The following is a 133,589-nucleotide window of genomic DNA, read 5'->3' on the forward strand; positions in this document are numbered from 1 at the left end:
AAGCCTGGCGTGCTGCAGTCCATGGGGTAGCAAAGAGTCAGACACACCTTAATGACTGAACAACAACAAAAATGTCAAAATGATATAGAAAAGGAAACAGGTGAGAAACCTCACTTCCGCCCCTGCCCCCATCCACCACTTTCATTTGTATTAGTTTCCTTTATCCTTCTGGTGCTACTTTATGCATAGTCTTTTTAAGAATTTTTAAAATTTTATATTGGAGTATAGCCAGTTAAAAATGTGATAGTTTCAAGTGGACGGCAAAGGGTGGATCAGCCATTCATATACATGTATCCATATTCTCCTCCAAAATCCCCTTCCATCCCTGCGGCCACATAACAGAGCGGACTCCCTGTGCTATAAAGTAGGTCCTTGTTGGTTATCCGTTTTAAGTACAGCAGTGTGTACATGTCCACCCAAAACTACCTATCTCTTCCCCCGACCTTTCCCCTCAGGCAACTCAAAGTTGGTTCTCTAAGTCTGTTTTTATTTGTAAATATGCTCACTGTATCATTTCTTTTTAGGTTCCGCGTATTCGGGATGTCACTCACAATTTCTGTTTCTCTTACTTCACTCAGCATGACAATCTCTAGGTCTATCCATATTGCTGCAAATGGCATTTCACTTTTTAACAGCCGAGTAATATTCCACTGTGTGTGTGTGTACATTATACATCTTCTTTATCCATTCCTCACTTTATGCATATTCTTATACCCTCCCACCCCTATTCTTCTTTTATACTAACTACACCTCACTGTCTATAGTGTTCTGTGTTTTGTTCTTTCCCACCTCCTCATGCATGCTGATCCTTGCCTACCAGTTTAAGAGGATTCTCCTCATTCTGTTTTATAGCAAATTGTGTTCCACTGTGTGGATATATCTTTTTTACAGTTGGGTTGCTGCCATTTTGTACCATTAAAACAATGCTGCGATGAAGAATTGTGTATATACTTTTATACGTGGACAGGTTAGTTTGAATTTCAAGACCTGCGCTTGCTACTTCAAGAGTAAATGATTGGACAACTATTGCTGGATTCTACCCCCAACATTTTGCACTCTTACCAGCGGGAGAATACATTTCCCCACAGCTCAGCCAACATAGTGTTATCAAACTTGAGGATTTTTGTCACTCTCACAGGCGATGAATGATACCTTAGTTTAATTTGCATTTCTCTTATTAAGATGATAAATCTCTTCCTCTGAGGTTTAAAGGATATTTGGTCTTTCTTTTTCTGTGAACTGTCCGTTCACTGCCCTTGGTTCATTTTTCTATCGGGTTCTTGGTCTTTTTCTTTTTAGTCTTTTTTATTTAGCAGAGATTAGGAAGGGCTCAGGGCTTCCCTGGTGGCTCAGTGGTAAAGCATCGGCCTGCCAATTCAGGAGATGCGGGTTTGATCCCTGGGTCGGTGGGGAAGATTCCCCAGAGAAGGAAATGGCAATGCACTCCAGTGTTCTTGCCTAGGAAATCCCACTGACAGAGGAGCCTGGTGGGCCATCGCCCATAGGATTGCAAAACAGGTGGACATGACTTAGTCACTGCTGCTGCTGCTAAGTCGCTTCAGTCATGTCCGACTCCGTGCGATCCCATTGATGGCAGCCCACGAGGCACCCCCCGACCCCCGTCCCTGGGATTCTCCAGGCAAGAACACTGGAGTGGGTTGCCATTTCCTTCTCCAATGCATGAAAGTGAAAAGTGAAAGTGAAGTCGCTCAGTTGTGTCTGACTCTTCGAGACCCCATGGACTGCAGCCTGCCAGGCTCCTCCGTCCATGGGATTTTTCCAGGCAAGAGTACTGGAGTGGGGTGCCATCGCCTTCTTAGTCACTAAACGACCACAAAGAACGGGCTCAACTGTCAATGTACTACAAAACTACAGCTTTAACAGTCTTTCTTAAAAAAGTAATCTGCAGCACACAGGACCTAGCTCCCCAACCAGGGACTGAACCTCAGCCTTCTGCACTGCGAGCACGGTCTTGGCCACCACGCCACCAGGGAAGTTCCTGCAATAGCCTTAAAGGAGTTATTCCTGCTGCCCTCCACTCCTTGGAAATAGGAATCGTTATTCCCAATTAGAATTTCAGTTTTCTGACTTAAAAGTAATGTAGGTTTACTACAGAAATATTAGAAGAAATGCAAACCACTCAAGTTTTCACTTACATTCCTTTGTTAAGTATGTAAAATAAAGAGGAAAATTCTTCCCTTCTTATAACACCTCTCCCAGAGCTGACCATTGGGGAACATCAGTGTTTTATTCCTCCCCCATTAGCCCCGTTAACAATTTATGGGTGGAAATGATTAATTTCAGCGATAGCCTTTATACTCTGCTACTCCCCATTCCTCAAAGCAAGGAAACAAACAAAAATGTGGTCATATTTAGGGGCTGTGGTTTGTGAGAACTTAGTATCCTTCCTGGCATCATGTAATTTTAGAAAATAGGGCCTTCTGAGAGGGCCCTAGAGGGAACAGGAAGGCTCCTTTACCCTATTTGGTAATTTACCACCATCTCAAAGTGTTTGATTAAACGCCACATCATCGTTGGTCCTCCCAAATCAAGCTCTTGGTTAAGAATATATTTTAACTTCAATTAGCAGCACATCAGAACAGTAACAGAAACTTGAACGCACTGGTCATTTTAAATTAAAATTTGTATTTGGAAATAGAAATGCATAATAACAAACTTTTTACAAAATTGTCACATAGGAACATACCTTCTGATACCATAGCATGCTTCATTTACTCAGAAAAAGTTACAGACACAATCAAAACAAAGAGCTTTCATTTATAAATGTGAGCGCCTTTGTTTAGCACAAGAAAGCTCACGGGAACCAGTGGGTTACAGAGATGCAGAAGGTTCAGCGCCTCCTGAGCAACCAGGCCCAGAGCCTCCCCCGTCTGTGTCCCATCTCTGGCCTTCAGTTTCCCTGGGCACCAAAGGAGGAAAGACTGGATGACTGCTAAAGTCCTGGGCACCCTGGTTCTTTCATTTCAGAGAAAAGTACACGATCATAACTGTATCATTCTTCCTTGATTGTAAACATCAACAGAATAAAAGTTAACATGCGTGAAAATTTTACTGCTAAGAGTGCTATGATTTTTTTTTTCCATCTTCTGCAAAGGATGGATGAGGGTCCAGACCATTAGGCCACACTCACTGCTTATACTGGAAAATGAGGAAATGCTAATGAAATTGCTTTTACGGGCTGACATTCAGGGATGGCAGAAAGGGACGTTCTGGAATGAGTACAGGACTTGTTCTTTGGGAGAACTGTAGCTCCTGGACAAAGTTCAGTGGTCACACTTGGGCACATCCATGCCCACGCACAGCAAAGGTGATTGAGACCTTGTTAACCATGAAGGGGAAAGAGAAACCTTAGTGTTTTCCCCAAACACTCAGAGCCTCTTGTAAGCCATATTTAGGTATGTAAGCATTAATTTACACAATTCCTGATAAGCTGAAAACTGTAGACCTCCTCCCCCCAAGCGTCAAGTAAGAAGTAGACTGATATTTAGTGGTAGTGATATCAAGTCTATTTTATAAAATGGGCTATCTGCAGAAAGGCGGATAAGAATTCGCTTTAACATCCAATTAACAGCCATCATTTGAAATAAAACAAAAATTAGAGGGCTAGGATTTTTATGATTACTCTTACCCTCTTTGGAAAATTTCCATTTCAGAAGTTTAATTTGATTCACTTTGTTGGAGCTTCTTGCCTTGGGAGCATCTTCCACACACACCCGTAGCTGTGAAGAATCTAGCCCGCATTCTTTTTCCTGAAGCCATAATCTATGGCTCTGACCCCACCACACAGAGGCTGCGCAGTGTCCCTGGTCAGGCTCAAACCATCTTCTAATTACGGAGTGCCCAACTGACTGACTGACTGTTTCTTCCTTATACCTCACTGTATTTAAGTTGTGTTTTAGTGTGTCCCTATAGAATTTCTTCAGTTCACGCTCTTATCAGTGTGATTGAAGTCTGAGGTTTTGACAGAAGAGCCCTTTAGATATTCTGCAGGTATGCGAGGCCCGGCAGCTGGTGGAAGAGTTGCATTTCAGCACCTTATTGTCCTCAACCCGTCTCCCTTTATATTGCTGCATTTACCCTCAAGGGTCAATTTAGTTTTCTCACACCTTCCCAAGTAAAACATTTAGTTCTTTTTCAGTGCTAAAACATGATTTTTTTAAACAACAAAGACATGCTCAGCACAAACATCACAAAACCATGAGCTCAAATAGGTGATGTAAAAATACCATTGTCTTAAGATCAAGGTCTTCAGGTCTTAGACCACATGTATGGACCACCAAGTTCTAGGATACATCATTCCATATCGTCATTGCTGTTGTTTGACAAAAACCATAACATGTTCCCTGATACAGTGGCATACCCACATCACTGAAATACACTACTGCAGTGTTTAACTTTTTCCCTCATTGCTTGCAAATGTGTAGCATAGCATCGGCACTAAATCTTGGTAATTAAGAGAAGTGCTAATTTACAGTCATTTTCTTCTCATAATGATTTCCACAATCCATTTTTATTTCATCTTCGTTAAACTCAGTCTCAACTACCCAATTGTGTTTGAGGTAGCTGCACAGTAGTTCTATGGCTAGGAAGGCGGCTTGTTTCAAAGTTATCACCTGGGTCATTAGGTTAGATTTAGAGGTAAGAGGAAAATATAGTACCAGTTACACCATTTGCTCACTTGGCATACAAGTTAAAATCAAAAATCATCCATGTCTTCAGTGATTAGAAATACAGTTCTTTTGTGAGCATAGACATAATACAAGGAATCTGTTTCTTTGCATGAAAAGCAGAATCGGTAGAAAAGGACTCATATTCTATTGCTACCTTTCGGTTAACCCGAGTAAGAATGTGCATGAGCTCGAGCCTGTGAGCGTACTTTTTCAGCATCTCACAAAGAACCTGGATGAACCAGGATCCGTTCTTTGCATTTCGCCAGGAAAAGTAACCTATAGGGCAAAACATAACCAAAATATCACAGATAGTTGATGTCAGCTGATTTAATCAATTGTGACATATTCACGAAGGTAAAAACAACATAAACATGCATAGGTATTATTAGCCATAAAAGAAAAATAGACCATAACTTCGGTTCCAGGGGAAAACAAAACAAAAACCAAGCAGGTGTTGTCTATATACCTCTGCTTTTGACAAGGAAAACAATTGCAGGCTAACTGCACCACTGAGTGAGAATTCTACTTCCTGGGCTTCCCTTCTAATAGGGAAGAACCGGTTTATAGGCAGAAAATGCAAAAGCAAAGAAATAAAAAAGGATCATTGTAAGTAGCGTGGTGTTGCAGTGAGATGATTGGCTCATCCAACAACCTGCTTATGTACGCACATACATTTGAGGGTCTTAAATTTGTCTACGGGGCATCAGAATAGAGTATAATGAACACATTATAGCATATTCAAAAGTCCAAAAGGGGAAATAGTGTATTTATCATTCTTTTCCCAGATAAACTAGTGGATTCATTGCTGTGTTTTTGGCCACGCTGAGTGGCTTGGGGGACCTAATTCCTGGACCGGGGAGTGGAACCCAGGTCCACAGTAGTGACAGCACCAAGTCTTAACCACTGGACTACAGGGAAGTCCCTGGATCCATTGCTTTTAATCTGAACTGGAAAGATGCCTGGAGGTTAAAATAAATCATATCGACTATATTTAAAAATGTAATACTGTTTACACTTGCCCAGTATTTCCTAACCTTCCAAACACACCCTGAGTTAACTGTACGCGTAAACAAGTACATGATCAATATATATTAATTTTTATGATGACAAGCACACACGCACGTAACGTGTAATACAACCACAGACAAAGTGGAGGTTGATAACCTAGCCATAAATCATTTTTAACCTTATTTTCTCTCGTTCCACTCTACCCACTCATATGCTATTCACGTTTATCCTTTCAGTTTCCTAGCTCCCAACGAATTCCCGGAAAACACACCTCTCTCCTATTTCAGGAAGTGGGCGAAGCTCTGACTTGGCCTGAATTATAATATGGATTCCATGTGGTATCAAGTTCATGAATGACACTGTGTAAGTGTGCTTTCTTACATGGGCACATTTTCTAGCCAAACTGGGCTAAAGACAACTTTTTGAGACTTCTCTGTGGTTAGGGTATCCTAAAATAAGACACAATGGCTTTTTATGGATATCAAAATCCCTATAGCCTTTGGAACACACTCTTCAGTGTTTAAAATCTGCCTATTTCAGTATTTGTAAGTTTCTTACCAGGTGCTGTAGAATATGCGTACAAGAAGTCTGCCTCAACTGGTATTTTCTGACAGGCCATGTCATCCTCAGCACCACTGTCTGTCTCAATACCACAGTCCAGTTCTGTGCCTCGGCAGGCCTAGAGGTTAGAAAATAAACACCTATTTAAAAATTAGAAAAAAAGAAAAGAAACTTTTATTGGGGGAAAAAATGTATGTACATGCATAAATGCATAACTTATTCCCAAGAAATGCAAAGGCTCTGTAAAAACTGATGTGAATTATTCAGAACCATTTTGCTAGAAGTCTAAAAATTAAAATTTATGCTATGTCTCCTAAGTGGTGGTTTAAATAAATAAAAAAGTAGCAATAGTTTAGTAGCTTCAAGGAAGAAAAAAATTAAAAATCCTTTGGATAATCCACAATGAAGTAAATTAATCCCTAAAGAAGCCTCAATAACCAAATCGATCTGTTATCTATTACCTGAATAATGAAAAGTTTGGGTTTTCCAGTCAGACTTCTGCAATAGTCCCCTCTGAAGAAACTTGCTAATTTTTTCAAATTGACGGGTCCATTGGTTCCAAAAATGATTCCTTCTTCACCATGGCTTAGAAGCACACAAATAAAACTGCTCCTTTTGCTATGGTCTTCTTTAGAAACTGGAAAAACATTTACAGACAAAAAAACCAATGCAATTTTATTCAACAATTTCATATGTACTGTATGGGAGTAAGATGAAGAAATCTGAGAACCGAACAAAGAGATGGTGTAAACCCAGCTTGGGGCAGCGCAACACATCTCAGACTACTCTGGGGAGTCGGTATGAATAACTTGTTTTACTTACATAAAGTGTGCAGAGTAGGACTGTGTACAGTTTAGTTCCACAGTTCTCATGCTTTACTTTCATACAGGTTATAGCTAGACTGTATTTACATTGGACAATGAAGGTCATTCTTTTCATTATTTCTTACCGTTGCTCATTAATTCCAACATTTCTTTACATGTAAGATCATTTTTAATCCTGACTTCGTATTTCAAGTTCATGAATGTTTCCCTGAGGTTTGCTGCATCCACGTCTGTACCAGATCGACAGGCCATGCCTTGAACAGAAAGTTACTTTTAATTGCATGAAAAAAAAAAGATAAACTGCTTTGAAATGAACTATTCAGGGATCCACACAATCCACAAGAAACTCTTCCTTTCAAATGCTAAGAAAATTCAATATTCTGACAGTGGTGACACTAAGTCTCTTATTTCTTCGCATACAAGACACTTCATGATATAATCTGCTATCTGTGTTACAGTCACAAAGATGTTTTTCACAGCTGCTTAGACAGTGATAAACAAATGACTTAAATGCCTAAAAAGAGAGGTTTGGTTAAATAAATTACAATTCATTTATAATACGGGATCCTATGTTGCCACTGAAATTTTGTAGACAAAATTTTGCCATAGGAAAATGGTCACTGTTATTAAAATAAAAAAAATGGTCACTGTTATTAAAATAAAAAAAAGAGTAGAAAATAAAAGGATCCTACTTTTAAGAAAAAATTATACACACACACATAAACATTGACAAACATACACATCACCATACACAGACATATGTATCAACACATACCTCACACACTCAGAGGAACTATTTCTTTGATTCTAAGTTTTCAACAATTCTAAGATACATCATTAGTTTCATCATATCTTTTCGAGGGAAACAAAAAAACCCCCACAAACCACTAGGCCACATTAACACTGTTCAAAAGCCTCTAAGCCTTCCGACCACCATGAAACCATGATCACGACTGGCTTCATTTGCAGAGGTGTGGGACCCACAGCACAGAAGAGTCCAGGAGAACTCGAACAAGGCTCTGCAGCTGCTGTGTGGCCTGTACCCAGTAGTCCTGGGCTTTCCTCACCCCTTAAAGTGCCTTCCACATGCATGTATGGACTGACTGAACAATGCCCTCAGACTTAAAAATCTAAAGTGTTAGGCGTAGTAGGGGGAAGGTACCCATGCTTTTGAACTGTGGTGTTGGAGAAGACTCTTGAGAGTCCCTTGGACTGCAAGGAGATCCAACCAGTCCATTCTGAAGGAGATCAGCCCTGGGATTTCTTTGGAAGGAATGATGCTAAAGCTGAAACTCCAGTACTTTGGCCACCTCATGTGAAGAGTTGACTCACTGGAAAATACTGATGCTGGGAGAGATTGGTGGCAGGAGGAGAAGGGGACGACAGAAGATGAGATGGCTGGATGGCATCACTGACTCGATGGACGTGAGTCTGAGTGAACTCCGGGAGTTCGTGATGGACAGGGAGGCCTGGCGTGCTGCGATTCATGGGGTCGCAAAGAGTCGGACACAACTGAGCAACTGAACTGAACTGAACACATATGAATAAAAAAAAAACAAAAACTAGATGTTTCCAGCTCCAAATTATTGTTGATTGTCTCTGGTGTGATTATGAATGATTTAAATTTGTTTCTTTTGCTAATCTGTAATTTCTGAAACTTATCGCCATATATTATTTTTACAAAATTAGAAGTAAGCTCATCAAGGTTTTGACATCGGAAAAGGGAACACCGTGCACTTGTGTGACAAAGCAATTAAATTCTGGCCCTGGTGTGTGAGCCACTTAATAGTTGAACAGAAGACACCAGGCTGTCAGAGATGGGTTTGAGAACCCGACCTTCACATTTCAAAGCAGAAAAGGAGCTCACTGTAAAGGTTAAGTCAGACTATGGGCCAAGGTATTTTGGGGAGAGAGTAGAACAACATGCCCCACCCCCTTTAAAGGTAAGTAAGTACTCAGGCTGTTGTTTAGTTGTGTTGTGATCCCATGGACTGTAACCTGCCAGGCTTCCCTGTCCATGGGATTCTCCAGGCAAGAATACCAGAGTGGGTTGCCATTTCCTTCTCCAGGGCATCTCTCTGACGCAGGGATCAAACCCATGTCTCCTGCATTGGCAGGTGGATTAACTACTACTGAGCTGCCTGGGAAACTTGGGCTGTAATGTACACACGATAAACATAACTAACAATGCTGTATGTTATACATGAAAATTGTTGAGAGAGTAAATCCTAAAAGTTCTTATCACAAGGAAAAAGGCTTTTTTCTATTTCTTTAGTTTTATATCTATACGAGATGATGGCTGTTCGCTAAGCTTATTATGGTCATCGTTTCATGATGCATGGAAGTCCCGTCATGCCACACACCTTAAATTTATGCAGTGCTGTGTGTCAATTACATCTCAGTAAAACTGGAAGAAGAAAACAAAACCCCAATAAGTTCAACAACGTAGAATTCTATGGGAAGAGGGCATTATAATTAGCAACGCGAGGCAGAATACCTAAGGTTGAAGGTGGTCTCTCAACTTAGAGCCAAAAGCAGTACAAACGGGCTAGTTTTATTTTTTTATTTTTTTATTTTTTTTTTATTTTTTTTTTTTTCGGGCTAGTTTTAGACACTCATTTTCAACTATGCTTTCCTCATTCCTTATAATGAATCTAACACCCAATCCTGCTTATCTTTCCAGTGTAATTTCGCTTTTTTCCCTTTTCACCAGCATTATGATAGATAGCCTCCTAAAGTGAATCAGGAGATTCTAATTTCTTTAATTAAAATTCTAATATGATTAATATGCCAATTCAGAGTTAATCACGGTACCAATTTAAAAGTGAAAAAATGAAGGAACAGCCAAAGTGTTGATTTATATGGTAAATTATGCAAGTCAAATGAACACTCTATTTCAGGAATGGGATATTATATAATCATTACAATAGCAGATATGAAAATTATACAACACAAAAAACACTTATATTACATTAAATGGAATAAGCAGGATACAATATGGCTTACATGTTATGGATAAAATTTAACTTTGCAAGAAACTGTTAAGGAAAAATTATAAGTAATATGGTAGGATGTTAATTAGCTTTTTTAGGATCATGAGGGATTTTATTTTTCATATACTATTAAAAAAAAAAGAAAAAAACATCTGAAATATGTTATTAGATTCAAGCCAGACATGTACAGGGACTGAGACGTGGATCTGGCGATCAGGCTATTGTGACCCTAAGAGCAATTTCTATAGAGTGGTCGAGGTGATGGGAAGAAGAGGCCAAGTTTAGAACATCCGTTGTCAAGACTTAGGGAAGGAGACAAAAATCAGATCAAAGCTTAGGGGGCAGCAGGATTAAAAAAGATAAGGTCTCTTTAAGGTGGGGAGTCTGTCTTCTTTTCAGGGGAAGAAGACAAGTCAACGGAACAAACGAAGGCCCAGGAGGTGAAGTGATACAGAGGTGGATTCCCAGCTCGGGCTAGTGTCGGGCACGCTAAGGCCGAGAGGTCCAGCTACTAAATCGTCTGTGGGACTCCTCTGTGCAAGGGCTTTTCACCTTTCGGTAACTAATGGCGGTTACTTTTCATGGTTGCTAGAAGAATTAAATAAGATTTCTGTGAGGTGCCTCGTGCAGTTCCTGGAAAGGAAAAATACTTCTCCTTACTGTCTGGTGAGATCCTTCCATTGACATGAAAGAGGGAGCAGGAAGATAAAGCAAGGGTTGCACAGAAGTCAGGCCTGGGACTTCCCTGGTGGACTGCTGCTGCTAAGTCGCTTCAGTCATATTCGACTCTGTGCAACCCCACAGACAGCAGGCCACCAGGCTCCTCTGTCCCTGGGATTCTCCAGGCAAGAATCCTGGAGTAGGTTGCCATTTCCTTCTCTAATGCATGCTTGCATGCTAAGTCGCTTCAGTGGTGTCCAACTCTGTGTGACCCTAGGGACAGCAGCCCTCCAGGCTCCTCTGTCCACGGAATTCTCTAGGCAAGAATACTGGAGTGGGCTGCCATTTCCTTCACCCCCTGCCGCCTCCCCGGTGGTCTAGTGGCTAAGAATCTGCTTGCTGGTGCAGGGCACACGGGTTCAATCCCTGGTTGGAAAGATCCCACATGTCACGGGGCAGCTAAGCCCCGGGGGCTGTAACTACTGAAGCCCGCAGGCTCTACAGCCTGTGCACTGCAACCAGAGAGTAGCCCCCGCTAGTCGCAACCAGAGAAAGCCCTAATGCTGCAATGAAGACACAGCACAGCCAAAAAGGAAAATAGAGAGAAGTCAGGGCAGAAGAGGTCGACATACAGATAGAAGAGGGAGAGATCTTGATCATACAAAGAAAGTTTAAGAGTTCCTGTTGAATTGAAGGACTCGTAGGATCCTGGCTCTGTTTTTACTTCATGGCTATTCTATGTCATTAGTTTACTAACTAATAACATGAATGCTGTTTTTGTATACTATACCAAATATAAACGGTACAAATACTTGTAAAGGTTTAAAAACTGTCACGACACATACCAGTATTTTCGTGGAAGTTCTTATTATTGATTATTATACATAAACCCATTTCAGGATAATCCATTTTGTAACTCTCTTCCAAGGATATTCCAGAGTCCATTGATTTGCTTCCATGTAAGATCTTTCTGTTTGGAAATCAGACAACGGTTTACGAAGAGAGAAGTGACCAATACTACTATTCGCATGAACACAAACTTCTCTAACACATAAGAACAGTTGACATTTGTTGAATATAATGTGCCAGGTTGTATGCAACAGGCTTCTCCTCCCTAAAATTTCACAAAAACCCACTTCACAGATAAGGAAGTGATTACTATGAGGCTAACAGTTATGCAGACACTGTGTAAGACACAAGACTGAAAGCATCTGTTGAACTACAGGGTTCACGCTTTTAATTTCTATATTGTTTTCCTTTACATTTTATTAAAATTTCATTAAATACATGTTATACTTAGCCACTTCATCCAGCTGGTGGAAGTGGCCCAGGACAGTATGTATATAAATGGGGGTGGCTATTTTTCAATAAAACTTGATCAGAACAGTCTACAAGCCTGACCCCTGACCTGGCCAGGAATCAGGAAACAACAACCAAACACTGATACCTATTGTTCACGTATCCCATACACTCAGCCTAGGAGTATTTCACATTATATGCAATTTAAAAAAAAATTGTTGGAAAAAGACTAAAGTAGTAAATTATATTCTGTATGATAGGAAAAGGTAGGGAATGTGTAAATCACTTTAAAAGGGTTTTTAAAAAGACAAAAGAAAAACACCAATCTTACCTCCAAGATGAGATTGCATTTCAATAGTTTAATTTTTAGGCAAATTCTTTTGCTAAACAAATACTGCAAAAATCTTTATTAGTAATCTAGTAATAGCTCTGCTATAACAGTACTGTTTAGTACTAAAATTAATTTATAATTCCCTAGGTGGTCCAGAATGATAATACTATACCTCAGAAAGAAACTTTTAGAATTAAATGTACCACAAGAGATCCCAGAGGGATAATAACAGACATGGATTAAATTAAGAGTGTTTTGAGTTTTATCTTTTCCCTTTCTCCATCTATTGAAGTATTAATAAGCAGAATATTCCAAAAAGGAAGACTGGGAAGGAAACAAAAAAGGGGGAAAGATAATCTATAAGCAGGCAATTATTCCCCAGACTGAGAACTTGCATTTTACCTTAGCCTTAAAACTCATCAACAGGAGGCCAAAAAACACCCCAAAACACAAACCTCTTATCCTGCAGAGATTCAAGAAGGTGCATCTGCCTCTCCTGGGTCATCCGACTACCAGGGAGGGGTCTCCAACCACAGGTCAGGCCCCCTCCAACTTCCCCATATTCTACCTAAGTTTTATTTTAAGGAGATTCAGAGAGGATAATTTAACATGTGTACAGTCACACAGCTGTCACATGTGGTAAGAAGTCATCTGGGCCTCTCCGGTTTGAAAGCCCCAATTCTTTCTGCTTCCTCCGAGTTTGCTGTATCATACTACACACACCCACCCTCCTTGCTGGTATGAGATTCCTTTTAAATACTCACGTCTCTGAAGTTTTAATGGATTTTGAATCCACTGAATTTTCAGTGTTCTCCATGGACATTTTTTATTTACTAGAATAGAAAGAAAATAGATGTTAATCAAAATCAGTCATTCTAAGATCACAGCATTATACTAATTATGCCAATGATTATTTCTCTAAATAAATGTGCTATATGGACATTTTCACATTAGCAGTACCATCACTCCCCCAGCTTCACCCCTGTCGTGCAAGGCTTTTTTGAGTCAAACCTGAGAACAACAATCTTTTATTAAAGTGCACACAATGTAGCCCTTTTCTCTCTTTCCATTTTAATTGAGTTATGAAATGCACGCAGAGCACAGATAAGTGTGCAGCCTGATACAGTTTTACATTTGGCTGCTCCCCTAGATCAAGATACAGATTGCAGCTTCTTTCTACTTCAACAGATCCCATCATTGGTTAAGAACTGTCTTCCAGCTCAACACAGTTAAAAACAAAACCTGAAAACTTCCCATAGCAATGGTATACCTCACATAACACAATTTTATGATGCTTAGATTCCCAAGAGATTCAGTGCCAGAAGTTCCAAACCTCCACAAAACCTTTACTCTTAAACTAGACACGAGAACCCCACTTTCTCATTTAAGGTGGTCAACTGGCTTGAGGAAACCTGCAAGTAAAAACTACAGTTCCTGTTTCCATTCTTCCATCTGGTAATTCTGTTTACCTTCCACAGTGAATGAGTCCTTCTAGTCAAAGCGGCTACCACGTACTGAGCATTTATTACACAGCAGGTACTGTGTGAGGCATCTTATATCTTCCCAACAACCCAAAAAGTCAGGAAACCCAGCCCTTAGTGATGAAATGACTTTGTCCGCAGCCACAGAGCTAATGATGTTGGTCTTCTTCTTCCCTCTCCCCCTGGCTGCCTTGGAAGAAGCCAGTCCCTCGCTATTTGTCTGGAGTTTTGCCAGGTCTTCTCTGGTTTTCCAAAAGCAAAAGGTACTTCCTATGACCATCAGTCTGCCTCCCTAAATAAAGAATATAGAAAAACAGGGACAACAACCTTTCTCAAGCCTCTAGAAGCCCTGCCTATCTCAAAACTCCAATCTAAACAGAACTTTTAACTTTACTCTTATGCTAAAATCAGAAATCTTAAAAGAATACACACCCCATCAACAGGACTCCCTCCTAGGGATGGAGTCTAGGATGAGAGTTGAACAGTGGATATAGGTAATTAAGAGTCTGGAACTCTGAGAGAGATCAAGGCTGGAGTCATACTGGGGCACTCTGACAATGAAAGGGTTACTAGACGAAGTACAGCCAGCAAGAGACTCAAGAGAGGTACAAGAAATGGGAGGACATTAGGTAACTGGGGTGTACCAAAGTATGCAGAAGTCTTTCAATGAGCATTTGATCATTACAAATCTCACTAAAAGTTCAGTTCAGATGAGGACAGAAGACCATTAGCTTAGGCAAGAAAGTTATGGGGCGAGCAGAGGTTGTCAGGAAAAACTGTCCAGGACTTAGATATAGGCAAAAGAAACGACTGGATATTATTTTCAGGTTCAGTTCAGTTGCTCAGTCGTGTCCGACTCTTTGCGACCCCATGAACCGCAGCACACCAGGCCTCCCTGTCCATCACCAACTCCCGGAGTTCACTCAAACTCATGTCCATCGAGTCGTTGATGCCATCCAGCCATCTCATCCTCTGTCGTCCCCTTCTCCTCCTGCCCCCAATCCCTCCCAGCATCAGTCTTTTCCAATGAGCCAACTCTTCGCATGTGGTGGCCAAAGTACTGGAGTTTCAGCTTTAGCATCATTCCCTCCAAAGAAATCCCAGGGCTGATTTCCTTCAGAATGGACTGGGTGGATCTCCTTGCAGTCCAAGGGACTCTCAAGAGTCTTCTCCAAGACCACAGTTCAAAAGCATCAATTCTTTGGTGCTCAGCCTTCTTCACAGTCCAACTCTCACATCCATACATGACCACTGGAAAAACCATAGCTTTGACTAGACAGGCCTTTGTTGGCAAAGTAATGTCTCTGCTTTTGAATATGCTATCTAGGTTGGTCATAACTTTCCTTCCAAGGAGTAACCGTCTTTTAATTTCATGGCTGCAGTCACCATCTGCAGTGATTTTGGAGCCCCCAAAAAATAAAGTCTGACACTGTTTCCACTGTTTCCCCGTCTATTTCCCATGAAGTGATGGGACCAGATGCCATGATCTTTGTTTTCTGAATGTTGAGCTTTAAGCCAGCTTTTTCACTCTCCTCTTTCACTTTCATCAAGAGGCTTTTTAGTTCCTCTTCACTTTCTGCCATAAGGGGGTGTCATCTGCATATCTGAGGTTATTGATAGTTCTCCTGGCAATCTTGATTCCAGCTTGTGTTTCTTCCAGTCCAGCGTTTCTCATGATGTACTCTGCATATAAGTTAAATAAGCAGGGTGACAGTATACAGCCTTGATGTACTCCTTTTCTTATTACCCCCTGGTAACCATAAGTTTCATTTTCTGCATCTCTGTAACTCCATCTCTGTTTTGTAGATAAGTTCATTTGTACAGGGTGTCCTCTTTTGCCTGACCCCCTGACTAGGCTATTTTACAACTTATAGGAAGTTAAGCCACAGGAAAGGGAAGCCATGCAAATGACTCTTATTGACAGCAGTGAAAATAAATTTTGTCTTGAAATGATGTAACTAATTTGCAACTTGCAGAAAAGATGACCCTCTCAAATAACACTTTACTGTCCTATAGGATATTAACCAGTTTCCCTTCTACTAACAAATTCATTTCATTGTATCCAACCATTTACATCTGTGTTTGTTGTTTAAAGTCTCCTTTGAACTGGTCTTATCCTACTAGTTCTATTATCAGTTAATTGAATAAGACATTTGACATGTATTTTATATTTACACAGCATCCAAGTTTTATACCTTTTGAAAATTCTACTTTAAAAGGATCAATGTTGCTGCAGTGGGTTGAGGAGGCAATGGGAAAAGAAAAAATGAATAAACATAACATGAGTAAATCAACATAGTTTTACTGTGAAGGGGCAAGAAGAGGGGATGATGGCCGAAGTGGGACCAGGAGTAGAGGACACTTCTCGTTTGCCTTGGTTTTAAAGATGAGCCATCTAAGGCATGCTTTTATGCTGATGAGAATCATCCATAAAAAGTGAGAAATTAATAAGGCAAGAGGAGAAAAAGAACAAAGTTCTTGAAGGTAAGAACAAGAACACCTATGACAATCCTGGACAGCATATTAAAAAGCAGAGACATCACTTTGCTGACAAAGGTCCATCTAGTCAAAGCTATTATTTCCAGTAGTCATGTATGGATGTGAGAGTTGGACTATAAAGAAAGCTGAGCGCCAAAGAATTAATGCTTTTGAACTGTGGTGTTGGAGAAGACTCTTGAGAGCCCCTTGGACTGCAAGGAGATCCAACCAGTCCATCCTAAAGGAGACCAGTCCTAAATAGTCTTTGAAAGGACTGATGCTGAGGCTGAAGCTCTAATCCTTTAGCCACCTGATGCAAAAAGCCGACTCATTGGAAAACTCTTTCCCGATGCTGGGAAAGATTGAAGGCAGGAGGAGAAGGGGACGACAGAGGATGAGATGGTTGGATGGCATCACTGACTTGATGGACATGAGTTTGAGCAAACTCTGGGAGATAGTGAAGGACAGGGATGCCTGGTGTGCTGCAGTCCATGGGGTCACAAAGAGTTGGACATGACGTGGCGACTAAACAATAAGAACAGGTGAGGGCTCATCCACTGTCGTGCAAGGAAGACAAACTATGTGGCACAAAGTATGAAGGCTGGTAACCTGAGTGCAAGGAGGATGAGGCACTCCTCGTACGATCACATCCACTTGCTCTCTCGTTAGAAAACTGAGAGAAAAATCCCCAAATGTCTAACTATCCCTTCATGTGTACTTATCCATGCATTTTACCATGTAATACAAAAACTAACCATGCATACATCTAGCACAACTGTATGAGACAGGCGTTCCCAGACATGAGTGGAAGGGACACAAGTTGGTATTACCTCCTGAGAACATGTGGACAACATGTCTCGCCATGTCTCAGTAGAAGCCTTAAAGTGTGCTCTAGGAGACTTACACTGCTAAGAATGGAGCCTAAGGAAGCAAACATTTCCAGCTCAACACAGTTTAAAACAAAACCTCTCGCTGGCCCTACTTCCTCTAGTAACCCTACTCTAGAGATTAGGGAGAGGAGAGAAAGGGAAGGATATGCATTACTCATCAAAATATTGAGAATTTGGACAGAGAAACAGTGAAGTCACGATGTAGCCAATACACTGGTTATATAACATCTTTACCTTTTAACCTGTTTATTTAACAGTAACTATCTCTGGGTGATGGGATTACTGGCAACTTAATTACTCTTCAATATTTTTGTATATTTTTCTGTAACATCTGCATTTTTTAAAAGTTAGGAAATAGTAACACAGATTATTTTATAAAATAATATCTTTTAACAGTGGTGGACTGTACCAACCAGTACATGTCCCTGGGATTCTCCAAGCAAGAACACTGGAGTGGGTTGCCATTTCCTTCTCCAATGCATGAAAGTGAAAAGTGAAAGGGAAGTCGCTCTGTCGTGTCCGACTCTTCGTGACCCCATGGACTACAGCCTACCAGGCTCCTCCATCCATGGGATTTTCCAGGCAAGAGTACTGGAGTGGGGTGCCACTGCCTTCTCCGAGTACAGTGCTAGCCAATTTCAACTCTCAGCCCTGTTTCAAAAGCAATAATAAGGGTATGTTGCTAGTATGAAAATCCCATGGACAGAGAAGCCTGGGAGGCTACAGTCCAAAAGGTTCACAAAGGGCTGAGCATGACTGAGCAGCTGAACATGCAAAAACACGCACTCTTCTGAAAGCAACAACGCTTCCTTGACTGCTGTGGACCACATCCCAGTCTGTCTTTTTCTTTTTCTCCCATACGTACAATAAACACGTATTATTAGGTACAGAGAAATCTCAAACTTCCTCGAACCAGAAATACGGAGGCCAACTTGCCTCAGTGCATGTCAAAATAATTATCTACCCATGGTTGAAAAATAAAGTTCTGGTTAATCTGATTAATTGAGAGAACAGTACACGGTAGCTAATAAGTGTGGAAACGTAGGCAGATATATAACAAATGGCTTATTGATATTATATTGTAATCCATGATAGAACAGTATTATCTATATTTCAAGACTTTCCAGCTAGCCTGTAGAAAATCTGGAGTGAAAACACAGTGGAATGGGAAAACAAGACTTAATAAAGATCATTTCTGAAGGGGATCCCAGAGCTCCTGCCAGCGTCTTTCTGGCTCCAGGGTTTTCCCTCAAACTGGCCCTCTGAATAAGTTTGCCAAGTGTGGGGTATACTGTATGCGTTCAGGAACCCCTAAATGCTGCTACATTCCATCAGTGATCAAGGCCTTAAGGTCTTTAGCAAATACTTCTGCAAAGAGCGCAGTGATTATTGGACTGAAACACTAGCTTCTAACAATTTTTTATTTCTTGCCATCAATAAAGCTCTGGGATAAAGCAATTCTATCCTTGTGACTGGTAATAGGAGGTTTAGATTTACATAGCGGCCAGCCTTCCAGAGTTTTAAAATACAGTTGTCTCTTGAACAACTGGGGTTTGAATGGGACAGGTCCACTTACACGTGGATTTTTTAAAATAGCAAATCTACAGCATTACACCATCCAAGGTTGGCTGACATCCACAGACAAGGAACTGTGGATACGAAGTGCCTGCTATAAATTATACACTCAGATTTTCAACTGTGGGGAGGGTCCCCTCTGTTGTTCAAGGGTCAACTGTGTTTGGCTTCTTGGTTCACACCATGGTTAAGATTTCATCTAAATATAAAGTGACTTTCAAGTAATAACTTCCTTTTCATACATTTAATCAACATTCTTTAACCAAATCATTTTTCAAAGTTAAAAAATTTCAGCTAGATTATCCTTAATATAAGTAACTGTAATTAATAATTTCCAAAATTAGACATCAGAGACAATTTTGTTTCAATAAGGAATTTGATGGCTGAAAGAAAAAAAAAAACACCTGAATTCTTTTAGAATAGGATTTTTCTATTTGATAAGGATTTCTCAGGAACAAATACTATAATGTATTATTTTGTTCCCTTTATTATTCATAGACTATTGAAAATTTATATAATGGTAAGTAAAACCCTCACTACATCAGACATTTGCTTTCTGCCTGTCACTATCTGCTTTTCCCACATGAAAGCATCTAATCCACACTCTTGGGAGCAGCGCTTTGGTTTCTGCAGAACCAAAAGGGTTAAGCTCAGCATGATCTCATCTCCATTAGCGAATGCCTGGCTGAATATAAGTTATTCTAGGTGTGGTGATCTCATCTCAGAAGGATAAAAAACATTGTCCCCCAAGGGGGAAAAGTGGCCTGCATGATGACAAGGAATTTCAGTTCTTAGAACACTGTCATCTGACAAAACATAAATAGGAAAAACACACAAAAATAGATTGCAGCATAGCAATGGATTTAACACGAACTGCTTCTTACTGTACTGAGTATATAATTCTTCCCATCAGTTCAGGGTGCTCATGGTAAATTTCTGAACACATTTTGGGTCCCAGGGAAGTTCTAAGGTAGACCAGTTGCTATTAGGTGGCAGCCTGGAACCTGACTCTTATAATCAAGTCTCTGAATTCCTAGATCCAGTTGACACTTGCCAATGAAGCTATAATAGGCAGATGATTCGAAAGCTAAAGGTCCTTCCAACGATGCTTTGAGGCAGAGTGATTTCCATTTTTCATAGTTCAGCTGATTGAGGCTCACAGCAGATAAGTAACTTAGGACTCTGCCCTAACTAGGATCTGTCAGCTTCCCTCACTTCTCCATGACTTACTACTACCTATGAGGAGTAATGCTATCACTAATTTCAAGGAAGGAAGCAAATCTATAACCTACAAATATTGAGACAGAAAGCATAAATAACATATAGGAACTGACTGCAGGGACAATGAAATAGTATGAAGTACACTTTCTCTAATTCATGAAGAAAACAGGAATGATGGTTATGGTGTTTTGGGGGCCACTGGGTAATTTACTTCTAAAAGTAAAATTACAAAATATGAATAACTTTCATATTAAGTAAGCATCGAGCAGTTTTTTCTATATCTCTGCTTGTCTCTAAAGAAAAGGTGAAGCCTTTTTGCTATGATTTCTGGGGGGATTATTCAGTCCTTCTTCAGTATCTGTGGAGGATTCGTTCCAGGATACCCACCTCCCCTTCATTCCCCACCCCACCCTTGCCACCCCCTACCAAAATCTACATATGCTCATGTCCCTTCATGTACAATGGTGCAGGAGAACTGGCGTTCCATATATAGTTACAGATCCTGCAGACAAGATAGGTGGCCGGTTCTTTGGCCAAGGAACTTGAAAAACATTGGGATTACATTTATTACCAACTAGAGAGGACAAATGCTGAAAGACTGATGCTGAAGCTAAAACTCCAATACTTTGGCCACCTGATGCAAAGGACTGACTCATTTGAAAAGACCTGATGCTGGGAAAGACTGAAGGCAGGAGGAGAAGGGGACAACAGAAGATGAGATGGTTAGATGGCATCACAGACTCAATGGATATGAATTTGTCTAAACTCCGGGAGTTGGTGATGGACAGGGAGGCCTGGCATCCTGCAGTCCATGGGGTCGCAAAGAGTCGGACCACGACTGAGCAACTGAACTGAACTGAGAGAGGACAAAAATCTCAAAAGCAGTTATGTTTCTAGATTTGGTAAGTGAAAGAGAAACAAGATTTTCTTTTTTTCACAATAGTTTGGATAAGTGGAGATTTCCGCTGTGATGCCCTAGAGCTTTTACTGAAATAATTTCCTAACTGGTCCCTGCATTTCTTTGGGAAGAATCACCAAATTGGATACTGTCATTTGGCCTGGTGAAGTCAGATGGTTAATATTTATTTTGTAATAAAGGAAGAATGTCACACATGGCAAGTAAAGTTAAATACAGAAGAAACTTAGTTCCGTTGCACCACACAAACAAAACCATTCTTTCCTTTTCTCTGGCAAGGCCCATACCACCAGGCAGACAGACAGGAGGGCTCCCCACTACTTGAAGCCACAAGCCAGAATGGACACAATGCTTACTGAGTGCCAAGGGCCTGCGTCCCCTCACCTGATGCCCTGTCCTAAGATGGTATCCCTGACGGGGCAGAAGAAGAAACGGGGAGGAGGAGCCAAGATGGCGGAGGAGTAGGACAGGGAGAACACTTTCTCCCCCACGAATTCATCAAAAGAGCATTTAAACGTCAAGTAAATTCCACAAAACAACTTCTGAATGCCGGCAGAGGACATCAGGCACCCAGAAAAGCAATCCAACTCTTCGAAAGGAGGTAGGAAAAAATATAAAAGACATCTTGAGAAAGAAAAATGGAACTGGAGGAATCAACCTACCTGATTTCAGGCTCTACTACAAAGCCACAGTTATCAAGACAGTATGGTACTGGCACAAAGACAGAAATATAGATCAATGGAACAAAATAGAAAGCCCAGAGATAAATCCATGCACATATGGACACCTTATCTTTGACAAAGGAGGCAAGAATATACAGTGGATTAAAGACAATCTCTTTAACAAGTGGTGCTGGGAAATCTGGTCAACCACTTGTAAAAGAATGAAACTAGAACACTTTCTAACACCATATACAAAAATAAACTCAAAATGGATTAAAGATCTCAACATAAGACCAGAAACTATAAAACTCCTAGAGGAGAACATAGGCAAAACACTCTCTGACATACATCACAGCAGGATCCTCTATGACCCACCTCCCAGAATATTGGAAATAAAAGCAAAAATAAACAAATGGGACCTAATTAAACTTAAAAGCTTCTGCACATCAAAGGAAACTATTAGCAAGGTGAAAAGACAGCCTTCAGAATGGGAGAAAATAATAGCAAATGAGGCAACCGACAAACAACTAATCTCAAAAATATACAAGCAACTCCTACAGCTCAACTCCAGAAAAATAAATGACCCAATCAAAAAATGGGCCAAAGATCTAAATAGACATTTCTCCAAAGAAGACATACAGATGGCTAACAAACACTTGAAAAGATGCTCAACATCACTCATTATCAGAGAAATGCAAATCAAAACCACTATGAGGTACCATTTCACACCAGTCAGAATGGCTGCAATCCAAAAGTCTACAAATAATAAATGCTGGAGAGGGTGTGGAGAAAAGGGAACCCTCTTACACTGTTGGTGGGAATGCAAACTAGTACAGCCACTATGGAGAACAGTGTGGAGATTCCTTAAAAAACTGGAAATAGAACTGCCTTATGATCCAGCAATCCCACTGCTGGGCATACACACTGAGGAAACCAGAAGGGAAAGAGACACGTGTACCCCAATGTTCATCGCAGCACTGTTTATAATAGCCAGGACATGGAAGCAACCTAGATGTCCATCAGCAGATGAATGGATAAGAAAGCTGTGGTACATATACACAATGGAGTATTACTCAGCCATTAAAAAGAATACATTTGAATCAGTTCTAATGAGGTGGATGAAACTGGAGCCTATTATACAGAGTGAAGTCAGCCAGAAGGAAAAACATAAATACAGTATACTAACGCATATATATGGAATTTAGAAAGATGGTAACGATAACCCTGTATACGAGACAGCAAAAGAGACACTGATGTATAGAACAGTCTTATGGACTCTGTGGGAGAGGGAGAGGGTGGGAAGATTTGGGAGAATGGCATTGAAACATGTGAAATGTCATGTATGAAACGAGATGCCAGTCCAGGTTCAGTGCACGATGCTGGATGCTTGGGGCTGGTGCGCTGGGACGGCCCAGGGGGATGGTATGGGGAGGGGGGAGGGAGGAGGGTTCAGGAAGGGGAGCATGTGTATACCTGAAATTTAAAAATGTTTAAAAAAAAAAAAAGAAAAAAAAAAATCTGTAGAACAGAGAATTTTTAGGATATTGAAACTGTTCCATGTGATACTGTATGAGTGCATATATGTCACTGTGCATTTTTGTAAATCCATAAAATGTACAACATGCAGAGTGAACACTAAAAATAAACTGTAGATTCTGGATAAAAAAAAAAAAAAAAAGTCAGAAAAAAAAAAAAAAAAAGAAGAAGAAACAGGAAGTCCTTGCCAACCTAAGTATTTATGAAATAAACCTAGAATGAAGGCTCTGGGATGCCTTTTATAAAAATTACAGATAACCTCTAAGACCTCCTCCCTCCCACTGAGAATCATTCCTCTGTAGAAACAATTCAGTTTTACAACCACCTGCCAGAGAAGGTCTGAAACTGCGAAAAGCCAGGGTCAGTAGTGTTCATTCATTTGCGCTGGAACAACTGACTGAACACCAACTGTGTGGAGGGGTCATAAACCCTGAGTGTTTGAAGTAATGGAGAATAAGATCTATCCCTGTTTGTGATCTGCCCCGAAGCTCACTATATTCAAAAGTGGCTCAACAAGACAGGTGCTGATGTACAGTACAAAAGAGATAACTTTATCATGTGCGCATGCTCAGCTGTGTCTGACTCTTTGCGACTCTGTGGACTGTAGCCAGTCAGGCTCCTCTGTCCATGGGATTGTCCAGGCAAGAATACTGCAGTGGGCTGCCATTTCCTCCTCCAGGGAACTAACCTGTATCTCCTCCTCCTGACTCAGGGAACTAACCTGTATCTCCTGCATTGGGAAGTGGATCCTTTACCACTGAGCCACCAGGGGAACTTTATCTTACTACTCTAATGCAAATACTCTAAAAGCAATTTGAAGAACAAAATAGGTGGAGAATTAATAACATTACATAGAGATTTACAGAGCATTGTCACAGACATTATCTCATTTTATCCTCATAATAACCCTCCAAGGTATGTATATTAACTGCTGCCTGATTTATGGATGAAGTAGGAAAGTGTTGCCTTTGGGAAGTGGCCTCAGGTTCTATGACAGCCAAGTCCCTATCCCCCTCCATTTTATTTGGATTTGTTACAAGTGTACACAACAGTAGCTAACAGTCTAAGTACTCTACATCTTGTAGATCCAAACACCAGTGGTTCCATTTTTGAGGCAGAGCCTAAAGAACTCATACTAGGCACCAGAACTGACCTAATGCCATTACAGAAAGACCGGGTTTTTAGCATCAGAAGGGGCTGAAGCAGTAGGAGGTTGTGTTAAATTAGGTGTGAAAGCAAAACAGTGAAGAAGCATTGTAATTGCCTCTATCAGACGTCAGTCTCTTAAAATCAATTATAATTGCCTCTATCAGATTGCAGTCTCTTAAAATGCAAGAAGGCTGCTGCTGCTGCTGCTACTACGTCGCTTCAGTCGTGTCCGACTCTGTGCGACCCCAGAGACGGCAGCCCACCAGGCTCCCCCGTACCTGGGATTCTCCAGGCAAGAACACTGGAGTGGGTTGCCATCTCCTTCTCCAATGCATGAAAGTGAAAAGTGAAAGTGAAGTCGCTCAGTCATGTCCAACTCTTAGCGACCCCATCGACTGCAGCCCACCAGGCTCCTCTGTCCATGGGATTTTCCAGGCAAGAGTACTGCAAGGAGGCTAGGCTTCTTTTTTCAGGATTGTGAAAGATATAATGTTTCTCTTCTTTCTTACTGGGAACAGGTTTTATTGCTACACTCCAACTAACTGTTCATTCCTTCATTCATTAAAACACATTTTAACCTTCAAAAGCCTTCACTGCAAAAGAGCAAAGCAAAACCAAAGCTCAAACAGCAGGTTGGGGTAGGGATGGTTTAAGTTTTTACATTTCATTCTTAGAGATCACATAACTCTAACATATTCAAAGTGGCAGAGTGAATTTTGACACAGGCAGGTCTATGCAGCTTGCTTAGCACTATCCTGCATACACACACTATTAGAGCAACTCCTGTATTTCACCTCTACCATCCCTTTCTAGTATGCATCATTTAATCATAATTTGCTAAGTAACAGTAAAGCGTCTGCCTGCAACGCGGGAGACCCGGGTTCGATTCCTGGGTTGGGAAGATCCCCTGGAGAAAGAAATGGCAATCCACTCCAGCACTCTTGCCTGGAAAATCCCATGGACCGAGGAGCCTGATAGGCTACAATCCATGGGGTTGCAAAGAGTCAGACACGACTGAGCGACTTCACTCAACCTTAAAATACATTTATTTTTTTTCTAGATAGGGCATAATTATTTAAAAAAAAAAAAAAAAAAAGACATGATATTGTAGTATTAGCATTCATTTGTACCAGGCCCTGGATATGAAGAAAGACAAGGAACAAGATAACAAGCCAGAATTCCGTGTGGAATTTGCTTAGGAGCTAATAGAGGAGAATGTAAAAAGCAGCTGCAAAGGATATGACTCTTTCCTCTCAGGACCAGGCGGATGCGAAAGGAATACAGAATAGATAAGACTTAACCTTGAAGTGTTGAATCAGAACATAAACATCAATAGGAGTTTCTCAAGGAAAGGTGTGGTGATGGAAGAGAGAGGGAATGCAAGACTGTTCGAGGAAGAGAATAGTTGCTGTTGAGATCAGCATGGCTGTGCAGAATGTGACAAATAAGGCAGCAGAGTGGACCAAGGAGCCAACCTGTGCTTGACTTGTTAACTGTTAAGGGACTGGGTTTATCCTTCGGGCAAAGGAACAGCTTTCTGGATTTTTATTCTGTAAGATTCTAGATTTTTATTCTGTAAGATTCCTCAGTGGCTGGAGAGGGGCAGAGGACACAGACATAATGGAGGCCAATGAGGAGGCTCCTATAGCCAGGTGAGCGCTTGCTGCTGCTGCTGCTGCTAAGTCCGACTCTGCGACCCCATAGACGGCAGCCCACCAGGCTCCCCTGTCCCTGGGATTCTCCAGGCAAGAATACTGGAGTGGGTTGCCATTTCCTTCTCCAATGCATGAAAGTGAAAAGTGAAAGTGAAGTCGCTCAGTCATGTCCAACTCTTAGCGATCCCATGGACTGCAGCCCACCAGGCTCCTCCGTCCGTGGGATTTTCCAGGCAAGAGTACTGGAGTGGGGTGCCATTGCCTTCTCCGAGGTGAGCGCTTAGGGTGGCTTGAATCTGAGATGGAGAGAAAAGGCCAAATCCAGTGGATTTCAGGAGGTCTAAGAGGCTTGGCCGCTAACTGGAGGAGTCGGGAGAGTTAGCTGAGAAGGTTGGTTCCTAGTTTTTTGGCATGGGAGCCACATACTGAGAACTGGCAAAGAGGCTGCTGCCTTGGGAAGTAAGGTTTGACAGCAGACCCACTGGACACAAGAGTGACTAAGGAACTCTTACTCCACTTGGGCTGAGGGGATTTCACATAGGCTTCCTTAAGTGATTCAGACGTCTAAAGAGCCTGCGATGCAGGAGATCTGGGAATTTCACAGCCTAAGGGATTTGGGCCAGGAAAAATAGTCATCAGCACGAGCTAGGATTCATGCAAGCCTTCACGTCTGAAAATGAACAGGAGTTTAATACTTGAAACTGGGACTTCCCAGGTGGCTAAGTGGTAAAGAATCCGCCTGCCAATGCAGGAGAGGCAGGTTCCATCCCTAGGTCGGGAAGATCCCTTGGAGGAGGAAATGGCAACCCACTCCAGTATTCTTGCCTGGAGAATCCCCTAGATCGAGGAGCCTGGCGGGCTATACAGTCCATGGGGTCGCAAAGAGTTGGACACAACTGAGCTACTGACCACGCAAGCACTTGAAATCAACTCTTTGAAAAGCAGAGTCACACCATCTCAACCTGAAAAAAAAATCTAGACAAAAGCAGCAGAGACCAAACCCTCGCCAGAAACGGGAGGATAAGCCCCGAGGGCCAAAGCCTCGGAAACAGCGCCAGCCAGGCTCCTGCCCTCAGGCCATCTCCTCTCCGCGCTCTGCTTCCTCACCACCTTTCTATTCAAATTTCAGCCTGCGATTTCCTCTGCCTCCCTCTCCCGAATCCCACCTCTACCACTCGGCCTCGGCGCTCCCGCCTGGCCTCCCCGCGCCTCTCCTCCCCCAGCTCAGCCACCCGGGTCACGCCTCCTGCTACCAGGCTTCAGCGTTCCGACCAAGTCTCCCGACCCTCCCCCTCCACCCCCATTCTCGGCCAGGCCACCTGTCTGTCCCCCGGGCTCGGGGTCTACGGCCAGGTCTTCGCTCCCCAGCCTCCCGCTGTCCGGCCGGTCTCCCGCCACCCCCCGATCCAGCCTCTAGATCCTCGGCTCATTTTCAGTCCCCCGGGGCTCGGCTCCTGCAGCCGGATCACCGTCCCCCGGCCCGGCCTCCAGTCTCCCGCCCCAGCCCCACGTCTCTGCATCTGCGGGCTTCAGCGCTCGTTCCCGCCCTCGCTGTCGGGGCAAAACAAAGGATCCGCCGCCGGATCGTGCCTGCATCCTGTCTCCTCCTCGGGGTAGCTGCAGGCCGGTGCAGGTCCCCTGGGCAGGCGCTGGGCTTGGGGGCAGGGGGTGGTGGTGGAGGGAACCAGCCCAGGACTGACGGCGCGACAGCGAGGGACCTGGAACACGTCACTCACCGTTCAGCTACGACGCTGCAGCTCTGCTGGACTCCACTCCTGGTCTGCTTCCGCCGTAGCCGCGCTAGGAGCTGACCCTCAGAGCAGGCCCCGCCCCTGGCCCCGCCCATCGCCCGCCCCTCTGCTTTGAGGGTTCAGTTCAGCCCCGACGCGTCCGTCAGACCCCGACTCGCCCCTCCCCGTGCCCCGCCCGCCCTTGAACCCCGCCCCCTCAAGGCCCCGCCCAGCCCGGAACCCCGCCCCTCACAGACCCCGCCACGCCCGACAACTCTGCCCCCTCACGGATCGTGCGAGCTCCCGCGTCCCGGCGACGCTGCGCAAGCGGTTCCTGGCTGCCGCTTGGTTGTGGTCCCGGTTCTGCTCTAGAACGCCGCCTCCCTGGAGGCCCGCGCGCTCCCCCACTTCCTGCTCCGGCCCAGTTCCCGCGCTCGGTTTGAAGATTCCGTCCCGCCCCGGAGGCAGAGCTCGTGTCCAGCCAGCCGCAGAGGAGCCACGGGTTCCGCCCCCCGCGAAGGTTTTGGAGGTAAACGGAGGCCGGACCCCGGGGCAGAGAGCAGGACATTACCAGCGGGCCTTCCGGGAGAGTAAACCGTCTCTTCCCGCCCATTCTCACTGCCCCTTCCCCCACTAGCCCTCCAGGCTTTTCTGTCCACGGGATTCTCCAGGCAGGAATACTGGAGCGGGTTGCCATGCTCTCCTCCAGGGGGTCTTTCCGAGTCACGGATCGAACCCAGGTCTCCCTCATTGCAGGCGGATTCTTTACCATCTGAGCCACGAGGTTTACTTCTGTATAAATCAGGGCGATATTTTGTTTACTTCGTTCTGTGTATGGCTACATACACAGTGCTTATATGTGCTCTTACATTGTGGTAATGTCTTTTCAACAACCCTTGTAGGAATAACAGTTCGCACCTGGGCTTTAAAAGGTTGGTTTGCTTTTGGTAAGGGTTATGCAACTCAGATCCTAGGAATAAAGCCTTTATGCCTCCCAGATTGAGAAAAGACCAGTGTTTGGCAGTCCCTTTGTTGCTGCATAAAACTGAAGACTAGGACCTACTCCCAACCTGAAGAGTGGTTGGCATACAGTTATTTGTAAGAGATAACTAGTGGACTAGCTTTTTTAAACCAGTCCCATCACCCCATAGTGAGGCTCAGGTCGCTTCCTGTACTAAACTTTCTTATCAAAATGATGCTCCAGTTAAAGCAGTAGGAGTGGGTTTTGTGTAAATTACACTAATTTACGTAGAGAAACTTTAGAGGAAAACAGTTGGCAATGTCTTCTGAGTTTTGAAATTTCTTTTTATAAAGGTGTCTCCCAGGTGTCAGTACTTGATCTGGGCCTCCAGGGGAAAGACTTGGGGGGAAGGTGGGTGGCACTCCAGGTGAGAGAAATGTGCAGGAGTGGGCCAGATCTTGCAGGCAGTGGTCCTTATGGTTCATTTGGTGAGAAGGCTGAATAGTAAGACATCAAATGGGCAGTGGTTTAGGGCCAGATTTTGAAGAGTTTGGACTTACTGAGGTAAACTTGAGTGTGTGTTGTGATGCTCTGAATCATTAATGAGTGATTAATTATGGAAACGTTACATAAATGGTCTTAAAAATTTTTTTTATTGGAGTATAGTTGAGTTACAGTGATGATTAGTTTCAGGTGTACAGCAAGAGTGATTCAGTTATGCATATATCATTCTTTTTCAGATTTTTTTTCTCATATAAGTTGTCACAGAATATTGAATAGAGTTCCCTGTGCTACTCAGAAGGTCCTTGTTGGTTATCTGTCATCTATATAGTAATGTGTATATGTGTTAATCCCAAGCTCCTGATTTATTACTCCCACTCCCACCACATTTCCCCTTTGAGATGGCTGGATGGCATCACCAACTCAATGGACATGAGTTTGAGTAAACTCCGGGAGTTGATGATGGACAAGGAGGCCTGGCGTGCTGCGATTCATGGGGTCCCAAAGAGTCGGACACGACTGAGCGACTGAACTGAACCATAAGCTTGTTTGCAATATCTGTCTGTTTTGTAAATAAGTTCATTTGTATCGTTTTTTTTTTTAAACTTAAGATTCCACATATGAGTGATACGGTAGGATATTGTCTTTCTGTGTCTGACTTCATTTAGTTTGATAATCTCTAGATTCATCCCTGTTGCTGTAAATGGCATTATTTTACTCTTTTTTATGGCAGAATAATATTTCATTGTATATGTATACTGCATGTCTTTATCCATTCCTCTGTTGATGGACATTCAGGTTACTTCCATGTATGTCTTGGCTACTGAAAATGGTTTTAAGGGTGATTAGTCTGGCAGAATTAGGCTGTTTGGTTGGGAAATCCTGTGAGCAGGGTAGAAAGGTGAAAGAATAAAAAAAACCCAAAAAAACAGTGCACCACTGAATGTTTTCTTCCTTACAGGAGACTTTTGGGAAGTTTAAATTTGAGTTACTCTGTTCAAGCATAGACAAAATGATTGAAGGAAGGGGGAAAAAGAAAAAGTCAATCAGTATACTTAATTATGTAAAGAGTATATTTCATCTGGGAAATAAACTGAATTACTGTAAATGAAGTTTTAGTCACATACTCTATTATGAATACTTTAGCAGTGGGAGAAATAGTGTAAATGTATTACAAGAGGCCCTGAAAGGAATGATATTAAGAAAACATTGCCAAATATTAGAACATTACTAAATATTAGAACTGGAACATACATATCAGAAAACACAAAATACTGTTGAAACTATTCTCAGGACAGAGGGAGAAGTTGTAGTGGGGAATAGAAATTGACTTGTGATTAGACAAACTAGGAGAACTGGGCTGGAGAGAACCCTGGGAGGCAGGCTTCAGCTCTTCTGGTGTGTGTGTGTGTGTGTGCGCGCGCTCAGTCAGGTCTGACTCTTTGTGGTCCATGGATTTTCCAGGAGTACATTGCCATGCTGTTCTTCAGTGTATCTTCCCAACCCAGGGATCCAGCCCTCATCTCCTGCAATGCAGGCAGATTCTTTACCACTAGCATGGAAGCCAGTAACCATGAAGCATGTACCTACTGTCCAGGTGGTAAAGTGTCAACAGATGAGCAAGTCTAGCCATAATCCTAGGGAAACCAAGGCTACTTAGGTTGGCTTCTGAGTCATCTGTGCACCCCTGTTCTCACTGCCCTCTCTCTCTACAGTTACTCTAAAAATACTCAGCCAGCCTTTTTCCAGCCTGACTAGCTTTAGTTATAAAATCGGTATCCAAAATGGTTAAACAATCTTTCCTGTGCAAATCTAGGAAATAAAAGAGCACTTAAGCCTGCTATTTTAAAATACAATAAATATTTTTCTTTGGGGCTTGGAAATTGTTACAAAAATACTTATGGTCCCTATGTGAAAAGGGGTTTTCATGTTTAATTATATATATACAATAATAATAGTTTCCCCACCAGTTGTTAAAAGCACTTCTAAGTGGTGATATTCTCCCAGGGTGTAGGGATAAGGAATATGACGGTCCAAAACCAGAATTCCAGATGCTTATCTGTTCTCCACTTCCTCTGCTTTTGTCGTTCACACCTGCTGCTTGGATAGTCTAAGCTCCAGTTGTCTTTCGACCCCGCTGTTACAATTTTAAAACTGTGCAAAGAACAAGAGGGCATAATGTATTTTGAACTCCTCTCTCTCTTTTTTTTCTGTTGACATGGACAGTTTCCTCAGTCTAGTAAGTGTTAAATTGGCTTTCTATTGTGACCTTGACTTTTATATATACTTCTGTGGTCATACTAACATTTTTACAAAACCAGAAAAATTTTTTCCTGATGCTGTAAGTGTGAACATCCACATGGTTATTTTTAGCCAGTTATTTGTTAGATACTAGTCAGTTCACATCTGATTGGATTCTGTAGTTTATTTTCTTCATTATGTAATTGGTGGACTTTATTAAAGGTTAGTTTCATAAAGTCAGTTCTCAGCTAGGAGACTAGTGGTCTCCTAGCTGTCTAAATGGAGGAGACTTTTATCCATGTGTGAAGCAGATTAAAATAATAGTCAGAATCTAGCAATAAGGAGCAGCAGCACTTACATTGAAAAATTAACGCAGTTGTATTAAAAATTGCCCCATCTCTTCAATGAAATTGTATTTCTTTCCTAGGCATATATGTTATGAAATTTATGTTGATAGAATTTTATTTCTGTTTCTTGGTTTATAATTTTCATGTGGGTTGAATCTAACTCAGAGAATGAAATTTCTTAGTCTGAGTCAAATTTGAAATCTGTGGATAACATGTGTTTTTTCCCCTGACAGTGTCCTAATATTCCCACACTCTCTTAATCTTCTAGGGTGATTCTGTTTTTCCTTCCAGAAAATATGTTATTTGCTCGTGAGTTTATGTCATTGTAAAGTTTTCTGCTAGCATTCAAGAGTAGGTTTATCAACATAATAAAGTCCTAGATATGCATTGCCAAAGGAACATGGGGATTTTGCCCTCAAATGCTTTAGTATATGCTACTGTGTCACTTAAGAGAAACTAATATATCTGTTTTCTGCATACATAAATTACAACATAGTTGAAACTAGTGAAGAAGGAAACTATTAGTTATTTCTATTTTTTTGTAAAAACTAGGCCAAAGCTTGCTGGCTTTAAAAACAATTTTTTGGGCAGGTCTTTGGATCTCTCACCTGAACTCACTTAGGCTTACTCAAGCATTGAGTTCAGGTGATCGTTTAAAATGGCTTAACTCCCATATCTGATAGTTAGTGGTACTGGCTAACAGCTGGGATACCTTGGTACCAGGAAAAAACTCTGTGAGGTTTGAGCTATAGTGTGAGGTTCTCAGAGCAGAACTCCAGGATCGCCAAATCCCATGCAAAATCACTTATTAAACCTCTACTTGCTTCGCATTTGTCAATGTGACCTTGGCCAAAACCAGTCACATGGCCAAGGCCAGAGTCTATACGGGAGTGGTCTTAGATGGCAGCTCTTGATGGGAGGAATGCCAGAGAATTTGTCCCTATTTTTTTCTCTACACTGGCAGCTTTTCCCCTCTTCTAAAAATCCTTTTTCCTTTGTAAGTAAATCATAATCCATCCCAAATCGGGAAAGTATTGCCGGACTCCCTTACCTTGGTATGGCTAACATGGAAGCTTTGTATTCAAACAAAAACATGTGTCATTAATAAAAGGGTTAAAATGCAATCATTTCAATTTACTAATCATGAAAATACAGTTATTAAATTAACAGAGATGAAGATTGATTTGGGGCTTCCCTGGTGGCTCAGATGGTAAAGAATCTGCCTGCAATGCAGGAAACTGGGGTTCGAGCCCTGGGTCAGGAATATCCCCTGGAGAAGGAGCCTCCCAACTTCAGTATTCTTGCCTGGAGAATTCCATGAACAGAGGAGCCTGGTGGGCTAAAGTCCATGGTGTCTTTTTTAAAACCATGCTTATGATTACCATACATCCCAAACCAAAACTAGCCAATATTGTAATTTCTCATTCATACACTGGTTATCCTCCCAACTAATAGCTGTTTGAGGAGAAAAGAAGAACAGTGGGCCAAAAAGGAAAAGGGAGCTAAGAATTGTACAATGGTGCCTTAGAAATGAATTCTGCAGTAGGAAATAATAGCACAGGAATGCCACCCACCATCTGGGCCAGGTAGATGGCACTTGATGTAACAAAATGGTTATAGTAATGCATAGTGATGCAAACAAACCCACAAAAACCCACATATTTACATGAAGTATTGTAATTTGTAAAACATTTTCATATTGCACGTGTCCTCAAGATAACTACCTAAAGATATGTTACTTGTCTTTTTGCAGCTGATTACAGTTTAGGGAACTTCAGGTCTCCTGCATTGCAGGTGGATTCTTTGCCATCTGAGCCAGCAGGGAAGCCCACGAACTTCATTAATGGTTCAGAACTGTAGCACTGTCAGATGAAAGAGCCAGGATCTAAAGATTTCTGATAGCCAGTCCTCCTGTCCTTGTTTCACATTGAAACTTCATGCAAAACACGCTGTGGAAGCAGACAGAGAAACAAGCAGAAATGAATTTTGAAGTTTTACAAGACACAATATATTCCAAAGACGGAAATTGACATCCTTGTTTGTTTTGTTTTAGTTGTAATTGATAGAAGTCCTACAGGGGACAGATTTAGTCTTCCCATACTCCTGATCCAATGAAGAGAAAATGGGAAGCAACACTGAAGCAGATTGAGGAGCGAGCATCCCATTATGAGAGGAAACCGTTGTCCTCGGTGTACAGACCGAGGTTGTCCAAGCCAGAAGAACCACCTTCCATTTGGAAACTGTTTCATCGGCAAACTCAGGCTTTTAATTTTGTTAAAAGCTGTAAACAGGTAATTGTACTCATCTTTTTCTTTAGGGCTACTATAACTTAAGATTTCTAAAAAGACTCTGTTGTCTGTCTTCATTTCAGGCCACATATTTTACCAGAAGAATTTAATTGCAGTCTTTTTATACTATTTAGGAAAAATATCCCTATGAATCATTAACCATTTACTTTATATGAATAATGAAAAAGGGTGACATATCTGGTGCCAAATAGTTTAAAAATTTTGTAATGACTTGGAAATGAAGCTATGCTTAGAGGAAAAATGACTGTTCGTGGACTGAAAAATAATAGTATGAGTTTAAAACTAAAATAATACCCACAGAAATATCAGCAAAGAGAGTGAGTGGTGTGTGGGATTTTAAGGATGAAATTAGGGATCAGAGATTTGAATTGGAACAATGGCAAATGACAATGTCTCAGATGTCATAGCATTGATAAGCCCTGGAACTTAAATCATTCTACCAGAGCACCCATGTTTCTCTCTCTCTTCTGTCCCCTTTGTGTTTTGGAGTAGTAGAGTGGATTTCTCATAATTCCCAACACATTAGGATAGTGGGAGGAAGATGTGCTTGCTGCATGCTTGCCTTACAAAGGGGATGGTACTCAAAAATAAACAAGCAGCTGTGTATTGCACATCGTTTGCTTCTTGGGCCCTGTTGGGAATATAAAAAAATATAATGAAAAGAGGCATGTATCCAGCATAAATCCGGCATAAGTGAAATATATTGTGATTCCACTCATTGATGATCAATAAAAATATGCTAAATGTTTTTAAGGAGGAGGACCTTCTTTCCCTAGTAACTTGTTAAAGTTAAGCATTTTAAAACTTTGCTTAAGCTTTTGAGATTAACAGGCAAATATATTTTTTAAGTGGCTCCCATGTTTTTTTGTATGTTCTAGGGAATTTATTAATTTTATAATAGTGTTCAGGTAGTTTTAAGAATTACATAAATTAGTAAAATTACAGTAGGAAGTCAAATGATTACAAAATATTTATTTTTTTTCTTTTTAGTGTGGATGTTCGCGCCTTAAACATGTATTACCTGAGTGACTAAATAGAAGTAAAAACAACTAGATTTTGACTGGCATTGATTTAGTGATTAATTTTCTTATTTTTAATAATACAAATGTTCCAGTTTTTGACAATTTGGTAAAATTCTATATGAACATTTACTAGCTATAGTTGATTTTGAATTTGCATTTTTACTAATTTTTGATAGTTTTGATTTTATAAAGGAAGTTCATGTATTTGCTTTGGAATGCAAAGTGGGTGATGGACAGCGCATTTACCTCGTAACAACCTATACTCAACTTTGGTTTTATTATAAATCCCGGTAAGTAGCTTTTAAAAGACAGCACGTTGAAGTTACATTTCCTTCATCTGGAGATGCTTGTGAAGTTAAATCAGGCTGCCTGGGCTTTCATAGTTCCCAATCACCAGTTAGTTACTCCTTTACTAGTAGAATTGAATTCTGAAGTTTCCTTGTCATAAGCAACACTGAATCTCAGCAGGTGCTAGGAGAGAAAAATTGTGTGTGTTTGAATTCCTGTGCCACGTGATGACGCGATTCCCCCATCACTTTTTTGTTCAAATTAGTATAAATGTTTTATTTGCATGTGATATCACTAAGCAGTTTATCAATCAATTCAACATCTGTTCTTAATAACCCATATTAAAGTCATACATCTTTTTTCAAATTACTCAAATGACACCTTTATTTTTAGTTAATTTTCATTTATGGATGCCTTTCAGTTTTCTATCACCTGGACAGAGCCATGAATTCTGTCAATTTTTTCCATTTCTGGCATTTGTAGAGATCTCTGCAAATAGAGAAATCCGTATATATATCTTCCCCTGGCTAACGTCACACCTTTTTCTCCCCTGAGCATTCTTAACGTCTGAGGCCAGAGCCGGGGCCAGACTGAGAGGAGAGTGGGCACACTGTTTTTATTGCTGCTTCTGTTTTACCTTTCCCTTCTTAAAGTCGTACTCCTCTTGGTACCAGTGAGAATGAAATTGCAGATGTGAGCGTTGAAAGCTCCTTGAAGTCAGATGATTCAGAATGTGTGTAAGCAGTTTTTAAAATATTCTTAATGAAAATGTGAAAGTTAAAAATTTTCTTTAAAAATTCAGGGACTCCCAAGTATATGTGATCCCGGGATCCCAGTTTGAGAAAGTTCTTTTCTCAAACAAAATTTGCTTCATGGTAATATCAAAAGCAAATGTAAAAGTGATGTCTGATATCAAAATCATCTGTGAATAAATAACAGTATGAAGTTAGACTGTATTTTCGTTAAGTAGTGTTACAGAATGTGATTATTATATCTTGTTTGATGGAAACTCTTGATACTGTGATCCGTAAACTTGGGGTCAGCAGTTGTTCATTTTATCTTGTCTTCACAATGTCATAGTTGTATGTCATTAAATCACAGTTAATATGCTATTTTGAGATACAAGAGCAGCTTCTATGATTTAAAAAGAATGAGATATAAGCCTAACAATCTTGAATTATTCAATTCAGAAGAAATCTCTTACACTGCTATGAAGTCATTCCTGAAAATGCTGTGTGCAAGCTTTATTTTGATTTGGAATTTAACAAACTTGCCAATCCAGGAGCTGATGGGAAAAAGATGGTTGCATTACTCATTGAGGTAAATTTCAGACTCAGGTTTTTCTCCTTATGTCTACTTGTATATCTTTTCGTCATTCAGTCCTGAAAAGAATTAAACGAATCCAGCCCATGTAACATAAAGGTTCAGTGTTTCTCCTCCTTTTTCTTGTTGCTTGTACTTTTGCCTTTCATTCCTTAATGAGCACTCCTCAGAGTAAACCTCTGAAAAGGAGGAGGTTTCAGTTTGTGTTTGTATATTTCATAATATTACTGTATCCAATTAAAAAAAACCGAGAAAAGTGGCAGTTTGGGAATTTTCTGTTTCTTATATATTCTTTTACATTACAGTTGATTCTGAATATCAAATGAAGTAATTTTTATAGTAGAAATTGAGTTCTGAGATAAAATTCAAGAAAATTCAGATAAAAATAGCATGAGAATTTTTGAGCTGACAAATTTTGGAAACTATTCTTACATCATCATAAATGAGGAAGCTAAAGCCTAGAGAGACTTAATTCCAGTTCCAGGTCCAACAACTAGTTACTGGCAAAACCTGGTCTAGAAACATATCATTATTTTTAACAAAGAGAAAAGTGTAGTTCTAGTATTTATTTTTGATTTAGCAATGTCAACTAGGAAGTTAGTAATAAAAGGAATATGGGCTTGTGCAACTAAGCTCTATTAGGTTCATTTATAAAATCTTTTAAGATTGTATTGGTTAAGGTGTACTATATTAACTATTGTTTGTCCTCAGAGTAGGTATTAACAGTAACTGTTTTTTGTTTTAGATGTTAACTGTAGATGACTCATAATGTTAGAAATACATCCAAATTAAAATGTTTTTGATTAAGAATATCTGCTGATTATGATCGATGTCTACATGTTTTATTATGTTTATTTGAAAAAGATATTCAAATGCTGTTTAAAAAAAAATTAGCTTTCTCCTGGCTTTGAAGCAAAAAAAGTACACATAAGTTCCCCTAGCCCTCCCAAAAAACAGCAAAAAAGTTATGTTTTTCTTAAGGTAGCCATTGGACTCTTAAAAATAAATTTAAATGTTTTATTTCATTATAGTTGTTATGTTTAATTTTTAACCTGAATTACATTTTAAATAATTGATAAACACTGACTCTCTTCTGATGTATGATATACACTTCTACTACCTAAGGAAGTGGTCTTTGGCGAACAAGGAGTTAAGATTGAGACTTTTTTCCACTGACACTTTAATACTGTTAAAAAAGAAGTACTTCATTGTATTAGAAACTAGAAACTTATCCCTAAAGGAATCAATACTAGTGCAAATCCTATTTTTAATAATGATTAATGAACATTGGTATGGCAAAGATCATGTAGGTATTTTTTCTTTTTCATTCTTTACACTCTTACACAAATTAGTCTTGAACCACTAATCTTTTACATCAGCAAAAGTTGGAAAAAGTTGTAGAAATCTGAATTTAAAATTATACAGCATTTTTATTTAACACATTTACCGTGTTGATAGAAAATTATTAGGATTATTATACTTATATGATCTTATAAATGATTATATTGAAATTAATTTCATTTATTAGTTACTTTGTAATAAGCTTATAATCCAGTAAGTACTTTTCCTTTAGAGTCTCTGTGAGGAGGTGTAAGTTAGATTAACTGTTACAACAGATTGTTAATAAGTAACTGGCTAATCATAACTAGTGATAATATATAATGGTCTTTGATTCAGTAACTTAACTGACAATTTCAGTAAGCAACTTCTGCCAAATGGAGTGAATTCTGGTGCTTAAAGTGTTTTATAAAACTGTTGATAGGTAACATCACTCAAATAATCATTTATTTTAACGTCTGGATTTTACAATTTAAATAAATTAAAAACTTTAAAAATTGAGTTAAGTTACAGTATTATGTTAGTTTCAGGTGTACAATATAGTGATTTAAAACTTATAGATTATAAATTTTATTTTAAATTTAACTTGGAAAAGAGAAGGGAATTATGAATATTTTTATTACCTCAGAATTACTACATTAATTCTGTAGAGCTCCAAAGTTCAAAACTCCACTTTATTAATTTATCAAAATCCTTTCAGTCTGTCCTGTTGTCAGTGTGGCTAAGCATTGAGAATACAATGGTTAGCCCAAAGAGGCATGATTTCTGCTTTTGTAGTTTATCGTGTAATGGAGGATAATAAGTTAGGAGAGATTTACTTCCATAATAAAGGCCTAAAACTAAAATGGCATAAACAAGACAGAAAGTTATTTCTCTCTCATGTAACACCTGGATGTGACTCTACTGTATTAGAGATGAGGCTTGTTGCTTTGCTGTTCCTAAGACGCCTTTATTTACATTGTCCAAGAGGGCTCACCACCCCTATGTCTGCATTTTAGTCTGTGGAACAGGGGGAAGGGTGAGCATGCCTGTCAGCTTTCAGACTGTAACGTAGAAGTGGAATATTGTCCTTCAGCTCACATCCGTTGTCCAGAACTTGGTCACATGGCCCCCACCTTACTGCAAGGGAGTCTGGGAAACGTGGTCCTTTTTCTGGACGATATTGTATCTATCCATAATCAGGGTTCAATGACTACAGAAGCAGGAGAGAACAGATAGAGAGATTCTCTGTAATATAGAGGAAACTTATCAAAAATTTCATGCAAGTTAACATAAAACAGCAGCTGTGTAAGTGCTGCAACTCGAGGTAGAGTATATGGGGGAATTTGATGTAGATAAGGCAATTAGGAGGCCTTCTCAAAAAACTTACTGAAGGAGAGTAGGATCAGAGAGCCTGGTGGGAGATGGCATGCTATAAGAATGTCAAAATAACATTAATAAACACAATGTATTGCTTAACTATTAGGTGTCTAGGGCTTCCCTCAGAGCTCACTTGGTAAAGAATCTGCCTGCAATGCAGGAGACATGGGTTCAATCCCTGGGTCGGGTGGATCCCCTGGAGAAGGAAATGGTAACCCACTCCAGTATTCTTGCCTGGAGAATGCCATGGACGGAGGAGCCTGGCAGGCTACAGTCCACGGGGTAACAAGAGTCAGACACGACTTAGCGACCAAACCACCACCACCATTGGGTGTCTAATCCCAAGATAACCCTGAACGGTGGTTCTTAGTATGTCCATTTTGCAAAAGAGAAGACTGAGGCTTCATAAGTGACCCATCCGATGGCTGCACAGCCAGTGCTTTTACGCAGTTATGTGTACCAAGCACTGGGCCAACTCTTTACTCTCATTTTTCTGCTTCTTAACAACAACCCGAAAAGTTGGGTTCTATCATCATCCCATTTTGCAGTTGAGTAATCAGCCCTGGGATTTCTTTGGAAGGAATGATGCTAAAGCTGAAACTCCAGTCCTTTGGCCACCTCATGCGAAGAGTTGACTCATTGGAAAAGACTCTGATGCTGGGAGGGATTGGGGGCAGGAGGAGAAGGGGATGACAAAGGATGAGATGGCTGGATGGCATCACTGACTCGATGGATGTGAGTCTGAGTGAACTCCGGGAGTTGGTGATGGACAGGGAGGCCTGGCTGGGCTGCGATTCGTGGGGTCGCAAAGAGTCGGACACGACTAAGCGACTGAACTGAATGTTAGGTTTGGACTTGACTAAAGTGACAGATTTGTTAAGTGGCAAAGCTAGAACTCAAATCTAGGTCTTTCTGATTTTTTATTGAAGGATAATTGCTTTACAGAATTCTGTTGTTTTCTGTCAAAGCTCAACATGAATCAGCCATAGGTATACATATATCCCCTCCCTTTTGAACCTCCCTCCCATCTCCCTCCCCATCCCACCCTTCTAGGTTGATATAGAGCCCCTGTTTGAGCTTCCTTAGCCATACAGCAAATTCCCGTTGGCTGTTTATTTTACATGTGGCAATGTAAGTTTCCATGTTACTCTTTCCATACATCTCACCTTTTTGTCCCCTCTCCCCATGTCTGTAAGTCTGTTCTCTATGTCTGTTTCTCCATTGCTGCCATGTAAGTAAACTCTTCAGTACCATTTTTCTAGATTCTGTATTTGTGCATTAGAATATGATATTTATCTTTCTCTTTCTGACTTCACTCTGTATAATAGGTTCTAGGTTCATCCACCTCAGGACTGACTCAAATGCATTCCTTTTTATGGCTGAGTAATATTCCATCGTGTACATGTACCACCACTTCTTTATCCATTCATCTGTCAGTGGACATCTGTGTTGCTTCCATGTTCTAGCTATTGTAAATAGTGCTTTAATGAACAGTGGGATACATGGGACTTTTTCAGTTTTGGTTTTCCTCAGGGTATAAGCCTAGGAGTAGGATTGCTGGGTCATATGGTGGTTTTATTCCTAGTTTTTTTTAAGGAGTCTCCATACCGTCTTCCATAGTGTCTATATTAATTTCCATTCCCACCAGTAGTGCAAGAGCGTTCCCTTTTCTCCACACCCTCTCCAGCATTTATTGTTGGTAGACTCTTTGATGATGACCATTCTGACTGGTGTGAGGTGATATCTCATTGTAGTTTAGAGTTGCATTTCTTTAATAATGAACGATGTTGAGCTTCTTTTCATGTGTTTGTCAGCCATCTGTATGTCTTTTTGACGAATGTCTGTTTAGGTCTTTTTCCCACTTTTTGATTGGGTTGTTTGTTTTTCTGGTATTGAGTTGTATGAGCTGCTTGTATATTTTGGAAATTAATCCTTTGTCAGTTGTTTCATTTGCTATTATTTTCTCCCATTCTGAGGGTTGTCTTTTCACCTTGCTTATAGTTGGAGATCCAACCAGTCCATTCTAAAGGAGATCAGTCCTGGGTGTTCTTTGGAAGGAATGATGCTAAAGCTGAAACTCCAGTACTTTGGCCACCTCATGCGAAGAGTTGACTCATTGGAAAAGACTTTGATGCTGGAAGGGATTGGGGGCAGGAGGAAAAGGGGACGACAGAGGATGAGATGGCTGGATGGCATCACCGACTCAATGGATGTGGGTTTGGGTGAACTCCGGGAGTTGGTGATGGACAGGGAGGCCTGGCGTGCTGCAGTTCATGGGGTCGCAAAGAGTCGGACACGACTGAGCAACTGAACTGAACTGAACTTATAGTTTCCTATGCTGTGCAAAAGCTTTTCAGTTTAATCAGGTCCCACTTGTTTACTTTTGTTTTTATTTCCGTTAATCTTGAGAGATGGGTCTTGAGGACCTAGCTTTGATTTATGTCATCAGGTGTTCTGCCTATGTTTTCCTCTAAGAGTTTTATAGTTTCTGGTCTTACATTTAGGTCTTTAATAGAGTTCATCTCTGTGTATAGTGTTACGAAGTGTTCTAATTTCATTCTTTTACATGTAGTTGTCCAGTTTTTCCAACACCATTTATTGAAGAGGCTGTCTTTGCCCCATTGTATTTTCTTGCCTCCTTTGTCAAAAATAAGGTGAAAAATAAGATATCCATAGGTGCATGGGTTTATTTCTGGGCTTTCTATCTTGTTCCATTGGTCTGTATTTCTGATTTTGTGCCAGTACCATACTGTCTTGATGACTGTAGCTTTGTGGTATAATCTGAAGTCAGGAAGGTTGATTCTTCAGCTCCATTCTTCTTTCTCAAGACAGCGTTGGCTATTAGGGGTCTTTTGTGTTTCCATGTGAATTGTGCAATTTTTTGTTCTAGATCTATGAAAAATGTCATTGGTAATTTGATAGGGATCACATTGAATCTGTAGACTCTGTTTGGTAATATAGTCATTTTCACAATATTGATTCTTCCTACCCAGGAACATGGAATATCTCTCTATCTGTTAATGTCATCTTTGATTTCTTTTTAGTGTCTTATAATGTTCTGTGTACAGTTCTTTTGTCTCCGTAGGTAAGTTTATTCCTAGATATTTAATTCTTTTTGTTGCAATGGTGAACAACCATTGATTGATTCCTTAATTTCTCCTTCTGATTTTTCATTGTTAGTATATAGAAATACAAGTGCTTTCTGTGTATTGATTTTGTATCCTGCAACTTTGCTAAATTCACTGATTAGCTATAGTAATTTACTAATACTATCTTTAGGGTTTTCTATGTACAGTATCATGTCTTCTGCAAACAGAGCTTTGCTTCTTTTCTGATCTGGTTTCCTTTTATTTCTTTTTCTTCTCTGATTGCTGTAGCTAGGACTTCCAGAACTATGTTGAATAATGGTGAGGAAAGTGGACACCCTTGTCTTGTTCCTGATCTTAGGGGGAATGCTTTCAGTTTTCATCATTGAGAATAATGTTTGCCATAGGCTTATCGTATATGGCCTTTACGATGTTGAGGTAGGTTCCTTCTGTGTCCGTTTTTTGAAGAGTTTTAATCATAAATGGGTGCTGAATTTTGTCAAAGGTTTTTTGTGCATCTATTGAGATGATCATATGGTTTTTAATCTTTCAATTTGTTAATATGTTGTATCACATTGATTTGCATATATTGAAGAATCCTTGCACCCCTGGAATAAACCCAACTTGGTCATGGTGTATGAGCTTTTTAATATGTTGTTGAATTCTGTTTGCTAAAATTTTGTTGAGGATTTTTGCATCTATGTTCATCAGTGATATTGGCCCATAGTTTTCTTTTTTTGTGCTGTCTTTGTCTGGTTTTGGTATCAAGGTGATGGTGGCTTCATAAAATAAGTTTGGAAGTGTTCCTCCTCCTGCAATTTTTTGAAAGAGTTTTAGAAGGATAGGCATTAGCTCTTCTCTAAATGTTTGATAAAAGTCTCCTGTGAAGCCATCTGTTCCTGGGCTTTTGTTTTTGGGGAGAATTTTGATCACAGCTTCAATTTCAGTGCTTGTAATTGGGTTGTTCATAATTTCTATTTCTTCCTAGTTCAGTCTTGGAAGATTGAACTTTTCTAAGAATCTGTCCATTTCTTCCAGGTTATCCATTTTATTGCCATATAGTTGTTCATAATAGTTTCTTATCCTTTGTATTTCTGCATTGTCTGTCGTAACCTCTCCTTTTTCATTTCCAATTTTGTTGATTTGATTCTTCTCTTTTTCTTGATGAGTCTGGCCAAAGGTTTGTCAATTTTGTTTATCTTCTCAAAGAACCAGCTTTTAGTTTTATTCATCTTTACTATTGTTTCTTTTTCATTTATTTCTGCTTAGGTCTTTATGATTTCTTTCCTTCTACTAATTTTTTGTTGTTGTTGTTCTTTTTCCAGTTGTTTTAGGTGTAAAGTTAGGTTGTCTGTTCGATGTTTTTCTTGTTTCTTGAGGTAGGATTGTATTGCTCTAAACTTCCCTCTTAGAACTGCTTTTGCTGCATCCTGTAGATTTTGAGTTGTCGTGTTTTTATTGTCATTTGTTTCTAGAAATTTTTTTATTTCCCTTTTGATTTCTTCAGTAACCAGTTGGTTATTTAGAAACATATTGTTTAATCTCCGTGTGTCTGTGTTTTTTACAGTTTTTTCCTTGTAATTGATATCTAGTCTCATAGCATTGTGGTCAGAGAAGATGCTTGATACGATTTCAATTTTCTTAAATTTACTGAGGTTTGTTTTATGACCCCAGATGTGATCTATCCTGGAATATGTTCCATGAGCATTTGAGAAGAAGGTGTATTCTGCATTTGGATGGAATGTCCTGAAGATATCAATGAGATCCATCTCATCTAATGTATCACTTAAGACTTGTGTTTCCTTATTAATTTTCTGTTTTGATGATCTGTCCATTGGTGTGTGTGGGGTGTTAAAGTCTCCTGCTATTATTGTGTTACTGTCAATTTCTCCTTTTGTGTCTGTTCCTGTTTGTCTTATGTATTGAGGTGCTCCTATATAGGTTGCATAGATATTTGTAATTGTTATGTCTTCCTCTTGGATTGATCTCTTGATCATTGTGTAGTGTCTTTCTTATCTCTTGTAATCTTGTTTATTTTAAGGTCTATTTTGTCTGATATGAGGATTGCTACTCCAGCTTTCTTTTGCTTCCTATTTGCATGGAATATATTTTTCCATCCTCTCACTTTCAGTCTATGTGTGTCTTTAGGTCTGAAGTGGGTTTCTTGTAGACAGCATATATATGGGTCTTGTTTTTGTATCCATTCAGCCAGTCTGTGTCTTTTGGTTGGAGCATTTAATCCATTTACATTTAAAGTAATTATTGATATATATGTTCCTTTTGCTATTTTCTTAATTTTGGGGGGTTGGTTTTGTAGATCTTTTTCTTTCTCTTGTATTTCTTGACTATATAAGTCCCTTTAACATTTGTTGTAAAGGTGGTTTGGTGGTGCTGAATTCTCTTAATTTTTGCTTGTCTGAAAAAAGCTTTTTATTTTTCCATCAATTTTGAATGAGATCCTTGCCAGGTACAGTAATCTTGGTTGTAGATTTTTCCCTTTCAGTACTTTAAATATGTCCTGCCATTCCCTTCTGACCTGCAGAGTTTCTGCTGAAAGATCAGCTGTTAAATGTATGGGGTTTCCCTTGTATGTTACTTGTTGCTTCTCCCTTGCTGCTTTTAAGATTCTTTCTTTGTATTTAGTCTTTGTTAGTTTGATTATTATGTGTCTCGGTGTGTTTCTCCTTGGGTTTATCTTGTATGGGACTCTTTGTGCCTCTTGGACTTGATTGACTATTTCCTTTTCCATGTTGGGGAAATTTTCAACTATAATCTCTCCAAAAATTTTCTCATACCCTTTCTTCTTCTCTTCCTCTGGGACACCCATAATTCCCAGGTTGGTGCGTTATATTATCCCAGACGTCTCTGAGACTATCCTCAGTTCTTTTCACTTTATTCTGCTCTTCAAAAGTTACTTCCACCATTTTATCTTCCAGCTCACTGATTTGTTCTTCTGCTTCAGATTTCTGCTATTGATTCCTTCCAGAGTATTTTTAATTTCAGTAATTGTGTTCTTTGTCTCTGTATGTTTATTCTTTAATTCTTCTAGGTCTTTGTTAATTGATATTTGCATTTTCTCTGTTTTGTTTTCAAGGTTTTTTTTTTATCATCTTTACTATCATTATTCTGAATTCTTATTCAGGTAGTTTGCCTATTTCCTCTTCACTTATTTGGACTTGTGTTTTTAGTTTGTTCCTTCATTTGTGTAGTATTTCTCTGCCTTTTCATTTTTCTTTTTTAAACTTACTGTGCTTGAGATCTCCTTTTCCCAGGATTCATGGTTGAATTCTTTCTTCCTTTTGGTTTCTGTCCTCCTGAGGTTGGTCTGGTGGTTTGTCTAAGCTTCCTATAGGGTGAGATTTGTGCTGAGTTTTTTGTTGTTGTTTTTTTGTTTGTTTTTCCTCCTATGGGCAAGTTGAGTGAGGTGGTAATCCTGTCTGCTGATGGTTGGGTTTGTATTTCGTTTTGTTTGTTGTTTAGATGAGATGTCCCGCACAGGGTGCTACTGGTGGTTGGGTGATGCTGGGTCTTGTATTTAAGTGGTTTCCTTTGTGCGATTTCTCACTGTTTGATCCTCCCTAGGGTTAGTCCTGGTAGTCTAGGGTCTTGGAGTCAGTGCTCCCACTCCAAAGGCTCCAGGCTTGATCTCTGCCTCAGGAGGAGCCCCCGCTGCCCTCTGCTCCCATGGCCGGGGCGGGGGCTCCTGCAGTCCTTCCCTGCTGCTGACCTGTTCTCCACGGCTCTTCGGCTGTTTCTTTGGGACCCCTCCTGGGCTCCGGGCCTCACCTCATTCCCGGGGTTGCTGAGCTTCCTTTCCAGCATCACACTGGAAACGTTAGATGTTCAGCTCACTCCCTGTTTCCCATTTCCTGACATTGTTTCTGGTCTTTCTTATTTCTAGTCGTGTCCTCCTGACCCTGCACTCGCTACTTTTCCTGTGATGCATAACTGTCTTTATTATCATTATCTAGCCCTGGAGGCCTTATTCTTGGAGGTAGATTTGGGCTCAGTGGTCTTGAAGAGTTGGACACGACTGAGTGACTTCACTTTCACTTTTCACTTTCATGCATTGGAGAAGGAAATGGCAACCCACTCCAGTGTTCTTGCCTGGAGAATCCCAGGGACTGGGGAGCCTGGAGGGCTGCCGTCTATGGGGTCACACAGAGTTGGACACGACTGAAGTGACTTAGCAGCAGCAGCAGTACATGAGGAACTTTCTGAAAACTAAAATTATAAACAACAGAATTAGTGACTTTTTAACTCATAGATAATATTTAAAGAGCTGCTTAAAAATATTTTTATTTTGATTTTGGAGATTAACATATAAGGTAAATTATTTGAATCTTGAGAGGCCTTTAATCCGGAGAGCCTATGAATTTTTGAACATAAATGTGTAGTAATTTAAATATGCATATTTCAATAAAGTAATTCAACAAATTGTTATGTAATCTGATATCAAAATAGGTTAGGTTTATTTGTACTAAGATTTGAATTTTGCTTATGAAAAAAGTTTAAAACAAATTTAAAATAATGTCTAATTCTCTTTGCATTCTCAGCATGTTTGTAAAGCCCTTCAAGAGTTTTACACAGTTAACTGTTCAGCTGAAGATGTTCTCAACTTGGATTCTAGCACTGAGGAAAAATTTAGCCGCCATTTAATATTTCAACTCCATGATGTGGCATTTAAAGATAATATTCATGTTGGTAAGTGAACTGTTTTTTTTTAAGTTGCAGTTATATTGAAAACATATTTTCCTTTCTTCTTAACGTTTTGTATTTGTCACATTTTTAATGGTCATTAATTAGCCTGTCCTAAAAAATTAATCATGATTTTTCATGTTTTCAGTATTTGCCTCTAGTTCTAGACTTCCTTCTGTGCCCGACACAGTTTAGATGGATTCGCGTACTCAGGATATCTTTGGCAGTGGTGCCTCTTGCTTTGGATACTGGGATGGTCATGCGTGCCACGGGCCTGGTTTTTATTCCAAGAAGAGTCGTTTCAGAAGTTTTCTGGGTAATGCAGGAGAGACCCAATTCAGGTCTTAACCTGCGATGCCTCAGATTGGGATTTCTGACCTTTGCTTTAGCATTGTAGCATTGCTTTATCCTTTAATACATAAGGGCTGGGCTTGGGTTCCAGGCCACACTCATGAAGCCTTGTTTGTTGTTCCAGGTCAAATATTAGGGTGGGGAGAAGTCTAGATGTGTAACCCTGAAAGTATAACCAGAGGATTAATTCCAGGACTGGACATTTAGGGGTACAGGCCCAGATATAAGTGAAATCAGTGCACAGGAGAACAAATAGGCAGAAAGGGAACACTGAAAACCAAGGTCTGAATAAAGGTCAAACTCCTGAGTGTATGTCTTAGCAGAGGTAGGGCAAGCAGGTGACTGACTGAAGTTCAGGTAACAGGTAATCCATTCAGAACAACTGTCTGACAATTTCAAGGGTACCAAGGGCAAAGGCATGAACATAGCTATAAATGGACTGGCATAAAGGTCAAGGTCTAATTGCTAGAGTAGGGTAACACTAGGTCAAGTGGCCTAGTGTGCTGTGTACCAAGGACTCATTATCTTCCCATTTTGTTTGCTTAGTTGGATATTTCTTCTCTCTTTAGTCCCTAGTTGTTCAGTTGATCAGTCATGTCTGATTCTTTGAGATCATATGGACTCCAGCACACCAGGCTTCCCTGTCCCCTACTATCTCCTGGAGCTTGCTCAAACTCATATTCATTGAGCCAATGAGGCCATCCAACCATCTCATCCTCTGTTGCCCCCTTCTCCTCCTGCCTTCAATCTTTCCCGGCATCAGGGTTTTTTCCAATGAGTTTGCTCTTCACATCAGGTGGCCAAAACATTGGAGCTTCAGTATCAGTCCTTCCAGTGAATATTCAGGGTTGATTTCCTTTAGGACAGACTAGTTTGATTTTGTCCAAGGAACTCTTAAGAGTCTTTTCCAGCATCACAGTTTGAAAGCATCAGTTCTTTGGCACTCAGCCTTCTTTATGGTCCAACTCTCACATCTGTATATGACTACTGGAAAAACCATAGCTTTGACTGTATGGACCTTTGTCACCAAAGTGATGTCTCTGCTTTTTAATACGCTGTCTAGATGTGTCAGAGCTTTTCTTCCAAGGTGTCAGAGCTTTTGTTCCGAGGAGCAAGCGTTTCTTAATTTCATGGCTGCAGTCACTGTTTGCAGTGATTTTGGAGCCTAAGAAATAAAGTCTGTCACTGTTTCCACTTTTTCCTCTTCTATTTGCCATGAAGTGATGGGACTGGATGCCATGATCTTAGTTTTCTGAATGCTGAGATTTAAGCCAGCTTTTTCACTCTCCTCTTTCACTTGCATCAAGAGGCTCATTAGTTCCTCTTTGCTTTCTGCCATTAGAGTGGTGTGATCTGCATATCTGAGGTTATTGATATTTCTCCTGGCAATCATGATTCCAGCTTGAGCTTCATCTAGTCCGGCCTTTTGCGTAATGTACTCTGCATGTAGTTTAAATAAGCAGGGTGGCAGCATACAGCCTTGATATACTCCTTTTCCAGTTTTGAACCAGTTCATTGTTCCATGCCTGGTTCTAACTGTTGCTGCTTTTCCTGCATACACATTTCTCAAGAGGCAGGTAAGGTGGTCTGGCATTCCCATCTCTTGAAGAATTTTCCACAGTTTGCTGTGATCCACACAGTCAAAGGCTTTGGCACAGTCAGTGAAGCAAAAACAGATATTTTGCGGGAATTCCCTTGCTTTTTCTATGATCCAGTGGATATTGGCGGTTTGTTCTCTGGTTCCTCTGCCTTTTCTAAATCCAGCTTGTACATCTGGAAGTTCTCAGCTCACATACTGTTGAAGCCTAGCTTGAGGGATTTAGAGCATTACCTTGCATGTGAAATGAGTGCAATTATGCAGTAGTTTGAACATTCTTTGACATTGCCCTTCTTTGGGATTGGAATGAAAACTGACCTTTTCCAGTCCTGTGGCCACTGCTGAATTTTCCAAATTTGCTGACATATTGAGTGAAGCACTTTCATAGCATTATCTTTTAGGGTTTGAAATATCTCAGCTGGAATTCCATCACCTCCACTAGCTTTGTTTGTAGTGATGCTTCCTAAGGCCCACTTGACTTCACATTCCAGGATGTCTGGCTCTGTCAGTGATCACACCATTGTGGTTATCTGGGTCGTGAAGACCTTTTTGTACAGTTCTTCTGTGTATTCTTGCCACCTCTTCTTAATATCTTCTGCTTCTGTTAGGTCCATATCATTTCTGTCCTTAGCCCATCTTTGCATGAAATGTTCCCTTGATTGAAATGTATCTTGCATTTCATTCCCTTGCATGAAATGTATCTCTGATTTTCTTTAAGAGATCTCTAGTCTTCCCATTCTGTTGTTTTCATCTTTTATCACTGAGGAAGGCTTTCTTATCTCCTCTTGCTATTCTTTGGAACTCTGCATTCAGATGCTTATATCTTTCCTTTTCTCCGTTGCCTTTCACTTCTCTTCTTTTCTCAGCTATTTGTAATAGCTCAGATAATCCTCAGATAATCATTTTGCCTTTTTGCATTTCTTTTTCTTTGGGATGGTTTTGGTCACCACCTCCTATACAGTGGTACGAACCTCCATCCATAGTTCATTAGGCACTCTATCAGATCTAGTCCCTTAAATCTATTTCTCACTTCCACTGTATAGTCATCAGGGATTTGATTTAGGTCATACCTGAATGGTCTAGTGGTTTTCCCCACTTTCTTCAATTTAAGTCTGAATTTGGCAATAAGGAGTTCATGATCGGAGCCACAGTCAGCTCCCAGGCTTGTTTTTGCTGACTGAATAGAGCCTCTCCATCTTCACCTGCTAAGAATATCTAATCAATCTGATTTCAGTTAAGAACATCTGGTGATGTCCATGTGTAGAGTCATCTCTTGTGTTGTTGGAAGAGGGTGTGTGCTATGAGCAGTGTGTTCTTTAGGCAAAACTGTTAGACTTTGCCCTGCTTCAGTTTGTACTCTAGATTCAATACTTATTAATATCCAAGCTTTCATCCCTTGGATGTTAGTAATTATCCAATCTGAGCTTATCCTTCTCATTCTGTCTATAACCTTCATGATCATCCACTATCATGGCTTCAGTTCCCATTTGTGTGTTGATGACTCTCAAATCTTTATCTGCAGGCAAGATCGGTCTCACATTAGACATCCCCCCACACACTTGAAACGCGGCATGTCTTTAGCCACACTCCTCATCTTTTCCTCCAGACTTGCTCCTTCTCCTGGGGCACGTGTATCTGAGTGCTGTGAGCGTCCACCCAGTTACCTGAGTAGAAGTACTCTCACTCACCCACCCTACTCAGACAGCGAGAGGGATCTGATCATACCACTGTGTGCCTTGAACTGCTCCAGGATCATTCCTTGCCTTCAGGGAAAGGCGCAGAGGTTCTGGTTCGAAAGGTGAGGCCCACGGGCGCCGGCCTCGTCTCTAACCGCTTGGCTCTTCTTAGTCCGCCCTTCACTTAACTCCCAACAGGCCACGCTCTTCCTAGTGCTTTGCGCTGTTTTCGCCTCACTCTGGCCAGTTCGCTTGGTCTGTTGAGATTCCGTGTAGGCACTGTCATCTGAGAAGCCGTGTCTGTTACCTCTCAAACCCGAAGACGTTGGTTTGTGTGGCATCTGGGTTGCAGGGCGCACCCAGTACCTGTTCCGTCAAAGCAGCCACCGCCTTTCAGGGTAATTTCTTGTTTTTGTTTTGTTTTATCTGTTCTAGTTAATGTTTCCTTAGGGCATGGATTGATTCTTACTCACTATTGTATTTCCAGATCTTATCAGGTAATAATGTCTTCATCAGTAACATTAATAAGATAACAATCATAAATACAAGTAGTGATGTAACATTTGCCGAATGAATGACTGCACGTTAGGTGGGCTCTGCTGTCGGTGTGGACACGGAGCCCTCAGCAGGACATTTCTTTGGTTCCTACTTACTCCTCACAGTCTGCTCTGTGACTCCTAGCCCCAAGGCTAAAGATTGAGATTTGTTGCTGGGGAAGAAGGGGAGAAGGGAACTTGGACAGATAATAATCAGTCTCTGCTACAGCGATTTTCTCAAGGCAGCTGACAGTCAAGCTGGGCTTGAAATCAAATTCTATCATACAGACTAAAATAAGAAAGGCTTTACTGTCAGAGCAACATAAGCAAAAGTACAGACACGAGTTTGTGACTAATTTGGGGAGCAGTGGGAATCTAGAGTGGCGAGAGTGAGAGACACAGTCCCAGGTGATTAAGTGGGGTGCCATCTGAGGCTTTGATCCCCTTGCATTATGAGCGGCCAGAACCAGAGGTGCAGAGACTATGAAATTACCCCAGCTCTCCACTTTGGTTCCTCTCTCTCGGTGTATCTCTTGGTGACATTTCTGTTCCCTGTTGTCAGCCTTTTGGAAAGAGGAATTAGGCTAGGTGTAAGAGCACAGACTGTGAGCAGGATGTACAGATTTGGTCTGCTTGAAGCACTCTGCTGCCAGCCTGCCACAGAAGCTGACATTCTGTGATTGATATGTTCTTTTGGGTTATTCCCAGCCAGCAGTCCCTGTGTGAATGAGGAGGGGAGGGAGACACGGCCGGGGAAGGGCAGCAGAGGGCAGAGCTGTTTGTGGAGCCCGTGTTGGCGTTAAGGTGGCCCCTCCGTGGTCCCAGCCTGGCCTGGTTGGCTCCGTGCCACAGGTCAGAGGCCTCCCGACCTGCTCAGCACAGCCTTCACAGCCAGGCTGCAGCCACGCCTTCTGGAGTGCCAAGTGATACCCAGGAAAATGGACTTTATCAATTTATTGCTTTACTGTCCTTTGATATATCATGATTACAGCTGGTTCAGTAACCACGCATTCTTTGTGTCAAGTAGCTGTAATTTTTTGTACATTTCCAGGAAAATTGACTCTTATCAATTTTTTGCTTTATTGTCCTCTGATATATCATGATTTTTTTTTTTTTTTTTTACTCAGTATATGTTTCCCTCATCCCAGAGATAATCTTGTCTGATATGATTGCAAGCATCAAATGCTTTTGCTTTCATTTTGATGCTTAGTGTTATACAAGGTAGTGAATTGTTCCTTTGATTAAGAAAGTAATTGAGTCTAATTTGGAGGAAGAATTTTGAACTTAGAGCATGTGTATCTTGTAATTAAAGGGTTCAAGCTGTCCGGTAAATAAGTAACAAACCCAGACTACTAGCTTTAAAGACTAAAATTTAGTTTTTCTTGTAGTGGTGCATTTGTCCACTGTTGTTATGCAGGAAACAGCCTAACCAAATTATTTACTTGACTTTTGCGGTATAAACAATATATGCAAGTTTAAAGAGGCTCTGGATTGTCATACCATCTTTTCTAGGTACAGATATCACTACTGATACTAAGAGCCCTTAGAATAAATCTTGACATACAATAAATGTATTTACTTGCTTTAGTTCTGGATTTTAGTTATTGGGCCACAACCCAGCTCGTGGCCGCATAGAAGAAGGGAGGAAGAGCGTGACCCTTAAACTGACGGCTATGAATGTCGGGTTCTTGGGGATGTCAGGGCAGCTAAAGGAGACAGAAGCAAGTCCTGAGAAATTTGCTGACATCCTGACTTCAGGAGAGTATGGCAGAGCTTGGGAGAGCACTGTTCACACATATAAGCCTTGCTTTATTTTATTAATAAATAAAATTCTTCAGTCACTGATTTGAATGTAAACTCTATGCAGTTTGTATTCATCCGAGTGCGTTTTTGGTGACAGAGCATTAGACCCAGGCCCACACTAGCAACAGTGACAGATCTCATGTTCACCTTCCCTTCTGAGATTTGATCATAAGTTACACAAGCTCCCTTGCAAAAGGGAATTTAAAAAGTTAAAGATTACGCAAGAGGAAGGACGCACAGGAGACTTGTGTTACAATTTGTAATAACTACTCAGCCTTAAAACCAGAAATCAAACATAGAAGCCCTGCTGCGTAAAATTGCCACGTGTGGCTCTGTGCCTCGATCTTGGTATGGTTTGCAGAAAAGAATTTGATTAACCTTTTTATTTTTCCTTTAGGTAATTTTGTGCGAAAAATCTTGCAGCCTGCTTTTCACTTAATTGCCAGTGAAGATGAGGATATGACCCCAGAGACGACGGGCTGTGAATTTACCCATTTTTCTGAAACACCAAGTGAACAAGGAACTTGCTTTAGTAAAATGTCCACAGATATCGACATAGGAGAGAGCCGGACATCGAATTCAGAGAAACTGGGGAGGCTGGGGTCGGCTCAGCAAAGCAGTCCTGATCTTTCGTTTTTAATAGTGAAGAATGACATGGGAGAAAAGCGTCTTTTTGTGGATCTGGGTACGTGGAATTGACCGCGTTCTCTTAGATGGAGCTGTGTGCTGCTGTGAGGCACCGCTCCGTGCCCGCTTGTCACTCGCCTAGGATTCTCACCCCCAGCACTGCCCCTCGGTGAGAGCGGGGTCACGAGCAGAACGGGATCGTGAGCTCAGGTGCTGGAACTCTCGGAGGTTTCTGGGCTGAGATCTCAGAGAGGGCCTGGGGGACCCACAGACGGGCTGGCCGGGGCTCCGGAGGAGGGTGATTGTGGCCGGCTCCTACTCTGAAGTGCTCTCAGGGGTGCAGTTGGGTCAGCAGTCTCCAGCACTGCTGACAGGTTTAATTAGATGAAATAACCTATAAAAAACAGATACAGTGTAACAATGACGTGCTCGGTGGGCAGAGAAGGCTGGCATGTTCTGCACTGAGGAACTTTGCAGGGGCTGCCTCATCAGCTTCCTGCTACGATCGCACCAGGCTTCTTCAGCTGTGCTCTCTTCTGCCCTGCCCCTTTCTGCTTGCTGAATCCGAGGTAGTATGTATGAAACATTGGCGCGGGACCTCAGCCTCGTTAGGTAGCACTCAGGCCAGTCAGCACCCCTGATTCAGCTGAGCTTCCATTTGGCAACCTAAACCCGACTTGGTATTGAGCTCTAGCTTGTGATTTGAAAAGCTGTTAAGAGCAGCATTTTTCCATTGATGGTTAGAGCAATTCAGAGAGCCTCAGTGTCTACAGCTTGAAGAAAAGTGAGTTTAAACCATAAGCAAGGTTACCAGGCCAGCCAGGCTGAGAGTGTTCCTGTTGTATGGCCTGTCTTCCCAGCACCCCTGAAGACCAGCTATAAGAATTTAGAAGTATAATAGCCGTACCTCATTTTATGACACGTCGCAGATACTGCATTTTTTTTTTACAAAATGATTTTTACGAGTGAATTAATATCACAATTTTTCCAACAGCATTTGCTCACTTTGTGTCTTTGCCTCATGTTTGGTAATTCTTGCAATATTTTAGACTTTTTCATTGTTATTATATTTTGATGACCTATGATTACTGGTCTTTGATGTTAACTGCTATGACTTGAAGGCTCAGATGATAGTTAGCATTTTTTCGTAATAAAGTATTTCATAATTAAGGTATTTACATTTTTGAAGACAATACTGTTTGCACCTTGAATGAACTGCAGTGTAATGTAAACGTAACTTTAATATGGACTGGGAAGTGAAAAATTCCGTGTGACTGTTCTGGTATCTGCTTTATTGTGGTGTTCTGGAACTGATCCCACTGTAGCTCAGAAGTATGCTTGTGGTTTTCAGTGCACAGGTCTTTCGCTTCCTTGGTTAGATTTATTCTTAGATATTTTATTCTTTTTGATGCAATTGTAAATGGGATTGTTTTCTTAATTTCTCTTTTGACATTTGTTATTAGTGTATAGAAACACCACAGATTTCTATACATTGATTTTATTTTCTGCAGCTTTATTGTATTCATTTATTCTAACAGATTTTTGCTGGAGTCTTTAGAGTTTTCAGAAAGACGGTCCCCGACTTACTGATGGCTTCACTTAGGTTTTTTCTCCACTTCCTGATTTCACAATGAGGTAAAAGTGGTATATTCAGTGGGAACCATACTTTGAATTTTGAGTTTTGACCTTTTCCTGGCCTGGCAATGTGTGGTGTGTATCACGCTCGTGTGATGCTGGGCGGCGGCGGTGAGCTGCAGCTCCTCAAGGACGGGAAACTGACGCGCTTACACCCAGTCTATACGCGGACGGCAAGTCTGCTTTTCACTTTCAGTATGCTGTTCAATAAGTTACATGGGATATTCAACACTTCATTACAAAATAGGCCTCGTGTTAGATGGCTTTACACAGGGGTAGGCTAATGTAAGTGTTCTGAGCATGTTTAATGTAGGCTAAGCTAAGCTGTGCTGTTTAGCAGGTTATTTAAAGCGGGTGAGGACATTTACCTTCGGCAGTTGGCTGCCTGGAAGTCAGCTGTGTTTGACATTTACTTCTCCAGTACCTGCCCCAGGAGGTTTCCTGAGCAGCTGTCATTAACCCAAACCCAGGCCCTGTGAAATGAGGTCCTTTGAGCACCAGGGATTATGTAGTAGTTACAGAAAATGGAAACAGTGACAGACTTTAATTTTTCTTGGGCTCCAAAATCACTGTGGAAGAAAAGCCATGAAAAACCTAGACAGTGTATTAAAAAGCAGAGATATTACTTTGCTGAAAAGGGCCATATAGTCAAAGCTACAGTTTTTCCAGTGGTCATGTATGGATGTGAGAGTTGGACTACAAAGCTGAGTGCCGAAGAATTGATGCTTCTGGATTGTTGTGTTGGAGAAGACAATTGAGAGTCCCTTGGACTGCAAGGAGATCCAACCAGTCCATCCTAAAGGAGAGCAGTCCTGGGTGTTCATTGGAAGGATTAATGTTGAAGCTGAAACTCCAGTACTGTGGCCGCCTGATGCAAAGAGTTGACTCATTGGAAAAGACCCTGATGCTGGGGAAGATGGAGGGCAGGAGGAGAAGGGGACGACAGGGATGAGATGGCTGGATGGCATCACCGACTCGATGGACCTGAGTTTGAGCAAGCTCTGGGAGCTGGTGATGGACAGGGAGGCCTGGCGTGCTGCAGTCCATGGGGTCACAAAGAGTCGGACACAACCAAGCGACTGAACAGCAACACGGAAAATGCACCGAGGCTGCAGCACTTTCTCGGCCACCTTTGTTTCCTGCAGCAGCCAGAGCCGTAGGGAGAGTTGGCTTCCTGGGCTGATTTGGAATGGACTGTGTCTGAGCAAACATGAAAGGCTGTGAGTCTACCTGCCTGTTCCCCCTAAAGCAGCACACAGATGCCCCGTCCAGACCAATCTGTTCGGGCTCCACAGGACACTGCTGTGGGTGCTGAGATGCTGGGAGGCTCCACTCTCAGGACGGAGGCTTCAGCTGGGATCCCCAGCTCAGGAGAGATGCAGACCGGCTGAATTTTGTCTTGAAATTTCTCGAGGCCTTGATGCCACACCAGCCTCTTGTCCCAGCCAGACCTGGCACAGTGTAGACCCTCCCAAGGGGTTCAGCCCGGGGCACCGAGCCCGGCTGTGTTGACCCCCCTTCATTGAGCAGTGGGACCCAAGCCTGCTCGGTCTCCAGGGATGGGCCAGCACCCCTAGTCTGGGAGGTCGGAGAGGATCAACAGGCACTGCTTTTCTTTCCTTTCCTTTAACACCTTGCCGATGCTCCTTTGAAGTATAGTGGATTTGCCACGCTGTGATGGCTGTCAGCGTACAGCCCCGGGTTGGGGTGTTACGTTACCAATGGGCCAGCTCTACTGTTCTTTCGGACTTTTGCCTTAGAACATCTAGCAGATGGTGTGCAGCAGGTCGTGCTGTATTGGTAATCTCAGAGACACTTTTCTGTGAATACCAAGCTGGAATATAGGAGATAAGTTTTGTGGATTATCTCTTAGAGATACAGAATCCCTGTATATGTCCAAGGAAGGAAGTAAGGAAGGGGATAATCATTGTGGATTATTTGTTACAGACACAGAGTTTTTTGTCAATTTACATAGGGACCTCCTGATTCATTCCATTCTTTCACTTTGGTTTCTTGTTTTTACCGAAACCATTTGTTTGACTTTGATTTCGCAGACTCTCTTTCTGCATTATACATTTGCTGCCTTGTATGTCTGTTTTTTGTTTAACCTGGAGAATTCCTCATACATCACGTTCTACCTCTGCGTGACTGACTTTCCTCAGTGTATGAGCCCATCCCTGCGGCCACCAGCGTCATAATTCTGTAACTTCAGGGGCGGTTGTACAGGAATGAGAAATAGCCTGCCGTATCTAAGTGGCACGTCCTGTTTACGCCCTGATCTCCTGTCGCAGATGCTGGTTGAGTCCTGGAGATCGGAGGCAGCGCTGCAGTGCTCCTTGCTGCGTGTGCCTCTGCTGTGTGCTTTTCTCAGGATACAGGCCCCGGTGTGGGGACGTCCGATTCTAGGCTTAGCCCATCGTGACAGTTTTTTTTTCCAGTCATTTGAGGCCTCTCCATTATCCTGGCTGCTGACAGTGTATATTGCTACCAATTTCGGGGATTCCTTTCTTCTTCAGGCGGCTTCTTCCAGCAGCATTTATTGTTTTCAGAGTTGGGAAGATGGCCATTGTGCCGGATGGGATGTGATTTCCCATTGGCCTTTTGACTGACATTTCCTGTGTCACTTAGGGATGCTTACCATCTTACCCGTGGTGGACGTTCAAATTGTTTTTCCTTTTCTGTTTAAAGTGGTTGAGGACAATTTACCTTTGGCAGTTGGCTTCCTGGAAGTCGGCTGTGTTTGGAACTTACTTTTCCAATACCTGCCTCAGGACGTTCCCTGAGAGCAGCTGTCATTAACCCAAACCCAGGAGTGAATTGAGGTACTGTTAGCACAGGGATTAAGCTGTAGTTCCGAAAATGGGCACAAGGCGGCAGCACTTTCTTTTCACCCACCTTGGTTTCCTGGGGCCACCACACCGTGAGGGAAAGTTCGCTTTTTGGTTGGTGAATTAGAGTGGATTGTGCCTGAGAAAATACTAAAGCGTTTAAGTCCTAAAGCATCACACAGACACCCCGTCCACACTGATCTCTTAGGGGCTCACAGTACATTCTTGTGGGTGCTTAGAACCTAGGAGGCTGCGCGCTTAGAAGAGGGCTTGAGGTGGGCAAGGAAAAGTGCTGCCGCCTTGTGGAAGTATTCGGGAACTACAGCTTAATCCATGGCGATCACAGGATTTTAATTCATAGGACCTGGGTCTGGGTTAATGACAGCTGCCCTTGGGAAATGTCGGGGCGCAGGTATTGGAGTAAATTCCAAACACAGCTGACTCGCATTAGTGTTGTTATTCAGTCGCTCAGTCCTGTCTACTCTTTGTGACCCCATGGACTGTAGCACGCCAGGCTTCCCTGTCCTTCACCAACTCTCAGAGCTTAAACTCTTGTCCATCAAGTCAGTGATGCCATCCAACCATCTCATCCTCTGTCGTCCCCTTCTCCTCCCACCTTCAATCTTTCCCAGCATCAGGGTCTTTTCTAGTGAGTTGGCTCTTCTCACCAGGTGGGCAGATATTGGAACTTCAATTTCAACATTAGTCCTTCCAATGAATATTCAGGACTGATTTCCTTTAGGATGGACTGGTTGGATCTCCTTGCAGCCCAAGGGACTCTCAAGAGTCTTCTCCATCACCAGAGTTCAAAAGCATCAATTCTTCTGCACTCAGCCTTCTTTATGGTCCAACTCTCACATCCATACATGACCACTGGAAAAACCATAGCTTTGGCTAGACCTTTGTTGGCAAAGTAATATTTCTGCTTTTTAATATGCTGTTTAGATTTGTCATAGCTTTTCTTCCAAGGAGCAGCAAGTGTCTTGTCTTTTAATTTCTTGGCTGCAGTCACCATCTGCAGTGATTTTGGAGCCCCAAAAAATAAAGTCTGATACTGTTTCCACTGTTTCCCCATCTATTTGCCATGAAGTGATGGGACAGAATGCCTTGATCTTCGTCTTCTGAATGCTGAGTTTTAAGCCAGCTTTTTCACTCTCCTCTTTCACCTCTTTAGTGAAAGAGGCCCTTTAGTTCGTGTTCAACTTTTGCCATTAGGGTGATATCATCTGCATATCTGAGGTTCTTGATATTTCTCCCAGCAGTTTTGATTCCAGCTTATGCTTCATTCAGTCCAGCATTTCACGTGACTGACTTGGCATATAAGTTAAATAAGCAGGGTGACAATATACAGCCTTGACGTACTCCTTTCCCTATTTGGAACCAGTCCATTGTTCCATGTCTGATTGTAACCGTTGCTTCTTGACCTGCATATGGATTTCTCAGGAGGCAGGTAAGGTGGTATTCCCATGTCCTTGGGATTTTTCTACAGTTTGTTGTGATCCACATAGTCCAAGGCTTTGGCATAGTCAACGAAGCAGATGTTTCTCTGGAATTTTATTCCTTTTTCTGTTATCCAGCAATTATTGGCAATTTGATCTCTGGTTCCTCTGCCTTTTCTAAATCCAGCTTGAATATCTGAATGTTCTACAGTCACGTACTGTTGAAGCCTGGCTTGGAAAATTTTGAGCATTACTCTGCTAATATGTGAAATGAGTGCAGTTGTACAGTTGTTTGAGAATTCTTTGGCATTGCCTTTCTTTGGGATTGGAATGAAAACTGACTCTTTCTAGTCCTCTGGCCACTCCTGAGTTTTCCAAATTTGCTGACATATTGAGTGCAGCACTTTCACAGCATCATCTTTTAGTACTTGAAACAGCTCAGTTGGAATTCCATCACCTCCACTAGTTTTGTTTGTAGTTATGCTTCCTAAGGCCCACTGGACTTTACATTCCAGGATGTCTGTCTCTAGGTGAGTGTCCACACCATTGTGGTTATCCGGGTCACTAAGACCTTTTTTGCACAGTTCTTCTGTATATTCTCGCCACATCTTCTTAACATCTCCTGCTTGTTAGGTCCTCGCCACTTCTGTCCTTTATTGTGCCCATCGTTGTATGAAATGTTCCCTTGGTATCTCTAATTGTCTTGAAGAGATCTCTAGTCTTTTCCATTCTGTTTTTTATTTCTTTGCATCATTCACTGAAAAAGACTTTCTTATCTCTCCTTGCCATTCTCTGGAACTCTGCATTCAGTTGGGTATGTTTCTCTTTCTCCTTTGCGTTTCCTGTCTCTCTTTTATCAGCTATTTGTAAGGCCTCCTCAGACAACCACTTTTCCTTCTTGCGTTTCTTTTTCTTTGGGATGGTTTTGCTTGCCACCTCCTGTACAGTGTTATGAACCTCTGTCCATAGTTCTTCAGGCACTCTGTCTACAAGGTCTAATCCCTTGCATCTGTTCGTCACCTCCACTGCGTAATCATGAGGGGTTTGATTTAGGTCATATGTGAATGGTCTAGTGGTTTTCTATACTTTCTTCAATTTCAGTCTGAAATTTGCGATAAGTAGTTCATGATCTGAGCCAGTCAGCTCCTGGTCTTGTTTTTGCTGACTGTATAGAGCTTCTCCATCTTCGGCTGCAAAGAATATAATCAGTCTGATTGCGGGAGTGGCCATCTGGTGACATCCATGTGTAGTCATCTTTAAGAGGGTGTTTGCTATGACCAGTGCATTCTCTTGGCAAAACTGTTAGCCTTTGCCCTGCTTCATTCTGTACTCCAAGGCCAAACTTGCTGGTTAATCCCAGTATCTCTCGACTTCTTACTTTTTGCATTCCAGTCCCCTGTGATGAAAAGGACATGTGTTTTTTTTTTTTTTTTTTTTTTTGGTGTTTTAGCTCTAGAAGATCTTATAGGTCCTCATAGAATGGTTCAACTTCAGCTTCTTCAGCATTAGTGGTTTGGGCATAGACTTGGATTACTGTGATGTTGAATGGTTTGCCTTGGAAACAAACAGAGATCATTTTGTAGTTTTTGAGACTGCACCCAAATACTGCATTTCAGACTCTTCTGCTGATTATGAGGGCTATTCCATTTCTTCTAAGGGATTTTTGCCCACAGTAGTAGATATAATGGTCATGTGAATACATTTACCCATTCCCATCCATTTTAGTTCACTGATTCCTAAAATGTCGATGTTCACTCCTGCCATCTCCTGTTTGACCACTTGCAATTTACCTTGGTTCATGGACCTAACATTTCCAGAGTCCTAGGCGGTATTGTTCTTTACAGATTCGGACTTTTCTTTCACCACCAGACACGTCCACAACTCTGCATCCTTTCTGCTGTGGCTCAGCCTCTTCATTCCCTCTGGAGCTGTTTATCTGCTCTTCTCCAGTAGCATATTAGACACCTACTGACCTGAGGGGCTCATCTTTCAGTGTCATATTTTTTTGCCTTTTCATAGTATAAATGGGGTTCTCAAGGCAAGAATGCTGAAGTGGTTTGCCATTGCCTTCCCCAGTGGACCATGTGTTGTCAGAACTCTCCATCATGGCCCGTCTGTCTAGGTGGCCCTGCCCGGCATGCGTCATAGTTTCGTTAATTACATGAGGCTGTGATCCATGTGATCATTTGGTTCCTTTTCTGTGATTGTGCTTTTCATTGTTTGCTCTCTGACGTACTTACTGCCATATTGTTCATCGTTTTCTGCTGGCTGTTTCGTGGTTCCTCTCTTTCCTTCCAGCTCTCTTGCTCTCTCCCTCTGAGGTTTGATGCATGTCTGGTGGGCTTCCCTGGTAGCTCAGCTGGTAAAGCATCTGCCTGTAATGCAGGAGAGTATGCTTCGCTTCCTTTTGTCCTGTTGTGTATGTACTGTGGGTTTTTACTTTGTGGTTACCATGAAGCTTACATAGAACAACTTTTAACAGTCGTGTTTTAAGTGATAAGAACTTAGGTTTGGGAATATTCTAAATTTGTAACTTTTAGCCCCAGCCCTGTCATCTGTGTACCCATTAACTAAGCATAGCATTTGTACTGCTTTTGTCTTTTAACCTTCATACTAATTCTGCGTCTCAGTCCCCTACCTCTCCTACATATTTGCTTTTACCGGTGATTCACTCCTTCATGTTTTCTTAGGGCTTGCCAGGTGGCTCAGCCGATACAGAATGCACCTGCAGTACAGGAGACCCGGGTTTGATCCCTGGGTCACGAAGATCCCATGGAGAAGGGAATGGCAGCCCACTCCAGTGTTCTTGTCTGGAGAACTCCACGGGCAGAGAAGCCCTTAAGGCGTCTTTTATTTTTTCAGTATAAGGAAGTCCCTTTAATATTTTTTACAAGGCTGGTTTGGTGGTGAACTCCTTTAGCCTTCACTTGTCTGGAAAGCTCTTTATGCTTCCATTATGCATGGTAGCTTTGCCAGTATTCTTGGTGGTTCGTTTCCATCAGCCGGATTCAATATATCATGCTACTGCCTTCTGGCCTGGAACATTTCTTAAAAATCTGGTGGTTGTCTTGTTCCCTTGCAGGTAACAAGTTTTTTGTATTGGTAGGTTAAGATTCTCTCCTTGGCTTTAACTTTTGACATTTTATTTATAATGTGTCTTGCTGTGGGTCTCTTTGGTTTGATCTCATTTAGAACTCTCTGGACTCCCCATGTCTGTATGTCTGTTTTCTGCCCCAGGTTAGGAAAGTTTTTGGCCATTACTCCTTCAGATAAGTTTTCTGTTCCTCTCTTTTTCTAGGACTCCTGTAATGTGAATATGAGTCTGCTTGATGTTGTCCCATAAATCCCTTAAGCAATATAGTTTTTTTCTAGTTTTTTTTTTTTTTTTTTTTCTACTTTGATTGGGTAGGTTCATCTGCCCTGGTTTTGAGATCATTGATCCTAAAAGCTCCCCTCTGGGAGATACTGGCACTCTGGAGCAAGGTAGAGGGGTGAAGATGATACTGCTCATACAAGAAAAAGGAAAGGTGATTCTCTCCAGCTTTAGCAAGGCAAAGGCGAGAGGGAAGGTGGTGCCCAGCAGGCTCCATCCTTCGGTATACCAAGGGACCTTGCCCCTCAGGCCAGGGCTTTAAAATTAGCAAACAAACCTCTCACATGAAGAATGGGTGCTTTTCAAGTGGCTGCTTTTGAACTTGACTCCGAGGCGGGTGAGTCTCACACTGCCTTGTTCTTCAGGAACCCCCGTAAGTTTTCACAGCCCCCATGGGTTTCTTGCCTTTTCATTGTGTTCGTGGGGTTCTTGAGGCAAGAAGCCTGGCATGCTGGAGTTCATGGGATCACAGAGTCAGACACAACTTTGTGACTGAGCAACAGTGGCTCTCGTGGGTGGGAGCCCAGTTGGTCTTCAAATCCAGGTGTTTGCAGCAGTACTTTGCTCCTTGGGGAGAAGCTCCCGGTTTGAGTTCCCTGCAGGCTGGGACCTGCTGTGTCTGGGGTGGGGTTTATGGCCAGAGTGTGTCTCAGCCTTTCCCGGCTGCTTCGGTGTGATTTCCCTCTCACTGCCTGATGAGAAGGGTCTTCCACCTGGTACATTTTGTCCACGTGAAATTGTTTCGTATACTGTTGTAGAGTGTGTCCACGGGAGAAGGTGAATTCAGGATCTCCGTTGCTGTTTGGAACCAGAACCATGTGTTTTTTCTAATAATGCTGAACAGGATTAATATTTGCTGACCTAGAAACACACCACTGAAACCATGAACTCATACTGTTTTTTTAATTATATAGGAGTTTACACCAGGAATAGAAACTTTCGACTGTATAAATCATCAAAAATAGGAAAGTATGTGGCTTTGGAAGTTGCTGAAGATAACAAATTTTTTCCTATACAATCGAAGAATATTTCGAAAGAAAATCAATACTTCCTGTCTTCTTTGGTCAGCAATGTCAGGTATGCAGGACCAGAATTAAACCATTGTGTGTTCAAGAATATTTATTAAGCAATGAATGGCATTGTGAATTACTAAAATGTGAACTGTATAAAGTTTTTATATTTTGAGTAAAAGAAAGTTCTTAAAATTCTAGGTTAACTGTTCTTTTTTGCCTATTAACTAGAAAATAATAAACGTTATTTTTAACTATTTTTCTCTTTATGTCCTTTTATATGTGATATATTTTCCAGGTTTTCTAAAATGATTATTCTATTAAAAAAGAAAATAAAAACTACTTATTGCATTTGGAAATGCACATACAGAAATATAATTTACATAGATCCTTCACTTGAAACATATTTCTTGGGATCATTATTTATATGATTATATCACCTGTCTTGTCTACTCAACATTATATCATAAATATTTGTCAAATTAATAACTGACCAATAAATTATCAATAATTTTTCTGTAGAATTTTCTCCCTTTGCTTTTGTTCCTCTTCCTTTTTTTCTTCCTATTATCCAGACTTTTAAAATTAACAAAAATTTCAGAGGCTTCTGTAGCTTCAGCATTTCTCAGGTCTTCTGACTGACTCTGCAGTTATAAATGGTCACCAAACTAGTCTTTTTGTAGGGGTTGGATTGGTGTTTTTGTAGGCAAATGTGGCATAAACATCCTAGCACAATGAGCTGTTGAACAAAGGATTTTATTATGAGACTGACTGAAATTGTGTCCTTTCAGTAGTCAGATCTCTCTAATTCTAGTATTACTTTCTGTTGTACACATTTTCTTCTTCAGGTTCTCAGATGCTTTACGAATTCTGACATGTGACGTACCTCAAAGTAAACAGCAAGTTCAGTGTTTCAGTCGTACCAGTACTTCAGGTAAGTTTAAGAAAACAATTTGCTGTGAAAATTTAAGGACACAAAATCTATTTTTCTTCAAAATCTTAAATCTTATATATTTATATGTACTGTTCTTTCAGAACTGCATTTCTCTCCAAAATGGAAAATGTGAAAAAAAAATGTATTTTAAAGCTTACTAATTTTCATTTTATAGTGTTTTGGGGGGAAAATATGAAAATAATGTAGGTTGTCTAAAATAAGCACATATTAAAATGAAAAAACTTAAAGATCTCTTCACTCCTCTGTCCACAGAGGGGTCACCGCTGTTAGCAGTTTCCTGTTTAACCCAGTACAGCTCCCCTGCATTTCCAGCACATGAAGAGCCTCTGCATTCTTTTAATGGCCATATAGTTTTTCATAAAATCTGTATGTTCTTCATTCCTTTACTGAAGAAAATATCTTTTTCTAAGATATAAACTCCAGTAAATATTTTAATACACACACTTTTTAGGCTATCATTCTAAGAATGAGACTGAAAATTTTAATATATAACAAAATTGGATTGGTTACATACTGTAAAATACTCTGTAGACATTTGATTTAGATTTATAAAGCCTATATAGTATGAAAAATGCCCATTTAAGATGTTGAGATAAGGCTCTAACGTTATATGAGGTATGATCACAAGTTTATTTTAAAAATATGGATAACATTTTCTTATCTGTTTACTGTCTAACAGTTGTTTCTAGACATTGATTTGAAGTTTATTTCTCTCATTTCTGCTTTAATATATTTTCCAAAATTTCTTTAATTATGTATACTATTATGTATACTATTTTTGTAAGTGAAATTGGGCTTTAAGAAAAGTAGATTACTCTGTCTTTAAATAAGATTTCAAGTAATTTTCCTTAGAGTTGTAGACAGAAGACATAAGATGTTAGTGCTCTACAGCCACAGGACCCTGGAGAATGCGCCTGTGATGAGTGAGTTTATCGCTGGTTACCTTGGTGGAGACTGCACACCATAGGAAACAGGCATCTCAGAAAAAGGGCGTTAGAAAGGACTTCTTATAGGATCCAGGCTTGAGTTAGATGCTTCTGAGGAGTCTCCAAGGAAGAGTGGGCTGTTTTTTGAGTTGGGCGCTGTCAGTGACAGTTTTATGATTTAAATATCTCGATAAATCTTATCTGGAAAGAAGGCTGACTACGGGGGAGACTCACGCCACAGCTGGTAAAGGAGCAGCTACTGAGACAAAATAGGCTGGCGTTTGGTCCTTTTTGTGGTTTGGTCTTCATTCTTGTCCTGAATTATTGTGGCCACAGAGTGACCTTATATGATGCTGAAGTTCTGTGAAGCAGTTTATGATTAATGGGAGAACACCAGGGCTGAGCTCCAAGTCCCCAGCCAGCTTGTGGCCACACCGCAGTCTCAGTGACAGTATTAACACAAGGCCAGCTCCCAAGTGTAGGGGGCTGTTTTTCTCTTTATCAGAATGAAGCAAGCAACTGAAGTGATTCTAAATGCTTTTTATGAAAAGTAGCTACAATTTGATTTGAGAGGTTTGCATTTTACCTGCTTCCTTGTGAGAATGCACGACTGATGAAAAGACAAACTGCAGAGAAGCAAGAAAACTAAAAACTGGCAGGAGGCGGCTGTGAACACAGTTGTACTGAACAACTTAAAATTTAACTCATCTCTTAGCTGTTATGATTTATAATTATTTATTCTGTTGCAGTAGAAACCATTGAAGGTTTTCAGTGTTCACCTTACCCTGAAGTTGATCAATTTGTTCTCTCACTGGTGAATAAAAATGGCATTAAAGGAGGTAAAGATAACTTTATTCTTTATTAACTGTTATATGAGAGAGTAATAGTACCTTTAGAAACATTATTTGTGGTTCAGGAATTCGGCGGTGGAACTACTTTTTCCCAGAAGAATTGTTGGTTTATGACATTTGTAAATACCGCTGGTGTGAAAACATTGGAAGAGCCCACAGGAGTAATAATATCATGTAAGTATTATTGCTTGTTAATGAGTTCTATGTATTTACCCAGTATTATATTTTAAGTGTTTATAATTTAAGATGAAAATGTAAAAATGATTTTGTTATAATAGATTTAGTTGTAACTCATACAACTTATATTTGGCTTGTGCTTTTTAATATTTAATTGTGAATATCTTATTACTTTGCCTCAGCACATATCATCTTTATTTGTACTTTATTTGGTAAAATAACCCCTTAAATAGTGAAATCTTGAGGAAACTACAGCAGAATTGAGTGGGGCTAGAAAGAAATGAGAGCCAGTAGCCATTAGCCTTTGACACCTACGGAGTCTAAATCAAACGTGAGCAAGTTTGGGCAAGAAGGAAACTACTCTGCTAGGGTTTAAGAATTAGAGTTAAAGGTTATGTTAACATGTTCAAGACAAAGAATAGTCCAGAAGAGAACCAGTATTTATTGAATGCTTGCTGTATATGCAAGGCCTTGTTTTGGACTTGTCTTTTGCCCCTGGTAAAATAAGAGGAAATAAAGGATGAAGTAAGACCAGAAGTAGAATTTTACATCATATAAGGAAATATTCAGATAGGGATAAAATAGAAACCCAGTCATTATAATTTATGATGTTAGCAGAATTTCTGTGTTTTAATATCTAACATCTGGAGGAAATGGCAACCCACTCCAGTATTCTTACTTGGGAAATCCTATGGACAGAGGAGCCTGGTGGGTTACAGTCCATGGGACTGCAAGAGTTAAGACACAACTTAGCAACTAAACCACCACCAGCCAATACCTAATATCAAAGCTCAGACTTCAATATATAAAGCTTTTACAGCACATGGGCCAGGCGTGAGAAAATGATCATGAAACTTTAAAAAGCTGGAAAACATCTTAGATATTATGATTCAGTGCTATAATGTATACATAGGTTAATTCAGTTTTTAAAAAAAACTTCAAAAACTCAGTGCACAAATCTGTACCAAAGACCACCTGTAGTCCCAGAACTATGGTTGTGATTTTGGTGTATCTTCCTAGTCTTTTTTTCTGTTCATGAATGTTTGCCAGAAAGTCATTTCATGTAATGATTATTTAACTTTGAGATTCTCGGGTTGCTATTTCTTTCTGAAGAATTACAGGTTGTATTATTATCCAGTGTATTCCTTTTAAGTGTGAAATACATCGTGTGTGTGTATGTGTGTGTGTATATATATATATATATACACACATGTGCATATAGTTGCCATATCTACCACTTTTAACCTCAGAAGTATCCTGTGGGCCCAGGTACAGTTTCTTTAGAGATAATAGCTGTTGTCCTGAATTTTGTGGCAATCTTTCCGTCTTTATGGTTTTTTCCATATTTGCTTGCATCTCCAGACATTTCATTTTACATTTTTTAATCTTATGGTAAATTGGTCCTTTGACTTGCTTTTTGGTCAACATTATATTCATGAGGTTTGTGCATAGTGCAGAATGTAGCTGTTGCTTGTTTCCATCATTGTATATGTAAGTAGACCAGTTCATCTGCTGTCCTGCTGTGGACATTTGGCTTGCTGCTATAAACAGTGAAGCTACAAGTGTATCACTTGGCGCACATACGCAAGTTTCTCAAACTAGAATTGCTGTGTCACAGAATATGCATGAATTTTATTAGATAAATTATTTTCCCAAATGGTCATGCTACTTGATATTCCCACCAGCAGTGTTTTCAGATTTTGTCCTGCCCCATATTCTTACCAAAATTTTACTATCGTTAGGTTTTTAAATTTGTTTTGCTAATCTGGTGAGTTTAAATGGTATTGTGGTTTTCATCTGAGTTTCCGATTACTAATTTGAGGATTGGATCGTCAAACCTCCCTCATCCAAATCAGAGATCTTACCCAATGATAAGCTTTACTAGTAGTTTTAAAGGTATAAGGAAGCAGTCAGGCCTGGGACACCAGGCACGGCTCCCCACGTCCTTCCTACACGGGACACTTTCTCTAACTCCGGCTCAGAGCTGAGGCAGGAGCTAGCAGCCACCGTACACAGCAGGGAACACTGAGGTTATGAACCATCTGTTTTATATTCATGGTTACATAGCATGTGTGACATGTGCAGGGAACCGTGTCTTATAAACCCACAGACTCTAGGCCTGTTTACCATACACAGAAATCAGAGACCTCCTGCCAAGGGCATTCTTTATAGACAAGGACGCTCAGCTTGGCAAACTGCCACTGGCCCAGTGGTTCCCAGACTCAGTTCATGGTGCCCTTAGTGTCTGAACTTTTTCACATTGTTCCAAGGACAAGAGAAATACCTATACTTATTAATCAGTTTCAAGCAACTTAATATTTGCCCTGATAATTTAGTAGCACTTTGAAAAAACAATATGCATCAATTGAAATGAAGTATTCTTATTTCATTTTTAAATTGAGATATAATTGACATTTAACATTTAACATTATACTAGCTAGCTTCAGATGTAAAACATTTGATATCTATGTACAACTGCAAAATGATCTCAGCAGTAAGTCTGGTTAACATCCATCACCATATATAGTTACATTTTTGTTTTCTTGTGATGAGAACTTTTAAGATTTACCAATTTACAAATATGCAATATAGTATTAACTGTAGTTGCTATGTGTATATTACATCACAGTGACTTGACTTATCCTTGGAAGTTGGGACCTGTTGACTCTTAAGGATGCTTATTAATGAGCTGTGTGTCCTTTTGAAGCCTGCATGCATAAACTCAAACTTTGGGATCAAGCTGGACACTGCCAGCCTCACCCTCACGTCTCATTCCATATTTATGCTACTTTATCACTACCACCAATATCAAACACCCAGCTCTACAAAGACAGGACATCACTGAAAGGAATGGAGAAGGGTGATACTGTACTGTAGAGCCTGTGAGTTACAAGCAAGCGGTTGCAAGGTGCCTGACAGATGTCACCCTATCCCCTGAAAGACAGACATATCCTGTATCGCCCTGGGGCACTTCCGTGCACAGTTTGGAAACTGTAGCATTTGTCTATTGGGAAGTCTGTTACTGGAATGTTTATGGGGCCCTTAGACTGAGCTACCAGCCCATTTTTCTCTCCTTGGTAAATGTCCCAAACACATAGTTAGCCATTTTGTGTTTCTTTTCTCTGAAATGTGGGAAGATTTTAAACTACTTAAAAAAAAATTCTAGTGGTTATAGGATTGTTTGGGTTTTCTGTAACTCTGCTTGATTTGGTATATTTTTATCTAGTACTGTGTCTATTCTACGAAAATTTTCAGCATTACTAGAAAAAGTTCATAATATATATTTTTAATATATATTTGTAGTTATATCTCAACTTATAATACCACTTGTCTTTATACCTTTTTTGATTAATCTTGAATTTTATTAGTCTTCATTCTGTCCTCACTGACTTTTAGAAATTTTTGTTATTACTTTCTGCCTTTAAGATTTATTGTTGTTCATTTTCTAAATTATTTGTGTTACTGCTAAAGATTCTAAATTTCTTTCTAAAGATCACTTTAGCTCAGTTTCACATTTTATTATTTATTTTTGGCACTACTGTGAGGCTTGTGGGATCGTCGTTTCCCGACCAGGGATTGAACTTGGGCTCTTGGCAGTGAGAGCATGGAATCCTAATCACTGTACCGCCAGGAAATTCCCCTCACCTATTTCAATATGTAATTTCAATCCATTTAATTCTAAGCATATTCTAATTTCCATCATGAATTTTCCTTGAGTAACTTGGTTATTAAGAAAAATGTTTTAAATTTCTAAGTTTTGAGTTTCAGTTCTTTTTATTGCTTATTTCTAAATCTGTTTTGTAGTCAGAGAATGTGTGAATGAGTACTTATACATTTAATGATTCATACTGTACCTAGCATAGTCAGTTTTTTAAATTGTTTTAAATACTCAAATTTTTGATATCCTGAGTTTTGGGGTGATTGTTTGGTATCAATTATCAGAAGAATGTTTTCTTTTTTAAATCTTAAATTATGGTTGAATATTTGTTTACCCTTGAAGTTCTGTAAGCTTTACTCACATATTTTGAAGATCTCTTATTTGGCGGGAACAAGTTGAGAATTTTATCTTCTTGGGAGAAACTTTGGTCAGTATATAATTTTTGCCCTAAAGTTCATAGTTTTGGCAAACACCATTTGTCAGATATGTTTGTATCCTTTTACTTTCTATCTTTTCTCCCTCTTTAAGTCTTAGGCATCTCTCTAGTAAATGGCATGTAACGGGATTTTGCTTTTTATCCTGTCTGGAAGGTACTAATTTTTACTTTTTGTTTTAAATGTAAAGGATTTTGGTTGACTTGAAAAATGAAGTTTGGTATCAAAAATGTCATGACCCTGTCTGCAAAGCAGAAAACTTCAAATCTGACTGTGAGTTACTAATTTTTACGTTTACCACAGAGTAAAAATTAGATATTATATAAAACAGTTCTACTGTCTTTCTGATTCAGGCTTTCCACTACCTGCTGAAGTATGTCTTCTGTCTCTTCTCAAAGAGGTAAGTGCACTTTGTAGTTTCCTCCTGGTTTCTACGGAGAAGGCAATGGCAAGCCACTCCAGTACTCTTGCCTAGAAAATCCCATGGATGGAGGAGCCTGGTGGGCTGCGTTCCATGGGGTCCCTACGAGTCGGTCACGACTGAGCAACTTCACTTTCACGCAATGGAGAGGGAAATGGCAACCCACTCCAGTGTTCTTGCCTGGAGAATCCCAGGGACGGCGGAGCCTGGTGGGCTGCCGTCTGTGGGGTCGCACAGAGTCGGACACAACTGAAGCGACTTCGTACAGTGGTTCAAGGAGCTAATGGTGTCCAGGTATCATCTGAACACAGGTTGGAACTTTGTTTCCACTTAGGAACTGCTGCAGTGGTCGTTCCACCTCAGCACACATCTGCTCTCAACCTCATTTTTTCCCACTGCTGCATAAGAAATAGATAGCTATTAACCAGATTCAGACATTTTAGCTTTACAAAGTATATCAGAATATACTTTCTTTATATCTAGAAAGAATTTCTAGAGATAGTTCTATAGGATATATATATATACACTTTAAACTTTGGTAGATATTACCAGACTGCCAAACCAATATTTTTCTTTGAAAAAAACTTTTATATTACTTACCCAAGTAATTCACATTCATTGTAGAAAAACATTACAAAATACATAAAGCGCAAAAAGAAAAAATCATTCTCATAATTTTACCACTCAGATTAATGTTTTGGTCTGGAGCTTCCAAAATTAGTAGTATATATACTATATTGTAGGGATTTTTCCTACTTAAACTGTCATATTTTCTGTTTTACCAAATTGTTCTCCATGAAAATGATAGGAAATTAGGTTATCCTCCACTTGCCATTTCTTATTTTTACCTTTTAATCTGTACCAAGCTGGTAGACATAAAGTGGTATTTCAGGTGTTTTAATTTACAGTTTAACATTCAGGTTTCTATGTTTCTATTATGGATTGCCTGTAACTGCCCTCTGTTTACTTTAATATGAGGTCTAATATTTTACAAGAACTTTGTATTAAGGACTCTTCTACACTTTTCCCCCTTTTGTTTATAGTGTTATGGTTAAAATGAAAGTTACCTACTTGAGTGCTTGAGTTTATAATCTAGGTAACTGTCTGGTATGTATTCAACTTTAAAAACGTCTCTCCTGAAAAAATTTATACTGAAATGGTAGAAACCTCCTTGATCTGTAGGAGCTGGATATAAAATACCTGATCGCCAGTCTCTGGTAAATTACTAGGTTAAAAAGTGTTTTCAAAGAACCAAACTTTGTCTCTGAGAATATTTCACCCTAGTTTATTTGAAGTGTTATTTTGATAAATGGCTGTGGTTTTAGTGGGTTTCTGAAAGTTTTTTTTTTTCCTGCTAATCCAGTAATACCTTGAAAACACCAAATTGTAAGTACCTTTGGTGACCAGTATTACCACTTCTTGGATTTAACTTATTTTAGCTTTTTACTTAAAAACTGAGTGATAGGTTTATTATACTGTTTAACAGTTAACACTTTTAGTATTTTAAGCTAAACTCCAGTGTTACTGATATTTGCCTGTTTTCTATTGCAATGAAAGAGTTTTAACCTGCAGAAATGCTGCAGAAGAACAAGGAACCCTCCTGTGAGCCTTTTCTTGATTGGTTCTTAAACACTTGGCCACACTTGTTTTCTCCCGCTACTGTACACATGACACATTATTTTTGATGACTCTTGTCCTAGGCATTTCAGGCTGCTGTAACAGAGTACCTCAGACTGAGTGACTTAAAAACAACAAATTTCTCACAGTTCTGGAGGCTGGACAGTCCAAGATCAAGGTGCTGTGGACTCCCGTCAGCTCCCGGGTCACTGAGCGGTGTCTCTCACTGTGTTGTCCCTGGGAGACGGGGTCACAGAGCACTAGCACCATTCCCTTCTATCTCAGCACCTGCCTCCTGCAGCCCTCACCTAATACCACCACACTGGGCGTTGGGATCAGTCTAAAGGGGAAGGGGGTGACGAACGTTCAGTCCATAACAAATCTCTTTAGAGTAAGAGCAGATATCAAAACCCTTCGTCTCTTAATACTCAAGCATGTAGCTGGAGAATTAGAACATTCTTATACATCTATAGTGAAATTATTCAGGAAATTTGATGTTAATACAATATGTTTAATATTCAAAATCCAGTCATACTTTTGATCAAATCAGACACTCAGTCATGTAGTTATCTCAAAACCTTTTTCAATCTAATTTTAAAACTATCAAGAACTTAGTCTGTTCAGATAGCAGACTCCAGTGTGTCCACTTGTGAAGACTCAGTCTCCCTTTGCTGTAGCCCATCTGTGTACACCGGAGAGGGCGTGCCACGGAGCTGCAGGCATTTCCAATGTGGAGTTTTGTGAGTGTTCCACAAAGGCAGCAACGATGAGCCCGTGATGACTGCATTGGAGACTGTACCGTCCCGTGTTTGGTATCTGTTGAACTGAATACCTTAATGCAGTACAGATCCAACTGTATGGTGAAATCATCACACATTCTGTTTGAATAATCGGTATTTTCTTCCTACTCTGTTCTCCCTCCTCCTTGGAACTACAGGAAGAGGAGTTTACAACAGATACAACAGCAGACACTGAAACCAAGAGTCCTCATGGACCGTCATCTAGCGTGTTGTCGAAAGGGGCATTTTCCGACGCTGACTGGGATAACGGCATTGATGATACTTACATTTTGGAGGCTACAGAAGATGCTGAATTAGCAGAAGCTGCAGAGAACAGTCTTCTGGCTTATAATAGGATGGATGAAATTCCTGATGAACTACTACTAGAAGTGTTACAAGAGTAGCTAATTATGGACACTGACATAACTAGGCTGTAATCTACATGAAGGCAGATTTAGTACCATTAAATTATAGTAACTTATTAAATAAGCCTGTTATATCAGCTGTTTTATTTATCACTTTACTTCCAAATCTTATGTACTCAAATAAACCAGTTTTATTGAAAATTAGCTCCAGTGTGCTTATTAAAATTCAGTAGAATTCTCCTTAGGTGATTAACTATGTTCACATCAGCTTAATTTTGCATGTTTATTTGTAGGGTAGAGCTTCTAAGGGCTGACGAGGTGTCAACACTGTAAAACATAACTTAGTACTTGGTGTTAACTAGAAAAGTTAATTATGGCCTCTAAAACTACTATACTTAGCTATTTAATTTTAATGACAAAGCAATATTAAATTCTGGTGACAAGCTCAAGGTCATACATACAGTCTGAACAGTAAGACAGTTTCCTGCTTTTAAACTTATCTGAGAATGTTATAACAATAAAAAATATTCAGTTCAAATTACTAGTAATAAAGTTCAGGTTTTCTTCCCATTTTCCTTTGTGCAAAAATATATACTGCCTGTTACCTTCTAAAACTGTATCATGAGACTACTCTTAAATGTGCACATCTTAGTAGACTGGTCTCATTTCTGGTCAAGGAGATTCTCTAATTGATAGTTGATATTTTGCAGATGATGTTCGGCTCCTAAAAGGGGTCTTGCTTTGAACAGCAAAGCTGGAAGGCTGGATGAATCATACTGTTGAAGAAAAATATTTAGATGAATAAAAAAACTTAACCCTTTTAAAATCCTATCCACTTTATGTAGTTCAATGTTATGACCAAATGCCAGTGATAATAGTGTTTTCCATGAATCACTGTTCACTCATTTTTACGAAATTGTTTTTAATCCGTCACCTCAGAACAACTGATAAACAGGCTGCAAGGGAACTGCTCTGCAAAGCCTGAGCTCCTCACCCAGGAGACCAGCCGGGTCAAAGAGCAATGGCATCCGAATGACTTAAACCAAAGTCTCCCTGGACAGGCCAAGACGTGGTCTGGGCAGGTTAGCCAGAGCTCTGTGGCTCAGCAGGTTCACTGTAAGAACCGACGTAACAAGACACCAGGCCCATAAAACTCATCTAGAAAAATTACTTTTTGAGAAAATTAACCATGTGGTTCTCAGTTGCCAATCCAAGTGTCCTTAATGATTAAAGACAAAATTAAATACAAACCCAGCATAAAAATAGGAAACAAAACTCAACTCATGAGTTTGAAACTTACGCCAAATATCATGGTACAACTTGTATCTAAGGGCCAGTGACTAAAGTCCTGACAGCTATATTATACTTAGAATATTTTGTTGCTTATGTTTTCAAGGTGGTTTTCTTAGAAACAAAATTAAGCACAAAGCTATCAGAGTGACTACAACCCAAATAATTTTGTCTATATCACCTACCATTAGGCAATTCAGTTTAACAGATATTTGAGAGCCTAATGTGTTCAACCTATTGTACTGGGGGGCACCTGCTCTCAGGGGAGGAAGAACTAACATTAGGTACTGGATTCTTAGTTTAAGAAAAGAGGTAAGGCATGTACCCTGGTATCTACACTCTGAAAGCATAACTCAGACACACTACTATATATAAAGCATGAACAGCAAGGACAGGGCCAGCTATATTCACTACCTTGTAAGACCACAGAAAAGAATCTATGCCAACCACCCTTTCCCCTCCTGCATGCCCTCTTAAAACATTTTTCAACTTCTAAAATCATACCTACCATTTATATGGGATAATGGCTACTTTTGCAGATACAAAAGATAGTAAAAATACGGGCTGAACAAAGAACAAGAGGTTGGTCTTTAAAACTTGTATAGGTTTTAGTGGTCTTAGTCTTAGGTTGACGACAAGTTGAGTTTTGTCCAGAGGATACACTTTCCCTTCAAGAAATTCAGTTCTCTGAAGCTTAAATACCTTAGTAAAATCAGTGTTTCTGGATTTTCATTTACCTCTCTGGCCTTAATTAATTAGCTAAAGAAGTGGTGTGAACAAATTTTCACCAGTTTATAGGGCTGCTTTTTGGGTAGACCTGGCGTCTCCACTGCTCTCCCCTCCAAGCTCTGGCTCTCTAACAGGAGCCCTGTGTCTTCTGAAGCAGAGTGAAAATTAAAAACTGAACTTACTGTTTCCTTTACACTTGGTTCTTCCTCTTGAACATCTGAGTAATCTTGATGAAGCTGCTTGAGATTAGACAGGAAATATGCTGCCTTCCTAAGGGAAGCTTTTCTCTCCTGAAGTTCCTCATACTTTATTTGTAGTTGTTTCAGCTCTGGTTCTACCCTAAAACAGAAAGATATTTTTCCCAAAAAGAAATGACAAAGTGGAACTTCAGCCTAAGGTGGAGTGTGTAAGGGTTTTGAGTGAAGTAAATAAACAGGGAAGGTGGACTAGGTGGTTTAAGATATCATTAGCTTTCAAATTATCAATGTGAATGATTCTGAAATCAATTTAAATATAGCAAAAACTCTGAAATATGATGCCTAAAAAGTACTTAGCAGTGAAGCCCACAGAAAAATATGCCTTATGTATCTTAAAGTTCATTAAGTCATTTTTAGAGTCTTAGGAACCACTGAATTGAAACATATACTTGGGTATCAAGATTTTAGCGCCCCAGATGGATGTAGACCAACACTGCAGTGTAGCAGTAAAAGCATGGACCAAAAGCCTTTCCTCTGCCCCTCTGTCTTATGAAATTTTGTCCAAGTCTAATAAAAGCAGTGGAAAAACTATCTCAGTGCCTGGATGAGGTGTGCAACCTTGGGCAACCTGCTTTCTGTCTCAGTAGCTCGTAAGTCTCTTAACATATAAAATAAAAAGGATAACTTGGATATTGTGGACCAATTTATAAAAGAATGGGGAATGGCTACCATGTTTCATTCTCACAAAGATATATTTAAAACCTGCTCTAATATCATTTTATAGAAGTCCCCGTACAGTTCTGTGTGTTGAACCAGTGGGAAACCCCCTGAGCCAGCAGGGTCGTGGGCAGGAGCGCTGGGTCGGGCGCCAGCAGGGTCGTGGGCAGGAGCGCTGGGTCGGGAGCCAGTGGGCAGACACCGGGTCCTGGCTCCCCCATTTCCGGGTTGGGGGCTGTTGGAATGTTACCGCCCTGTGCCTTGGGTTTTCTACATGTAAAACAATGATACACATTTTCTTTCTTTCTATGCCTTTCCAAAATACTGTACCTCTCAAGTTCTACAACTCTGTCTAGAAAAAGGATTGGAAGCTCTGAGAGATCCGAGTCTTACATAGTTGTCTTGTGGCCAAACGCCCTGCCTCCCGGGGTTATGGTGACGATTAATATGTTGGTATCACAAAGCACTTAGGACGGCACCCAGCGACACACAGCTAACACCTGAAAAAGCGTCCCGTCATGATTACTTTTCTGACTTTGGCCTGGGCCCATGAAGGCTGCAGTGCCGGCCAGCAGCACCTGTTCAGAGGCTGGATCTGGGAACCAAAGGCCAAGACAACCCATTTCTCCCTCTTCTAGACTTCTGGGGCAGGTCTCATCTTTCAAACTTAGTACTCACTCATAGGTTGTCTTCTAAGACCACTTTCCAAGCTACTTTAAGGCTCCTGAAGGGCAGGGAGCGTACCTGACACTGCTTATTCTGCTGCTGCTTCTCTGCCAACCCTCCGGCTCACCCGGCCACCCCGTCTGTGAGGAAGACCACCAGAAACAGAGCGGACGGCTTGCGCTTGTCTTCCTAAGCACACGTGGAGACAGACCTGGAAATTCTTCTGGCCTGACACCTGGGCCCAGGTGTGTCACACCAAGCGATGCGTCTCAACGACACTCATGGAAACTGGTAACGCCGCATACGACACTGTGTATGCCAGTCACGGTGTGGCACTTTCTGCGCATTTACTCACTCAGGCCTCACACACCCTGGGAGGTACAGTCACCGTCATGCTCATTGCAAACGAGGGAATGAGGCACTGAGAGGACGGCCTGCCCAAGGCTGCCCAGCCAAGTGGTAGAGCCCGCACTTAAGCCTCGCGTCCACGCGTTACATGTCCAATCAGAGCGCCTCTCGGGCGGGAACTGAGAGAGCTCGTGGTGGGCACATCAGGGCTGATCCAATCAGAACGCCTCTCAGGCGGGGACTGAGAGAGCTCGTGGTGGGCACATCAGGGCTGATTTGCTAAAAGCTTCTCAACTCGGCAGTATAACCGCCCTTGACTGAGCTTCCAGCCCAGAGAAGACCTGGTGTTTAAATGCAACACGGCAGCAACTTTTATAGCAAAACCTCACATGAAACGCTGTGATTAAATCCCTATTTTAAGTTCTCAAAGAGAATTTCGATATTACTTACCGAAGCAATTCATCCTGGACTTCAATCAAACGCTGCCTTTTCTTTTCGATATTGGAGATCATCTAGTAACAAAAATTTGTTACATTAGTTTTGTAAACATTTGAGCACTGCCTTGTACACTGTGCCAGGTACTGGAAGCACAGTGGGAAACACGGCAAACCCCATTCTTACCAACTCTGGTCACACAGGGCAGACAGACATGACATACAAAGGGATGTAATTACAGCCTGTGACGTGTGCTATGAAGGGAAAGAACAGGGAACTGGAGAAGTCCAGGGGGTCCTCTTGCAGATAGCCCCGAAGAGGAGGGCCTATTTTACTACCCTGTGAGCTACCAAGTAAGGCATTCCTACGCCCTCTAATACACTAGGAAAATCCTGAAGCACGGGAATGCCATGACACAATTTGTATTTTACAGAGAACATTTCAACAGGATTCACTGCATCATCTCAACCATCACTTTCAGCGACTACCTCATGTTCCACTGCTGGACATTCAGACTACTCTCCTGCTTGCTTGTGAGAGACGCAGGAATGACCAACAAGAGGTTAAAACTGAAAAACAGCAAAGGCTGTTGTTTTTCACCAGAATAGTTTGTTTTTCACCACAAGGAAAACTATCCACTTCACGCCCATTTCTGTTATAAACACAGAGGGCGGCTGTGCTTCCACACATGGGTTCACGCAATTTTAGAGCCAGAACAAGGCATGCGTTTTGGTCCAACTGTAAACAGGCGGGCTGGAAGGGCCCCGTGTTTCCTTGCAGACCAAGTGGCAACAGGACACTGAGGCAGCAGCACCATGACAAGAGATCTCCTGACCTTGGCCCAGTATTCTTCCTAGCCTGCCCTTTCTGAGACTCGAGCCAGTTCTTTAGTCTGAAAGACTTCTGACACACACACAGTAGTGATACACGTATTACATAATATGCAACTATGTAAGGGGTCATTTGGGGCTTGAGAGCCATTTTTAGGCCAACTGGGACCCCTGTTCCTTAGCCTACATCTCAACATTACTGACTTGATCAGTACTCACCTGAACAGTCACCAGATCGACCAAACAAAAGCCTGACTAAAAAGATAAACGGCCTCCACAAACTGTAGGTCACAAAACCCAGAGTCGGGTCTTACTTGCCATGTATGTGCACCTTCTACAGGACTGCGTCTTTAATCACGTAAGTGATTTACCTTAGCATTCTTCCTTTTCAGAGTCTTCAACATCTGGATTTCTTGAACCTACACAAAACAAAACCAAATATTTGCATGCATTTTCCAAAGTCAAGTGTTTATCGTTTTACAACATATCATATCCAGTTTCTAATCTTCACCACACTGGCAGCAAATGCAAGCTTTTCCAAGACAACAGTGAGTTGCTCAGGATTAGTTTTTAAAAAAATAAAAATTAGACCAACCAATTTATGTCACTGAACTTACCATTTTGATGAGTTCTTCTTTCAAATTAGAATGAAATTTGTTGATGGCTGCCTTACAAACTCGAGAGTCTATTTTTTGTCTGTAGCAGAATGAAAAAAAAGTCAAACTCAGGTACTCTCTGAAGGATTTGGAAAGGCGTGTTTCATTTGTTCAGCATTCCCAGGGACACACAGTTTGGCATGTGCCATTCTGAATATCTAAGAAGGCATGGTCAGCTTGCAGCCCCTTCTCAGGTTTAAAAAAAATACTGGAAGCATCTCAAGAAAAGAAAAACAACTGGAACTCTCTTTCCTAAGTCCTGACGCATGTGGCCAGCACTTCCCGACACTGGCCACAGCCACAAGTGACACGAAACCATGTGGAAAGTGATGGTCCCAGACAAGCCCGGGCTTCCCTGCAGCCTGATCCAGTGGCCAGCAGACTTCAGCCCTTTCCTCCCTCCCTGCCACAACTGGGGAAGGGACTGGGCCTCACATTTGGACTAACCGCTATATAAGCAGCCAGAAGCCAGCTCTTCAGCTCTGCAAAAGCTGACCCAAACAAAGAAACTGGTTTGGGTCCCTGTTGTCAGGGACAGAAGAGCCCAGTCTCCCTCCCTCACAGCTGGACACAGATCCATGGTGACCCACACCCTGCCAGGGTGGAGCTAACCCCTGCTCGGCCTCGTCACAGAACAACACTAGAATTTAAAGTCTGAATTGAAAATAAACCTCTTGTGTGAGTGAGAGCTTGTCATATAGCCATTTTTTTCTTGGGGCAAATACATGAGGAAAAGTCACCCAGGAGAAGGGGACTAGGCCCGTGGCCTAATTCTTCAGACGCTAAGCAGGAGAGATGGCCTGCACTTTTGACATCAGAAGATGGAATAAGAAACCCCAGACCTCATTCCTCCACAGGGAAACCAACAACCACATATAGCCCTAAAAGCCTTATGAGGAGGACTCCAGGAACCATTAAGAAGCTGCAGTTCTTAACTGGTTCTGGCAAGTTCAAAGTCTAGACCCTAAATTCAAACAGCCATTTCATATCAACTCTGATCACCCTTTTCCCAGAATTAAACAGTCTCCAGGTTAAACATGATGCACTTTGTGGTGGGGGCAGGGAGGGAAGACCAAGATATCACAGCTTGCCAAAGTTCTAATCTTACTGGTGGGGAGTTATAAATTTAAAAAAGGATAAATACATTCTTCTAAAGGTAAGGATAATTAAGTGTAATGGACTAAAGTGAAATTCAAAGATGGACACTGGACTTAAAAAGGATTTTGTAATAAATAACAGTTTAACATGAGACAAAGGTAGGAAGTAAAAGTTAAAAGAATGTAAAATCTGGCAAATACTAAAGAAATCTAGTGACATATGAGATTAAAGATTTTAAAACCAAAAAAAGCATTTTTAGGAATGAAAAGAGTCACTTCATAAGGATAAAATGTTCAATCTAAAAGAGCAATTTTAAACATGATATCCTAGTAAAATAACCTCTATAGAGATAGCATAAATTGATAGAAATACCAGGAAAAACTGAGTAATACTGATTCTACACAGATCCAATAATTACAGCTTCCACAGAGATTATGTGCTAGGCCATAAAGGAAGCCTCAGTATTTCAAAAATAGGTATTACCAGTCCATGAAATTGGACTGTAACTATTTAAGGCAGAAGATTAATAAATACAAATTAAAAAGGAACATACAAGGACATACAATAACATACTACTAAATCAGAGGCTTAAAGAAAAAAGTATAATAGAAATTTAAAAGTACATAAAAATGATAATGAAAGTTCTACATATCAAGTTGTGGGGTGAACAGAAGTGCTATTTCAAGGGAAATTTATTAGGCACATAAATGACAACATCAAAAGACTCACTCATACTCTAGAAGAATGTTCTCGAACGCAGACAAAAACACATCTAATTCCATGATGTCACTGGCTTTCTTTTCTTTTAAACACCAAATAGGTGCACAGTCGGAAGTATCTACAACATCAGGATAGGTTAATTTAATATACTGATTATCAGCAATTTAGCTCTAGGTCCAGGGATCTGAAAGCCTACAACAAAAGTATTCCACCAAATTGCTAAAAATAGTAAGAGGTTTTGAAGAAACGCATGGGAGAAGACAGGCTCACAAACCCCTGTCGGTAGGGCGCCCTCTAGTGGCCGCCTCCTTGGTTGGCCCACTTCTGAAGCAGCCAAAAGCAGCCGTCCCTTAGTTACCCTGCTGCGCCTTTAACAGCCGGCTGTTACTGAATGCTACTGGTGATGCAGATCTTTGTTAACTGTGTTTTGTTAGTTTTAATCTACCTGACGGATCACTTCTAGGACACAGGAAGGTTATTGCATATATTGATTCAGACAGCTGATATAAGAGATTAACTATAACTTTGTACATTTGTGAAAGAAATATTACATATTCATTAAAATGGTATGTAGAATACTGAATGACAGGATATGAGCCCACTTAGGGTGAGAAAAGCTCAGTAAAAGGACTGAAGAGTATAGACCAAAAAACATGGCAGTTACTTTGGGGTGATGGAATTGTAGGTGATGTTATCATCCTTTCTATATCTTTGAAATTTTCTAAAATAAACATTTTTATAATTAGAAAAACAAAACTTATCTTTTAAAAAACTGGAGAGAAAATGCTTTATTTTCCTCCCATTTTTCAATAAACTTTGTGCCAATAAAAATGATGCAGAATAATATGCATGAATCTCAAAGTTACATTGAATGAAAAAAGGCTTCTAAAAGTGCATAGTTTGATGTCTGAAGAGAGTGATAACGTGATGAAAAATTAAAATAGATTAATGAATAGGTGCTAAGGCAAGTAGAAATAAATTCTGATGGTAAAATCTAGTTAGTAGGTATATGAATAAATATTGTTCAATTCTTTATCCTTTGTTGTATATTGAAAATTTTCATGACAGATTGCTGGAAAACTCAGTTACTCCAAAGTCATATATTTTTTAACTTTTTAAAGTGGAAATTTTATATACTTAAATGTACTACTTTATTAAATTAAAAAATATATTTTTAAAAAAGAACTTCTTGAACGATTGACTACATATAAAACACTTCTATACCTGTGGTGTAACCTCTTGGTTTCTTCCTTTTGCCAGGATACATCTTATTTTTCTGAGTTTTCTAAAAAACAAAACAAACAAAAAACCACAGCACAGATTTTCATGTAGGAGAAAGTTCTCTTAAAACAAGAATTAAGACAGCATTATCAGACACTGTCAATACTTTAGCTACAATTCGATCCAGGAAAATACCCTGGAGAAGGAAATAGCAACCCACTCTTGCCTGGAAAATCCCTTGGAGAGAGGAGCCTGGTGGGTTACAGAGTCAGACACGACTGAGTGACTAACTTTCTCATTTTGTTCTAAGTGAATATATTAATCATATAAATTATCTAACTTAATATAAGGAAACACTGAACAAAATAAACTACCTCAAAATAAAAAGTAATTAAAACTTTCAGTTGGCTTTTAACAATGGGTACCTTGGAGGAAACTGAGCTTTTATTATTTAAGATAATAACATGTGGAATCAGCTCAATTTCTGCTCCAAGCTATGATGAAGTGACAGCTTCTGAACTAGCTCTCTTGCCAGCACAACCATAAAGCGGGGGGGGGGGGGTGGTGGTGGGGGGGGTTGGGGGGGTGTGGGGGGTGGCATCGGACAAAAGGCAGGACAAGCCTGAGACTCTCAGAACGCAAACCTACGGCTGCCCCGGCCCCCCAGGCCCGGGACACCTTCCTTCAGACGGCAGCACAGCAGCTGCATCCCCATTGAGAGCAGCGTCCTGCCCCGCTGAGGAGGCAGAAAGCAGGGCACAGTGGCCAAAGCCCCTGCAACAGGCTGTCGGAAGAGGACACGAGAGGTCTGGCTGGGGTCCCTGACGCCTACTCCATGCGCGCAGGGAGGCTACACAGGGGCACTGGATGTGCTTTCATGGGAACAAGGACGTAACAAGTGATAAAGGACAAGGAATACTGCGGGAAATTGGATGGAGAAAACGCAGAGGCCTCACTAACTAGTTAAGAGCTGTTGATCCAGCTGAGCGGGTGCTGGGGGGAGATCCCAGCTCAGGGGTAAGAACATGCCCGAGATCGTGCCATCCCCAACTGTCCCCAGGGTGGGGAGCAAGACAGCCTTAGAGATTATAGTACAACAGTTTATGACCCTCCAAAGTACCTGATATACAGATCGATACACAGCATACTTATGATGTTCAAATTCAGTTGGGGGAATGGTTAGGAGGAAAAATGTCTAAAAAGGCTTCTTAGGGAAGACAACAATGAAAAAGGTTTAAGAAACACTGCTCAAGAGTTAGGGCTGCCCTAGACCCACCCTACTGCTGCTGCTGCTGCTAAGTCGCTTCAGTCATGTCCAACTCTATGCGACCCCATAGACGGCAGCCCACCAGGCTCCCCCGTCGCTGGGATTCTCCAGGCAAGAACACTGGAGTGGGTTGCCATTTCCTCCTCCAATGCATGAAAGTGAAAAGTGAAAGTGAAGTCGCTCAGTCCTGTCCGACTCCTAGAGACCCCATGGACCACAGGCTACCAGGCAGCTCCGTCCTCTAACTAAGGCTAAAGCCAGTCTCTGACCAGACTCAACAGAGCCTGGGGGTGCGGTGAGCACGATTCCCACTGACCTGTATGCTCCCTGCTCCTGAGTGTGAGTGGCTCCTGTGACTCTGGTGGGATGGTCACCCCCTTGATTAGTCACATCGCACAGGAGACCACTGCAGACTGAGAGGCCCTGGCTGGCTCTGAAGACATCGCCAGCTGCCCCGCCGGGAGAGGGCCCTGTGAGGAGGGCCTCGGGGCAGCCTCTGCTTGCTGAGTTGACCCCTGGCTTCCACCAGAGAGGAAACAAGAATGCAAGGATCTGAATTCTATCAACAGCTTGCGTGATCTCAGATGAGGACCCCGAGTCTCAGGTGAGAGTCCGGTCCTGGCTGGCACCTCGACTCCAGCCTGTGAGACCCTGGCCCTCACCAGCTGGGCGAGCCTGGACTTCTGACCTACAGAGACTGTGCGAGGCATAAACGTATGTTGTTTGAAGTCACACAGTTTGCGGTATTCTGTTTTGGTAGTCTTCAATAGTGATTGAAGACTATTAATACAGAGGTTGAGTCCACGGACTTAGAGAGGCTTGGGAGACCCACTGAGGCTTTCCACAGACTGACCCCAACAAGGGATAAATCACACCCACAGAAGTTCAAGCTGATCAGCCAATAATCAAGATACCTATTAGAATGAAAGTCAACATTCAGAAGAAAACACAACTCAAAATCTCAACCACCTGTCAACAACAATGTGTAACACACAGTTTAAAACTCCTAGATGAAAAATGTCACACAAAATGTGACCTGTAGTCAAGACAGAAAAGAAGTACTCAAAAGAAGCTGACCCACCACAGTCCAGGTACAGTCACCCCTTAATGTCCAAGGAAGGTGGGTTCAGAATCCCCAGGGACCCCCAGATCCGTTGATGTTCAAGCCCCTTGTATAACATGGTAGCACTTGTACATAACCTTCTTCCCATTACATTTAAATCATCTCTAGATTACCTATAATACCTAATACAAATACTATGCAAATACTATGAAATACATACAAATACTATGAAAATAGTTGCTGGTACGTGGCAAATTCAACTTTAAGCTTTTGGGAATTTTATGTAATTTTTGTCCCCGAATATTTCCTATCAAATAGTTGGTTGAATCTGTCAATGTGGAACCTGCAGATAGAGAGGGCTGATTGCACCTTACTTAGAAAGCAGAGACTTCAAAGCCACTCTCATAAATATTAATATGTCCCAAGAAGGAAATGATAGACTTAATGATTAAGCAGATAAGGAATCTCAGCCAAGAAACAAACTATGAAGGAAAAAAAATAAAAGAAGTTCTAGAACCCAAGAGCATGATACTAAAAAGGAAAAGTTATTGGGTGATGTTTTATTCCCTATGACCACTATAATAAATTACTACAACTTGGCTTAACAAAGATATTTCCATAGATCTGGAGTTCAGAAGCCTGAGATCCATTTCAGTGGGCCAAAATCAAGATGCTGGCATATTATTACATATTAAAAGCTTGAATAAGAGATATTACATGTCAAGAATCTTAAAAGAGAATAAATATGACCCAGAATTCTTATCAGAGCAATTTCTTTCCTAAGGAAATGACCAAGGATGTGCACAGAGATTTCGCTAGGGGGGAAAAAAAAAAAAATCAAAGCACTTATATTTTAAAAACTGCAATTCTTCATTAGTAAGAGATTAACTAAACTATGGCGCATTCACGAATGAAATGTCATGTGTTAAAATGGTATGTAGAATACTTAATGCCAAGGATGTGGTTCACGTACGGTAAGAAAAGCTCAATGAAAGACTGAAGAGTGTAGACCAGAAAAGGCAGCAGTTATTTTATTCTGGGGTGATGGAATTAAAGGATTTTATCTTCCTTTATACACCTTCTAAATTTTTTAAAGTAAATATACTTTTATAATAAGAAAAATAAAAAAAAACCATATCTTTCAAAAGAAGCGAAGGAAAAAAAAATGCTTTCCTTTCTCCCGGACATTCTCAGCTTCTTCTCCTCTCCAGGGGGATGGCAGACACTCTTACCAGCTGATGTTCTGTGGCCAGCGTCGCTTTCTCAGCAGAGGACTCAGCACTTTGGGGCCCTGTCTTCTGAGGAGTGACCGCTTCAGCTGGTTTCTCCGAAAGTCCTGGAAGTGCTGTAGCTGAAACAGCTTCATGCTGTGTACTTATGTTCTCTGTGGGTTTAACTTTTCTCCTTACATCACTTTCTTCAGGGCTTTCAGATTCGTCACTGATGGGCTTGAGTTTTCTTCTTGGCTGTATCAAGAAAACAGCCTTATTGTTTAGAAAATACAAATGCTTATCATTCCTGTTAGTAGATAACCATAAGGTCCACATTTCTTAATTCCAAACTTCAAAACTGAACATACTAGAAAGATGGCAACCTCACTCGTGGACAGGACCAGAAACCCGGATTAAAGGGTTCCCAGCAAACACTCCCAACAGAGTGTTTAACCACCACCTACGCACATTACAAGGACACTATGAAAACTGACACGGTACACAGATTTGAGATCTCGGGGATGAAAACACTTCAGGTGTAAAACTATCCCATTTTTATCTTAAAAAAGTACCTTCTGAAACATAATACACTCTTTATGAAAAATAATGCTACAGAACATTGTCTCTATTTGCATCCACACAGTATATGAAACACTTTACAAAACATTTCTTCTACTTGCATCCAATCTAAATAGGATATGAAATATCTTACAAATTAAGTTGGGAGATCGTGCATACCTTTTTGGCACTAATCTTTACAGACTCGTTTTCACTTGCTTCAATTTCAGAAGTGTCCGAACTGTACCAAAAACCAAACCATCAGTATCTTGCACACGCTTCATTTTTATTCACATGTGTCTTCTAAAAGCTGCTCCTCTGACACAAACACAAGCTCAGTTTAATGAGATTTCCCACTTGTTACGGGCGGGCCTGCCACCTCCCCAGCCTTACCGTCACCTCCCACGCCTTTGCACACCCAGGCCGCATCACTTGAGCTCGAGCAGGCAGTAAGAGCCCGTCACTGCAGCCCCTGTGGCCCCGTCAGAAGCGCCCCTTCCTCCGCCACCACAGGCCCAAGTTTAGGGGACAGAAAAGGGAATACCTTCTTTCATCCTTTGAAAAGGAAAAATAACCTAAATTTCTGATGAGAGTGCTTTCAGTTTTTTCATTCGACATTTAACACTAACTTCGAAAAGCAAGGATAAGGAATACAATTACTTGAACAATGAGGAGGCTTCCTGTGATGGGATCCGTGTCTAGGAAGAAGGTCAAAGACAGCGGAGACCTGGGACACCAGGCTGTGGCGCCAGGAAACACACAGTGGTCATAAGATGAGCGGACTTTTGACAGCACTTTCTCAGGCAGAGAAAAAAAAAGGAAGGGGATTTAAGGAAGAAGGAAAAGTAAACAGAGAAGCAGGTGGGTGTAAAACACCCTGGACGATCAAGGCACAGGACGGGAATCAGAGTAGAGATCACACATCTTGAAGAGAAAACAGTGCCAGAGAAGCCAAAGGTCACGACCGGGAAGACAGCAAGGCGCGGGGTCCTGCTCGCCCCTCCCCACGCTCGGCGAAGAGCCGCTGCTCATCTGCACAGAGGGTCAAGCGAGCGGCGATCCCCTGCCTGCGACTGCAGAGGTAGCAGCACCAGGCCCAGTCTACCCCCTCCCCAGGGAGGGCGGGAGCTGAGAGCGGCGCTGGGGTCTGAGGCCGTCTCTGCTCCAGCCCGATCCGTCCCCCTGTAACGCTCATGGATGCTGCTAACAAACCTCTTCAGTCTCACTGCCTCGGTGTCCACTGACAAGGGGAGCCAAACAGGCGCCTGAGTGACCCTTACACACAGTGGGGGGGGTGGGGGGAAACGCGTGAGACTGAGCCTCCACGCTGGACACATTGTGCCGGGAGGTGGGAGGTGAGCCTGGAGGGGGCGCGACTCCAGAGACAGAGGGACCAGGCGGGGAGCAGGCAGGAGGGGCGGGTGGCAGGAGCCTTGACCGTGGCCACTGCACAGCGAGGAGGGAAGGCAGGCAGCCAGAGGCAGAGCAGAGAGGCCAGCAGGGGCGCGCCAGCAGAGGCCCGGACTACTCTGCTGGGTGCCGGGGTGCCAGCAGGACCATGCAGCCAGAGAACACAAAGCGGCTGCTGACACCGATGAGGGGGCAGTGATGGGGCCTGGGGGCGCCTCTGTGGAGTCCGAGGTGCCTGAGAGCATCTGGGGGGTGTGGTCCACGTGGAGGCCCGCTGGGGGCTCGGGAGAGAGGCTGGGCAGAGGGAGCCCTGGGGACAGCGTGTGGGGATACCATGAGAGGAACTGGGGGAGGGGCGGGAGAGGAGAGGGTCTGACAGAGATGAGGAGAGGCGCCTCCTGAGTGCTGGCACCGCCCCTGCCCCCGCTCATCTCTTCCGCCCCGACTTCCTTCTGTATCCATGTATAAACCCTGTCCAACTTATCCAAATGATGCTCTTTGTTTGGGCTTCACACACCTCCAAAACCAAGGTCACTGAGGAGGTCCACACTGTCTAACAACCCCAAGTGTTCAGCCTTAATCTGACTCTCTTATCAACTGCACTTTAGCCTCCTGAGAACACACCCTCTCCTGGCTTCTTTCTTCCCCTCCAGCCAGGGGCTCCTCTCTCCTCCGCAAGCTCCTCCTCCCCTGGACAGGTGCCAGGTCTCCTGTGGGCTGGCCCTGGGCCTCTGCCCCATCTCAGGCCACCATCTCTTCCTGGGAGGCCCACCCGTGGCCACAGCCCACTCCTGTGTCAAACCGCCAGTCTGATCACCAGTTCAGCCCCTCCCCTGAGCGCCAGACCGCAGACACAGCAGCCTGATACCTCCACAGCACGTCTAGGGTCCCCTCGGGAGGACCGAGCACTGGCCCATGGACACAGCAGCTGACATCTCCACAGCACGCCCCCGGTCCCCTCGGGAGGACGGAGCACCGGCCCATGGACACAGCAGCCTGATGCCCCCACACCACGCCCATGGTCCCCTCGGGAGGTCTGAGCACCGGCCTGTGGACGCAGCAGCCTGACGCCTCTACACCACGCCCATGGTGCCCTCGGGAGGACTGAACACCGGCCTGCGGACACAGCAGCCTGATGCCTCCACACCACGCCCACGGTGCCCTCGGGAGGACTGAGTACCGGCCCGCGGACGCAGCAGCCTGACGCCTCCACAGCACGTCCATGGTCCCCTCGGGAGGACCGAGCACTCAGTCTCCTAGGGCAGCCCTACCCTACACAACAGCAGACCGCCAGTCCTCTGACCCAACCCTGAAAGCCAGGAGCTGTCTATGACAAACAGGGTTAATTTCATTCGTGTTTAAACACAGTCATAGAAGTCAGAAGAAAATGACCAACATGGGAAACACGGAAAAAGGATCTAAAGAGCTTGCAGAAAGAAATTCAAGAACTTGTAACACATACAAAAGAGGTTACTTAACTCAGTCATGAGAAAAATCAAACTAGAACTGAGCTAGCACAGCACCCTGGCAAAAACCCAAGCCTGATGCCATGCTGGTGGGAACTCAGCAGTAACTATGACAATCACACGTTTCACGTGACCGAGGCTTTCCTTTTCTACAGAAACAGGCATATACATGTGAACTGGCGTATGTACCACCTTATTGATTACGGCACTGCTGGTGACAGAAGACTGGGAATGACCCAGCTGCCTGCAGACCCAGGCCTGGGGGAGGAAGCTGTGACGCTCCAGACTACGGGAAACCCGCGACTGTGAACAGAAGAACGAGGGCGCTCCACCTGCACTGACACGCACGGCTCTGCCACACACAGAGAGTGGGAAAGCCAGGCGGCAAGGTACCCTGTCTTTTTGAAAAAGGTAAAAACTCTGTACTCTTACTTTGATGGGCACAAATGAAATGGAGCAGGACCCTGCGGTCCTTGCCCCTGGCCATGTCCTCCGCCTTTAGTCAAAGAATCAGCTTAATCAGAGAAGAGAGAAATGTGGAAACAAAGGAAAACAGTCAAAGGAGACTAATAATAATGTAGTCATTAAGCACAGTCAAGGACCTTTAGTTCTTTCTCAAGGGCTAATATTCTGAGCCATATCCTGTGCTCTGTCTTACAGATGCTGAAACCCCAGGTGGAGAAGTTAACTACATGATGACCAGACTGTACCCACAACATCAGAAGCCATAATTCCAAGAACTGGCCTCAAAAAATGGAACAGACAGACTCTGGAACTGAAGATTAACTGCACCTAGAACATCCAAGGAGACGCTGGTCAGACCACAGATGACCAATTGAAGCTGACTGTTCGAGATGACTGTGCTGTTTCTACATGTCGTCCCTGGCCGCCACTCGGTCTATAAAAACTCTCACCCCTGCTTGTCAGCCTTTGGACAGATGTTTGCCCCTCTTCCCCACAGTTGCTGGCATAATAAAATAAAGCAACCTTTCCTTTCCACCAACCTGGTTTATTGGCTTTTGAGTGGCGAGTAGCCAGACCCACATACTCCTTGTCGTTAAGATTCTGGTGCCCAGCGTGGGGCTGGCTCCTGTGCTTTCATGGTGCCTGGCTGTCCTGGGATTCCCAGGGGACGCTGTGGCCATGACGGTGTACCAGCTTGCTGCTCGTAGCTAGCCAGCCCTGAGTAGAGGATGTGGGGACGTTTCGAGCAGCTGCCTAAACCATTTGTTTTGAGGATCCTCCCTGTTTCTCCCCTGCTCAGCTCTGGCTACAAGCTTAATCTTTTCCTTGGTAGAATGGAAACTAGTATTTGGGAAAAGCTGACGAGCTCTAAGACCAGGTTAAGTCCACCGGTGTGCAGACTGGTGTGCAACCTGCCCATTTGTGCATGCTGGTGCCATTCGGGCATTCTTGACAACTGGTTCTGACTGCCACTGAGGACTGTTTGTGAGCACTAGTACTATCTGGGCCAATTTAATTCAAATGACCATTATATCTACTACTGTGGGCAAGAATCCCTTAGAAATGGAGTAGCCCTCATAGTCAACAAGAGAGTCCGAAATGCAGTACTTGGGTGCAATCTCAAAAATGACAGAATGATCTCTGTTTCCAAGGCAAACCATTCAATATCACGGTAATCCAAGTCTATGCCCCGACCACTAATGCCAAAGAAGTTGAAGAGTTATATGAACACCTACAAGACCTTCTAGAAGTAACATCAAAAAAAGATGTCCTTTTCATCATAGGGGACTGGAATGCAAAAGTAGGAAGTCGAGAAATACCTGGATTAACCAGCAAGTTTGGCCTTGGAGTACAAAATGAAGCAGGGCAAAGGCTAACAGTTTTGCCAAGAGAATGCACTGGTCACAGGAAACACAATCTTTCAACAACAAGAGACAACACTACACATGAACATCACCAAATGGTCAACACCAAAATCAGACTGATTATATTCTTTGCAGCTGAAGACGGAGAAGCTCTATACAGTCAGCAAAAACAAAACCAAGAGCTAACTGTGGCTTAGATCATGAACTCCTTATTGCTAAATTCAGACTTAAATTGAAGAAAGTAGGGAAAAGCACTTGGCCTTTCAGGTATGACCTAAATCAAATCCCTTATGATTATACACTGGAGGTGACAAATAGACTCAAGGGATTAGACCTGGTAGACGGAATGACTGAAGAACAATGGACGGAGGTTCGTAACATCGAACAGGAGGTGGTGATAAAAACCATCCCCAAGAAAAACAAATGCAAAAACGCAAAATGGTTGTCTGAGGAGGCCTTACAAATAAATTGAGAAAAGAAGAGACGTGAAAGACAAAGGAGAAAGGGAAAGACGAATGCAGAGTTCCAAAGAACAGCAAGGAGAGATGAGAATGCCTTTTTAAGTGAACAATGCAAAGCAAGAGAGAAAAACAACAGCATGGGAGAGACTAGAGATCTCTTCAAGAAAATCGGAGATACCAAGGGAGCATTTCATGCAAATATGGGCACAATAAAGAACAGAAATGGTATGGACGTAGGAGGAAGCAGAGATATTAAGAAGAGGTGGCAAGAATACACAGAACTATACAAAAAAGATCTTAATGACCCAGATAACCATGAAGGTGTGATCACTCACCTAGAGTCAGACATCCTGGATTGTTAAGTGGGCCTTAGGAAATATCACTACAAACAAAGCTAGTAGTGGTGATGGAATTCTAGCTGAGCTATTTCAAATCCTAAAAGATGATGCTGTGAAAGTGCTGCACTCAATATGCCAGCAAATTTGGAAAACTCAGCAGTGGCCACAGGACTGGAAAACGTTAGTTTTCATTCCAATCCCAAAGAAGAGTAATGTTAAAACTACTGCACAATTGTGCTCATTTCACATGCTAGCAAGGTAATGCTCAAAATCCTTCAAGCTAGGTTTCAACAGAATGTGAACCAAGAAATTCCATATGTACAAGATGGATTTAGAAAAGGCAGAGGAACCAGAGATCAAATTGCCAACATCTGTTGAATCATAGAAAAAGCAAGAGAATTCCAGAAAAACATCTACTTCTCCTCCATTGACTACATTAAAGCCTTTGACTGTGTGGATCACAACAAACTGTGGGAAATTCTTCAAGAGATGGGAATACCACACCACCTTATCTGCCTCCTGAGAAACCTGTATGCAGGTCAAGAAGCAACAGTTAGAATCAGACATGGAACAATGGACTGGTTCCAAATTGGGAAAGGAGGATATCAAGGCTATATATTGTCACCCCGCTTATTTAACTTCTATGCAGAGTGCATCATGCGAAATGTCAGGCTGGATGAAGCTCAAGCTGGAATCAAGATTGCCGGGAGAAACATCAATAACCTCAGATATGCAGATGACACCACCCTAATGGCAGAAAGTGAAGAGGAACTAAAGAGCCTCTTAATGAAGGTCAAAGAAGAGAGGAAAAAAGCTGGCTTAAAACTCAATGTTCAAAAAACTGGTCCCATCACTTCATAGCAAATAGATGAGGAAACAGTGGAAACAGTGACAGACTACTTTTTTGGGCTCCAAAATCACTGCAGATGGTGACTGCAGTCATCAAATGAAAAGACTTGCTCCTTGGAAGAGAAGCTGTGACAAATCTAGACAGTGTACTAAAAAGCAGAGACATCGTTTTGCCAACAAAGGGGCATACAGTCAAAGCTATGGTTTTCCAGTAGTCATGGAAGGATGTGACAGTTGGACCACAAAGAAGGCAGAACACTGAAGAATTAATGCTTTCAAACTGTGATGCCGGAGAAAACTCTTGAGAGTCCCTTGGACAGCAAGCAGATTCAACCAATCAACCCTAAAGGAAATATACCCTGAATATACAGTGGAAGGACTGATGCTGAAGCTGACGCTCTAATCCTTTGGCCTCCTGATGCAAAGAGCCAACTTACTGGAAAAGACCCTGATGCTGGGAAAGATTGAAGGCAGGAGGAGAAGGGAATGAAAGAAGATGAGATGGCTGGATAGCATCACCAATTTCAATGGGCATGAGTTTGTACAAACTACAAGAGATAGTTTAGGACAGGGAAGCCTGGTGTGCAGTCCATGGGGTTGCAAAGAACTGGACACAACTGAGCAGCTAAACAACAACAAAAACAAGCGCTGTCTTGGTATTCCTGCCAGCTGGTTCTGATGTGTGTCTGATGTTGAGAACTGTTTGGAACATGAGGTGCTACTTGGCACTCCTGCCAGTTGGTTGTGTGTGTCTAATGCTGAGGATCATTTCTGAGCACTGACTGCTATTGGGCATTTTTGCCAGTTGGTTCTGATGTCTGTCTGCCAATGAGGACCGTTTGTTCACATGAATTGCTACTTGGGCATTCTTGCTAACTGGTTCTGACATCTGACTACCACTGACGACCATCTGTGCGCACCGAGTGTCATTCGGACATCTTCCCAATTGGTTCTGAGATCTGATTACCTTGAGGACCGTTTGTGTCATGAAGTGTTTGTTTCAGGCTCTAAACCGGTCACCCTGAGAGAGAGCTTGTGACAGATTTGTCATTTGGTGTGTGAGCATGTATTCCATTTGTATGACTGGTACTCCTGTTGCCTTAGGTAAAATGGGAAATTCAGGTTCAATTCATTAAGAAAAATTTGAGCTGGGAAATTATGACTAAACAAAAAGAAAGCTGATTTATTTTGGACTATGTATGTTTGGCAATAGTATTCTTTAGACTCTGAAAAAAAAAAATGGTTAGGATGAAACTCTTGAAATTCACAAAAACCAGTTTTTTGCATATGCAGTTAGGGAAAGCTAGCTTGATAAAACACTTTTTTTCAGACCCTGGGAAAATAAAAATATGCCTAGGAGAAAATCTGAAGTTAAGGCTTATTGTGTCCTTGAAATACAACCACAGTCCACATTGCCTGGAATGCCAGCCCTGGGTTAATTATAAACCTTCAAGCTAAGAGGAAAAAAAAAAAGGAGGAAAGCCTTTTAAGATACAGTATATGAGTTTGGCTATTCTAACTACTATCCATAAACTGCTAAGTTTAATTGCAATGCCTAATTCACGAAATGTGAAAAGATAAAACAATGAGATCTCTGTTGGTCTGGACATTTGTATGTCTCAATATGTGTTTTTGTCTTTGGATGATATTGCTGAGGTTAATCTGTAAAGGAGCTCTATTTAATTTGCCTTAAAAAAATATGAGCACTTACAAATCAAACAAATCTAAGTTTACCTACTTTTGTCTTAAGACCAAGAGGGAAATTAAAGATGTTTTGGTTTATTAAACATGCATGTTATACAACTGAAGAAAAATTATGCTGTGAAAAAATGTATGTTTTCAGAGGTTGTGGAGTATGTTCTTAAGTTTGCCAATCAGAAAATGCTGGTGTACCATTTCAATCACTTGGTTTTCTTAAGGTTTCAAGGGTTAAAAATTGTGAAATGTGAAAATGATAACATTTCTATGTGTAAAACAAACAGGATATGAGTTGTTGGTGAAGAAAAGGTATAAACAAATGGAAATATTTTTGTTAAAAAAAATGACAATACTGTTCTACAGTTGTTTGCTTCTGGATAGGGAAACACAGGACAAATTTGTTTGGATCCAAAAAATTATAAAAGGTTTATAAAAAAGGAACTTTGAGAACAAAATTTTGTATGCTGTCAGGATTAAGATTAGACTAAATTTAATTAGGTATATAAATTCTGTTATTACCAGTAAACTGATGCAAGATTAAATTTTTTTTTTTTCCTTTTTGTTGAAAAAACAAAATTCTCCTGGAATATTGATCTAATTCTGATAGCAGACACTTCTAATGGAAAGCAATTGTTTTGTTTCTAGTCATATTTTGACCCTAATATTCAGGATGGAAAAAACTGTCCTGTAAAGTTGTCACAGAGTGTAACTACTCATGATGTATAGCACTACTGGCTTTAATTTTACAGCTTAAAGCACATGTACAATGTTTGTGTGAAAATTGGGAACAGACGATAAAATGTGTGGCCTATAAAACATTTCCCTATGAACATACCCAGAGTCTGTTCATGGTATCTGAGTAGGTATCCCCTGATGTGGACAACTAGTCAAGCATATAAATAAAAAGGAGGCCTAGCACCAAGGGACATGGACGGACCGAGAGCAGGCAAACCACTCTGGCAACGCTGGAAAAATATACTGATTATCAACACTCTCTATGGAAAGAGTTGCAACTTAAAAGGGGAAAATGATGGATGAAGTGCTCACATACTGAGGTATGGGGAAGTCATTCTGACCTATACATGATTAAGTCTGAACTTTAGGCTAAGTAAAACAGCCTGTTTGTGGCCTATTAAACAGACATTGTACATCAGCTTTAATCATGAAGACAGAACAGTACAAAGGTGCATTTTGATTATAATCCTCATTGTAATATGTCTAGTAATTTTCAAATGTTTGTCCAGGTACTACGAAAGTTTATTGCCTTTCCTGTTCTGTACCTGTCCTTCCTCAAGACTGAGAATATCAAAGAAAACGGGGGACTGAAACGGAGCAGGACCCTGTGGTCCCCGCCCCCGGCCATGTCCTCTGCCTGCCTTTCATCTGAGGAAAACTTTAGTCTGAATACGTTTAATCACAGAAGTGAGAAATGTGGGAACAAAGGAAAACAGTCAAAGGAGGCTAATAATAATGTGGTCATTAAGCACAGCCAAGGACCTTTAGTTCTTTCTCAAGAGCTGTAAGGTAATGTTCTGAGCCATATCCTGTAGCTGTCTTATAGACACTAAAACCCCAGGTGGAGAAGTTAACTACACGATGAGCAGGCTGTACCCACGACACGAGCTGCCACACTGGCCTCAAAGAAATGGCAACAAACAAACCCTGGAACTGAAGATTAACCGTACCAACCAAGATGACGCCGGTTAGACCACTGATGCCATTTTGAAGATGACTGCTGGAGATGACTGTGCTGTCTCTGAATGCAGTCCCCCACTCTGTCTATGAAAGCTCTCACCCCTGCTTACGAAGGGGTGGGGGAGTCAGCCTTGGGACAGATGTCCACCCCTCTCCCTGCACCATTGCTGGCATCTGAAATAAGGCAAACTTTCCTCTCCACCAACCAGTAAGCAGCTGGACCACACACTTCTTTTGAGAACACAAAGAAACTGTAAAAAGACATCAGAAATGAACATTGGGGTTGGGGGGTTCCTTTCCTGGCGGTGCAGTGGATAAGAATCTGCCTGCAAATGCAGGGTATACAGGTTTGATCCCTATTCTGGGAAGATCCCACATATCACAGAGCAACTAGGCCTGTGCACAACTATTGAGCCGTGCTCTAGAGGCGGGAGCTGCAGCTGCTGAGCCCCGGCGCCTGGAGCTCGCGCTCCTCAAGAGAAGCCACTGCCACGAGCACTGCCCACTGCCACTGGAGAGCAGGCTCTCTGCAACGAGAGAAAGCCCTGCAGCAAGGGAGACCCAGGACAGCCAAAAAAGAGGAAAACCACTGGCAGGGAAGGGAAGAAGTGGGTGCAGGAGCGGAGTGATGACAGAGAGGAGATGAAGGCTCTTATTAACCTTTTTAAACCACGTGAATGTGTCACCCATTCAAAAATTCTTCTGGAAAAATTACATTCACCACTGTTTAAAACAAAGCGTGTAGTTTTCCAAATATTTGGCTTTTGTTACTGATTTCCAGTAACATCTGGTAGAAAACCTGGAATCTCCTGACTGACTAAGGACCACAAGGCATCCCCAGATAGAGAAACTTGGACAGACGTCCCATCTAGGCTACTGCCCAAGTGGGGTGTTTGTTTTAAAAATGCAGTTTGTCACTCTCAAAATATAGTCAGTAACTAAAACTGACTTATTACCTAACAGAGGTCCTTAAGTCAGGGCTTGCTCTAGCAAATAGTTTATAATTCATACTATAGCTACTGAAGAGCTCTTCACCATGTGGGCCCTCAAGTTGTCTATGTTGAGTCATTTGTACAGATTTTCCTGACCCAGAACCCCAGAGAAATCTATAAAACTCCAACCTATGCACCCAAGGGACAACACAGCTGAAATTTACAACAGACTTTGTGTTTCCTCTGGGATTATCAGCTTCTTTCCCCTATACCCACCCTGCCCCAAAAAACATCCCGTTTGTGATGGGTAAGAGAATTTGTAAAATCACCTAAAATTCTACGCTCTTAAAACCTTTCTTCTCCTCATTGTATCTCAAAGCTAAATAACCTTCACTGGCATGTTTCTAGGATAATCAGGTGTCAGTTATAGTTATTATAAGTAACATCAATTACTGAATAATTAAGTTTTTATGTCCCAGTTCTCTTGAGGAAAAACATAAAATGGCTCAAAGAATCTTTAAAAAGCTTTGGTCTTGTAAGCATCTATCTTAAAGAACATCTAAGAAATGCCACTAGCCATGAGTAAACAGCTGCTTGTGATCCACCCATACCTTCTCTTTGCTTCTTTTTCTTGAGGAGTTGAGGGGAGATGTGACCCGCACTGCTTGGAGAATTCTTCCTCATCAGCATATATAGCTGTGCTGTGTAGAGGAGGATCTACAAGTGATTAAAAACAATATATATATTTAGAAGTCTGGTCGTCTGGGAAGTAATCAAGTTTGTCTCTTTACACTGGCATACAAAGCAACCTATTTACATGGCTAATAAAATCAAAACCAATTGCACAGGCTACTTCTGATGTCACACTTCAATAAGAACAGATGTAAACCGTTTCACCAATACATGCATGGATAGTCATCCTATAACCTTACTGTCCTTATAGATGATACAGAAACTTTTAAATGAGCTAAAAGATAAGCATAAACAGGACGTCTGACATTGCTCCATCATCCTCTGGAGCATCACACGCTACCTGGGAGACACTGCACAAACTCCAAACCCAAGGGCCCGGGGTGCCTGGCCATTCCCCTGACTCTCTCGCCCCACAAAGTGCCTGGCAAAGGCGGGCTCAACACCCGTGGACGACTGGCCCTTTGGGGAGGATCCAGGTCCTCCTGCACATCCCTTCCCTGCTCCTCCCCTCTGCACTGCCAGAGCATGGAGAGAAGCAGGAAAAGTTCACTCGAATCAAGAAACAGGAGAGGAGACCAAACGGCCTTGGTGGGAAGATACAGAAGAGATGCTGAGAAGGATGCTCCTACCTGCTGAGGAAACAGAGGTGACAGGAGAGGCCTCAGCCCTGGGGCTAGGCCTGTGAGAGGCAGGGAGGGAGGGAGGGAGGGGGGAACAGCTGCAGGGGTGCCTGGAAAGAGCCAAGCACCCAGTTCACGCTCAGGCTTCACCATGAATGCACAATAAACAGCTGTTTAGATAATGAACAGAGCAACTGCACAATTTTAAAGTTAGTAATATACTTGGTACTGACCTCAAACTAGGGATTGGAAGGACTGATGCTGAAACTGAAGCTTCAATACTTTGGCCACCTGATGTGAAGAGCTGACTCACTGGAAAAGACCCTGATGCTGGGAAAGATTGAAGGCAGGCGGAGAAGACAGCAGCAGAGGATGAGACGGTTGGATGGCATCACTGACTCGATGGCCATGAGTCTGAGCAAGCTCCAGAAGATAGGGAAGGGAAGGACAGGGAAGCCTGGCGTGCTGCAGTCTAGGGGGAGCTCAGAGTCAGTAGGACATGACTGAGTGACAGAACAACAACTAAGAAAAGGATTTACTTACTTTAAAACTACTGGGAATAACAAGGGAAAAAAAAGAAAACTAGACCAATTTTTGAATCTCCATATATAACCAGTCACATGAGCTGGACTCTTACCTCTCAACAATAAAAAGATAAATAACCTGATTTCAAAATGAACGAAGGATGTGAACAGACACTGCTTCAAAGAAGATACAAGAGTACCTCGTTTTACTGCACTCTGCTTCACGGCGCTTCGCAGACACTGCACTGTTTACAAATGAAGGTCTGTGGCAACGCTGCACTGTCAGGTGGTGATTAGGTCAGTTAGGGTTGCCACAGACCTCACCGAAGCCCCCGATAACCCCTAACAAGCTTCAGGACTCCCGATTAAGCAAAGACGGCCACTCCAGTGAACACCCTCAGTTCAGTTCAGTCGCTCAGTCGTGTCCGATTCTTTGCGACCCCGTGAATAGCAGCACGCCAGGCCTCCCTGTCCATCACCAACTCCCAGAGTTTACCCAAACTCATGTCCATCGAGTCAGTCATGCCATCCAGCCATCTCATCCTCTGTCGTCCCCTTCTCCTCCTGCCCCCAATCCCTCCCAGCATCAGAGTCTTTTCCAGTGAGTCAACTCTTCACATCAGGTGGCCAAAGTACTGGAGTTTCAGCTTCAGCATCAGTCCTTCCAATGAACCCTAGAGCGCCCCAAAAAATAACACTACCATTCCAGCAAGAATTTTGTCTTGAGGCTATAAAAATTGGCTATTAACTCATGAAGATGGTTGGCTTTCCCTGGTCTGTCAGGAGGTCAGTCCACTGTGCTCGCAATGTCAATATTACCTCTGCTCTTTGTTCTTAATAAACCCACTCCCTTCTGAAATGTTCTATATCTGGAAATTCTTTTCAAACACGCGCTCATATTACCTCAACACTAACTACACTAAAGCCTTTGTGTGGATCACAACAAACGGAAAATTCTGAAAGAGATACAAATACCAGACCACCTGACCTGCCTCCTTAGAAACTTGTATCCAGGTCAAGAAGCAACAGTTAGAACCAGACATGGAACAACAGACTGGTTCAAAATTGGGAAAGGAGTACATCAATGCTGTATACTGTCACCCTGCTTATTTAACTTATATGCAGAGTACATCATCTGAAATGTGAGGCTGGAAGAAGCACAAGCTGGAATCAAGATTGCCGGGAGAAATATCAATAACCTCAGATATGCAGATGACACCACCCTTATGGCAGAAAAGCCTCTAGATGAATGTGTAAGAGGAGAGTGAAAAAGTTGGCTTAAAGCTCAATATTCAGAAAACGAAGATCATGGCATCTGGTCCCATCACTTCATGGGAAATAGATGGGGAAACAGAGGAAACAGTGTCAGACTTTATTTTTGGGGGCTCCAAAATCACTGCAGATGATGACTGCAGCCATGAAATTAAAAGACGCTTACTCCTTGGAAGAAAAGTTATGACCAACCTAGATAGCATATTCAAAAGCAGAGACATTACGTTGCCAACAAAGGTCCGTCTAGTCAAGGCTATGGTTTTTCCTGTGGTCATATATGGATGTGAGAGTTGGACTGTGAAGAAAGCTGAGCGCTGAAGAATTGATGCTTTTGAACTGTGGTGTTGGAGAAGACTCTTGAGAGTCCCTTGGACTGCAAGGAGATCCAACCAGTCCATTCTGAAAGAGATCAGCCCTGGGTGTTCTTTGGAAGGAATGATGCTGAAGCTGAAACTCCAGTACTTTGGCCACCTCATGCGAAGAGTTGACTCAGTGGAAAAGACTCTGACGCTGGGAGGGATTGGGGGCAGGAGGAGAAGGGGACGACAGAGGATGAGATGTCTGGATGGCATCACCGACTTGATGGACATGAGTTTGAGTGAACTCCGGGAGTTGGTGATGGACAGGGAGGCCTGGCATGCTGCGATTCATGGGGTTGCAAAGAGTCAGACACGACTAAGAGACTGATCTGATCTGATAGCAATAATTATGTTTTGAACATTTGTTTAAAACACTCTGCAAATTTTGGAGAATTGAAACTAAATTAAGTTCAACGACAGGAATTCATTGAAAATCCAGGCCTTTTCAAATAAGATAAAATATTGGGAATATTAATTTATACACAGGCCCAAATTTACCAACTTTTGTCTTCTTGTGAGAGAAAAACTAAAGATGTTTTGTGCCACCTTGAGATGTCCTTCACCAACCTATGGAATGCTAACGTAGAAGACAGTTCATGGCTGCTTAAGGAAAACAGGATGTGTGTTTTCAGAAAAGACGGTATGAGAAATGGAAATGCATATTGTTGAAAGGGGAAAAGGTGCCTTTGCCCTGGAACTGGCTATTTCTGAATGGGGAAAGAATACGGGACAAAATATGGCTACAGAAAGTAGTGAATGCTTGTAAAAGAGGAACACTGATAAAGGAATTTTGTATGTGGTCAAAATTTTCTCAAGTTGGATTAAATGAGATAAACACATTTTATTAAGAATAGGTTGATGTGAGACTGGATTTGGTTTTTCTCTCATAAGGGAACGAGGTTTTGCTGGAAAACGCCTTTTGATATCAGATCATGTGAGTTCCTATGCCCTTAAGGGATCGGTATTTATTTTTGAAGAATTTTTTCACCTAAGCTCAACAAGTCATTGTTTGACTCTATGATTCTATCTGGGTGTTTTAAAACTTTTTGAGAGGCTTCCCTGGTGGCTCAGTGGAAAAGCAACAGCCTGCAACGCAGGGGATCCCAGTCCCATCCCCGATCCTGGTTGGGGAGGATCCCACGTGCCATGGAGCAACTAGTCCGCGCGCCACAGTGCTGAGCCTGTGCTCCAGAGCCCAGGAGCCACAACCACTGAGCCACGCTCTCAGAGCCCGTGCTCCGAAATGAGGGGAGGCACCACAATGAGAAGTCCGCACACGGCAATGAGAGGAGCCCCTGCCCGCTGCAAGCAGAGAAAGCCTGCGGCAGCAACAAAGACCCAGCACCGCCAAAAATAAAATTAAACACCATTTAAAAAAAAAAAAAAAAAACTTTGAGATTTTTGACAGACTCCCCAAATATCAAAATTGAACTAAAGTTCTTTTGACCTAAAGATACTTTGGGGTGCTTCAAAGGGTCCCTGGAGCACCCCAAAGAAAGATCCTAAACTAACTGGGTTCATTTGGTATGTTAAATTACGTGGGAAACATTGTCTAAATTCAATGTTGCCTGCATCAGGTAGAATCATTACCCTCTCCCGATTTTCCTGAAGCCACCCAACAGACAGAAGAAAGGGTCTGCGTTCTTCTGCTGTCTAGTCTCTCACCTTACTCCAGGTCCAAACAACCCCCTGTGGGAATACTCCCACCTCCAGGCCCTCCTTGTCTAACACCCATGGCCTTTTCCACTGCATCCAACCTCAATTTCCATCGGAGAGGCCCTGCAAGTCCCCCAGGAGTTCACTCTGCACCTCCAGGACGTCCTTCACTCCTCCACTTGCCAGCACTCACACAGTGACAGGCTAACTACCGGGCTGGCCACTTGCAAGCAGCCCAGATCCTAGGTTTTACAGATGCTCCCCATCAAGGAGTACACTCCAACACAGGGAAAACTGTCACAGGACGCGAGCTTCATGGACAACAGATCCCCAAGTGGAGTCCGGCCAACACACTGCACTGCTTCAAATGGCCCCTACAGGCGCCCCTCACTGGAGGGCCTGGGTTGACCAGAGATGTCAGGTTACGAATGAAAGGGAGCAGAGACTCTCAAAATCCCATAAGATGAGAAAGGAATTCAGAAGATACTCCAACTTCCCTCCTACAAAAACCTCCAAAGGACTGTCTCCAGGACTCTGGACTTCAATTCTAGAAGCGCTCTTGGTTGCAGGTTACTCAACATGGCAGGATCCTCTTCTAAGCCATAAGAAACACATCTGGAATGCATACTCAGTAGTAGTAGTGTTAGTCGCTCAGTCGTAGCCACCTCTTTGCAACACCATGGACTATAGCCCTCCAGACTCCTCTGTCCATGGGATTCTCCAGGCAGGCATACTGGAGTGGGTTGCCATTCCCTTCTCCAGGGGATCTTCCCAACCCAGGGATTGAACCCGGGCCTTCTGCATTGCAGGCAGACGCTTTAACCTCTAAGCTACCAGGGATCCCCTTTAACCTTCTCCAATTTTCAGAGGTGAAACAAAGGCTCCTCTGCTTCCCCAGAGCCACCAAGTTTCCAGATCCCTATGACCAATCCCAAACTCCACGTTCCTATGTCCCATACACTCTTCATCACCCCTGAAGGGAGACTGACTGCCCCTAGGGTAAACTCACAGTGGACTTCCTATCAACCAGGATCAGAGAAAATATGCTTTTGAAGGGAAGTGACAAGCAGTGAAGGGACAGTCCGAGAACACGCGCCATCCTCTTGAACTGATTTAGTCCAATGCTAAGACTGGGCCGGTAATACTGAAGGCAACAGTCAGTCTGTTGCAGGGTTTCAGGCCCTAACTCTGGCCTTTGACTGGGAGGATGTCCAAACAGTCCTACTAGAATACTTGCTCTGGACCTGAGGAAAAGCAGAGCATGTGGGCAGCAGTCCAGTGGCATAGTACCAGCTTGACCAACCCAAACATTTTGTTATGGATGGAGACGCGGTCCAAAGTCAGGAGCCCCACTGGTATTGTGAATCCAGGGATGGGACAGAAGCCATGAAACACGTGATCCATTGTGTTATTTGAAGGGATGAAAAAACCTATCAAAAATGCAATTAACTATGAAAGGGTTCAAGGAGTGACCCAAGAAGAAAAAGAAAACCCAGCCTTCTTTCAGGGACCACTTGTGGAGGCTTCTGGAAAACTGATTAACATTGAACTCTCCAATCCCAAGGGCAAATCCCAGCTATGACAACATATGATCAGTCAGTCTGCCCTTGATACTACACAGAAACTCCAGAAGGTACAATTACGCAACAAACCCTGATGACCCAACTCCTAGAGGTGGCCTTTGGGTATTTAATAATGGAGTTCAAGCTGAGTAGGAGAGAGAGCCCAACATGAGGAAGACAGGCCAGGGCTCAAGCTAAACTGATGGGGGGATTCAGGGGGCTCGCTCTGAGATGTCTATCTGCATCGAGGGGCTCTGGGTAGTTCCTGACATGACAGGTAAGAGGATGGATTTTTAATTGATACCTGAGCCACTTACTTCTTCCTGATTTTTCAAGCGGGGCCTCTTTCCTCCAAAAGCTGCCCAGTGACTGCTGTTGATGGAAAGTCTCTCATCCATTACCTCACTGGGCTTCTCCCGGGCCAATCTGAAGTGTCTGATGTCACCTGCCTTTCTGGTTGTCCCTCAGTGTACTAACAGAGAGGGGACCTTCTGGGTTCTCCTGGGAGCAGTGAACAATTAGGATACCTCGAACAGCCCCATATTTTGACTCTGACTACAGGAGGCCAATGAAAAGAGCAAGGTCCTATTCCCAGCCATATTCTACAAGGAATGAACCTGCATTTTGGGAACAATACGTACCCAGGAGGGCCCTCAATGCCCAATCTGAAAGAATCAGCCTTAGGCCAGAAGCCACTGTCCCTAACAAGAGACAATATCCCATGAAACTAGAAACAAAGAAAGGTTTACAACTCCTCATCCATAAATTCTTACATGGCCTCTTACATGGTGCCATGCCAGTCTCTATGCAATACTCCTGTTTTCCAGTAATTAAACCAACTGGGGAAAGTAGAGTGGTACAAGACCTCAGAGCAGGAAATGATGCTGTGGGCCCTATTCACCCACTGTGGCCAATACTTATAAAACATTAGCCCAATTCCTGAGGATGCTAAATGGTTTACTGAGCTCAACCTCAAGATCCCTTTTCTTGCATCCAAGCCTATCCCCCCTCACAACTGTTTGACTTCCACTCAGGCCAAATATGGAGAAGGCAATGGCACCCCACTCCAGTACTCTTGCCTGGAAAATCCCATGGACAGAGGAGCCTGGTAGGCTCCAGTCCATGGGGCTGCGAAGAGTTGGACACGACTGAGCGACTTCACTTTCACTTTTATGCATTGGAGAAGGAAATGGCAACCCACTCCAGTGTTCTTGCCTGGAGAATCCCAGGGACGGGGGAGCCTGGTGGGCTTCCGCCTATGGGGTCGCACAGAGTCGGACACTACTGAAGCAACTTAGCAGCAGCAGTAGGCCAAACAGCAATAATACACTTGGACAGTATTGTCTCAGGGGTTTCAGGACAGCCCACACTTGATCTCCCAGGCCCTAAGGACGTAACTATGGGAGACACACGTAAAAGAACGGGCTGTTCTACGGTTCACACGACATATTAATATGCACCTCCCCGTGGGGCTCTCAGATCAAAGCACCACTTAGATCAAAGCCATGATGTCCCTGGGGCTACAGAGCCTCTCAAAAGCATGACAAATCCCCAAGCAATGAATTAAATATCTAGTATATACTATAAACCCCAGGAATAGACAATTATCTCCATATAGAAAACAAGCTATATTTGGACCTAAGTACTGCAAAGATCTGCCTGCAATGCAGCAGACATGAGTTTAATTGATTAGTCAGGAAGATCCCATGGAAAGGGAAATGGTAACCCACTCCGAAATTTTTGCCTGGGAACTCTCCAGGGCAGAGAAGCCTGGCAAGCTGCAGCCTACCAGGTCTCAAAAGAGTTGAACACAATGACTAAACATCTCTGTTACTGAGGAAACCAAAGTTGAAAAAGACACGTGTACCCCAATGTTCACTGCAGCACCATTCACAATAGCTAGAACATGGAAGCAACATAGATGTCCATGGACAGATGAATGGATAAAAGGCTATAGCTGCTGGCTCAACAGTAAAGAATCAGCCTGCAATGCAGGAGACGCAGGTTTCATCCCTTAGTCAGGAAGATCCCCTGGAGGAGGGCATGGCAACCCACTCTAGCATTCTTGCCTAGAGAATCCCATGGACAGAGGAGCCCGGCAGGTTTCAGTCCATAGAGCTGGACATGACTGAAGAGACTAACCAGCAGCCACAGCAGTATACACAATGGAATATTCAGTTCAGTCCCTCAGTCGTGTCCAATTCTTTGCAACCCCATGGATTGCAGCACACCAGGCTTCCCTGTCCTTCACCAACTCCCAGAGCTTGCTCAAACTCATGTCCATTGAGTTGGTAAAGCCATCCAACCATCTCATCCTCTGTTGTCCCCTTCTCCTCCTGCCTTCAAACTTTCCCAGAATCAGGGTCTTTGCTAATGAGTAAGTTCTTCGCATCAGGTGGCCAAAGTACTGGAGTTTCAGCTTCAGCATCAGTCCTTCCAATGAATATTCAGGACTAATTTCCTTTAGGATGGACTGGTTGCATCTCCTTGTAGTCCAAGGGACTCTCATGAGTCTTCTCCAACACTACAGTTCAAAAGCATCAATTCTTCAACACTCAGCTTTCTCTATGGTCCAACTTTCACATCGATACATGACTACTGGAAAAACCATAGCTTTGACTAGATGGACCTTTGTCGGAAAAGTAATATCTCTGCTTTTCAATACACTGTCTAGGTTTGTGATAGCTTTTCTTCCAAGGAACAAGCGTCTTTTAATTTCATGGCTGCAGTCACCATCTGCAGTGATTTTGGAGCCCCAGAAAATAAAGTCTGTCATTGTTTCCCCATCTATTTGCCATATGTGATGGGACTGGATGCCACGATCTAAGTTTTCTGAATGCTGAGTTTTAAGCCAGCTTTTTCACTCTCCTTTCACAATGGAAAGGAGAAATTTGGAAAGTAATATTTCACAATGGAATATTACTCAGCCATAAAAAGGAACACATCTGAGTCAGTTCTAATGAAGTGGCTGAACCTAGAGCCTATTATACAAAGTAAAGTAAGTCAGAAAGAGAAAAACAAATACTGTACACTAACATATATATATGGAATCTAGAAAGATGGTACTGATGAAATTATTTGCAGGGCAGCAATGGAGAAACAGATACAGAGCACAGACTTATGGACACGGGGTGAGGGGGAAGGAGAAGGTGAGATATATGGAGAGAGCAACATGGAAACTTAACATCACCATTTGTAAAACAGATAGCCTATGGGAATTTGCTGTATGGCTCAGGAAACTCAAATAGGGGCTCTGTATCAACCTAGAGGGGTGGGATGGGGAGAGAGATGGGAGGGAGGTTCAAAAGTGAGGGGACATATGTATACCTATGTTTGATTGATAATGTTTGGCAGAAACCAACACAATTCTGTAAAGCAATTATCCTTCAATTAAAAATAAATTATATAAAAAAGACACATCTCTACCTTTGTGCACATGATAGGATTTTGTAGAGTTTGGATTCCAAAATTTGGGCCAATGGCTAAGCCTCTGTATCAAGTGACTAATGCTCAGATATAGAACCATTACTTTAGAATGAGGAATAAGAAAAGGCTTCACATGATTATACAACCAGACCCTCACCAGAGCCCCTGCTCCCGGTCACTCCAATCTGAAAGCGCCATTCATCCTGTATGTGGCTGAAAAGCACGGCACTGCTCTGGGGTTCTTATACAGAAGCTGGAGAAGATTCTGAGCCTATTGGGCATTTTTCCAAACAGCTAGATCTCATGGCCCAAGGTTGGCCTGGCTGTCTCCAGGCAGTAGCCGCCATCGATTAGTGGAAGAAGCTAACAAGATTACTTTTGGACAGCAGCAGCAGTCCAGTCCCGTCATCAAGTACAAGGGATTCAGGAGATTACAGGTCACTACTGGCTAACTGAAGGCCGTCTTACTAATACCACACTGTGATCCTTAAATCATGAGAACTAACCTACAAAACTTTCCATACCCTCAACTTGGCTATGCTTAAGCCTGATGAGAGCCCACAGCTAGCAGACTCTTGCCTCAGAACCCTTGACCAGGTTTATTCCTGTAGGCCTAATCTAAGAGATCAAGCTACAGGAAACCAAGGACGAATGGTTTCCTGACAGCAGCAGCTTTATTAAGGACGGAGTCAGGAGGGCAGGGGACACTACCGTGAGTGCTGAGTGTCCAAGAAGCAAAACCTTTCCTGGCCTACACTCCAGCCCAGACGACTGAACCGACAGCTCTCACCTGAGCCTTAACCCTAGAGAAAGGATAAATTATAAATATATACACAGGCTCATGCTTTACATGCTAGTGGAGCTATCAGGAAAAAAAAAGAAAGAACTTTCAAATACAAGAAATTCCTCTATAAAGTATGAGGCTGAGACTTTGCATTTGATAGAAGCAGCTCAAAAACCAAAATACGTAGCAGTCATTCACTGCCACAAGCATCAAAGGGAATTTCTCAAATTATCCAAGGAAGCAACTGGGCAGATTGGGATGCAAAGAAAGCAGCTCTGATGCCCGTAACAGAAATGGCATTGTTCCCAGCCCTTGCCCCTTCTACCACTACACTCAAGATACTCAATTTCCAAAGAGACCTGGCAACAAGACCAAGGGGGGACAAAGGGTACAGTTGAGCGCAATTGTGCGATAGTTTGAACAGTCTTTGGCATTTCCTTCTGGACTGGAATGAAAACTGACCCTTTCCAGTACTGTGGCCTAAATTTGCTGGCATATTGAGTGCAGCACTTTTATAGCATCATCTTTTAGGATTTGAAATAGCTCAGCTGGAATTCCATGACCTCCACTAGCTTTGTTCATAGTGATGCTTCCTAAGGTCCATTTGACTTCACACTCCAGGATGTATGGCTCTAGATGAGTGATCACACCATTGTGGTTTCATTAAGACCTTTTCTGTACAGTTCCTCTGTGTATTCTTGCCACCTATTCTTAGTATCTTCTGCTTCTGTTAGGTCCATGCCATTTCTGTCCTTTATCGTGCCCATCTTGGCATGAAATATTCCCTTGGTATCTCCAATTTACTTGAAGAGATCTTTAGTCTTACCCATTCTATTGTTTTCCTCTATTTCTTTGCATTGTTCACTTAAGAAGGCTTTCTTATATTTCCCTGCTATTTTTTGGAACTCTCCATTCAGATGGGTATATCTTTCCTTTTATCCTTTGCCTTTCACTTCTCTTTTCTCAGCTATTTGTGAAGACTTCTCAGACAACCATTTTGCCTTGCTGTGTTTCTTTTTCTTGGGGATGGTTTTGGTCATGGCCTCCTGTACAGTGTTATGAACTTTCACTCATAGATCTGCAGGCATTCTTTCTATCAGATCTAATCCCTTGAATCTATTTGTCACTTCCACTGTATAATCATAAGGGATTTGATTTAGGTCATACCTGAATGGCCTAGTGGTTTTCCTTACTTTCTTTAAGTCTGAATTTGGCAAGAAGGAGTTCATGATCTGAGCCCAAAGAAGGGCAATGCCAAAGAATGTTCAAACTGCAGCACAACAGGGCTCATTTCACCCGCTAGCAAAGTAATACTCAAAATCCTTCAAGCTAGGCTTCAACAATACATGAACCGAGAACTTCCAGGTGTACAAGCTGGATTTAGAAAAGGCAGAGGAGCCAGAGATCAAATTGCCAATATTCGCTGGATCAAAGAAAAAACAAGGGAATTCCAGAAAAACATCTACTTCCGCTTCATAGACTATGACAATGCTTTTGAATGTGTGGATCACAACTGTGGAAAAATATTAAAGAGATGGGAATACCAGACCACCTTACCTGTTTCCTGAGAAACCTGTATACAGATCAAGAAGCAACAGTTAGAACCGGACATGGAATAATGAACTGGTTCAAAACTGGGAAAGGAGTACATCAAGGCTGTATATTATCACCCTACTTATTTAACTTATATGCAGAGTACATAATGCAAAGTGACAAGCCGGATGAAGCACAAGCTGGAATCAAGACTGCTGGGAGAAATATCAATAATTTCAGATATGCAGATGACACCACCCTAATGGCAAAAAGCAAAGAGGAACTAAAGAGCCACTGATAAAGGTGAAAGAGAGTGAAAAAGCTGGCTTAAAACTCAGCATTCAAAAACTAAGATAATGGCATCTGGTCCCATCACTTAATGGCAAATAGATGGGTAAACAATGGAAACAGGGACAGACTATTTTCTTAGGCTCCAAAATCACTGCAGATGGTGACTGCAGCCATGAAATTAAAAGACACCTGCTCCTTTGAAGAAAAGCTATGACCAACCTAGAAAGCACATTAAAAAGCAGAGATATCACTTTGCGGACAAATGTCTCCAAAGTTATGGTTTTTCCAGAAATCATGTATGGATGTGAGAGCTTGACCATAAAGAAGGCTGAGCCCTGAAGAACTGATGCTTTTGAACTGTGGTGTTTTGAGAGTCCCGTGGACTGCAAGGAGATCAAACCATTCAATTCTAAAGGAAATCAACCCTAAATATTCATTGGAAGGAAGCTAAAGAAGCTCCAGTACTTTGGCCACCTGATGCTAACAGCAGACTCATTGGAAAAGACCCTGATGATGGGAAAGATTGAAGGAAGGAGGAGAAGGGGACGACAGAGGATGAGATGGTTGGATGGCATCACTGACTCAATGGACTTGAGTTTGAGCAAGCTCTGGGAGACGGTGAAGGACAGGGAAGCCTGGCATGCTGCAGTCTACAGGGTCACAAAGAGTTGGACACGACTGAGCAACTGAACAACATCACTTCATGCTGGTCAGAGTGGCCACCATCAAAAAATCTACAAAGAATACACGCTGGAGAGGATGTGGAAAAAATGAAACAATCCTACACTGCTGATGGGACTGTAAATTGATACAGGGACTCTGGAGAATGGTATGTAGATTTCCTTAAAAACAAAGAAAAATCTACCATATGACCCAGTAATCCTACTTCTGGGCATATATACTGAGAAAACCATAATTCAGAAGGCCACATGTACACCAATGTTCACTGCAGCACTATTTACAATGGACAAGAAAGCAACCTAGATGTCCACTGACAGATGAGTGGATAAAGAAGGTGTAGTATATATACACAACACAGTATTATTCAACCATCAAAAGGAACGAATTTGAGTCAGTTACAAGCGAGGTGGATGAACCTAGACCCTGTGAAGGAAGTCAGAAAAACAAACAGGTATTACAGCAGAAACTAACACTACATTGTAAAGCAATTACAATCCAATTAAAAATAAATTAAAAAAAAATAAAGAAACATACAGGAATGATCATCACAGTGTTGTTCCACAAAACCAAAAAACAATTATTTTCAAGATTAGTTTGCATGACTAATGTGTGGCATCATCATACAATGTAGCAACTCACACCAATGGAAATGAACAAACCACCACTATCTATAGCTGTTTAGGGGCTTCCCTGGTAGGTAGTTGTCAAAGAATCCACCTGCAACGCAAGAGACCCTGGTTCGATTCTTGGGTCGGGAAGATCCGCTGGAGAAGGGTTAGGCTACCCACCCCAGTATTCATAGGCTTCCCTTGTAGTTCAGCTGGTAAAGAATCCGCCTGCGATGTGGGAGACCTGGGTTCAATCCCTGGGTTGGCAAGATCCCCTGGACAAGAGGCTACCCACTCCAGTGTTCTGGCCTGGAGAATTCCACGGACCGTGTAGTCCATGGGGTCCCAAAAAGTGGGACAGGACTGAGCGACTTTCACTTTTACTTTTCAGAGCTGTTTAGATGATTTCACAAAAGGAAATAAGTGAGCAAAAGAGCCAGAAAAGAGAATATATAATGTATGAGAGCATTTATATAAAGTTCAAAAACAGGCAAAACTAAAACAAAATGTTAGAAAGATGATAGGGGTCACTTTACATCCAGAAAGAGGGAAGAGTGCTTCCATCCTGGTGGCAACATTCTGCTTCTGCATCTGGGAGGTGACACCTAGGTGAGTGTTTTCTAGTAACTTCCTGGGCAGAATGCTAAGAGAAGTCAGTCAGACGAGAAAGACAGATACTGTGTGATATCACTTATGTGTGAAACGCAAAAATACAACAAACTAGTGAATATAACGAAAAGCAGCAGACTCCCAGATACAGAGAAAAAACCAGTGGTCACCAGTGGGGAGGGGAGAGAAGGCAGTACAGGAGGGGATGAGAGGTGCAGACCACTGGGTGTGACTGGGCTCAGATGTCCTGTACAACACTGAGAATACAGCCAAGATTTTATAGTAACTGTAAATGGAAAGCAAGCCTTAAAACTGTGTAAACATTTTTTTTAATTAAAAATAAATTTTGAAAAAAAAGAAAATGAGGCCTATCCAAACCATGGATTATTGACCTGTAAGAATTTTTAGGAATAAAATACTGATATTTACTACCATGTAGATGAACCTTAAAACTACTACCCTAAATAAAAGAAGCCAGTCACAAATGACCACATACCTCGTGTAAGAAGCTATTTAAATGTTCAGAACAGACAGATTCACGGAGACAAGAAACAGGTTCATGGTTGCCAAAGGGCTCCAGAGAAATTACTAGTGGACGTGGAGTTTCTTTCTGGGATGATTAAAACGTCTTGAAATAGAAAACAGTGATGGCTGTACCATCTTGTAACTAAACTAAAATTGAACTGAACCGTACACTTTAAAACGGTGAATTGTACGGCATGTGAATTACATCTCAATTTTTAAAATTATGATTTCTTTTAGATTTAGACCTTTTACATTTAGATTTCTTTTAGGTAAGAAATTAAAACATTTTACAGGTCACTATAAAAGATGTTCTGGTAATGATCACTTTTCATCATGCCAGAAGTACAATAATTTCCTTTATTAACAAAAATTAAGACTCAAAATACTAGACACCAAATAAAAAGTATGTGAGAAGGTTTATGTTGTCAAAATTCCCTTGAAACTTACTCCTACAACATATGCTGTATGTTTGCATATGACAACTCAAGAAAAAAATGTAAATTAATATATGAGATTCATAAATTAAACAGGTTTTATTTTACCCCTACTTTGATTCAAGTTTCCCACCTCATTTAGAATAAATTCAATTTCTTTTTGTGTGTGTGTTAGGAGAAGGCAATGGCACCCCACTCCAGTACTCTTGCCTGGAAAATCCCATGGATGGAGGAGCCTGTTAGGCTGCAGTCCATGGGGTCGCTAAGAGTCGGACACGACTGAGCAACTTCACTTTCAGTTTTCACTTTCATGCATTGGAGAAGGAAATGGCAACCCACTCCAGTGTTCTTGCCTGGAGAATCCCAGGGACGGGGGAGCCTGGTGGGCTGCCGTCTATGGGGTCGCACAGAGTCGGACACGACTGAATCGACTTGGCAGCAGCAGCAGCAGCTGTTCTAGATGTGGGCATACCAGCCCTTCTCTATCACCTCTGGCCTCTGGAATGGCCAATGACGGACAGAGCAGGCCTGCCCGGGCAGGTCACACACCGTTCCCTGGCCCGCCAGTGGCGGCGCTGTCTCCCAGACACTCTGGGCCCATGCGTGAAGCTCTCCTGCAGCATCCTCCGCCTTCCTGTGTCTAAGAAAAGGAAGAATATCCTTCTGCTCCTCCCTAAATTAAAGCCCATTTCCACGTGACTACTGGAGGTATGAAGTGAGAAATATTAGTCTACATCCCTCGTTACAAAGTCATATAACAGGAGCCCAACATATGTCTGGCTTGCTGACCAGTGGTACCAGGAGAGCCCCACTTTTTTAGTTTCGGGGTACCCAGAAGTGAGAAAAATTAATTCAAATTATCAAATACTCCCCAGAACACTGTATTCATGTGTGGACCACCTTGCTTTTGTATGTGAAGGCATTTCTACATTTTTATTAGTAATTAGCCTAAATGCTGTTGCTCGAAATACTTTAAAGTTTTCAAAATATAGATTAAAAATACTAACCAAAGGTTTCATAGGATTCTTCATCTTTCTCGTTTTCACCCAGCCTGCTGAGGCTTGAGAGCTGAGAATGATCAGGAAAATCAAATACATCCAGAGGCCTGTGCTTCCGGCCAGCTTTCTGAAAGTGAATGAAGTTCAAAGTCACTGGATTGGCCATAACAAGAACATCACAAAGCCGATCTGCATGGCAAGGACGCTGCTGCTGTCACCGGTGCCTACGGAGCGAGTCTTCGCACTCTTGGGGATCTAAGGTGGGGTTGGGGAACTTTTCTAGAAAGAACCAGGGAGTAAATACAGTTGACCACTGAACAACGCAGGGGCTGGGGTGCCCAGCCTCCACACGGTAGAAAATCCCCATATGACCCTGGCAGCTGGCTTCCTTATTCGAGGTTCCACCTGCGGGGGTTTCAACCACCTGTGGATAGTGTAGAACCTACTACTGAGAACAGTGCAGGTAGAGTGGATCCTCCCAGCTCAAACCTGTGTTGTTCAAGGGTCCCTTGTACCCAAGACCGTGGACCATGAGGCTCTGCGGCAGCTCAGCCATCGTGGTGTGGAAGCAGACGGGGCCATGCAGAAAAAGCACAGTCGTGCTGCAATTCAGCCTTATGGATCCTGAAATCTGAACTTCATGTTTTCACATGCCGTGAGATAGTCTTCTTTGATTTTACTTCAGTCATTTAAAAATGTAAAAACCATCCTTAGCTCACAGGGCCACAGCCGGCCACTCCTAAGCCACCAGGGGCTTGCTCCCCAGAAATAGCCACTTAGCCCAAAGTTCCCAGATGTTTTTAGGTCCATGAACCAAGGTAAACTGGAAGTGGACAAACAGGAGATGGCAAGAGTGAACATCCACATTTTAGCAATCAGTGAACTAAAAGGGACTGGAATGGGTGAATTTAATTCAGATGACCATCATATCTACTACTGTGGGCAAGACCCCCTTAGAAGAAATGGAATAGCCCTCAGAGTCAACAAGAGAGTCTGAAATGCAGTACTTGGATGCAATCTCAAAAACGACATTTCCAAGGCAGACCATTCAATATGACAGTAATCCAAGTCTATGCCCCAACCACTAATGCTGAAGAAGCTGAAGTTGGATGGTTCTTTGAAGACCTACAAGGCTTTCTAGAACTAAAATCCAAAAAAGATGTCCTTTTCATCATAGGGAACTGGAATGCAAAAGTAGGAAGTCAAGAGATACCTGGAGTAACAGGCAAGTTTGGCCTTGGAGTACAAAACGAAGCAGGGCAAAGGCTAACAGAGTTTTGCCAAGAGGACGCACTGGTCATAGCAAACTCCTTCTTCCAACAACACGGGAGACGACTCTACACGTGGACATCACCAGATGGTCAATATCGAAATTAGATTGATTGAACTCCTTATTGCAAAATTCAGACTTAAATTGAAGAAAGTAGGGAAAACCACTAGACTATTCAGGAATGACTAAAATCAAATCCCTTACAATTATATAGTGAAAGTGACAAATAGAGTCAAGGGATTAGATCTGATAAGAGTGCCTGAAGAACTATGGACGAAAGTTCGTAACACTGTACAGGAGTCAATGATCAAGACCACCCCCAAGAAAAAGAAATGCAAAAAGGCAAAATGGTTGTCTGAGGAGGCCTTACAGATAGCTGTGAAAAGAGAAGCTAGAGGCAAAGGAGAAAAGGAAAGATATACTCATCTGAATGCAGAGTTCCAAAGAACAGCAAGGAGAGGTAAGAAAGCCTTCCTCAGCTTTGAGGATACACAGGGGTAAAACTCCTGACTGCAGGAAAGAGACTTACAGGGCAATATACTAATAAGTCCCATGAAGATTGCCCCCTACATCCTCATGAAAGACCACAACACATAGAAAGCTACATTCAGTAGCTCTGGACAATGTGGAGGGAGCCATTAACAGACAAAAAAATTAGTGGAAATTCTGGAGATAGAGTAAGACTCCAAACAAAAACTAGCACTCACAGACCCTCAGTGCAAAACCACCCAAGGGGTGTTTGGGGTTAGAAGGAACGTTGAAGGAGAGCTGACAGATCCTCTGGCCTCCCTGAGCAAAAAGGCCCCCAGCCATGTACGGCAGCTGCCTTCCCAAGAAGAGGACAGGAAGCTGGAGAAACCCATCCAAAGAACGGGCGGGCTGCGGTGGGGCTGCAGAGGGACCCCAGGACTTCCCAGAGGAGAAAAGGGCCCCCTCCAAAGCCAGGGGCCTAGGGAAGCAGGGGGAGACACCCCCCCAAGAGAGAGAATCAGGGGCGGGGCACAGAGCAGGGAGAACCCCCAAGGGCTGGGCACCCCCAAGCAGACACTGCCTAAGGCGTTTCATGTGAATCTCTGAGGCCAACTCAACAAGCTGCTGGAAAAGCACATGAAGTGAGCTGAGAGTATTAAAGAAATGCCCCTGCCTTCACACATTTATTTCTAAGGCTCACCCAGCCTACAGTAAAAATACCATTTGAGTAAAACTACATGGAAGATGATGAGACCATAACTATGGAAAACTATTAACATGGAGAAATGGCTACGAGTGAAAAAAGCAAAATACAGAACACTGCACAATTTTTAAACGATGCCAATTATCCAAATGAAAATGAAACCTAGGCCCAGAAAAAAAGATTTAAAATGTTAATGTTCTCTCACTTGTACTGGAAAGAACACGAGGAAAATGAATATACTTTTCCACTACAAGAAAATAGAGCTTACCAAGTCGACGGAATACTGAGTCTCCCACAAAATGTTATTTTGCATTTTCAATTACGAGCATTATATTAAAATATATAATGATAACTTACATCTTTTATGGAATGTGTTCTGCCTGAATGGTTCTTCGAAAATCTCGCACTAGGAAAGAGCAAACACACACACAAGTTAGGAAATACTTTAAAATAACTGGGGAAACACTAGAACTGGCGATGGAGTCCAAGTATTTTCTTTCCAAGTTACTCTCCTTGTTAGTTGCACTAACAATGTGCACGCGATGAAATTCAGGTAATGGCAAACCCTTTGGAAAGCAGAAGCCACAGCTCCCACACATAAATAATTTATAGGCCAAATCATACTACCCACATATAAATAACATAGCTCTGCCCTCAGGGCACAGAGAACTAACCCTGCCATCACCCGTGTCCCTGAAGTCACATCAACGGCCAAGGCTGGCATCCTGCAGAAATGTGCCAGAGGTGCCTCTTCCTTAAGCACCGGACCCCGATGCATCCCGTGCCTGGCTCTCTCACACACGTGTTCTCATTTAGCTCCTTAACGGTCCGCCAGGTAGAAGTGAATCCCTCCATCCAGAAGCATGTTTGCCCAAAGCCGCAGGTGGCTGGGAAGGAGGGAAGCCTATGATAAAATCTGCTGTCAGTCCACACCCAGAGCTGCCCTCTTCCCTCCCCTTCAGGATCCCTCCAGAGGGCATCAGGATGAAAGGATAAAGTTGCATCTTTAATCAGCTTAAGTAAACCAGATGTCACAACAGAGACCCAAAGAAAAAGTGAAAATAAGCGACACGGGAAATAACCCCTGCCAGTGACTGTGGGCTGAGTACCCTATGTGCTCCAGCGTGGTGCCAGGGAACAGGACATCCTGCACACAGCCGTTAGCAGAGAGCAAAGTCCATTTAGTGTCTGAACAAGTAATTCTTTACCTAACTCTTTATGTGATATAACTTCAAACTTAAAGAGAAAAATTGTTGAGAAGAGCCTGAGAACCTTCTGTACACCCTTTACCCCACTTCACCCACTGTTCATTTTGTCTCACCGGCTTCCTGTGTGTCTGTGTATGGTAACCTGGGGACACACGTGTGTCTTTTCTAAGAGGGCATTATCCTGTGTAGTCACAGCACAATTTTCAAAGCAAGAAATTTAACACTGACATCATTGTCTAATTTACAGTCCATATCCAAATGTTATCAATTGCCCTGTCATGTCCTTTAAGGTTTCCCCCAGCTTTTTAAAAAATTCGTTTTGCTGTTGTTTCCTTTAAAAATTTTCTTCTTGTTCTAGCATTTTAAGGAAATACAAGGGGACATAAAATTAAGATTTCTTAAAACTTGTGTTTTATCATACGTGCACACTTGTATATCCATTGTGATGTAAAATATTAATACTGTGAATTACAGTAAAAAGAAAAAGTTGGAAAACTGAGGAGTGGGTCTCAAACATCAGGAATCAGAATCACCTGGAAAGCTGTTAAGACTGCTTGGCTCCACCTCCAGAACGGCTGATTCAATAAACCTGGGATGGCCCCTGATGGAACCTGCATTGCTAATAAGTTCCCGGGGCTGCTGATGCTGGTCAAGACACCACAATTTGAAAAACCAATCCTTTATTTGATTCTCGGACCCAAAAAAGAAGATGGAGCAGATATTCGTTTCACAGACTTTATGATTTTGGGGTTCAGAAAAGTTAAATGACATCAGTGGTCACAGCCAAGTAACAGGACTAGAAGCCACATCGTATAAGGTCTTAACTCACTCTTTCCTGCCTTGTCTGTGCTCAACAACGTGGTCGTTTCCTCCTCACCTTAGGCTAGGAGGAAGGTGAGGCTACCAAAAGATAGAAACCCCTGTGATAACACATGGAAAAATTTTGGTGTAGGCATACCAGTGCATTTCAGGGGGAGGGATGAACAAACTTCATGAGTCTCAATCAAAGGCAAAAATGCTATATGTGTGTATACCGCTTGGGGGTGGCGGGGAGGGAGAGAGAAACTCCCTACTGGCATATCTGATAAAGTTCACCTTTCATAGATCAGCTGGTAAAGAATCTGCCTGCAATGCAGGAGACCCGGGTTCAATTCCTGGGTTGGGAATATCCCCTGGAGAAGGAAATGGCAACCCACTCCAGTATTCTTGTCTGTAGAATCCCATGGACAGAGGAGCCCGGCAGGCCACAGTCCATGGGGTTGCAGGAGTCGGACATAACTTAGCGACCAAACCAACACCACTGTCAGCTGAGTCGCAAGCATTTTATTCCTTCCCAATCCTCCTCTGTACTGGGGGAGTCTGGTCCTACCCGCTGGCCACAGGAGCCTAGTCTGTTGACTCCACCACCCTGCTTTGTCCTGCTCCAGCCTGTTCCCTACACTGGCTCTCCTGCACCCTCACGCTGTGTCTACAAACACCTCCAGAGACACTTGCCAATGACTCCGAGAAAAATAACGTTTTAGAGAGCAGATAGGCAACGTATTTTAACCTGCATATCTTTTCAGCTTAAAAAAAAAAAAGCTTGAACCATCCTGGCTGGAGTCCCCCCCCTTTAAAAATAACAAGCGGCAGCCTGGGCTCCCCCGCCGACTTAGTTCAGCTTTACAGTCTGTGGTTTGTGTTACAAAAACAAGCAGGGTCTTGAAAATAAGCATACTGACTCCAGCCCGAGTGTCAATGCTAGTGTTCTTGCTAGAAGGTGAATTCTGGCAAGTAGTAGGTACTCCTTAAGTTACTATTCGTGGGATAGTTTCAGAACACCTGGCGTCTACTTTAGAGCACGTTCATCCGCACAAAGTAAGGGGACGCTAGCCGACGCCTCTCCCCGCGCCAGACACGGCTGTAAGCGGACGCCTTTCAACCTCCCAGCAATTCTGTCACGGTGGGGACCTTATCCCCACTTTACAGAAAGGCCCCGGGCGGTCAGTCGCTCGGACACGGTGCGCAGAGGCAGAGCCAGGGAGCTCGAGAAGCCCAAGCCCGGAGGAAGAGGAAAATAAAGGGGGGGGAACCCCGGCGGCGCTACGACGGCCCGCAGAACTTACTGCGACAACCGCGCAGGCCGTGGCCGATCCATTCCAGCCCGCAGCGCTCGGCGCCAACGCAAAAACTCCCGCCAAACCTCGCGCTACTCCCGGCGGCCAATCCGGGCCGAGCATGCAGAAACGCCCCGCCCCCAACACGTCCCCGGCCCCACCTCCCGGCTCTGTAAGTCTGAGGGCCGGGGCTCCGCCCCATCCTAAAGCGCTAGAGAAAATGCAGCCTGGAATATGCGAGAACAGAGCTGGAGTCCACGCCTTACAACTAGTTGCTGACGGTCCCCGCCCCCTCGAGACGCTAAATCCTTACCTGGTTTTTCTGCCTACCCGTCCGCCATGCAAGTTTTCCGCCAGGGCCCGCCCCCGGGTTGGGGAAGGGAGGAGCCACTGCCGTAAAGCTACCTAAGCGCGAGCTCGCCGCCGAGGGGCGAATCCAGACCCGGTGTCCTCTCGCCGGGTGCTTAGGCGCCTGCGCAGTTGTCTGGTGTCGTGCATTGAAAATTGACAGGATTAGGCTTTCAGTACCGCTGGTACTGAATCAGCTGTGTGAGCTTGGCTTATTATTTTATTTCTACCCCAGTGTTTTTATTCGTAAACGGGGAGGACCCCTTCTAATATGCTCTGATTCTCTGCTTTCTCTTTAAAAACGTATAATCCTGCAAAAGAATGATGTTGAACTTTTTATCACACCATAAATAAAAATGAACTTAAATGGGTCAAAGACCTAACTGTAAGAGCTGAAACTCGTAGACGAAAACACAGGGTAAAGGCTTCATGACATTGGATCTGGCTATGATTTCTTGGATGTGACGCCAAAACCACAGTTTGGGATGATGAAAAAGTTCTGGAAATGAAGAATAGTGGGTGGCTGCCTAACTGTGAATCACTTAAGTAGGGCTACTAGATTGTACAGTTAAAAATGGTTTAAATGCTAAGCTTTGTCATGTACATTTAACCACAATAAAAAATTACATTTCATGCATACACAAGAATATAGCACATATAATATAAAAATAAAAATGGCCACTTGGGAGTTCCTTGGTGTCTTACTGGTTAGAACTCAGCACTTTCAATGCAGAGGCCCAGGCTCCATCCCTGGTTGAAGAACCATCCAGCATGCCTCACAGTACAGCCAAAATACTAAAATAAGTAAATAAATACAAATTAAGAAAGAAAGAAAATGGTTGAAACTTAAAAGCTTTAACAACAACAAAAAAAGAGCATCCGTGTGCTCACCAGTGGATTAGGAAATTAATAAGTCATTCCTTCCAAGGATAACCACTATTCTGATTTTGTGTTTCTCATTTCCATGTTTTTTCTACCGTGCTGCTGCTGCTGCTGCTGCTAAGTCGCTTCAGTCGTGTCCGACTCTGTGCGACCCCATAGACGGCAGCTCACCAGGCTCCCCCATCCCTGGGATTCTCCAGGCAAGAACACTGGAGTGGGTTGCCATTTCCTTCTCCAATGCATGAAAGTGAAAAGTGAAGGTGAAGTCGCTCAGTCGTGTCCGACTCTTAGCGACCCCATGGACTGCAAGCCTACCAGGCTCCTTTGTCCACGGTATTTTCCAGGCAAGAGTACTGGAGTGGGGTGCCATCGCCTTCTCCGTTTCTACCTTGATACATCCCTAAATGATGTATTAATTATTGTATGTCTTAAACTTTATATAAATGATATTTAGTATGTATTTTGGAAGTGCTCTTTCTTACTCAAAGCTTTGATTTTTGGGTTTATCCACATTGATGCAGGCAGCTGTCATTCATTTATTTTCATTGTCTTTGGAAAGTATTAAGTATATCACATTTTACTAATCCATTCCTCCGTGTATGGAAACATCAGTTGTTTTCAGTCTTTGCTGTTGCTAAAAATGCCACACTAAACATTCCTGCAAAACGCTTACTCCAAACCTAAGTGTATTGCAGTCAAAAACCTAAGAGACAAGGATAGATTCAGTAGTAGTATTATTGCCTCAAGGGATAAAGACATTTTCAACTTTAGATAACAATGCCAATTTTTACTCTCTTTCAAAAACCTAAGAGACAAGAATAGATTCAGTAGTAGTATTATTGCTTCAAGGGATAAAGACATTTTCAGCTTTACATAACAATGCCAATTTTCACTCTCTCTCTCTCACTCTCTCTCCTGCTATCTTCTAAATAAAATAAAGCTGTAACACTGATTTGCCTAAGAACTATAACACGGTTTGTCCAAGACCTGAGAGCTGTGACGCGCCGAGAGCTTTAATGTCCGTCGCTCCAAATCTTTGTTGTGACGAGACAAAGAACCGAGGAACATACACTCGCGTGACATCTATGGTGCCGTGACTCGGGTTTAACCTGGCTGAAAGAACCTCCACGCAGAAGAGGCTAAGCACAGTAGGAGCCCAATTCAGCGAAGCTCCTGGGCTAGAAGCAGAAGGCGAAGAAACCCAGCGCAGGGAAAGGCCCATCATGCTGGAAACTGGGACAGCGAAAAACGAACTCAGCAGAAAGCTCACGCAGCCCAGTCTCAGATTCCAGAAGACCTCCGGTTAAGGTAAGAGGTCCTCGCTCCTATGGCTGGAGGGACCTTTACAATCTCTCGTTTCTTGTTTCCTCGAACCTCCCGCAACAGGCAGGCGGCAGGGGCACAATTGAGGGAGTCTCGAGAGGCTACTCCTCAGCATGTCCCAAAGGCGCTATCTGCTGAGCCCCAGTAGCTGTTACCCAAGCCGGTGGGGGTTCTTCTGTCCTTTCTCTTCTCTGTGCCAAAGATCAGACCAATGAAACTGTGGGCACCGGTCAGATATTTAGCAAATTTTCCGGTGGGCTATGGAGGGGATTCCTTGGCACGTTTTTCCCACTGCTTTTTCTTCCTGTCCTTCAGCTCTCTCCCGGGACTCAAGCCCAGCCAAAACTAATGAAACTCAGGCTCTGATGTCTCATTGCAAAAATTCATTGAGAGACAAAGAGGTGGATTGGTTAGGATCCAGAGAGAACCACTCTTCAGAGTGTGAGCCATTGCCGAGGGCAAGGGCTGGGGCCTGGGATTAGGTCTGGCTAGGTTTTAAATCCCATGGACGGAAGAGCCTGGTAGGCTGCAGTCCATGGGGTCACTAGGAGTCGGACACGACTGAGTGACTTCACTTTCACTTTTCACTTTCACGCACTGGAGAAGGAAATGGCAAGCCACTCCAGTGTTCTTGCCTGGAGAATCCCAGGGACGGTGGGGCCTGGTGGGTTGCCGTCTATGGGGTTGCACAGAGTCGGACGTGACTGAAGTGACTTAGCAGCAGCAGCAGCCAATTTTTACACATTGTTTTGTTGACTATATAATTTACACCCCCATCAGCAATATGTAAAAGTGCCCTTCACTCCACATACTTGTCAATATTTAGAATTTTCAGGATTTAAACATTTTTCTTGAGTAGCAAGTTGAAATGGTATCCTCTTGTGTTCTTGATTTACATTTCCCTTAAGTTGGTCGTCTTTTCTTTGTTTACAGGTCCTTCCTGATTCCTCTTCGGTGAAACACCTATTTACCCCACTTAGGAATCATTTGGGCAATTGCCACAGAAGAATAAATCATCTTTGTGGTTTTGAAGGTAGTTCCCCGCTGATGCATAGAAATAGGGTTCCTAGAATCACTGGAAGCTGTTAACCCATAAGAGTGTGGAAAGCTAGCTCAATTTCCCAGGAAAGGGGTTACAGTCAAACCTTTTGCAGTTATGGAGCTGAAAACCACCCAAGTGTTACAACAAGAAGAGGCTCAGTGCTCTGGGTGGAGATAAAAACTCAACCCAAGTAGGTTTAAATGCTAAAAGAATTTATGAGCTCATGTCACTGAAAAGTCCAGTGGCAAGATGGCGGCAAGATGGCTCACTTTGACCTACAGGTTGGAGAAGCCCCCAGGGCTCTGAATCTATTTCCTTGCCCTTCTGGAGCCTGAGCTTTTCCCCCAGCCTGGGTGCTGTCACCATCATCGCCTGGATTTAGTGAGCATTTACTATGATCCAGGCATCGTTCTAAGTGTTCTAGCATCTATGAACACATTTCATCTTCTCAATAACCCTCTGTGACAGGCACCAGAACCTCACCCTGCATGTGAGGAGACTAAGGAGCAGCCCACAGGGAGGAAGTGGCTGTGGTTGTGCTAGATCTGAGGACTCTGTCCGGGAGCCTGCACCCAGCAGCTTTTCCATGTTTCACATCGGAATTCCATCTTTCAGAGAAAGCTGCTATGTCCCAGCAATCTCAGAAAAAGATGTACTCTAATTTTACCAAAGTGCATCATGTACCCACCTGTATTAGTCAGAGTTCCAGAGAGAAAGAACCAATAGGATGTGCACTGGGGTTGTGAAGAAGTAAGGACAGGGTGGGGTGGGGCGGGGTGTTGACAGGACTGGAAACAGGAGCCAGCAGGTCTGGAGCCCCAGGGAGGAACCTGGAGCCACGTGAGGAAGCTCAGAGGTGCTGCAGAGCGCCTACGGCCCGATCATTGAGCTATGTAATATACTTTCATGTTTGGAGAATTAAAGAAAAAACAAAAACTGTTGCTTCTCTGATATAAATACAGAAAATAAAGAACTACAAAACATTCTGGATCCTTGGGATAAACAGAATGGTTAGGTATGGACACTTCTCTGCAGAAATATATCTTCCTTGTGGAGTAGGTTGATCTCTATATTAGTTCTATCAGTTCAGTTCAGTTCAGTTCAGGTGCTTAGTCGTGTCTGACTCTTTGCAACCCCATGGACTGCAGCACACCAGGCCTCCCTGTCCATCACCAACTCCTAGAGTTTACTCAAACTCATGTCCATCGAGTCGGTGATGCCATCCAACCATCTCATCCTTCATCGTACCCTTTTCCTCCCACCTTCAATCTTTTGCAGAATCAGGGTCTTTTCAAATGAGTCAGCTCTTCGCATCAGGTGGCCAAAGTATTGGAGTTTCAACTTCAACATCAGTCCTTCCAATGAATACTCAGGACTGATTTCCTTTAGGATGGACTGGTTGGATCTCCTTGATCCCTCCTTGAGGGTCCAAGGGACCCTCAAGAGTCTTCTCCAACACCACAATTCAAAAGCATCAATTCTTTGGTGCTCAGCTTTCTTTATAGTCCAACTCTCACATCCATACATCACTACGGGAAAAACCATAGCTTTGACTAGATGGACCTTTGTCGGCAAAGTAATGTCTCTGCTTTTTAATATGTGTCTAGGTTGGTCATGGCTTTTCTTCCAAGGAGCAAGTGTCTTTTTATTTCAAGGCTGCAGTCACCATCTGCAGTGATTTGAGAGCCCCCCAAAATAAAGTCTGTCACCATTTCCACTGTTTCCCCATCTATTTCCCATGAAGTGGTGGGACCGGATGCCATGATCTTAGTTTTCTGAATGTTGAGTTTTATATCCTGGAATTATTAGCTTGATGTTTAAGTAAAGTATAAATGAGAATATTATTATTTATCTTATAGGATTATCATAAAGATAAGAGAGAAAGAATTTGGAGGTCAAAGCATCTGCAATGCTGGAGACCCAGGTTCGATCCCTGGGTGGGGAAGATCCCCTGGAGGAGGAAATGGCAACCCACTCCAGTACTCTTGCCTGGAAAATCCCATGGACAGAGGAGCCTGGCAGGCTACAGTCCATGGGGTCGCAAAAGAATCGGACACGACTTAGTGACAAAACAAGACAGAAGAAGGGCTTAACTACTTCTCACTGAGCCTCTCTGCTCTTAGCTGTTGGTAGCGCCTTCCGATGAATGTGCTGTTCTGCACTATGTCCACGAGAGGGCAGCAGAGGAACGGGACTGGAGACTGGAAAACAACCAGAGATCAGAGCTACTTCCTTATGTTCACTGTCAATAATGTTTACAGTTGACTAAAAGTCAGTTCAAGATTGATAAGGCTAGCCATCTTAACTGCCACTGCTCAACTCATTTTCTCCTTCATGTGCATGATGCTCTTCCATAATGTATCAAAGCCATTCCAGTAAGGTTCCCTTAAGGCAAAGAGGATGATTTTCTGTTGTGGAAAAGAAAATCAGTTACTTCCTAAACTTTCCAACTTTCTTTTTTAACTTCTTACGCACCTGTGAGTTATTGGGTATGCACGAGAATAACCCACTGAGCCTGGTAATTCTCAACAGGAAGAAACTAAAGTAGTTACCTATTTCAAACAGACCAACGGTTTGACACTGCAGAAAGAATCATCCCAGGAGGGTGAGAGGCGGGGCCAGGAGGAAGGAGACCTCCCCTTGGATGCCCCCTCTTTCAGAAAAAAGGCGAAATAAAAATTCAGAAAGGTAGGACTATTCGGTACCGTTTACTAAGTCAGAGGGCAGAAAGATTTTTCCATCGGAGCAAACAGCAATGACATTGGTTCCCTCCCTCCCAGGTCACGTGCTTTCCAACACCATCCTGGCTTGGATACCCAGCTACTAAACTTGTTTGTTCTGTAACTAATGTTCTACTTTTTCCAGACCTAACTGGCACTTCTCTTATCCAAGCTGAGATCACAGGGCTAAATAGGTTGGGTCACTACCTCCAGACGATGCTTTGTCACGTGTTTCAGATTCCGTTCCCAGCTCCCCGCAGGACTCAGACTGTGGTGTAGGAACCCAGGCAGGAGCATTCTAGCAAAATCCAGGATTTCACTCTCACTGAGGAAAACCAACTTCCAACCTGCAGAGGGAATAACTGTATGACTCAGACTTGTACAAGGACCAGAGGAGCTCAAACAACTGAGAAAGAGCAAAGGAAATGGAAAGACACCCCAAAGAAAACGATTTTCTTAAGGCAAGAAGGGACATAAAATTTCTACACGAGAAATTCGTCTCCATGATTCACTCTCAAGCTCTGGTCAGAAAAGAACTTTCTGGAAAAAGTTTTCATCCTGGTAATGAGCTTGCTTACTTCCCAGAAGGAATCAAGCTCTCACTTACCCCTGGGCCTTTGCACGTGCACCCTCCCTAGAGCACTCTCTTACCCTGCCTGGCTGGCTCCTGTGCTTTATTGCAGTGAGACCATAGAAATCGCTTCCTCTAGGAAGCCTTCTCTGATTCTCCAAGTCCAGGACAAGCAGGGTCCTCTCCTCAGGGACCCTTTCTGCTTAGCTGAGAAGGGAAAAGTGGATGAGCCAGGGACCTTCAGACAAGCTCAGGTCACCTACCTCTAACCCCAGGTGACCCAGAGACCATCTTCCTGGAACCTTCTGTAGCAAGAAACAGCTCGCCCACCCCACTCTCTGGCTGTTGCCGTGTGCAGGTCACTCACCCCTTTGACTTTGTGCCTTAACAGAAAAAGATTATCTCCTTACCCCTCCACCTCACACCATTGCCAGACCACAAATATACTCAGTAATCTGTCTCCTGGACTTGGAGAATCAGAGAAGGCTTCCTAGAGGAAGCAGCTTCTATGGTCTCACTGCAATAAAGGACAGGAGCCAGCCAGGCAGCATAAGAGAGTGCTCTAGAGAGGGTGCCTGTGCAAAGGCCCAGGGGTAAGTGAGAGCCTGATTCCTTCTGGGAGCTAGAATAAGCCCCATGTGGCTGGAGGAGAGTTGGGGAGGTGGCAAGGGATGAGGCTGGGGAGACAGGCAGGAGCCCTGCAGTTCCTTGCTCCTCAAAGTATAACGCACAGGCCCGCAGCACTGGCTTCAGCTGGAAGGTTATTAGAAGTGAAGAATTTCAGGCCTGATTCCAGATTTATTGAATCAGAATCCACATTTTAATATCCCCTGGGGATCTGCTGTACAATCAGGCTTGTGAAGCCTTCCTCTAAGTACATTCAGCAGTTCCAACTTGTGAGCAATAGGAAACCTGGGCATGATTGAGCAGGGGAATCACGTGACTAAGACTTGGGATTTGGAGAAGTCATTCTTGCTGCAAAGTGGAGGGAAAGGGGCTGAGTTAGTAGAGATCAATGTAGGAGATAAGGACGTCAAGTAAGAGGATGGTACATGGTCAGGGCAAGAGATGGTGCTCTTGGGCGGTGGGACTAAGGGAATGCGGGAAGGGGACGGATTTGATGGCCCACAGGGTTAGCAGCAGCAATCCTGGTGCCTGAGCCACCTGTGGCTGCCCTGGAGTTTCTCCCAGATGGCAGAGCCTAGAGACAGCTCCGCCTGGGCAGGGCAGGGAGCTGGTAGGAACCAGTATCAGTGGGTGTGGGAAAGCAAAAGACTCAAGAACAAGAGTCCCTCTGGACCTGCGCTCGCTGCCCAAAGCAGAGTGTGAGCCGACTGGTTCCCCACACCCTCCGGGTGGAGCAGGGACCTTGTAGCTGGCAAGGACGGTTTCTATTAGATAAATGTGACATCCACAACCATCCCCTCCCTAAAAGATCTCCACAAAAGAGAGTGGCTAGGAACTTACATGCAAAATATATTTGTGAAAAGAATGCTGCTTCCGGGCAAAGAACAAATCCCTTTGCACCTGAAGAACGGTGCTGGGGGAGCAGAATTTACCTGGCGAGACTGCCACCATCCGAGGAAATCAGCAGCGAAGGAGTGAGAAGTCAAAATGAAAATGCTAGACTTCTTTTTATGCCAGATGTATGGATGAATAAGTCAGGCTGGCGAGTTTTCCAGTTCCTCACGCTGGGTGAAGGGGTGAGATCAAGATGAACACAGAGTTGAGCATCACTCAAGGTTACAGGGGTGAGAGGGCAGCTGGCTGCAGGGATTGGGGGGTTGATTACTCAGCTAAGGGAGGACACAGAGGAGCTATCTCTGTGCTGTGAGCCACAGGAGAGTCCCCTTTAGCCACACTCACAGCCACGGCCACCACCTTCCATAGTAACTGCGGAGAGGGTGGAGACTGTGGGGGCGAGAGGGATGCTCTGGGCCTGATCATCCAACAGACCCATGGCCTCCCTTCTCACGGTGCTCCCTTCAGTCCTCTGTCCACTGCTCTGCCCAGTGGCTGGGGGTGGGCTGGCAGCTTCTCTTCCGCTGTGAAAAGCAGCCATCACTGGGAATAAGGATAAAACACGACAAGCAGAGTCCAGAGTCCCTGGCATTTACCCGATTCCTCCGGGTGGCTTGACTCAAACTGCAGTGGAGACTGTAGCTGGCCCTGGTTGCCTAATTAAAAAAAAAAACAACAAAACAAAAAACTCATCCAACACAGCAGTGGGGCCTTTGGGATGCTCAAGACACTCACCAGGCATCATACCATGCAGGGGGGAGGGACAGAAGGGAGGTGGCCCAGACACGGAGAGACCTTGGAGTCAGAAAATCCAGCTCAGTCACTTACTAGGACCAGTTGGCTGATCTCTCCAAGCCTCGCGTTTCTCATCCATAACAAGGACATAATACTTCAACGAAAGAAAAAGAACTATTCAGATAGGAGCTCCTTAATTTTTCTAGGTCAGTCACCATGGATCTACCTATATCTACCCCACGTTCTCTAGTCCCCTTCCTATTACAATAGAAGCCGCATCCTACAATAGAAATGCCCCATTGATGGGCGATCTCTGCAGTTGACTGCGGCTCTAACCTGCCCCGTCTCAGGACAGCTGTCCCCCTTGTTCCGGATTCATCACTTTCTGGGTCGGTGGGTCATTGTCACCACTGTATCTCTCATCTTCAAAACCCCCACCACCAGCAACAAAAAAAAAGCAAGACTCTCTACTTCCCTGCCGTTCTCCAGTTACCATCCCTCTACTCATGGGACAAAACTTCAAGACAGAGCCGGCCACCCTGTGTCCTGACTCCCTAGGACTCAGGAACTCGCTCCAGCAGGCTTCTGGCCTCCTTGCTCTGCCGGACACTCACTGCCAAGTTTGCCGCCATTGCCAAATCCAGCTCCTCCGTCCCCACCCTATTCCCTGATGCAACAGCAGGCTGTCATATCGACCGCCTCCCTCCCCTCCTGACACTCTCTGGGCTTCAGGGACACCGTGCTCTTCCTCCCGGCAGGTGACTCTCCACCCCCGTGGCTGCCCCTTTTCTCAGTGCCCCTAACCGTGGAGGTCCCCTGGGGCTCTGCTTGGGACCTGCTCCACTTCCTTCCAGGTTTCCGCTTCCCCAGGCTGCCTGATAAAGCCTGCATTTTCTGTGCTGTTAACTTTGCAATCTGTCATCTCCTGAGCAGTCTTCTGAGTGGCAGATGATATCTATCTTTTGAATTGTCCAGCAGGAACTTGAGATGGAAACCGGCCCCACCCAGCCTCTCAAGTCCTTTCTCCAGGGTCTTCCCATCCCAGTAAGTATGGCTCCACCATCCACCGCAGCACTCACCCCCGAGCCCACCCTCTTCCCAATTCCATCTATCTTTTGAGTTGTCCAGCAGGAACTTGAGATGGAAACCGGCCCCACCTGGCCTCTCAAGTCCTTTCTCCAGGGTCTTCCCACTCCAGTAAATACAGCTCCACCATCTACCGCAGGGCTCACTCCTGAGCCCACCCTCTTCCCAATTCCCCAAGCACAGTGGTTCGGCCACCAATGGCTTTTAAATTGACTGTCTTCTGTCTCCACCGCCACCAACCTGGTTCAAGCTGCCTCACTTACAGGTTAGCCTGTCCTCACCCTCACTCGGCCTCTCCTCTGACCCCTCTGCACCTGGCTGGAGGGGTCATTCAGGGAACGTCACTCCTTGCCTCAGAAGCCTTTACTGGTTTAAAAACCCCGGATTCCTTTCTGGGCTGCAGGGCCTGGTAACCGGTCCTCACGCTTCTCTAACTTCTCTCAGTCGCACTCTTCCCCGCGCTTATGATGCTGCAGCCACGCCAGCTTCCTTTTAGTGCCTGGACTGGAGCCAGCTGGCTCCCACCTGAGGGCCTTTGCACACGCTGCTTCTATTTGAAAACTCTTTCTCCAAAACTTTGCAGGGTTCCTCCTCCATCTTCAGGTTATCACCCCAAGTGTCACGTCCTCAAAGAGACCTTCTCTGGACACAACACTGAAGACAGGCCCTGGTGGCCCCCTCACCGAGACTCCACCTGTTGTCTTCAAAGCCCCCATCGTGATCTGAAGTTGTCCACTCACTTGTCTGCTTGCCGTCTGTCTTTCTCGGCAGAGAGTTACAGGGCAAGGATCCCGTGTGCTGTACTCACTGCCGAGTTCCTGCAGCTCAGAACTGTGCCTGGCACTTAGCCAATGCTAGACACAGAACTGTGGATCTGTAGCCTGCAGTTTTGTGGGGGCTTTGTGAGGACTGAATGAGAATGTAAGTTGAGCACAGCCTGGTGCACTGCTCATAGCAAGGCCACGACACGGAGCTGTCATCACCTCCACAGCTGATGATCCTGGGACGTCCAAGGGTCCTCATGAACCTGCCACATGACTGTGACCCAGCTTTACACCTACTTTCCTCCTGAAATAGAGTGGCTGGTTCTACCTGACTTTTGATCCTTGATGGATGTGGGGTTTCCAACATCACAGACGGCAACTGTATTTCATGTATGATGAGCTATAAACCAGAATGACACTGGCAAGTGGTCACAGCCTGTGCTGTGGCAAAGGAAAACCATTAGGTAGGAATCAAAACCATCTGGACTGAAGCTCAGAGGCATAGCTACTGGCACCAAGAAACAGTCCAATGACATGTCTCTGTCAGGAGGTTACTGGCCCAGGCAGACAAGAAGCAACCTCCACAGTGTGAGGTGGAAAGCTCAGTGTCTGGAGCCAGACTGCCCAGCAGATATACATGTGACCGGTAAGCACACGAAAAGACGCTCAACTTTATCATCATTCAGTTCAGTTCAGTCACTCAGTCGTGTCTGACTCTTTGCCACCCCATGAACCGCAGCACGCCAGGCCTCCCTGTCCATCACCAACTCCAGGAGTTCACCTAAACCCATGTCCATCGAGTCGGTGATGCCATCCAGCCATCTCATCCTCTGTCATCCCCTTCTCCTCCTGCCCTCAATCCCTCCCAGCATCAGGGTCTTTTCCAATGAGTCAGCTCTTCACATCAGGTGACCAAAGTATTGGAGTTTCAGCTTTAGTATCAGTCCTTCCAATGAACACCCAGGACTGATTTCCTTTAGAATGGACTGGTTGGATCTCCTTGCAGTCCAAGGGACTCTCAAGAGTCTTCTCCAACACCACAGTTCAAAAGCATCAATTCTTTGGCACTCAGCTTTCTTCACAGTCCAACTCTCTCACATCCGTACATGACCATTGGAAAAACCATATCCTTGACTAGACAGGCCTTTGTTGGCAAAGTAATGTTTCTGCCTTTTAATATTCTATCTAGGTTGGTCATAACTTTTCTTCCAAGGAGTAAGCGTCTTAATTTCATGGCTGCAATCACCATCTGCAGTGATTTTGGAGCCCCAAAATATAAAGTCTGCCACTGTTTCCACTGTTTCCTCATCTATTTCCCATGAAGTGATGGGACCAGATGCCATAATCTTCGTTTTCTGAATGTTGAGTTTTAAGCCAACTTTTTCATTCTCCTCTTTCACGTTCATCAAGAGGCTTTTTAGTTCCTCTTCACTTTCTGCCATAAGGGTGGTGTCATCTGCATATATGAGGTTATTGATATTTCTCCCGGGAATCTTGATTCCAGCTTGCAAATCAAAACCACCGTGGGGTATCACTTCACACCCACGAGGATGGGTATTATCAAAAGAAGAGAAAGAAACTAGCAAGTAATAGCCAAGGAGGTGGAGAAGGTGGAACCCTTGTACACTGTCCCTGAGAATCTAAAATGATTCGAAAAACAGTGTGGCAGCTCCCCAGAAAATGAATGACACAGGATGACCCAGTGATCCAGCAATTCCACTCCTGGGTGTTTATCCAAAAGAACTGAAAGCAGGGACTCAGAAAGATATTGTACAGTGATGTTCACAGTGGATAGTCTCAATAGCTAGAGGGTAGGAACAAATGTCCATCAACAAATGACTGGATAAACACAATGTGATGTAATCGTACAAATATTAATTCAGCCAAAAAAGTGAGAGAATCTTGACATTTGTGATGACACTTGGACCCAGAGGGCATAATGCGAAGTGAAATAAGCCAAAGAAGGATATGCACTGTATGACTCATTCATATACGGCACCTAGAGCGGTCAAGTCCAGAGACAGCAGAATGGTGGTGGCCAGGGGCTGGGTGAGGAGTGAACGAGGGTTATTACTTAATGGGCAGAGCTGCAGTTCTGGAACGTGACAAACTACTGGAGATGGATGGTGGTGACGGCCGCACAGGTATGAACGCACTAAATGCCACTGAACCATATGCTTTTAAATGATGAAGATGGGAAATCTTGGGTGTGTTTTACCAGAATTTTTTTTTTTTTAAAGAAAAAGACAATGTTTTTATCAACCTCATTACAGAAGCTTGGTTCAAACTTTCAAGTATTTGTTCAAATGAGAGTTATCTAACAAACACTCACCAGTTCCTAAGTCCTGTGCTGAGAACTCAAGCAGACAGGAAGGTCACTGGGCTCCCCAATGACTTGA

General features: G+C 42.7%; 3 protein-coding genes and 1 non-coding gene across 16 annotated transcripts; 1 reads left to right on the forward strand and 3 right to left on the reverse strand.

Moving 5' to 3' along the window:
- Window positions 1–2,626: 2,626 nt before the first annotated feature.
- On the reverse strand, window positions 2,627–27,755 carry CASP3 (caspase 3). Its single transcript, XM_070781708.1, has 7 exons — window positions 27,667–27,755; window positions 13,132–13,200; window positions 11,583–11,707; window positions 7,210–7,338; window positions 6,722–6,897; window positions 6,258–6,378; window positions 2,627–4,967 (listed from the first exon to the last, which is right to left on the reverse strand). Exons 2-7 carry the CDS (start codon window positions 13,188–13,190, stop codon window positions 4,744–4,746), a joined length of 834 nt encoding a protein of 277 aa, XP_070637809.1. The 5' UTR covers window positions 13,191–13,200; window positions 27,667–27,755; the 3' UTR covers window positions 2,627–4,743.
- Window positions 27,756–27,933: 178 nt separating this feature from the next.
- On the forward strand, window positions 27,934–74,395 carry PRIMPOL (primase and DNA directed polymerase). 11 transcript variants are annotated; one of them, XM_070781714.1, is made up of 14 exons: window positions 27,934–28,189; window positions 29,480–29,691; window positions 33,764–34,001; window positions 35,218–35,331; window positions 36,520–36,649; window positions 46,992–47,139; window positions 53,494–53,781; window positions 63,913–64,075; window positions 64,857–64,942; window positions 66,639–66,728; window positions 66,806–66,914; window positions 71,200–71,282; window positions 71,363–71,409; window positions 73,985–74,395. In XM_070781714.1, exons 3-14 carry the CDS (start codon window positions 33,877–33,879, stop codon window positions 74,228–74,230), a joined length of 1,629 nt encoding a protein of 542 aa, XP_070637815.1. In that variant the 5' UTR covers window positions 27,934–28,189; window positions 29,480–29,691; window positions 33,764–33,876; the 3' UTR covers window positions 74,231–74,395. The 11 variants fall into 11 exon arrangements, with proteins under 11 accessions (XP_070637815.1, XP_070637810.1, XP_070637811.1 ...); XM_070781709.1 differs by having other exon boundaries at window positions 35,234–35,331; XM_070781710.1 differs by having other exon boundaries at window positions 29,524–29,691; window positions 35,234–35,331.
- On the reverse strand, window positions 73,538–120,294 carry CENPU (centromere protein U). 3 transcript variants are annotated; one of them, XM_070781719.1, is made up of 14 exons: window positions 120,208–120,258; window positions 117,569–117,798; window positions 117,252–117,300; window positions 114,460–114,577; window positions 98,487–98,592; window positions 87,378–87,438; window positions 86,661–86,894; window positions 83,102–83,162; window positions 81,887–81,995; window positions 80,021–80,099; window positions 79,775–79,822; window positions 78,589–78,650; window positions 76,393–76,549; window positions 73,538–74,967 (listed from the first exon to the last, which is right to left on the reverse strand). In XM_070781719.1, exons 2-14 carry the CDS (start codon window positions 117,670–117,672, stop codon window positions 74,854–74,856), a joined length of 1,302 nt encoding a protein of 433 aa, XP_070637820.1. In that variant the 5' UTR covers window positions 117,673–117,798; window positions 120,208–120,258; the 3' UTR covers window positions 73,538–74,853. The 3 variants fall into 3 exon arrangements, with proteins under 3 accessions (XP_070637820.1, XP_070637822.1, XP_070637821.1); XM_070781721.1 differs by lacking the exon at window positions 117,569–117,798 and having other exon boundaries at window positions 120,208–120,294; XM_070781720.1 differs by lacking the exons at window positions 98,487–98,592; window positions 114,460–114,577; window positions 117,252–117,300; window positions 117,569–117,798; window positions 120,208–120,258 and adding an exon at window positions 89,476–89,831.
- On the reverse strand, window positions 103,768–103,839 carry TRNAC-GCA (transfer RNA cysteine (anticodon GCA)). The gene has a single exon. It is a non-coding gene; the product is annotated as a tRNA-Cys (tRNA).
- Window positions 120,295–133,589: the final 13,295 nt, after the last annotated feature.

The sequence above is a fragment of the Bos indicus genome, chromosome 27 (genome assembly GCF_029378745.1).
Source record: "Bos indicus isolate NIAB-ARS_2022 breed Sahiwal x Tharparkar chromosome 27, NIAB-ARS_B.indTharparkar_mat_pri_1.0, whole genome shotgun sequence".
Classification (NCBI taxonomy): Eukaryota; Metazoa; Chordata; class Mammalia; order Artiodactyla; family Bovidae; genus Bos; species Bos indicus.

Bases quoted from the DNA above. Each gene is read 5' to 3' on its own strand.
- CASP3 (XM_070781708.1), bottom strand. From the start codon at position 13,190: ATGTCCATGGAGAACACTGAAAATTCAGTGGATTCAAAATCCATTAAA. The intron at 11,708-13,131 runs GTGAGTATTTAA...ATTTCCAAACAG, and splicing joins TCCATTAAAACTTCAGAGAC to AAAGATCTTACATGGAAGCA. The intron at 6,898-7,209 runs GTAAGAAATAAT...ATGTTTTTCCAG, and splicing joins GTTGGAATTAATGAGCAACG to TTTCTAAAGAAGACCATAGC.
- PRIMPOL (XM_070781709.1), top strand. From the start codon at position 33,822: ATGAAGAGAAAATGGGAAGCAACACTGAAGCAGATTGAGGAGCGAGCA. The intron at 35,332-36,519 runs GTAAGTAGCTTT...TATTCAATTCAG, and splicing joins TGGTTTTATTATAAATCCCG to AAGAAATCTCTTACACTGCT. The intron at 53,782-63,912 runs GTACGTGGAATT...TTAATTATATAG, and splicing joins GCGTCTTTTTGTGGATCTGG to GAGTTTACACCAGGAATAGA.
- CENPU (XM_070781719.1), bottom strand. From the start codon at position 117,672: ATGCATCGGGGTCCGGTGCTTAAGGAAGAGGCACCTCTGGCACATTTC. The intron at 87,439-98,486 runs GTATGGGTGGAT...TTTTTGGTACAG, and splicing joins GAAAAAGAAGCAAAGAGAAG to TTCGGACACTTCTGAAATTG. The intron at 83,163-86,660 runs GTAAGAGTGTCT...TTTGTTTTTTAG, and splicing joins TGGCCACAGAACATCAGCTG to AAAACTCAGAAAAATAAGAT.